General features: G+C 34.5%; 1 protein-coding gene and 2 non-coding genes across 3 annotated transcripts; all 3 read left to right on the top strand.

Moving 5' to 3' along the window:
• The first annotated feature begins 73,095 nt into the window (after positions 1-73,095).
• Positions 73,096-108,042, top strand: LOC149569579 (DNA-directed RNA polymerases II, IV and V subunit 11-like). The gene is made up of 5 exons (XM_089822259.1): positions 73,096-73,371; positions 73,535-73,624; positions 74,205-74,283; positions 74,577-74,672; positions 107,739-108,042. The coding sequence occupies exons 1-5, from the start codon at positions 73,319-73,321 to the stop codon at positions 107,769-107,771; spliced, it is 351 nt and encodes a 116-aa protein (XP_089678385.1). The 5' UTR covers positions 73,096-73,318; the 3' UTR covers positions 107,772-108,042.
• A 22,734-nt stretch (positions 108,043-130,776) lies between these two features.
• TRNAG-CCC (transfer RNA glycine (anticodon CCC)) lies at positions 130,777-130,847 on the top strand. Its single transcript has one exon. It is a non-coding gene; the product is annotated as a tRNA-Gly (tRNA).
• Positions 130,848-130,938: 91 nt separating this feature from the next.
• TRNAL-UAA (transfer RNA leucine (anticodon UAA)) lies at positions 130,939-131,021 on the top strand. The gene has a single exon. It is a non-coding gene; the product is annotated as a tRNA-Leu (tRNA).
• The last annotated feature ends 13,158 nt before the right edge of the window (positions 131,022-144,179 follow it).

Below are 144,179 nucleotides of genomic sequence, written 5' to 3'. Positions count from 1 at the left end.
GGAACATCTCTCCCCCAAAAGATAAGCTCCTCTGAATTGACACCAATCAATATACAACAATGTTTTGTTACTGTCTCCCTCATTGACATCAATGACAAAGGTATCATTATGTCAATTCTCTAAGTATGATCTATAATAAGCTCAAGTGTCAAAATACAATATTAAATACCAGTTACCAAGAGTCCTTCATGACTCAACTCGAACACAAATACTCCCCCATAGAGGAAGCATTAAGCATCTAGTCCAGATAAAAGAAATAGTGCTCTATTACCACTAGCCTAATACAATATTTGCATCAACTACTCAAAATTAGGTTGGGGCATAACCCCAAGCATACCTCTCAAGTAATATCAAATGTGTCCTTCACCAAAGGTTTTTTGAATATGTCTTCTATATGCTCCTTTGTGCTAACATACTCTAATCTAATCTCCTTCTCTATAACTTTGTCTCTCAAAAAGTTATACTTAATAGATATATGCTTTGTCTTTGAATGTAACATTTAATTCTTTGATATAATCACTGTACTTATCAAACTGTATGATAATAGGCTCTGTAAACTCAATCCCAATGTTTTTCAACATGTTTTTCATCCAAATAATTTGATTACAACTATTTCTTGCTACTACATACTCTACTTTTGTCATGATTTGTGAAATACACTCATGTTTCTTTCTTGGCCAAGAAACCAATCTTCCTCCCAAGAAGAATGATTCATCATTGGTGCTCTTTTTTTCATCTTAATTCCTACCCAATCCACATCAATGTTGCACATAAAGTGAAATCATTTGACCTCTCTATCTATATACATGTTTCAAAGTCTTCAATAGTTTCCATACAACATCATATTTAGGTTTCTCTCCTCCAGAAGCCTTAATTCATGTAAGAATTTCTACTATTCTACCTAAGTAACTTATCATAGATTCATCTTTCATCATTTTAGCATCTTGAAATAAGCATATCCAATTATGTAATATAATCTTTTGAGCATGATAATCACCTTCAAATGTACTTTTCAAAGTTTTCCAAATTTCATGAGCAAGTCTTAAAGAATTTACTTGAGCAAATTCAATTTTAGGAAGAGCTAATAATAGTGCTTCTCTAGCAAGAATATTGGACATGAACATGTCTTTCTGAGTTTCATCACAACCTTCAAGCTTGTTTTCTTCAATTGCGTCCTTTAGATTTTTATTAATCAAATAGTAACCTAGACCCATGCATAGTAGACGTGTCTTCATCTTTTCCTTCTAACTATCATAGTTAGCTCCATCAAACTTTAGATTTTCTTTTCTTAATTGTGCCTTAGATCTCCTTAAGTTGTTAATCTTTTCCTTCAAAGACCTGATGGTCTGATACAAATTGTTAGAAAGTAAAGTCCACCAAGATTTATTTTTATTTTTTGGGACCGGGGGGGGCTGAATTAGTTACGCAATTAAAATAACTCTCAATATCCTTATTAATTTTGAAACATGTAAATAGTAGATGCAACAACCATAGAAAGATAATCATACACAATAGCACCAAAACTATTAAATAGGGAAATCCTTGGTTAGAGGGAAAACCCTACTGGGGATTGCACCCACAAGATGATGTACTGATATAAATGTTCTTTGTGAAAGGATGGACCCTGTTAGTGTTAAATTTTGGATCTGCTACACATGTACTAAGCACTACCCTATTAGTATGCATTTTCCTAATGATAGCGATATATTATTTATATTGAGAATAAGTTGTGAAGAGACATGTCCCTTCATGGGACATGTCTATTCATTAATCATATAATTAATTTAATCTCTCTCATATGTATGTATGTATGTATGTATGTATGTATGTATGTATGTATGTATGTATGTATGTATGTATGTGTGTGTGTGTGTATATATATATATATATATATATGTATCATTATTATATTAATTTATCTCTTATAACAATAAACATACATCCCAAATATATATATAAATTATATCTCATATATAATAATATATAAGTTTATCCAATTGAAGCTATCAAATATCAACACTCCCTCTTAGCTAGGGAGGATAAATACAAGACATACATCATACAATTGGTAATTTTTAGGCATGACAAATTTTAATGATATCTTTGATCATAAGATATCCACCATTTTGAAATCATGAGTATTGGCTTTCAGAATATATGGTATTCACCAAATACTCTAAGTAATAGTCTGCATAATATCAACACTTGATACTCACCATTTACTCAATAAGGTAATGGTTTGCAAAATATCGACATATGATATTCACAATTTTGATATCACATTTGAGTATTGGTCTAAAAAATATCAACACATGATATTCACCAAATACTCTTTGAGTAATGATCTCTAGAATGAGATGTAAGATGTTCACCAAGTGCTATGAGTGATGGCCTCCAAAACATCAACTTAGTTGATATTCACCATGTACTCTATGTAATGGTCTCTAGAGTGTCAATTTGCATAACATTCATCGTGTACTCAAAAAATGTTTATAAGGTATATGCACACGCATTCTCATAATGCTTACCATATAAACATCCACCATGCAAAGTATAATCTACATACACATCGTAAGATACCATCATAATAAAAAATTAAGTTATTGTAAGATCAAAATCTTTCAAAAACTTCTACAAATACAAGTGACATCATTTGGAAGTCATCACTTCATCATGATGTACACAAGAGGCAGGCCCATTAAAATCACATATTCATGAGGTATATTCATGAAGCACAATCCTCTTGACTGCTACAATGTATTGATCACTGGAGAACCCATCTCAACATGGTTTAATCCCTCTTAATCAATATGAATAAAATTCTCTATCCGCTCCCTCTCTTTTAAGGTTGCCTCTAATGAAATGTCAAACTCCCTCTGAATCTCAAGCTTCTAAGCTCCTCATCCAAAGTTTCTTTTAAAGAAGTGTTAGTCTCCCTCTAAATCTAATATTAATCTCCCTTTTCCTTTTCATATATACTCGATCTTGGATCCCATCACATTTGTATGTATATGTCACCCCTATCTAATTTGCCTAATCTTTCTGGGAGTTATGTATTATTTCTTGCCAATGCTTGAGAATTCATCAATAATCCATAATCATTATTCTATTCACTCATTTGAATAAACTTTTTTTCCATTGTATGGGATTGGGGGTCAAAACAATTAGAGAGACATGATCCACTACACTTCAACTTTGCACATCTTAGTGACGCCTTTACCCATCTCCAACACATTAGCCCTTTCTATGTGCACCATTCTCCAACCCACAGAGCCAATTACCAACCTCTACACACCTAGGGCCTACCCTATATCGATGGCTCCACCCAACCACTCTCCATGAAGGTCTTTGAATTAATGGAACAATCAATTCTTCTTGATGTAATCATAGGAAAAGCAATCCAACACAATCCTATGTAGCGAACATTTAGAAGCACTTTTATAAATCCTCCATTGGTGGACTCATTTAGGAGAATACAATGACTAAAGAATTGAGTGGTCACTCATCCAACTACCACATAGAGGTAGGTTAAGCTTGAAAATCATTATATTTGATGCAGTGTGGATCTCATCCAAGATAAACCCACAGACTTAGGCGAATCATGGCTCTAGCTCTCATTTGCTTCATGTCTCAAACTTGTTGTCATCCATATAGACCAATGATTTCCCACACCATTCTCAGCTCTGTTTAGTCTCAGTGACCTTCTCACCTATGAACATTCATCTCGCATGGCACCAATTACATATGATCTTCAAATCTTGTCACCCTTTATTTTCCAAAAGTGGCCCCTTATCTTGATCCAACAACTCATCAGGCCATAATATCCTCTAACATGAGAAAATGAAGCATCTAGATCTGCATATTCTCATTGAAAACTGAGTAGAAAACATTCATTTTTCCCTTTCATTGAACATGCTATCTAACTTAGAGGTGAATTTGAGTGCACTCCAAGGTGAAAATAGAAATCCACAGGGAACTTGACACCAATCCACCATCGATATCTCAATCACCATTAGTGGGACCTTTGTAACATTCATGAGGAGATAGACATATTGTGGAGTCCAAGAGCTAGACAGTTAATCTGATCCAATCTAGCCCTGCTTTGTGGACTCCATGCAACCCTTCCCTAGGAAGTGATGTCCCTCTACTTGGAATATTTGAGCGTGATCTAGCATAATCCCATTGTGTCATAATTCTTATTCTTTTTCGATCACCATTCCTATTTGAGAAAATTGTTAGTACTTAGAAATATTATCAATTGACACTAGTAAAGATATCATTGTCCTTAATTTTATCATATTTGTAGTTTGGCTCTTATACCATGTTAAATTTTGGATTTGCTGCAAATGTAATAAGCATTGCCTTATTGGTATGTGTTTTCCAAATGAAAATAATATACTATTTATATTTAGAATAATTTGTGAAGAGACATGTCCCTTCATGGGACATGTCCATTCATTAATCAAATAATTAATATAATAAATATAATCTCTCATATTCATAAAATAATTAACATATATCCCCCACACACACATAAATATATATAATATCTCATATACAATTATATATAAGTTTATCCGACTGAAGCTATCAAACATCAACAGTTAGGAGTCAATGAAATATATCCATTACATATGAGTAGATGTTAGGAGTTGAAAGGAAGACAGAAGGACCCACTATCCAAACAACTTTAGTATTATCATCATTGAATAATACAAGTGTACATCAACAATTGTCCAACATCAACTTCTTTTCCCAAATACAATTCATAATAACCTCACCGTGCCTCAACTACACCAATCACTTTTCTAATAGAAAAGTTGTTTGCATGTAAGCTTGCACAATACAATACATCATATTTTCCACACTCGATACTAATCCATAAGGAAATGACCTTTCCTTTATACCAAGTCCTATTTTTTTTTATTGAGTCAACCTTGAGGCTTTCCCAATTTACAATAATAATATCAGACCAAATTAAGATATTACGTTACACATTACATCACAACATTACATCATTTTCATAATTACAAACAATTTGTCAGCTCACAATCTTCATAACTTTCCATTTGCTGATCATCTGAATGTGTGCAATTAACCACAAAATCTTCGGCATTTCTTCAACCTCTATCTAAGCTCACTCAACTAGATTATATCTCTATTAGGAGATAAAATCCAAACATCAATACCCATTTTTCAGAGACGATGTCTAAATGTTGGTTTCACTAAATCCATCATAGCTTTTTCTAGTCTTCATATTTCCATACATGCTCTTAACTATAGCATCTAGACATCCTCTAAAACATAATCCCACATTCACATAAGTTGATCTTCTATCCTTGAACTACATGAAGCCAAACTCAATCTGTTGCATTGTTAGTCTTCATAGAATAACTAGTATGTTGACATCAATGACAAACTCTATCATGAATGCAACACACAACCTTTGAATCACATCTCCAACACAACTAAGATACTCCCCCATAGGAATACCATCAGCATTCATGCTAATAATATTTAGTAAACTTCCTTTTTTTGTGCACTTATTGCTTGTTTATCACTTTTGCATTCCTCTTATAGACCATGGATCTGGGACAAGTCAAGATGAAAGAGATAGTGCCTAATGACAAATTGCACCCAAAAAAAACATGCACAAAATGGAAACAACTTTTTCAAATCATTCTTTAATTACACATGTGTGTCTAACATGCATTGTTACTCATTTACATCTTACGTTGTCTCATACTATTTTGTCCTAGTCCCAAAATAGGTCCTCCTAGTCAAGATACCCTCCAACATAGTATACAATATTCATACAACAACAACCATGTTCACTATATTAGATACATATTAGACATACCACTTTGCAATAGCACTGCAACTACAACTCTAACACTGAGATCTATAGGATGTTATTACATTTTGTATGTTGTGTTTAGTAAAACACATTTTATTGTTCACTTATTTCTTGTTTCTTTCTCCTACATCCCTCTTACAAAACATAGATGTGGGATAAGTAAAGACAAAAGAGATAATGCATAATGACAATTTACTCTGAAAAACCATGCACAAAATGAAAACAAGTACTGACTTTTTTAGACTTGCATTCCTATATTTACTCTTTAGTTACACGTGTGTCTAACATGCATTGTTACTCATTTACATCTTGTATTGTCTCATTCTATATTATCCCAGTCCAAAAATAGATACTCTTAATCAAGATACCCTCCCACATAGTACATAGATTCAGACAATGACTAGGAGCAGAAAAGGCAAGTCCAACTACAAATTCCTAAAATAGATTCTTTGCATTTTAAAAAAAATAGAAATTGCATCCAGTAGTTTGTAAACTAAAAAAAATTACCATGTTGTAGACTAAACTTAGAAACAAATCAACTATCTACCATAATTGAGATATGTACAAGAGGTGACATATTGGTTACATATGGGTCACCTTGCAAAAACAACCCAACATTTATACAAAAAACCTCAATTGTGCACATAGATCTAATTGCTATATGTAATCAAATGACTATAATAAAAAACATTACTAATAAATTGAATGACAATTTTTTTTTTCTTTGGCTCTCTCCTAGATCAAATATTTGCCTAGAGAGCTTCATGATTAAAAAAAATATAGTATGAAAGAAGAGATGTCGACTATTGCCTCTAATTGAGTTTAGAGACAAGAATTTAGAAATTTTGTGTTGTATGCAAGTAACAAAGGCTAACACCTGACACAATAATTTTCTACTTGGTGCACTCATGGAATGCCTATCCAATAAGGACCCTTAGTGTGCTCATACCATCTCATGACCAAGATGTAACACAATTCCAACTACATATTAGAGATGGAAAATACCTTCTGATAATACTACTATAAGAAATGATCAATATACATCGATTTATTTCATATACTATTCTCACTTTATACTTCATTCCATACTCTGATAGTGTTATTACTTCTTATTGCAATTCATTTTTCCAAAAATACACACCTACCCATATGGAAGTTTGCAAAAAATATTTGCAAGAAAAACAACAAAAAAACTACTTATACTACTCAAGAACATTGTATCCAATGGTCCCAGAGGCTCAACTATCATTCAGTTAGGATTATCAACTTTTACAAGCTAGAGCACTATTTTATTTATACCTCCACCTTGGTTATTGAGCTAGGATATCAATCACGAGTCGCATATGCCATTATAAACAATGTATTTCATATGAATAAACATTATATCTCAACTTTACTTGAAGTGAAACATAAGCATATTGTAATCTTCCAACTCTTCTCTAACCATTTGTCCATCTATTGGTTTCAAATCCAAGTTATTGTCAATAGTAATCAAACTACTAGAACTTGAATCTTGGTTCTTCCATTGACATTAAGAGATTCTCTTATCATCAACTCTATTGGATTGGGCATTGATTGGATTTTCTTTGGCCATTTCCCATTAAAAATAAGAGAAGCACAATAATTTTGTGACTTGGAACTAACATTGAAACTAGAATTGCATGTTTTCAAGCATCTTGTATGTCTTTTGATCTTTGAAAACACATATATGAGGACCAATAGAATATACATGGTATGAATGATAATTTTGACTCAAGGAAGGCATTTCAAGTTACAAATGGTGAATTAAATTACTAATTAGTGTATAGAGGACATGTGGTCATTAACTTGATGCAAATATTGGGTCTCAATATTTGATTTAGCTTAGTTGTTGAGATATTTGACATGACCAAATGAGTTTATTATGTATTGTATGATAAGGCATATGCCAATCAGTGTCTATACAATCATATTAAAATCAAAAGGTATAATCATCTTCATATACAAAATAGGTCCAAAGATTGGCATAAATGTGTCTATAGGGAATTGAGAAAGTGAATGCCTAGTAACACCACTACATAACACATATCTTCTTCTAAAATTTGGTTGCATACTATGATTTTTTATCAATTGTTGTTATGATGCAAGAGCATCTTGGGTTTTCTCGGTGACTAATTTGGAGTTCTTGGAGGAATGCTCAGTAGTTGCTTTGGAGAGTACTTGGAGTGTTGATCAAAGAAGAGGTACTCGACAATATGGAGGTCCTCAACCATCAAAGGCACTCAACATGCACTAGAATTTGGTGATGCTTCGTTGTAGTGTTGATCGAGTAGCTTGGTCAATGAAGAGACTTGATCACCAAAGGAGTAGAACTTGACATTTAGTGGGGAGCTCACCTTATACTACATGGTTCAATTATTGTGTTGACCGAGTATCTCAGTCAATAAAAGGGCTCAGTTATGCTTAATGGAGTTGTTGATACTCAAAAGTGGTTTTCTAATGCTCAGTCATGTCTTGGTTCTGGCTTTTCCCAAGTTGTATGTGTTTAGTCTCTAGTGTGCGTTGACCATGCCATTTAATTTGGATTTAAATTTTTTTGTAAGCTAACTTGTGGCTTAAATGTACATTTAATGTAAGGGTTTATTTATTTTGTAATCACACTAGGCCAACTTGTGGCTTGGTTGGGTATAATTAAGGGGTCTTGTAGAATCTTATGGCATTCATTTAGTGGAGTGAGTCATTATTGAGTGTCAGATATAGCATGGAAAAGATGGAGTAGCTAAGTGGGCAAAGTTTTCCTAAGTGTGTTGATAAAGTGTCGAATGTGAGGTAGTTTACACTTGGATCTTGGGTAAAGTTTGAGAAGGGCTAGTAGTTGAGCCTTGGGAAACAAGGAGATTGCTTGGTAGGCTTGTGAGCACAAGTTTAGATCTTCCTTTGAGGTTCTACCAAAGTGTGGATTTGGACTAGCTAGTGTTTGGGTTGGATCTTGAGGGATCTTGCAGAATTGTTAGTGTAATTGCTATTTTATCTAGCTATAATCGGGAAGGCCTTTATAGCCTGACACATTGCATGTAAACAATTATTTTATGAATAAAGAGTTGCATTTGGTATCAGATTATGTATCTTATGTTGTGTTTCCATTGTGTGGCTATTTGATGGGGGCTAGGAAATCTCCTTTGGGGATTCTTCTACCTTGTATTATGTCAGATGGTATCAAAGCACAGTTGTTCCTGAGCATGTAGATAGATCACCAAGTTGAAGCAATTTGCACTAGGACCTTCGATTGGGTGAATTTGATCTAAGAAGATCTTGATCTAGTGGTGGATTGTTCCTTTTGGAGTCCTATATCTCTTGGTTGTGAGGTGGCAAATTGTGAATCTAACTTACATTTGTAGAGGACTTGCAGATGGATCGATGGATACAAAGAGGGAAGGTTGATATTGTTGGAGCATGATCACAGAGAGTTTGTGTGATGTGTATTACATATCCATGTTCCTAGACTTATGATTTATTCTTGGTTGTTTGTACAAGGTGGTAGGTTGTGATTTGACTTGCAAAAAATTTGATTTTGTCACAAGGTGCATGGGAAGGATTTGTTGTAGAGTGTTTGTGAAGATCTTGGAAGATGTCTCTAAAAATATTGGACCTTGGGATGATTGTGAATCTTCATAATGTGGTGAAGAAGAGGCTTTCAGAGTTGTCAACTTGGTTGGAAGCTAGATTAATCAATTGAGTTAAGGGAGGGATGGTTGAATTTCATAGATATTTGTGGAGTTGGAATCTACCAATCTAAAAGAGAGTTGTCTTTCCAATTAGAAGATTTTTTTGAGAGAGAAAAGGGCATGGCAAGGTCAAGGTGGAGGTTGGTTTTGTTGATCAGTTTGTGGAGTTTGATGCAAAACATGTAGAGCAACTTATGGTTGTTCCTAACCTTGTTGATGATGGGATAGAGATTGGTTTTTATGATCAGTTGATTGAGTCTGACATGGAGATTACAAAGTGCTTGATTGTGGATGATCAGGTTGTTGTGGGTGATGAGTTATATGTTGCAGAGCATCTTGTTGTGAGCAATGAGATTGTTGGTGTTGAGAGTTTGGCATATGTTGTTGAGGAGTTACATATCTACATGTTATCATTATGGATGTGGAGTTGGATGCACTTGTTGCTGATATGAATAGATGTGATAAGTTGCATATTGATTGGTTAGTGGTGATTCAGATGCTTCTAATGTTTGGATGCTTGAAGTAGATCTAGATGATGTACAAATTAGTTTTCTTGTCCCTATTGAAGTGGAAGCCTTTGGTGAAGATGAATATTGGACATGATCTTTTGTTGGGCATCAAAGTGTGGGACACACTTTTCTATTTACCTAGGGAGTCTGATGCAAGAGCATTGCAGGTTTTCACGGTGACTACTTTGGAGTTCATGAAGGAATGCTCAGTAGTTGCTTTGGAGAGTACTTGGAGTGTTACTTTGTCAAAGAAGAGGTACTTGATGATCCTAGAGGTGCTCCATCATCAAAGGCACTTGACATGTACTAGGATCTCTGTCATGCTTGGTTGTCATGTTGACTGAGTAGCTTGATTAATGAAGGGACTCGGTCACCAAAGGAGTAGAACTCGATATACACTAGGGAGCTCAACTTATACTGCATGGTTTGGTTGCTATGTTGACCAAGTAGCTCAATCAATAAAGGGGCTCAGTTATGCTTAGTGGAGTTTTTTATACTCGGAAGTGGTTTTCTAATGCTTGGTTATGTCTTGGTTCTGGCTTTGCCTAAGTTGTCTATGTTTAGTCTCTAGAGTGAGCCGACCTTGGCATTTAATTTGGATGTATTTAATTTTTGTTGTAAGTCAACTTGTAGCTTTAAATCTACATTTAATGTAAGGGTTTATTTAATTTGTAATCATACTAGGTTGACTTGTGGCTTATTTGGGTATAAGTAAGGGGGTCTTGTGGAGTATTAAGGCATTCATTCAGTGGATTGAGTCATTATTGAGTGTGGGATCCAACATGGAGAAGATGGAGTAGCTAAGTGTGTGAAGTTTTCCTAAGTGTGTGGACAGAATGTTGAATGTGAGGTAGCTTGGGTAAAGTTTGAGAAGGGCTAGTAGCTAAGGCTTGGGAAACTAGGAGATTGCTTAGTGGAATTACAAGCACAAGTTTAGATCTTTCTTGGAGGTTTCTACTAGAGTGTGGATCTAGAATAGCTAGTGTTTGGGTTGGATCTTGAGGGATACTACAGAATTGTTATTGTAATTGCTATTGTATTTGGTCATAACCGAGAAGGCCTTACAACCTGACACATTGCATGCAAATAGCTATTTTGTGAATAAAGAGTTGTATTTGGTATCAAATTGTGTATCTTGTGTTGTGTTTCCCTTGTGTGGTTATTTTTTGGGGTAGGGACATCTCCTTTGGGGATTCTCTTGCCTTGTACTATGTCAAGTTATGCATGCCTTTAATTACCATATTTTCAAAATTAATATTGATCGTTTTGATTACACTAAGTTTTACATTGTTTGGAAATTTTCTTTCAATTTACTATTATGTTTAGGAGCTCATATTTTAAGTTTTTTTTTGTTGTCCATACAACACAAGTTTTGATTTGGCGATGTCTCTAACTAAATTGCTTTCCCTTTTGGATAAACTACGTCAAATAAAACTTTGGCTTTCTATTTGAAATTGTGTTGCATGTCTTGAATTTAATAAAGTTTCTTGAGCTATTTTTGAACCTTTCGGATGAAAAGGGTTTTTTTGATGCACTAGTACATCTCCACTTGTTTTTCTACCCATTTTTTTACCATTGTAAATATTGGCCTATGAATGCTTTTTTGTTTTTTTTGTTTCCTGATTTGGTCAAAATTTTGACCAAATTAGGGTTTCCTAATTTGGTTAAAATTTCTACCAAATTGGGTTTAATAATATAGGAAGAAAATTACATAGAAAATCAAGTTTTACTTTTGGTGTCGTGTTCACATTTGTTACTAACCTCTCTGGAACCATTGTCTCCCAACTAGTGTAGATTAGCTCCCTGCTTGGTTTCAAATTGAGCATCTTGAAGGTAATGTGTTAAGGATTCCACTCACTAGTAAAGTCATCATTTGTTTTCATAGATTAAGAGATTCAAACTTTTCTATGTCAAGCTCTGGCAGTGGGCACTTAGTAGCTTTCGTGGCCATCTGTTGTCACTCATGTAGAAGGATAAACATCACACTATTATTGTATGGGGATTTTTCACTTATTTTCCATTGTCTTTGCACATCACAATACCTCTCTTTGTTGAATGTTTGTTTTCCTTATCTTTCCTAATATGGTTGTTATATTTATCATTGCAGGAAGTGGATTCCAAATTGGAGAAAGGCTTCTACATATGTAGAACCCCATTACAGTGGAGTTTGGTATTTTCCTCCCTTACCTTCACCCATTTTGTTAATGGGTTTTCACTATTTAAATTTATGGCTTTACCCTTCAATCTTTTTTTGTTGTCTACAATTATTGATCCCTCCAATAGTTCTCAAATTTTGAGCAAAGCCAACTGCTATTGTAGAGTAGGACACACTCATCATTTTATTTTTATGATATGCTCAAGATTTTAGTTTTTATCTTGAGTGGATATTTTTCCACAAAACTAAGATTTGCATCATCACACAGAAAGGTTTGGTTCAAACTCTAGGGTTACAATTTCACATATACAGGTTACTTATAGTCTGAGGGAAAAAAATTTAGACCACATAAGTCATGTGATGTCTCATTAGTTATCCAAGGAGATCATTTGTAGTCATATAACTTTCTAAATCACAACACTAGCTATTTCAAACCGCTAATATGACCCTTGTTGCCCATCACCCATATGATGCTCTGAGATTCATAATGGGAGTTGTATCCTAGCTCTTTCTATATTAAGTGACTTCTCTGAAATCTTGTGTTTTTGACATCCAATAGTGTAATTGTATTGCAAGTGGTGGGTCTCAGGTAGGGTTTCATCCCTCTGTTCTATATTCTGAATGAAGCAAGTGGTATTTTAATCTTTATTTTCTATTAAAATTAGCAACAGGATCAGTCCTTGACATTGCTAATTATTGCTTTGTTGGACTCAGTTCTAAAAAGGACAGGTGATTCGACTTGGCCATGTGAAGCATACATATTTTCTCTTTTCTTCCATTAACAAGAATGGAGAAATTAGTTGCAAGTAAAATGTACAAAGATTACTAGAGCGAATGAAATTTGAATAAATCTTCAACACTACAATTTTTTTGGGCCCAATTCCAGAGAGTGCAATTTCAATGAAGTGGCATTCCATTTCAAGAGTCTCTACTACAGAAACTTTTCCAGGTACATACATATTTGGACTTTTTTTTTCTTCAGTTGATCAATATATCTTGCTTTTGTATGACATTTTACAAGGCATTTGTTTGTGTTATATCCAGCTGAAATATACTCTATGCTTTGTAAATTTTTGTGACCATTGGTAATGCTAATGTAGAAAATATGAGAAACTTGGTCATTTTTAGCTTTCTTTAGCTATTCAAAGGTTTTAAGAAAAATTTATTGTTTAACATGCCTATATTTATTAGTGAAAAGCTGACCCTCTTTCATTGAAAATTCTATGTGAGATAAACTTTTTGGTTGTACTTCCTCATTCAATAACTTTATCATTTGAAAAAAGAAGCAAATTCTTTAGTATTATTTTTCTATTATTCATTAATCTATGTATTTAGGTGAACAAGAAAGACCACAAAGAGGGTTTATAATGACTCCATTGTTCTGACTATTGGGTTTGAACTCCAAACATCTTGGACATTGAGTTTCTTTGTCTTCTTTCATCTATTGATTTAAAATATGTTTATCTCAAGGTAGATAATATAATATGTATTTATATTTGTTGTGACTATGTATGAAAAGTAGTTTATAAAAACAAAACAAAAAGGAATAACGTACTTTTTTTTAATGGATGTAGCATTATGAAACTTCATGCATTATTTTGAGTTGCACTTTTAATCTATTTCTTCTCTGTCCAACAATATTGAGTTGCACTTTTTGAAAACATTTTATATCTCATTTTTTGCAATATAGGAATTAATGTGTTAATATGGTAGAATCCAAAGCTAAGCCTTGAGATGATGCCATTAGTAGTTTTTTTAATATTGATCATGTTTGATTTTTTAAATTCGTGTAACATCTATGTTGCCTTCAAAAATTTATCTATCGAATCCATATTTCACATGGATTGGAGCTCTTTCTCAAGCTTGAAAAAAATCAAAAAATCCTTCTATAAGCCTACCATCTCTTATCTTAAACTCTCAGCTAGTGATATCATAGAAAGAAAACCAATATTTCAAAATGGCTCCCTTTCATTTTCATTGGTGTCTCCACAACTCAGTTGGAGCTCTTAACCTTGGAATGTTGGGAGTAAAACTATTAAGTTTTTACCTTATGATGATGTTTTTCTTACTAATTATGTTTTTTGAAAGAGATGTTGTGTTGTTTTCTCTTAGTTTTGTACTTCAAAATAACCTATGAAAATTTATCATTAGGAGACGTAAGGGAAATTTGATGTTTATTTGTTTCATTTTCTTAATAATTTGAAGCAAAATAAGGGTGTATAGGCATGCAAATGGCTACGTTTGGGTTAGATTCAATTTGGTATTTGAAGCCAACAAAATGTTTTTGGTCTTATGATTGCAAAAGTATCAATACATTTGTGAGGTTAGTAGCATTTTAATATTGTATTAGTTGTAATATGGGATAGTGCTTGGCACTCCTTGCGGTCATTGGTGTTGAACAAGTTTAAATGAGTTGGTGGTCATTGAATCAATAAAGATATAGATTTTGGAGGGGGTTTTCTCCCCATAACAAAACTAGGTAATGCCTCCTAGATTCAATTCTCCATCTTTATGCATGGATGTTATTTTAAATAGATTAAGCTACACTAGATAAATCTCAATTATTATAATTGAAATGATAGGTATTAAATAGGAAAATGATGAGCTCTCTAATTCATGGATGGCTAATACCTCAAAAATGCTTTCACAACTTACTATACAAAACTGAATAATCTATAGATCTCTCATGTAGCAGGCATGATGACCTAATAAAAGTAAAATTTTCCTCCCAACTCCATTCCACATGTTTACTAGTTATATCTATGGTTTTTTTGAGTTCCATCTCCATAGCATTTTGCACTACTATTTCCTTTTGAAGCCTTGCCAACTTCTCTCTCTTTGCAACTTGCAAAAATTTGCCTATACAAAGAACATTTTTTAGTGACTTGGAGAATTGTGGCCTAGCGTAGCAACTAATTCTTTCTATTGGTTCCAAGTGCCATAAAGTTTTGAAAAGGTAATACTAAAGTTTTAATAGTAGAAATTGCTTGAAATTATTTCCTTCACTATTCAAATTATATCCTGCAAAATCATTTCTACTTGAAGCCAGCTATAAAAGTGGAAAAAAAATGTGTTGTAATGACAAGAAAACACTATTGTAAAGAAATACAGGTTATGAAACCTCTGCAACTATCTTCATTTTTTTCATCCACAGTTAAAATTTTCTTGTAAGTTCTTTCTCAAGGCCTTTGTTATTGGTTGATTATCTTTATTTTACATTACCTCGATCATAGTATCTATATTTGCATCTATACTATTCTTGTAAGTATTGAATGTCCTTTACCAATACAGGATTTTCTATAAGATAATGTGATTATATTCAAATATAAGATTATATGATATATTTTAATCTTAAAGTTAATGCTCATTCTACCTGTTACAACAATGAATTTCCCTTGATCCAGCAAGTAATTAATAGCATGACTTACATAAATCTGTAAACAAGTCGAGTAGAGAGACTTGACCAAAACTTAGTTCAAACTCAATTAGTTTTCCAGGTACATGGCATGCTATAGGAAACTTGTTAGTTTGTAAAATACTTATCTTATAAGCATAAAATCATCTCATTAGTTTTAGCTATTTGAAAGTATCTGCATTTTCTTTCCAATACACCATCCAAAACATAACGAACTACATGAAATAAATGACTTTCCAATTAGAAAAGAGGTAGAGGGTGAAATTGAGCAGTGAATTTTCTAATTATCACCATCCTCCCCATACTAACAAATGATTATCGATAGCATTATTTGAAAGATTATCAACTAAAAGGAAATCATAATGGTGAACCAATCAACCCAAGACCTTGCATACAAATTCAAAAGGAAATTGAAACCATTTTTTTAATTTTTCTTGCAGCAATATTTTTGGCTTTTTCTGTTGCGCCTAATTCTATAATTGTTATTTTGCTAAGTTACCAGAAAGAAACTTGCAATAGCCTTGTTACTTACATATCGATCTAGAGTCAGACCATGTATATCTACCACAATTTTTTATATGTACAAGTAATGGATGTCACTATGCTATGTCTAGTTAGACAAAATTGTATTCATAATACAAGATGTAGATTACCCAAATAGACCCAAAAGCATGGAAATATTTTTTTCCTAAATACACATGTATCTATATGACATTAACAACCTAACATATTCTAAAGCCTTTATAAAACTTAGTGTCTTGGAAACTGAGCAATTTTTTTGAATGCAAAAACTACTAACAGGAAACATGCCTTTGCTCCTTATACCTTACTTAAATTATTTTCTTTTGTTTTTTGAAAAAGGCCTCAAGAGCTTTGTATTAGTCTATGTAGATTCAATAAAAATTGAGGCAAATCATAAAGAAAACAAGTTGGCAAGCTGTCCATTAGGCAAAACAAAGAGTATATCCCTAAAGAGCAATATTAGCTTTGATTATAACAGGAACTAAATCTCTAAGCATCTATCCTGAAATATGTGTAGCCAAGAGACTAATAATATTGAAAATACCAACATCTAGAGTACTATAATAAGAATGTAAATGCTACAAATACATAAGGATGCTTTATAACTCTACAATCTTTTCTTCAAGAGAAACAAGTCCATTATATGGAGCCTGCAACATGTCTTTCTACTTTGATTCAGGTTCCTTCCTTGCTTACATGATCCAAATAGGTCCATTAGCTGGGGCCTACAACAAATCCTTTTGCTTTGGATCAAGTTTTGTCCTTCCTTCCATTGATTCTCCTACAATTTGAAATAGGGGAATCTTCTAATTTTTTTAAAAGCAGAATTGTTGTTGATAATAGTTTCTCATCAACTATTGGATACCTTCTTCTTCCTTAGTGATATAATTATACAATACAAAAAATGCATTCCAACTGAAGACTATGATTTACACCACTCTCTATTTTTCTAGCTAGATACAAGATAGTTCTCTCTAGTTTAATGTTTTCTCTCTTATGCTTTAAAATTTGAAGTTAGTTGTATTAACTTAAATATGAGTAAAGCAGGCCATATTGTCTTTAATCTCGTAGCAGTTTCAAGATGCAAGTCATTATTAATGTTCATATCCTCTTTTCGCTACTTTTAAAAGGAGAATTTTGAACTTCTACGGTTGTATCATATGCAATCTCTCAATATAATAATATGTGGTCAAATAAAATATATCATGATAGTAATAGATCTCTTAGTTGCACTTAATTGATTTTTTTTATGTTTCAACTAATTCAGCAAAGTAATATTTTCAAAACAAAGGGAAGGAGCCATTACTGGGATGAAAATTAAATCATGATAATAGCTAAGAATTTAACAAGATTGAAACTCCAAGGAATAATAAATTTCTTGTTCAATAATATCCATTCCCATATGATTGACTCCAATTTTCTCTCCAATTTTGTTGAAAATAGGCTCTACATAGATTAAGAAAGCCTTTGATCCAAACAACTCTATTTCAAATGTAATTTCCCACTTCACTGGTAATCCACCTTATAAAACTTCTACCTTGAAATCTTGAGAATCTTTTACACTAGCCCCCATAAGTATCTCAACATCTATTCTCCCTTAATGTCCCACAAACAAAGAATTCTTCCCAACAAACAACTTGAATGTCAGTCAAGCATTGCAAGCTAAATATTTTGAGATAGCTTTTAGACATTCAATAGTTCTGAGTTGGGACCTTTATGTGTGCGTGTGTGTGTGTGTGTGTCAAAAATGTGGTGTATTTTTTTATTTTGTCCTCATTGCATAACAAATAAAGTCTATAAAAATCTAACAAAAACTAGCATGATCTTTTCTTATTGAATAATTTCAATGTAAGAAGAATATCACACCCTCAAAGGTTTTCAGCTAAGATTTTGGGGACACCTTCACTTGGAGGTTGGAATTTAACCTTTAAAAGTTCATTAAAGAGGAAGTTCCAAATATTGGATGTGCAAGGCTTCTTAGAAATGTTAGACAAAAAATAATTTCTAGAAGAAACTGCATGAAAAAAATGAGGTTAACCTGAAGATGGATCACAAGGTTTGACCCAAAACATTGAATTTAACATTGTCAAAAAATGTCAAAGTGTGCCTTAATGTAAGTGTTAAAGTGTGTACTTTCATAAACATTCATGAGAATAGGAAGAGAAAATGAAAATGGACTAAAGAGTCATCTTATATTGCAAATGATTAATAAAGGCTCACAAATTTATGACAAGTTTAATAAAGGAAAGGGTATTATACAATGGCCCTTCAAAAATTGAAACTTCATTATTTTTTGTCTTTTTAAATCCTATTTCTTATGTTGCTTCTGCACACCATGATAGCAAAGCCATGAAGGCTCACCTCTCACCCTATCTCAATATTCAATTTGAAGAATTTGTTGTGTAAATCCTAGATTTGTGTCCCTATATTTAATTTTCTTTCAGCTCTAGGATTCTTTATATTTGTTCACATCCCAGTTATTGAAGAACCACTAGTAGAACTTGAAATGTATTTCTATCCTAAGATCATTTTTTCCTAGTTCCTGACATATGGGGATGGATAGTAAGTGTTTAGAAGTTGTCCCCAATCAAAATTTTAAGAGCTTCTATACACAATATAGAAAAAGCTTGGTGGGCATTTCAGAAATATCCTTGAGGTTCCACTATCATTTAACCATGTGGATCTTCTCCCTATTCTCTACAAAGAACAAGAATATAGTAATGTTAGACTGATAATTTCTAAGGAGGATGAAAATTGTAAAATTGTTTCTCTCTTCACAAAATTTGTAGATCTTGCTATCACACTAAAATTTATGTATGTATAGATGGTGGAGAGGGATTTTATTAGAGATATAGTCATTATCATTATACCAACACCTCTTATATGTTAAAGTTGAATACAACCATGTACCATTGAACCCACTATATAGTGGCTATGCGAACAAAACCCTTTAGAATTCAAGATATTGGTTAAATTCTTATATGGAGTTTCCCTCTGAGAAAAATTTGATCTCTTACATTTTGTTTGATAGCACCTTGATCAATTTTGAATTGCTAGACCAAATTACAATACTCTACCATATTACATGCCTTCCAAAGAGTAAAAATTTGATTAGGATTATCTATATTCAATTGAAAGGATAATTAGTTTCAAGAGAGTTTACCAATTTTATTTTATCAAGATATGCATTTATTGCACTCTTCGAATGCCAGCCCATCATGAATCCTTTTTCCTACAACTCTTCAAACTCTCAAATTTCAAAGTTTTATAAATGCTATGAATGATAGTCAAAAGAAGAAATGTCTCAGATGAATTGTCTTAGAAAACATGGACAATATACATCTTTAGTCTCAACTTGTAAGTAGCAACAATGAAATTTCATATAATTTTTTTAATATAATATTGCAAATAATTTTGTTTAATGAAACCATACATGCAAAAATGATGATATTAAGCAAAAAATACAAGGCACAGAATTCAATGTGAAGCTCATGGATGAAGATAAAAAAATTTCTTGAAGGAAGGTTATAAAGTTGTGGTTGTACGCCTATGCCAAGAATCTGAAAGCCTTGCCCAAGAATCTGGTGCACCAAATGAGACATAAGTAAATTGGTCAAATGAAAAGTAAAACAAATTGAATAGTTGAGAAATTTCTTTTTTGGTGTTAGATTTGAACATAAATTCACTGCATAACAATGCGCATAACATTTTGCTGCAGCCTTCATATCATGTCATAGAGCCTGCTCGTGATGAAGGAAATGATGTGCATTATAGTGGTGGAGGTATTAATTTGCTATTGGAAATTAATTATGCAATTATGAATACAATTTAACATCTTCAATTGCAATTTGACGTGTATCCTTTTTTCGAATATTTTAGAGCATGTTGAACATCATGGTGAATGAGTGGAGCATGTTCTAAGTGTTCAGCATGTTGACATGGTGGTGAATCAAAATGTTAATGTATATGATGTGGCATTGTCAGGTAACAAAAATGCATGTTATGTTGTACTACTTAATTAAATACTTGTACCAGTTAAAAAAAGAAAAAGAGTATGCCAGTTTAACCCATTTACTTGCTCTTGCAACAGAACCCCCTTTATTGCAGCAACCTCCTGCTCGTCCAAACAGGAGGAGGCATCATAATTTGACATTACACGTGCCACAAGAGGAGGACAATGAGGAATATATTGATTCTCTTATCAACCTTTTTCTTAACAAAGCTAAGAAAAACAGAAAGAAGAAATGATGTTTTAAAAATGCTCTTTGATAAACCTTGTTTGAAAAACTTTGTTGGATAATGAAAGAACTTTGTTTTAAGTAATTATCTATGAATGTTGCATATTAATATTGATTTTTATTTCATGCTAATGAATATTGTTATGTTTTAATGATGTCTTGATTAGTATTGTGTATTAATGAATTTTATATCATATTAATGAATGTTATGTGATTGTATTGATTGAATGTTATAGTTCATAAATGGATGACTAAATGAATGAAGTATGTAATTAGATGATAATGGGTAATTTAGATTGATGTTAGGGGGAGGGGGGGGAGGCCAAATGAGCTTCCACCTTCACGTAGTTTGCCTTGTTGAGTATAGAATATTAAAGTATTCTCGAAACCAAGTGAAACTCAAACTAACATACCAAGGAATCTTAAACCCAATCCATCTAACTCTCATCTTCTCATCCCAGTAAGTCATCTTTTCAGCCACTTTTTGCATATTCAATATTTTATTATTCACAATCTTCAAAGTTCAAAACATCCAAAATTCAAGATTTCACAGTCAATCATTCTCGAATTGTACAATTATCCAAAATTGAAATATGCTAGAGGATTTTGGAGTTAAACTCAAACTCTGAAGCAATTACAATTACAAATACACATCAAATACACATAAGCAATTACAAATACAATTTCAATTCCTCAAGGGTTCCTTCATGTTGAGTCACATTTAAGAAATTTTTATTAATAAGTTTAAGACTCAATTACAATGTCCATAATCATAAAATGAATAAACATATACATAGTCATATAAGCAAATGCATAAGTACAACTAATAATATGAAAGCACATCTAATGAATAACATCCACTGCACATGTCACAGGGTATGTGAAAATAGATACAAGTACATCAATCTATAATACAATATCACGTAAGATCTCAAAACACATGATACATAGATACATCAAATGAATAGAAGTCTTCAAGATAAGAGGAAGAATGATAATGGTACCACTGTATCAACAAACATCCAACAACTGTCAATTTGAGGGGGACCCAAATGGTAAGAATACACTACCTCCCAACCACATGGTCACCTAATCAAGCTCCCAGTAGGAGAGATAATGTATGATCCAAGCATAGATAATCAAATTATAAAACATCCTAGGCAAGGAATCCTGATAGTCAAAACTATCTCAAGGGTAACACAAACTACTCAAGAAGAAGAGATAATCAAAATTGAAAGGACACTCATCCAATACCAACACCACATACCAAGTCAACATACAAATACCAAGACAAAAAAATATACAACAATTTCGAAATAAATGTCAAGTGTCACAAGCACAATGACCAACAGATAACAATTGTCATCAATAAAAGTAAACTACCAATCACTAACTCCAACAATAAAAATACCACCAATGAATATAATTAAATTCAACTATAAAAAATAAATGACATCCAATCAATGAGTAACAACTAACAATAAATATTCCATCAAAAGAAATATCTAACAAGTACACCACTAGAGGCAAATATAAAAAAACCATGAAGGAGACTTAGGCTACATACTGTGGAGTGTCATCACATGAGCCAACTGTAAGGTTACCCTACAGTCTCTCAAGACCTCGGCCCCCTAGTGACTCTATGCGGAACCAAAATACCCTCTCATGATGACAAGGAAACTAGTCATATCTCTCACTAGGCATCATCTCCATCATCGTTAGTCTTTACAAGCACTTAAGGCATGGACAAGGAAAAATCTTTGACTTATCTTTTTAATCTATCTCAAGGAAAAAGGCTAGGCAAGATATTTTAATTATTGTGTTATTAGTTGTTAAATACAACTTACAACAAGTTACCCTGGTAGCCACTTTAGGCCCCGACTCCCATTGCAAGCCACTCTCATAGACATGCACCTAGACTTCCTTCCCAAAAATCGCAAACCAAAATAGTGTCCCATATCAAAAAAAGTAATGTTGATCGAATTTAGTTCCTTAACAAGAAACTCAAAAAATAACATTGGTTCTCAAAACCCAAGTTCTCATAATTGCTTAATAGCATAAAACTCATAAAAACAAAAATCTCAATTCAAATAATAAAGTTCATCATAACATCTAATCAAATAATCATAAAAGAAATCTCAAAAACTGCCTCTAGTTCACATCCTAACTTGGCCAACTAAAGAACCCACAAAGAAAAATCATCATGAAAATAAACATCATGAGACTGTATATAGAATATTAGAAAACACATAGTTTTCAGCCATATGATTTAATTCAACCAATTTCTCTTGTTTAGTTTAGGTCATAAGGATGTGTTTAGAAATAAAGTAAGAATATATATATATATATATATATATATATATATATATATATATATATATATATATATATATATATATATATATGTTAATATAAATTGTTATGCTAATATACTTATTTAAAATAATAAGTATTTAAATATCCAATCTTTTTATGCATATAAAATATCATGTAATATTATCATGTTATTAATTTAAATAATCTTAAATCATAAATTATTTAATTAATAACATAAATGTACATTATTAGATTACATACTAATATCAATTTCATTTCTAAAATATTAATTTGACTTTTATTTAAGTCCAATCTTTTTTTCTTTTTTTTTATTGGCAAAAATGGATGAGACTATTATATTTTATTCTAAACTGCTTCAAAAGGCTCCAGGAGGAAAGAAGCAATGAAGAAGACCTCCCTTCACAGCCAAAAAACAATGTATATTCAATGAGAAATAACCAAAATCTGTCCAAAAAACAAAATGGAAGCAAATTCAAAACCAAAATACTACGTGAGAAGTTGATAACCCCCTAGACGTCTGTTAGATACTAAGTGAAGAGACTTCTCCCAGCACCCATTCTGAATCTATATCAGCTTTCAATGAACTAGCCAATGATGTTGGATCCCATTCAATCAACACTTTATCCAAAGTAGCCCCTTTATTGGCAAGCCAACCTACTAATCTGTTAGCCTCCCTAAAGCAATGTGAAATGTTGAATTCTACAAATTTAGAAAGTAACGTCCTTACCTCCTGGACAATGTAGTGGATCTCCTAAATAGAGAGTGTCCTAATTTAATGTTTAGAAATGCTTTAGAATAACTTGGGTGCGGGGGGTGAATCAGTTATTCAAGGTCTAAATGTCCTATTCAAACTTTTCAGCAAGTAAAGTGTGCCCTTATAACCATTCATTCATCCAAGCTTTAACTTCCATATTCAGCAAGTTATTGTAAATCAACATGCAAGCATAACACATAAAAATATGAACACATAACACAATGATTTACGTAAAAACCCAATTTGGGAAAAACCACTAGTAACATGCTACTCAATTCTCACTCTTCTAAAGTGATGCCCTATGAAAGGCCTACCCTATTAAAGGCTACAACACACTGTTAAATGTGACCTAGTTAAAGGATTTAACCACCCTTTTAGAAATGGGCCTGGTTAGAGGACTTTAGAACATTCACTTGGAATGCCACCCTGTTAAAGGATTTACAAATGGCTATTAAGCCAACCTAAGTCCATAGGATTTTCTTTTACCCTGACTGATACAATTGCTAGAGAGTAAAAATAAAGGGTTTTGATCTTATTACAACTTACAACTCAACTTGCAGATTTTAGATCACTTCTTAGCTCGTAACATTGTCTGGCTTTTTAGTCTCTGCAACTCTAACAACTTGTCCTCCTTTCAAGCTTAGTCTCATTGATTCTTCATGCTCAATGTACTAGTGCAATCATCTCTCTCTGACCACTTGTTGAAGCAGAGTCTTTGTGCTCTATTCTTCCTTCTCCTAGATGTCTTCTCCTTGACACCCTTCTAACCACTTTGCAATTTGGCAATCCAACAGCAGTTACTTCTTGGTCTGTGACTCCTTAAATAGAAGTCTTGGAGATTCTTTTCATGCTTGATTCTTCCCTTCTTTAATTTCAATTCATATGGATTAGGTAGGATTCATTGAATCTAATCCATATTATGTTCCTTCTAGAAACATCATGAAGAATCCTCTTGAATTCGCTCAAAAAATGGTTTACATAGAATTTTGTGCCACCAGCTCATCATCCTTATCCTCCAACTAGTTTACAAAATTCAAGGTAACAACTTTGTCAGCTCAAATTTGGTGAATCTTCGACATTTCCAATAATACAACAGCTCGACAATATTGAAATTCTAATACTCAACACACACTGTGTTACTCAGCACCAACTACGTTTTTACTGATGCTCAGCACCTAAAGTTCACTCGGCACCTACTAAGATTTTTTGATGCTCGGCACCTATTACTTTGTTGGGCACTTGAACTTCACTCGGCACACACTAGATTTTTCATTTGCTCAGCTTCAACTAAAAATTTGCTTAGCTTCAACTAGCTTGCTCGGCACCCATTGATGAACTTAGTTTAAGCTTTGCAATCAACCTTGTTCTAAATTATACTTCTAGTGTTTCTTTGTGTGGCCAGCCTCTATATCTTCAAGCATGTTATCAATACATTATTTAACCATTGTCTTAACTGATTCTTGCACTTGATTACAATATCGTAACTCAACCTTTCTCTTAGGTGTTCTTCTTACATCTTGTTGATCAAATCCCCTTCATCAATCAACTAAGTGATAGTACTTGGATCTTGTAAGCAATTTTCATTCCTACAAGTAGCAGGTTTGACATCAACGACAAAAAAATGATTGAAAACATTCTTTTAACAACAATCTCCCTCTTTGATAGTAAACCTTTTCAATCAGATTTCCAAAAATCTCTTTCTTTGGCATTGATGGTAAACCAAACTGATCAACCATCAAACTAAACTATTCAACCAAATGCTAACTAGGTTAGAATAGTAAGTCAAATGCCAAAAAGTAATTGTGTTACCATCAGTTTTCACATCTCCCTCTTACAATCTACTATCCTAATTGTTTCCTTTCTACTTTTCCCTCTTAGTTGTTGTATCCTTTTTCTTTCCTTTCTTCCTTCCTACATTTTCTCCCTCTGTATTCGTTGCTCATCTTCTAGTTCATTTTTTTTATCTTCTCTTTTTCTTCCTCTAGATTTGATCAATTTTTGTACTTTCTCCCTCATACTGTTGATCAAATGTTGTTCATCAATTTATTATTACTTCTCCCTCTTTGACAACAATGCCAAAGACATATCATTCAGCATCTCATCATGCAAGTATAGTATTTGCAAGTTCTCTCAATTTTCTCCCTCTATCACCTTGCTTGTGACTGATTTGGGACTTCATCACTTCAATTACTTCAAGCATGAGTCCTAAAGTAAATATCCTTTGCATCAGTGTGTAATATTTCAACAATCAATTCTTCTGATGCAGGGCAGTCTTGCTTTTTGCCTCAAGTAGCTTTGGCTAGGGTTATCACCCCTAACTTACCTCTACGATACTCAAAAGCATCTTTAGGTAGTGCTTTTGTGAAGATGTCAACAATCTGTTCTTTTGAGCTAACATACTCCATCTTCACTTGTTTGTCTTATATAGTGATACTTGATTGCAATATGCTTGGTTTTAACATGCATTGCAGGGTTCTTTGATATGTTGATAGCACTTGTATTATCACAATAAAATATCACAGGCTCATTGACTTCTTCCTTCATACCTTGCATCAAATATTTGATTTATACAATATTGGTGCAATTGATAGTAGCTGCAAGATATTTAGCTTTTGCAGTGGACTGTGAGGTACAACTTTGCTTTTTGTTGGTCCATGTAATCAATCTTTTTTCCAAGAAAAGTGCTCCTCCACTAGTGCTTTTTCTGTCATCAATATTACCTCCCCAATCTGCATTAGTATAGGCTCTTAGTTCAAACTTTTTACTTCTCTTGTAGTACAAACCAAAGTCATCAATTCCTTTTCGATACCTCTGTATTCTCTTTACTGCCATCAGGTGATTTTCTCTTAGATTTGCAAAAAATCTTGCCACTATTCTGATAGCTAACACAATATCTAGTCTACTATGTACAACATACTACAACTTTCCAACCATTGATCTATGCATTGTCTGATTCACTTCAGCTAACTCATCATTCTTGGATAACTTATGTCTTGTTGCCATTGGTGTGCTAACTAGTTTTGAGTCTTCTAATCCAATTGTTTTGAGTATCTCCTTGATATATTTTGATTGGGTCACAAATATGCCATGCTTCAATTGTTGTTCTTGCAATCCAACAAAGAATTTGATTTCTCCAAACATTGACATTTCAAACTCATGCTTCATTTGATCAGTAAAATCTTTGCATGGAGCATCTTTTCCTCCAAATATTATATCATCAACAAATATTTCAAATATCAAAATGTCTTTACCTTTTTTAGCATTGATGTAAAAGTTGTTATTGTCATCTATTCTCTCAAATCCTATCTTCACAAGATATTTGTGCAATTTCTCATACCATGGTCTAGGTGCTTGCTTCAAACCATAAAGTGCCTTGTGCAATTTGCAAACCATATCCTTGTTGTTGTCATCAACAAATCCCTTAGGTTGTTCTATGTAGACTTCATCTTCCAGTATACCATTCTGGAAAAGTAGACTTCACATCCATTTGATAGACTTTGAAACCTTTGTATGCAACATATGCAAGTAATGTTCTTACTCCTTCCATTCTTGCAATAGGGGCAAATGTTTCCCCATAATCCAGTCCTTCTTCTTGTGCATAGCCTTTGCAAACTAGTCTAGCTTTGTTTCTAGTTATCTTATCATTCTCATCAAGTTTGTTCTTAAAAACCCATTTGGTACCAATTACATTCTTGTCAGCTGGTCTAGGAACTAGGGTCTAGGTTTTGTTCTTCTCAATCCAATCTATCTCTTCTTCCATAGCTTTATACTAGTCATCATCTTGTAGTGCATCTTTCACTATTTTGGGCTCAACCTTACTCAACAGACATGATTCATTCTTTAGTCTATTCCTTGTCATTGGGTTGGCATCCTTGTCACCAATGATTTGATCTGCAGGGTGATGTCTTCTTACATACTTGGCTAACCTTGGTTCTGTCCTTCTTTCCATGTTTGATCCCTCAGCTTCAGAGTTATTTTGTTGTTCTCCATCTGGTACTTCATCATCTCTTTCATGTATATTGTTTTCAAAATTAGAATGTGTATTTTCTACATTCTGCAACTCGGCTTCTGAATGCAACTCGGCATTCACTGGCTGTGACTCGGCTAATACTGAAATTTGTTGTTGATTCCCAACTTGATTCATAGAATTATCTTCAACTGTCATTCCTTCATAGAAGTATACAAGGTATCTATAATACTCTAATTTCTTGGACTCATCAACTTGGACTTTTGCATGCTCATCAAAATTTACATTTGCACATTCCACAATTTTGTTAGTGTTAGTGTTCAAACACTTATATGCTTTGCTTCTAGTGGAGTATCCAAGAAATATGCCTTCATCACTCTTTGCATCAAACTTTTCATTTCTAGTATCTTAAAGAATATAACATTTTCAACCAAATACTTTGAAATGTTTTACATTAGGTGAGTGACCATACCAAAATTCAAAAGGTGTTGTATTTGTACCTTTCTTGACTTGGACTTTATTTAGGGTGTAAACAATAGTACTTACAGCTTCTCTCCAGTATTTTAGGGTAACATTTTTCTCCATCATCAAGGTTCTTGCATGGTCTATCACTAACCTATTTCTTCTTTCAGCAATACCATTTTGAGGTGGAGTCCTTGGTGCAGATGTTTGCCTTTTTATGTCTTTGTCATTGCAGAATATTTCAAATTATTTTGATGTAAACTCACCTCCTCTATCTGATCTTAGGCATTTTGAGACTCTTTCCTATTTCCTTCTCAACTTTGGCCAAATACCAATTAAAGATTTGAAATGCATCAGATTTTTACTTTAAAAACATAGCAATCATCATCCTTGAATAGTCATCTACAAATAGCATTATGTATCTATCTCCTAGGTAGCTTTGCACTTCTATTGGACAACGTAAGTCTGTATGGACTAACTCAAGTACTTCTTTGGAAGTATATGTTTTGCTTTTGAAATTAGACTTAGTCATCTTCCCTAGTTGACATTGTTTGCACATTGTATTTTCAGGCTTCTTTACTTTAGGTAAACCTTTGACTTTCCTCTTTTTGTTGATGCTAATTAGATTGTCAAAGTTAACATGACACAACCTTTTATACCATAACCACACATCATCAAGTCTAACAACAAGACAAGTTGCACCTTCCATATCTAAGTAGATCAAGTTACTCCTAGTTTGTTCATCTCTTCCTATTAGATTTCCATCAGTGTCATAGATCTTGACAGATTTGTTTCCAAATTCTATTTTGCAACCTACATTGCCTAACTATGATACGCTCAACAAGTTGAAGTTCAATCCCTCAACATAGTATGCATTATCACATGAATTTTTTTTTGTAAGTTTAATTGAGAATTTTTCTTTGATTTGACATGGAGCATCATTACCAAATCTAACACTATTTCCATCATATTGAGTAAAAGTAATAAGCTTACTTTTATCGCCTATCATGTGATGTGAGCATCCACTATCTATGATCCACTTGTCATTCTTGTTCACACAAGTTACCAATGTTGTTGCTTCATCTTCATCTTTATCTAATTCATCCTTCATGGCCACATAGACTACTTCATCATCATTCTCATCAGAATTTTCTTCAACAATGTAACATGTTTTGCCTTTGTCCTTGTAATCTCTACTATCATCTTCTCTTTTGTTCTTGTACTTGTTTCCTTCTTTGCAGTTCTTATTTTGTGTACACCTTGCAGCAATATGACCTACTTCATTAAAATTAAAAGATATGATAGGGAGCTTACCTTTGAATTTACCTTTGCCTCTATGGAATCTTCTAGCCAGTAGTGCTTCCAACTATTCCACATCTTCCTCATCTGTGCTACTATCACTAGATGCATGTTTTCCTTTTTTTCTCTTCTTGCTTGATGTCACCTCTTCAGTGTCTTTCAATGCTAGCTTGGCCCTGAAAGCAGATTCAAGGTTCTCAGGTCTGTAGTTGTCAAAATTGGACTGATCAAATGCAGTAAGTCTTCCCATAATTCCTTCAAAGGTTAGTGTGTTTCCTTGTACACACCTTAGCTCTTGGATGACTAAAACTCTAATAGCATAGATAGGGAGTAGAGTTCTCAAGTATTTGTTGTTGACAGTCTCTTCTTCCAATTGACCACCTAGACTTCTTATTGCACTTACCACTTCTTTCATTCTAGCAACATATTGAGCAGCATTTTCACCTTCCTCCATTTTCATGTCATCAAACTTTCTTCTAAGACTTTCTCTCTTTGCTCTCTGAACATTCTGATCTCCTCCATAGATATCTTTTAGGGCTTTCCACATCTTGAATGCAGTGCCACATTCCTTGATGTCATCAAATTCAGCATAACTAAGTGTAGAAACAATCTCCAACATTGCTCGATTGTGCTCCTTCCTTTTTCTCAAATCATCTACAATAAGAGGTCTAGTTGGGTCTATGTGTTCTATTCCAATTGAGATTTTTGCATACTCACCTATTGATCCAAGGTATAATTTCATTAGACTCTGCCATGCAACAAAGTTATCTTTGTTGAGCTTGGGAACTTCTCTCTTGGACATCTTGATCTTCCTGCTTCTAGTATCTTGAAACTAAATTAGTAGATGGCTCTAATACCTATTGTTAGAAATGCTTTAGAATAACTAGGAGTGTGAATCAATTATTCAAGGTCCAAATGTCCTATTCAAACTTTTTAGCAACTAAAGTGTGCCCTTATAACGATTCATTCATCCAAGCTTTAACTTCCCTATTTAGTAAGTTACTGTAAATCAACATGCAAGCATAACACATAAAAACATCAACACATAACACAGTGATTTATGTAAAAACCTAATTTGGAAAAAACCACCAGTAACATGCTACTCAATTCTCACTCTTTTGAAGTGATGACCTATGAAAGGCATGCCCTGTTAAAGGCTACAACACATTATTAAATGTGACTTGGTTAAAGGATTTAACCACCTTGTTAGAAGTGGGCCTAATTAGAGGACTTTAGAACATTCACTTGGAATGCCACCCTGGTAAAGGATGTACAAATGGCTATTAAACCAACCTAACTCCATAGGATTTTTCTTTAACCTAACTAATACAATTGCTAGAGAGTAACAATAAGGGGTTTTGACCTGATTACAGCTTACAACTCAACTTGTAGATTTCAGATCACTTCTCAGCTCATAACATTGCCTGGCTTTTCAGTCTCTACAACTCTAACAGCTTGCCCTCCTTTTAAGCTTAGTCTCCTTAAGTCTTCATGCTCAATGTACTAGTGTAATCATCTCTCTCTAACCACTTGTTGAAGCAGAGTCTCTGTGCTCTGTTCTTCCTTCTCCTAGGTGTCTTCTCCTTGACACCCTTATAACCACTTCACAATTTGGCACTCTAGCAGCAGTTGCTTTTTGGTCTGTGACTCCTTAAATAGAAGTCTTGGATTTTCTTTTCCCACTCAATTCTTCCCTCCTTTAATTTCAATTCGTATGGATTAGGTAGGATTCATTGAATCTAACCCATATTATGTTCCTTCTAGAAACATCATGAAGGATCCTCTTGAATTCTCTCAAAATTGGTTTGCATATAATTCTATGCCACCAGCTCATCATCCTTATCCTCCAACTGGTTCACAAAATTCAAGGTAACAACTTTGTTGGCTCAGATTTGGTGAATCTTTGACATTTCCAATAATGCAACAGCTTGACACTATTGAAATTATGATGCTCAGCACACACTATGTTACTCAGCACCAACTACATTTTTACTGATGCTCAGCACCTAAAGTTCACTCGGCACCTACTAAGATTTTCTAATGCTTGGTACCTATTACTTTGCTAGGTACTTGAACTTCACTCGGCACTTGAAGTTCACTCGACACACACTAGATTTTTCATTTGCTCGGCTTCAACTAGCTTTCTCAGCACCCACTAATGAACTTAGTTTAAGCTTTGTAATCAATCTTGTTCTAACTTATACTTCTAGTTTTTCTTAGTGTGGCCAGCCTCTATATCTTCAAGTATGTTATCAATACATTATTTAACCATTGTCTTAACTGATCCTTGCACTTCATTACAATATCATAACTCAACATTTTTGTTAGGTGTTCTTGTTATATCTTGTTGATCAAATCCTCTTCATCAATCAACTAAGTGATAGTACTTGAATGTTGTAAGCAATTATCATTCCTACAAGTAGCAGGTTTGACATCAATGACAAAACAATGATTGAAAACATTCTTTTAACAACAATCTCCCTATTTGATAGTAAACCTTTTCAATTAGATTTCCAACAGTTATAATTTGAGAATCCCCTTCTATGTGGATTCGTTGAATGCCATTAGAAATTGCAAGGCCCATTCCCAAGTGTAAAGCCCTTGCCTCAGCAATGTTATTAGAACCAAATGGAATCTTGGAACATGTTGCTCGGATAACTCGAGAATTAGAATCTTGTAAGACATGAACCTGCACCTGAAATCCTAGGATTTCCTCTTGAAGTCCAATATTAATATTTACTTTTCCTTTAATTCATAATGCAACTAGAGATAAAATTATTAATTTAATTTAATTATTTATACGTTCTCTCATAAAGTCAAATAGTTATTAACTAAATGATTACATAGTGAACTCTACCACAACTCTTAAAATATAATAAATTTCTAAATATTTATTTATTAACTTCCCTCTTGCATTAATAATTATAAAATGATTTATATGCAACTAAGAGTTTAATTAAACTTAAATAATCACTAATGCTAACATTCACTTTATAACTATATGGATAATATTTATTTCATTTAGAAATTGATAAATTATTATTATTATTTTTTAAATAAATAAATTTGAAAATTAAATTATTTTTTTATAAAAATAAAAAAGTAAACATGCAATTAGTATTTTCCCATGTCTTTGATCTCTCAAATCATGCAAGCATACTATACTTAGTTTTCTATTTTTAGCATATTTGTTTTCACATGCATGTAACCACACTATACTTAGCTTTCTATTTTTAGCATATTTGTTTTCACATGCATGTATACATTTAGTTACAACATGCTTTCCTCTCAATTAATCCCCTCCCTTCCCCAACCACACCATAGAATACTAGGGCATACCCTGTGCATTTGTCTGATCCACCTCCCGATACTACCTATCCCTGTGGAAAAGTGCGAAGCGATCTCGATGGGTGGATGCGAGTGATGGAAGATATGAAGTAGATTGAGAAGCAGGAGACTCTGCCTAGGAATGATAATATGGTTGGACCCATCACCTAGATGCCTTGCTTATGGCGGCGAAGCCCTACGAGGACCAATACCTATAAGTTGCTCCCTAGCCCCAGATGACGGATCCAATCCCTTCCCATAGAATATTAGGGAATTCCCAACCAATGAAATATTTCCATATATATAGGGGCCCACTTGTAGTACTTATGTCCTTCGTTGATCCATCCTTCACTGGAAGAGATTCTCTACTACCTGATGCATGTTATCGTTCCCTTGTTGATTCCAAGCGATTCTTCCCTACACGATTGATCAACCCCTGGCTTCCCAACCAATAATCTGCCACCCCCCTATTGCCATAATGGCCCCCCATATAATGAATGGTGGGTCCATCTGGCCCTATAGAATTGTGGGCCCCGGTGGGCCCCTATAATTTGTTTTCCAAATAAATATTAAATTTAAATTATTTTAGATGTAAGAAGAATATTCATCTATATTTAGAACATTCATGATAATCACATAGTTCTAATGACAAAATTAAAGTTGAAACCTAATTGTTCAATTTTTTATTTTCTTCCAATTTTCTGTAATCAAATTTTTCCTATATTAAAAAGGGGTTTTAAAATAATACAGTCATAATAATTTTCTATAGTTTTTCCACAGTCAAGTTTTCTTGGTTAATAAGTTTTTCTTTTTTCTAAATCTACTACATAATTCTTTATTCAAAAATCAATATAGTAAATTAATAAGCATTATGCAAGCACACAAGAAGACATGAAGTAGACAGATCTTTCAATAAAATTATGCAATGGGTTTTCAAACCCTACCTCAAAACCACAGCTAAAATCTAAGACAATCTATGAATGCATGCAAATCTAAATTCTCTGAAACTTTCAACAATTCTTTTGATCTAGTTCTAAATTTTTGCTCTGAAAACCTCAAAACCACAACTAAAATCTGAGACAATTTGTGAATGCATGCAAATCCCCAAACCCTCTGAAACTCTCAACAATTCTTTTTATCCAATTCTAAATTTTGCTCCTCGGAACCTATGTAATTGTAAAATGAGCTCCGGATCTCTGATAAAGAGTTCTACTCGATTTTGGGGCTAAGAATGTGCAATCACAAGAGGGAACTCACTAATTAATTACTATTTATTACTTTATTACCTTTTACCTTTTCATACAGAACTCTTTTAGATATTTAATTACAAAATATCTTAACTTAAATAATTAGCTTTCTCTCTTTAATTAATTTTTGAAGAGTTTTTAATAATATATTTATTAATTTAATTAATAACATTATTTAGAGTTTATTATTAAAATAAAACTCTTAAATAATTATCATTAAATTAAATAAATATAACTATGCCACAATTAGAACTATAACTTTATCTTTAAATTTCATTCTTTTATAGTTTATTTTCCTCTAGTTTATTAATTAGTGCAAGCACTAATTAAAGCATAGTTTATTATTTAAATTAATAATAATGATCAAAGCTCATTGTTTAAATACAACTCTAATTTAATTATTATTAAATAAATAATCATAATAAAGTAATATTAAATCTTTAATATTTTAATTATCTTTTTGTCCAACTTCTTAAGTTAGATTTTTAAATTGAAGTACATATTTAATTAATTTATAATATTCTAATTTCACTTTAACCAACTTTGTAAATTTAAACTTTTAAATTAAAACACATATTTAATTAGTTTTTTAATTAATGCCAATAGGCATTCTACAATGGTAGAATGGGGGAGTGGGATGGTGTGAGTGTGTTAATGTTAACTTTTATTCTTCTAGCTTAAATTTGACAACCATCTACATGTCAAAAGTTTAAATCTTATTATAAATAAAATATACTTTTAAAAACAATTTAATAAATACCATATAAAATATTTGTTTAAATTAGCATATTTGGAGATATAAATCATCCATTTTTTAAGAAATTAAAATGAAAAGATCAAGTTAGTAAAAAATTAAATAAATGAAGATAAAAGAAATGTAAATAATTTTAGATGTAGTAAATTAAATTATAATTATTTTGTAGTGGATATCTATCGGCATTTCTTTAGATAGATTTATTTAAGATATCTATCTATACTAGTTAATTAAATATTCTCATGCTTTAATATTTTCTTTTTAATCAAATAATATTTAATAGTTCTCAATATTATATGATTAACTGAAATTAAATCATTTACCAAATAAATCACATAGCAAAATCCTCATAAAGGCAACATTACCAAAATAGACCAAAGTTCAAAATCAAACAACATAGGCAAAGATAAACTCATCCAGGTTTTAAAAAGGGTGGAAAGTCAGTTACGAGTCCTCCTTGCAAGACAATTATTCAGGGTATGGCAATGATTGGACCTAAACATTATCTCTCCATTCCTACCATTGAGTTATTGTGATAGGACACACTCATCTTGGCAATTCATGGAAGTTGATGCTCGGTACCTACATTTTGCATAAAAGACAAGCATGTACATGTATATAAATATATCTAAACTAAACAAGCAATGGCAGGGAGTGGTACATCATGTAGATGCCGACTAGTAGGTGACTACGACTCCCTCCCTTAACCATATCGAACACAAAAAATTAAAAATTAAAACAAACATGCACACCATACAAATGCAAGTATGAGGTAAGTACTATAATAATTATAAGTCAAATATCAAATGCTCTGATAAAATAATGCATCTTTACGAATATGAAGTAGTCATCATTAAAGCATCATCTAACATTGCTATGAAAGAAATCACATTTATTAACTATGAATCAAAAAGCATCATTAATGCACCAGTAACCATAATCATTAAACAACACCTAAAATATAGTCAACGAAGTAATCATCAGTGATATATCTCTAGCCCAAGTTATGAAATAATATCCTTGAAACTAACACATCCATGAAATAGATATAAAAGAGTTTGGTAAATATAAAGAAAAATAAAACTATGGTTGGGCATTACATGCTTTCAATTTGGAGCAAAATATACATCTTTTTGCATTCTTTTTGTGGTCTGCATGTTACCAATAAAAGGGAAAATGACAAACTTCCAATTGAGGGACTCAACTAGAGATCACCTCTTCAAACCTTTCCTACCTCTCTCAGGTAGACCATACAAATTTAGTGAGGGTAATTTGGATGGCTTCCTAATAGCCTTACAAGGCTTGAAGTATATATGTTCTAGCTTATAGCAAAAAACTAAACAACAACAAAAAATGTACAATTTACAAGAACTTGTTTCTTTGCTCAAATTGGGGATCTCTCAACACATAGAAGTGTGTCATTTTAATTTGTTTTTTCACTCACTTATATGAAAAACAGTTGGTTTTTAAAGGAACTGTAAACTAGCCAATTCGTCCCATTGCCACAACACATGAAACACACAAGTGTAAAATTAGAAATTTATAATAGCTCATAAATGTACAAAGCTTCAAATCATATTCATGTAGACTACTGTCAAACATTACACAATTTTTCAGATGCCAAACAAAAACTACTTAAGCAATGAGCTACTAAAATACAAGTCCACAGAATCCTCTTTCAAGAGCTTCACTATAGAAGAACTCCATCATTCCTACCAAAACAAAAAGATCAGAAATTCCAAAAACAAAAATACTGAAATCCCAACCAGAATACACTCATTAGAATAGTCAGCATAACTATTGGTATTGCATCTATCATTCCATTCTCTTTTCCTATGTGTTTTCTCTTCACTTCCACAATAGCAGCAATACTCATTGCTATCACAACCAATACATGTCCAACTCCTATTCTTTGCAAGTGTGTTATCCCTATTTCGTGCCCAGTGAATCTTCTTGCAATTGGAACAAATATTCTATCGTATACTGGAGTAAGAATGACTAACAGGAAAGGAATTACTAATAAAAAAGCTGCTAGGATTTTGAAATGCTTTCCCATGCTTCGATCCATTGTCAAAAACTGACACAGAAAATATTTGTAGTTGTGCTAGACCTGTACCCAACAGTATTGTGCTTGCAAAAATGGGTGCCATTCAAATAAATTTTTGGCTTCTTCTACTTGGGTCACCGTGCATATTCTTCACCCAATAGGCCCCACCCAATTTTCAAATTTAGAAGAATTGTCCCTTAATATTGTTGCTTTGTCAAGGAATATGTTAAAAAAATTCAGACAAATAAACATAATTAGCATTTTTATTCGCTATTACACAATTTATGTAAGATGTTTAATAATAGTCCTAAAAAGTGTTGAAGATTATGTACATGAACTGGTTTGTATATACAAATCTCTCGGTAAGGATGTTTGCTTCCTTATCATGTACTTCATATAAATTATTCAAATTCTATGGAGTTCTCAACTTATTGCTTGAGTAATATTTTGAATTATCTAAACTATCCTCTCGATTTATCTAAATGTACAAGGCAACACAAGTAATGTATGCATATTTTGCTTGGATTGTATTTTCTTTATATCATTTTCTTCTTAAATTAATCACAATTTTGAATTTTGTTTTTGCTATAGAAAGAGTTATGGTATTACTATTGTATTTTAAATGGGAAATACAAGAAGCTTGGGGTAGTCTAAGCAAATTCTAAGGTTATTAAAGGCAGTGTAGAAGATGGATTCAATATCATGATCATCGTGGTATCTGGGGAGAAAATGAATAGAATTATGTGGCTATGGTAGAGCATATGCTCAACTATTAGTATCCATGTCTTTTCTTTTCTTTTTGTTTATTGTGTTTGTGTGTTTCTCTATTTTTGTGGGCATTAATGCCTTTCTTTGGATGTCTAGTTTGAATAAAAAACATACATTTCTTTATCAACATTTTTTTACATTCTCCTAATGTAATTTCTATGGCAGGGAACCTAGTCTTTTTATTTTGTGCACCACTTTTGACTCAGTTTATTTAAATTGCATAGTTTAAAATTGGTTTTCATAAATGCCCACCGTCAGCTTATTATGTATTACAATTTTATTTTTTGGTCAATAATAAGTTTATATATTTTTAATATAATAAGATTTACAAAGATAACAAAAAAGGTCCAAAATCTCTATCTTATAGGAACATCATATACAAAATGCCTTTTTCCTCCTCTACATCCATTACATAAACACCTCTTTATTCGACTTGTTACCTTTCATAATCACACTTAACAACTATATATTTACTTCATCTACTTACAAGGTCATGTTGACCTTAGCATTACCAAATCTAGCAAACTTTCACCATTTTGAACAAACAAATAACAATTTTTCTTTGTTTTCCTTCCACTACTCGGGTTTTTATGCCATTTACAAAGCCATTTGTCCTTCCTTTTCTCTACCTTTTGCTCCAAATGTCACTTTGATCCTAGCAAAACATGGCTTCATTCTTTAACCCTCATTCCTTTACTGCCATCAAAAACAATATCACTCATTATCTTCCTTCCTGCAAAATGGGATTACACTATCTTCAACAAAATTTGGTGTCCATCATTTCTCTTACACTCTATGAAATTTCCTTGTAGATCTCTTTTTCCTTGGGAAAATTGTAGGAAAAGTGACCTTCCTCAACTATTCATAATGAGACCAAATTGCAGTCTTTATGCTTTCTCAAGCCTTACGACATTCATTTGTGTAAGCATCTCTGTCAACCTACCCCCATGGCCAGTTAACAAAGGGGAAAATCCCTTTCTCCCTCCCTTCGTCATCATCTTCATAACCTTCACTAAAATCAAAGGCCCACCCAGGGTGTGCCCACTCCAAAAGTGACTTCATTTCCAGAATTAAGACCTTTTCAAAAAGAGCCTCCATTACCTAGGCCACATTCTACTCATGGTTGCCAACACGTAGACCCCAAGCCATCAACATCACCAAAATATCCACCTAAACCCTCCATCAATGGTCTGCCTCTTGGAAGAGGGGACCCAGTGTTTCTTACATCACGTGGATGACTTCCTCTGATGGGCATTTCACCATTTGTTTTAGACGTCGATACGCCACCCTTCCAAATCAAGCTTTCTGTTGCTTCTCTATTTTGAAGGTAAAAGTTAGCTCCATTGAAACTTCACAATTACTCTTTCTTAATTAAAAAATGCGCTTTGATTAACTGCCCTCCCTTCTTCTTAAAAGAGCCCTTCACACACTTTGTTGATGCGGCTCTGTCAAGATTTAATGCATCAGCGATCATTTTTAGGATTCACCTCTACTACCACACATTTTTCATTGCCCACACAAGCCAAAAAGGACCAATTTCATTTATGAATTATGCCTTTATTATCTTTTTCTAACTAAACCATCCTTTGAGAGCATTTAAATTAATATTTCCAACATTTCAATCATTGCATTGAGTGATTCAAATCCACCCCACACACTGGATACTCGATCCACACCATTTCATCATTTAAGGATGTTGCCCATTTTGATAGAGTGTCCTCTATATTTCCTTCACATTTGATATGAGTAATTTTAAAATCTTTAAAATTACTCAATTCTTGTACAATTAAATAAATTACCATTTGGATTGTCATGCGATAATTTGCATTTTTTAAATTGCCTACACTACTATAAGAGAATCACCTTCTAGATGCAGCTTTTTTATCCCCTCCTTTCTTGCTAACCTTACTACTAACAGAGCTGCTTGACACTGTGTTGTGTTATTGGTGCCTATGGGTAGCTTTTTTGCTCCTTTCAATAAAATGTCGCCTGCACTATCTTTCAAAACAATCCCAACACCTAAAGCTCTCAGATTGCCGTTCACAGCTCCATCAAAATTTGCTTTAACCCATCCTTCCATTGGAGCTTTCCATTCTATCTTGTTAATCTTTAACTTTTTCTTATTGGTAACCAATGCACCTTAGGGTGATTTAAATCTTATCCCTGGCCATGAAGATTGTAATACACTATCCTCTTTTCTATAAGGTATCTGCATTGCTTGCCTTTTTGTGGCCGAGGCACTTACTATCTCCTCTATAGCATTAATAATCCTATTTAAACATCTTCTTAGATTCTCCTTTTCTCCTTGAAAAATTCTTCTATTGTGTTCCTTCCACAATTCTCATATAATTACTGATGGAGCTGCTAACCAAATGCTTGAGAGAGTTGTTTTACTCTGCTCCCTTGGCCATCCATCAAAAACCTCCTTGACATTTTGGGCCCTTGGCCCCTGCCATCTCAATTTAAATTGAACCAAATCCTAACGTTTTCTTGCATACTTACATTGAAACAACAAGTGATCTAATGTTTCCTCATTCTTCTCACACAAAGGGCATCTTGATGGTCCTATTATGCCTATTTTTCTTAGCCTTTCCGTAGTCAGAATTATACCATTGTAAGCTAACCACACAAAGACTCTTGCCTTAGGTAGTAAATCCTTATTCCAGCATAGATATTTTGAGATAAAAGCTTCACTATTTGTTTCAACCAAAATATTGTAGCCTAATTTGACTGAGTAATTACTTGATAGAGACCCACACCGATAATTTTATCCTTCTTTGTGCTCAAGAGAAATCTTCTTTCATTTAAGATGCTCTCCATTTGTTGCTTATGTTGTTCTATTAGCTCCTCCCTTGAGACATGTTTCCAGCACCATTCCTTTCCTTCGAAACACTCCTTTTCTACCACACAATCAGACACAAAATGCCCCCATCTGTCTTTAAAGTAAGCTTTTAGCTCATTATAATTTTCATCATTCCCCAAAAGTTTATGTCCATTCCAAGAGTCCTCCCAAATAATTTCTTGTTTCCCATCCCCTATATGCCAAGAATTATGTTTCACAATAATCTACCTGCAAGAGAGCATGAAATTCCATATTGTTGACCCTTTCGGCGGATCTCACACTGTAAAAATCCTTTGATCCTCATCTGAATCTAAATATTTTCCTTTTAGAACTCTCACCCAGTAGAGTTGTGGGTTTTCATACATTGCCTATATTAGTTTAGCTCCCAATGCTTTATTCATGAGTTGCCAGTTTCTAATCCCCACTCCTCCCTTATCCTTGGGTCTGTAAATCTTTTCCCATGCTAGTAAGCTTATTTTATCTCCTTCATTGGACCCATTCCAAAAAAAAATTCTCATCTTTTGCTCCGAAATGTGAACAAATTTCTTGGGAATATCTAAACACATTATTGCAAATACTAGCATGGCTAATATTACTATTTGGAGCTTTAGAGTTCGAGCTACTGAAGACAACCATTTTCCTTTCCATCCTTCCATCTTCTTCTAGCATTTATCAATCATATTATTCCATAGGTCTACTTTATTTCTGCCTTCAAAAAAAGGTATCCCTAAATACTTACTTGGCATCAATCTAATTTTTATATTCATGATCCTACAAATTCTAACTTTAACACATTATGGGGTGCTAAAAAAGAAGATCTCTAATTTATTCTAATTAATGAACTGCCCTAATATTCTTCCATAATGTTCTAGAGTGTGCTTCATAGCCTTTTCTTCCTCAATATGTGCTATTCTTACTAAAAGGGTATCATCTACAAATTGTAAATCAATTAGGGCTTCTACTACCTCTGTTATTTTGATCCCTTTCCACCTCCCCTATTCCTGTTGTCTATGAATTAACCTTCCCATTACCTCAACCATAATGATAAAGAGAAAAGGGGATAAGAGATCCCCTTATCTGCTACCTTTTTCTTGTTCAAAGAATCCTTGAGGGCTTCCATTTATCAATACTAAGAAACAAGGGGTAAATATGCAGCTTTCCACCCATTGCACCCATTCCTGTCCAAACCCAAACCTCCATAGCACACTAAGCAAGAAACCTCTATCAACTTCATCATAGGCATGTTTTATGTCTAATTTAACCATCATACTTTGCATTTTTGAGGCTTGAATTGTGTGGACTGCTTCATGTGCAACAACAACGCCTTCAAAGATAGATATTCCTAGTAATAATCCACTTTGTTCTTCTAAAATGATTGAGCTTAAAACCTGTTTAAGTCTATTAGCATGACCTTTGAAATAATCTTATATATTGTGTTACATAAAGATATTGTTCTAAATTCCTCAAAGGTCAATTGTGTGGCTTTTTTTGGCACTAGAGCTATGCAAGTATTATTGCAATCTTTAAGAATGAAGCCCCCTTATCGTGATTCATCGACCACTTCCCACAATTCTTTTTGAAAAATCAATTTCTGAAAGAACATTACAAGAAATCCATCTCGACCTAGTTCTTTATCCCCTCCCAAACATTTTAATGCTTTGGTGACTTCACATTCCAAGACTGGGGCCATTAGTGCTTTGTTCCAAGTCTTAGTAATCAAAGTTGGGATGACACTCAAGACATCTTCCACCTCGTTCGGGTTCTGTTCTTCCTGCTATCTCCTTTGAGAGAAGAAATTGGTTGCTTCTAAATTGATCCCCTCACTATCTCAAATAAGATCCTGGTCTAGATTTTGAATTTCAAAAATTTTATTTGTTGCCCTCCTAGTTTTTACCGAATTATGAAAAAAAAGTGTATTTCTATCACCCTCTTTTAACCACACTTCCCTTGATTTTTGCCTCCAAAAAGTTTCTTCTTTAGCTAGACACTTATCTAATTCCTTTCTCAGAAACTTCTCTTCCTTATAGTCCTCTTTGAACATGCCATTTTCAATGACTCTAAGGCTTAAAGTTTTTAATTTCTCCTCTATGTCCTTTTTCTTTTCAAAATTATTTCCAAAGTGCTCTCTATTCCAAATTTTTAAATGATCCTTAAGATATTGAAGTTTTTTGAAAAAAATGACAGCTTTGTTACCTTTTCTTGTTGGAGCTTTATTCCACCATTCAGCAATCAAATCAACAAAGCCTTCTATTGCAAGCCACATAGCTTCAAATTTGAAAGGGAATCTATCCAATGTTTTTTCATCTTGAATTCTTAGAAAGATGGGGAAATGATCAAATCCTTGAAAAGGGAGAATTTCCGCAGAGCAAGACCAATTTGCTTCCTCCCAATTGCTTGCCATAAAAAATCTATCTAGCTTTTCAACTATATGCACAAAACCTTCTCTTCGATTAGTCCATGTGAATTCACCTTTCCTGAAAAGGATTTCCAGTAAACCACTATCATTAACAAAATTACTAAAATCTCATTGACTCTCCGAGCTCCACCCTTTCCCATCTTTTTTGTCTTTCGAGTTCAAAATAACATTAAAGTCCCCTCCTAGAATTGCCACCTCATTATCTAAATCTTACAATTTATCAGTTATTGTTTGCTATAAGGTCCTTTTCTAAGCATTATTACTTGGACCATATACATTTATCATTGAAAAGGAATAGTGTAACTATTTAATAGAATTTTTAATCCATTACCAATTTGTGTCAAGATGGGTAACAATTACCTCTAGAAGATCTGATCTCCATCAAATAGCCATACCCCCCAAAGTACCCTGATCCCCCATCAACAAGCATTCCCATCTTTTGAATTTACACTTGAAACCTGCAAAATCCTCCTCCTTAATCTTTGTTTCTTGTAAAAGCACCAAATTAGGTTTCAATTGATCAAGACATCGTTTGATCAGTCGAATCTTGTCAGGAGCATTGTAGCCCTTGACATTCCATGATAGTATTTTCATGGCTCCTAGGAAAAGGCTAAACCTTTTCTCGATCTTAAATTTTTTGATTGACTAGCTGCATTCCCTGCCAATTCCAATTTTAACTTGATAGATTTGGGGACTCTTTTCTTTTTGCTCCCTACATTTGGTTTCTACTTTTTAGAGCTTGTTTTCTCTAGAGATCTTTCATCCAAAATACCTTGGTATTCTAGTAAACCTAAATCATTTAGGTTTTCCTCCCCATCTAGCTCCTCTTGAGTTGATTCCCCTACATCCTTCGTGCTACTACTGTCCATTATTTCTGCAAAGGAGTCACAAAGGTTTGGGCTTGGGGAGACCTCTATATCCTTATAGACTTTCTTTTCCTCTCCTATCATAGTCTCTTCCCTTTGATCTTGCATCATCAAGGGTGTCCCCGTTATTGTTCTTGAAGTTCCTTTGGAATATGCATCTATGTTTAAAGACAAACTCTTATCTATTAGATTGCCAAGCTCCATGATTTTAGAGGGGGTTTCACTGAGCTTTTTTGGCCTAGATATTTTCTCCTCCATGAATTCCTTTTGTAGATCATCTCCCTTTTTTCCTTTTCATTGTTCTATAGGAGTTTCTTTAACCACTTGGGTTGAGACCTCATTGTCCTCTTGGTCTCTCACCTTTGTTACCAAAATAGCTCTCTCCACACTTGTTGTCCTTATATTGCTTAAGCTCTCCTATTGTTTGCTGAGCTCTTTAAGGGGGGTTGTTTATTTAAGCTTTTCTCCATCTCTTTCTGGCATTCCCTCATTTCCATCTCATCCAAAAGTTTGTTAGCTTCTAGTCCTGTCCCCTTTAAAAGTCTATTATTTTGCATAACCTCTGTTGGGATTGGGTTTTCCTCCCCTTCCCATACTTCAATAGGTTGTTTCCAAACTCCATTATCCGAGCATAAAGTGATATAGTCTGGGACAAGGTTTCCTTTCTTCAAATTAATTAGAACTCTTGGGTGTGAGGATGAGTCTTTTAAGTTTAAAACTTCCTTTGCTCTAATAAAATATCCTATCGCATTCCCAATTTGTGCTAAAACCTCCTCCCCCCAATATTCCAATAGTAAATTATAGAGATTTGTCCATATAGGATAAACCTGCAACTTTTCTTTACTTGGATCAAAATTTGGCTCCCAATCCTTCAGATAGATTCTTTGACCTCCTAAAAGGTAAGGGCCATTGTTTGATATGTCATTTTTATCTTCTTTTCTAGGAGCAATCCCCATATAAAAACCATTTGTTAGGGTTTTTGGTCTACATTCCTTACCCCATATGGCCTTACACCCCATTCTTATCATTATTACAAAAGGCCATGGACCTAGCCATTGAAAAAGAAAGCTTTCTCTTATAAATCTCCTATAGTTTCTTGCCTTTTTACATTATCAATTTTAATGGAAGAAGTTACCTCATAGGTGATGTGACTAGCTAGTTTTTGGGGAGGAACACTGATTGCCTCTACCTCATTTACCTTTGCCTATTGATGTTGCTTTGGTCTATAGAACTTGTGAGTGATTCTTGTAAAGTCAAATCTATCAAACTTTGTGTAGATCGACTTTTTCCCCTTGTGCCTATTTTCCCCATTTCCTCTCATTCCCCCATTTTTGTCTATAAATCCTTTGTGGTGGAATGAAATGATCACGATTTTGCAGATAGGGTTGAGCTCTCTGGTTTCTTGTTTGTTCATATCTATTCAAAGGCCATCAATTTCTAATCTACTGCCCATAAGATCATCCTTCATGTTGTCTAAAGTCTGAGTGTGCATATGCTTGCCATCCATATTTTCCTAACTGTTGTTACCCTCACCCGAATCACTCCCACTCTCGCTCCATGAATCTAATCATTATGTATTAAAAATATTGGTCTGTATGCTTTATTATAATTTATTATAAGCATCCATGAGTACAAGATACTTTAGCTCCTTCTAAGAGTTGGCATGCTATCACTTTATTTCTCCTTAATAAGGAATGCAAATCATTAGCTACAAAAGTTTCTTTTATAGGCCTCGACGTCCTTTGTAGGGAATACTTATTTAATCATTTGCTTTTACAGGCCATGGTGGTAGTGATGGGTTGCATGGATATGTACCATCATTGGATCAAGTTGTTGAAGGCACAGTATGCATAAACAAGTTCCCATATTTTAAACAAATATAGGAATATATTATTATTAGCGTGCATTAATATATTACACCACCTTATCCTACAGAAAATGTTTCTACAAAAAGTAAGATCAAAGAACTCGGGAGTGCCATGCTTTTTGTTTGGCTACTCAACAAGAGGGGCAACTATCTTGAAGGTAGTATTCTTTCCTTCTTGATTTAATGGTTCCAAATTATTAAGGTCCTACTTGGAGAATTCCTTGACTGACGTGATTTTGATAAATAAGTTGGATTTACTAGTTCTTGTTTTCAATCCTGAAGTAATTAAACATTTTACTTTTCTACCTCTTGTCATTTACTCATTGTGGATATGATTATTAAATATATCTAGCACCTAGTCACCTTGGCTTTCATATAATACAAGTTTGAAGGTAGCATTAGATCCTAATGTCAAGAAAATAATACGAGGAATTGTCACAACTTCTCCAGCACTGCGTGTGTGGACTACACATCCAATTTTTGTGGCAAGGCACTAAATTTTGAATTGGATTTTTTTTAAGAGCATCTACCCTATATTACACTATTCAAAGATGGTTTAAGAAGTATGAAACTCATAATTGAGTACTATGATGTTAGGGACATCTATCAATATAGGCTAGGGATCAATACATTAATCTTGGCATTTATACATAAATAGATTTCTTCAAAAAAAAATTAAGAAGTTGCTAACATTAAAAAATAAAAATAAAAGGTTCAAACAAGCTTTAAGACAAAGCAAATTTGAACAAGATTTTAGTATTTTAGTAAATGCAATAGATATGACATTTGCATGTGATGGTCTAATTTTCAATTCAACAATGATTGGACACTTCAAATTGAAAAAGTACACGCAAAAGTTTTCTTGCCTATTAGGTGATTATCTCTCCATAAAATTGTTTTGATGAGTGACTCATAGTTTATGGTTGACAATGATGGAAAGAGAAGTTCTTTGTCAATGTTGGTATAGATTATGGCCTCACTATTGTAGGATTCTATTATGTATGTTTTTCTCGTAGCGATAGCTTGGTTAATGGTTTGTACTATGATCCAAATAATAGGTACGTAACTCTTTCATGGCTTCATTTTATGATTAAATCATTGCTTAGCTATCGTTTAGTCACATTTAATAATCCATCTTTTGAGAAATACTGAGCTAGCATGTTGATTGGTAAAATTTTGGTCCATTCCAAAAGTTGGAGCTAAAGGCAACAAATGAAGGTCAAGTTGGTTACAGTTTTGCTTCATGTGAGTTTCAATAAAAGATGTGTAACTCATTTCGTGCTTTTAATAAATATAATAAAATTTTTGTTTCTAGTATGTTGGTGACATCTTAGTATCTTGGTAGTAGACAGTGACGCCATACCCCATGAAGAGGGTGGCCACTCCGAGATTGGGATCATTAAAGAAAAACACTTAATATGTATATATCTTATATTTCACATTTAATCACACCTTTCCTTCATTAACTGTTATTTAAGATTGCCAATGTATGCTAATCACTGCCTTATATGCAATGGTTTCTTTCTTTAAGTTAATCACGGCTCTTCCTTGAATAACTTATCAATGGATTAGCTGATCATAACCAGTCCTTGGGTGATAATTCTCCTTCAACATAAAAGGTAATTGACATGTTTTGTTGATTGTTACTTTCTTCTAATATATAAAGTAGGCTCCCATCACAAGATATGAAGAAAAGATTCCTCCACACCTTACACCCTCTTTGTTCACAAGAGTTGTTATTCAAATTATTAAATGTTGATTATAACAAGCCTGAATTAGATTAGTGAGAGCCTAATTCCAAATATGTGTCTACTGCTTATGGTTCCTTTTTCGCAAATTGCTCTTCTTGTCTTTGATGCCTTATGACAATTGACAATTTATCAATATAAATCCTCTAAGAGGGGCAAAGAGACGTCATTTTCTATGACTAGGACTTTCCTAAATAGAGGTATCTCTTCAGATATTTAAGTTTTCAAGTAATTACCCACTAAGAACAAGTTTAATAGCAATTATCTAAATTATTGATTACAATTCTTAGTAAACAACAACTACCATCCAAAGTGCTCTATCTTTAACATATCTCCATAACCATTATATTCCATATGTTCTAGTTTAAAGACGTAAATGCTCTCATGCTCCATTATTAGATATGATGTAACCTCCCCCATAATATATTCACGACACAAAAACATGTGTCACACTAACATTTGCAGATGTCTTAACCTTTACCATCGAATTTTTACCTAAGAATCAGCAGTGATAATGGAGATTCATTCCCATATTGAGATGGCTTAGGAATTGATTGGGCTTCACATGTTGACTTGTCCTTCGATCACTTTTGGCCATTTCCATCCTTGCTTTGGTACCGTCTACCATATTAATCGATCTTTCTATGTTTTGAATGTATTTTATTTGGGATATCATTTAGATACTATTTGACATATATTATCATTAATATTTGTCGATTATTAATAATTATTGATATTCCTATTTGACATAGAAGGATCACTAGTTATTTAGTATAGATTTCAACTGCAATGTGAAACTCTTATGATGATATAGAAGTTATCATAGAGTTGCTACAATGAAAAAGGTTTAAATCATCAAGTTTCTAAACATGGATAGTTGCACTGCCATAGGTGCTCTCCAGAAACCAAAACTTCATTGAAATTAGTGGAATAAATGGCATAATGCTAGAGATTCAAATCTAGCAAAATCTTGCTCAAGGGTGTCTCAACATTGCCTTCATAGGTTTGAAAAAGTTCTATAGTCAATCTCATCAAGAACAATGATGACATTTGAAACTCCCTAGTTTGGAAAAAATGAAGGGAAGAGAATGAAAAGACCAAAGCACAATTGGGATTACAAAAGGGTACAACTCCCTTATTTCTTCTGTGGTCTTGTTGTTGGCACAAAAATTCTTCAAGTCTAGCTCAATTCTCTTGGTGGATCTATGTCATTTCAACATTCTTGTGGGCTTATTTTTGGACTCTACAAGGCTTCTAAGGTCACTACTTCTTTTTGTTGGTTCATAAGATCAGGCTCCTCATTTCACTATGTAATTAACTCTTGGGAAGCACCCTTGGTACATATAACGTATATGGGTTTTTGGGCTTATATGTATAAGTTTTGGTTCTTCTTATGTGTGATAGGCTCCTTTATGCATGAACCCATTATGTATTTGGGTTTGGGAATTTTTGTATAGGACTCAATCATGGGTTTTTAGATACTTAGAACAAATATGTACCTATGTTTTTTTGTGGGTAATAGATAGGTTTTGATGCAGATAGTACTTTCTTCTATAGTTTGTATTATGATGGGTATAATGAATGAAGTTTTTCTTTACTTGCTCTTTTCTCTAAGAGCCCTTTTTGAACTAGTTCTTTTGTATTTTTAGTATGTTGGTGACATCTCAATATCTTGGACTACCTGCAACAACTTGTAGAAAACACTGGATAGCTAAAAGTCCCAAGGATAAATAAAAAGGGCTTGGGATTGTGTCTAATTATTGTGCACTAGACCAATTAGAGTGTGAACAAACTATGAAGTACTTTGAATCTGCTCATTTTTGCAATAGAACATGAAAAGAGTAATTGTTCCCTTTTTAGTCCTCCATGGAACTATGAACACTATGACAAATCTACTGCATCTTAGGATTTATATGATCAAGCAACTTCAACTCATAAAACAATAAAGCTTTATGAGGGACTTTTTCACGATTTATTATTTGAACATCAACAAGATGAGGTTGTCAGTGACATCCTTGATTGGATGGATAATAAATTGGAGTCCTAATGCAGTTAATGTTTGTCTCTTTGCCCCTGCCCATTTCAAGAAAATGTAATAAAATATCTTGTTATTAAAAAATTTAATCTTTCTATGACCTTGTCATGCAAAATAAACATTTCATTAGTGGCGTTTATGTGATGAAGAACTTAGAGCCACTTCGCCACCAACACTTAATGTTTTCACCTTGAGACTGACAACTTCATTAATGATTGAAGTCATGTTAATTCCTCGTTGTTTGGAAAAGATGTGTGGTTTTATGATCTTGATAGTTCTCATTAGCTTGTGAAGTTCTGCTCTTTTATAGGTCGAGTATTCTATAAAATATGCAAGAATGCACTTGTGATCAAACAAAATAAAGTTGCTAAAATACTTTAGGTGGTTCAAAATTTGCCAAAGCAAGGTTCATCTAAATCTCTAACAATAATTATCAATTAGTTCCATGAAGCATTTTAGATTATTTAATGTCCTCAATTATTTAATAAATGTTCTTGATTCTTCTTACTTGGAAAACAGAAGCTTATTGCCAAAGAGGACAAATCTAGTAAAAAGCAGGATAAAAAAAAAGACAACCAAGGACCTGAACATGCCAAAGAGGCCTACTAGTTCTTTTTTTGTTTTCATGTATGTAAAATTATTACACCTTTGTCAACAAGGTGAGCTCTTATTGCAATCAAGTGAAAGCCTACAACCTATTAGCACAATAGTCCCATGAAGACACATGTCTACTATATATGTCATCCCAAAGAAGCCACCTAACCTATGGATGCAGTGATCCAATGAGAGTTTGAATTTTGGTGATTGTCACAACAATGATTCTATTTATGTTGAAACCTTGCCATCATGGAAGATCTTCATGTGCATCCTCGTGGTGGTTGATTCTTCGAAGGGCCTCCCTGAGAATATCAAAATTGACACAACTAATGGTTCATGGATTCAAACTTTGCTCTTAACAATTTGTCTATGGTTGGTGATGGTGCCAATAGCTCTAATCCATTTGACTAGGCTTGCACAAGAGAAGATCCCCTACTCGCTTGCACAAACATCCCAAGTGGTAGATGCAAACTCCACCCTTAGCATCACTTTCTAGATCACTAGAATGACACACTAGAACAACAACCACTATCAAATGACACTCCCAAATTCGTGCCAATGGAGTGAGAAATAAAAGCATCTTAAGGAGTCATGCATAACAAATGGGTTGTTGTTTCATTCTGCTCTTATAGATCCAATGGACCATTGATTTCATTTGGAATTTGGTATTGCATTCATCCTTTGCTCATTCTTGGAAATGGCTCTATTCGATGGCCATGGGGAGCTTCTGATAAAAAAAGCTCCCTCATCACTCATGATAAGTAGCCCAACTGTTAGATGATAGCTTGCCCTTCAGATTGCTTCCAGGCAACCATAATGATAATCGCTACCGAACCATTCTACAAATTATGCCAATGAAGTTGCATATAGATGACCTTGGAGAGCCCTTGCATAACAATCGGGATGCTTCACGACCCTCCAATAGAAAGGATGCTAATGCCAATATCCAAAATCTAGAAAACATGTCTTTCTTTAACACTAGCACTGATTCTATTAGAGGGTTGCTGGGAGCTTTCATTATTAAATCTCCTATTAGCCACGATAAGTTCATAACAAATTGCTAGACTGCCAAGTAGCCACCTAATGCTAGACAAGAGTTCACTATTAGATTAACTTCAAAATCATTAAAAAACATGCTATAGAATGGCAACTGTTTCCAAGCCTCTTCCAAAATTATGTTGGTCAAGTGATTGAAGAAGATGATCTAAGAGAGAGTCCACGGGTAGGCATTCATTGGGGGATTCACCCGCTTTATTTATTTTTAAACAACTTGGTTTGATCAAAATTTTGACCATCTCATCATGGTTTTCCACCAATAATTGGTCAAATTTTGGACCAATCCTTTGGTTGTGACCATGGCATCATGGTCATGGGATGGGCCAGAATTGGTCAAAATTTTGACCAACCATTTAGTCATGACCATGGCATCTTGGTCATGGGATGGGCCAGAATTGGTCAAAATTTTAACCGATTCTTGAAAGTTGTATACTTCTTGAAAGTTTCCACCAAGAATTGGGCAAAATTTCAACCAATTCTTGAAAGATTTCCACCAAGAATTGGTGGAAATTTTGACCAATTCTTGAAAGTTTTCGACCAAGAATTGATTGAAATTTTGACCAAGAATTGAAAATTTTCTACCAATAATTGGTCAAAAATTTGACCAATTATTGGTAAATTTGAGCCAATATTTGGTCAAAATTTTGACCAAAAATGACAAATCAGTGTCAGCAAAAACAAAAACATTTTGAAGAATGTATTTGTCAAAATTTTGACCAACCTGCAATTTGGTCAAAATTTTGATGAGGAAAATAGCAATGAACTACTTGGTCAAAAATTTGACCAAAATTTGTCAAAAATTGTGTCCAAATTTACTAGTGATGCAACGCAAATCTAAGGGTAACCTTACTGGAGGTAATCTGGATCCCTGCAAATAACCACATAAAAATAATGCAAGATCTGATACCAAATCACAACTCTTTATTCATAAAATATAACTATTTACATGCAATGTGCCTGGCTATAAGGCCTTCCAGGTTAGGGCCAAATACAAAAATGAAATTACAAAACAATTCTTGAAGATCCCTCAAGAGCCAACTCCACACTAATCCCAACTAGTCTAGATCCACACTCTGGTAGAAAACCTTAAGGAAATCTCAACTTGTTCTCACAAGCCCACAAAACAATCTCCTAGTTTACCAAGCCCAGCCACTAGTCCTTCAAAGTTTTCTCCTACACTTCATCCTCTTCTCCAAGCTGGATCACCCATGACTAAAGACTCCACAAGACCCCTTACTTATACCCAACTAAGCCACAAGTCATCCTATTCAATTACAAATTAAGATAAACCCTTACATTAAATGTTTTCATAAGCCACAAGTTAGTTTTAACACAAATTAAATACTTGTACACAAATTAAATGCCAAAAGTAAGCTCATAAATAACTCGGGCACCAGAGGAACCTAGACCAAACTGAGTGTTAGAGAAAACCATGTTGAGTGTCAGCATCCCATCAGACCTAACCAATTTCTTTCACTGACTGAGCACCAATATGTGCTGAGTCCTTTAGAAGCAATTGAGCCCCATCATTGACTGAGATAACTCGGGCAACACTATTACCGAGATCCCAGTTCAAACTGTGGTCCTCATATTTGTCGAGTGCCCCAAGCATTGCTGAACATCTTCATTAACTGAGTCACTTGGTTAACACAACCACCAAACCAACTTGATATCAACTGATTCCCCTTCTTTCTTTCATCGAGTCATCTAACTCCAAGGTCAAACCACACCAACATGTAGGATTGCTAGCCAGCTAAGGATGCTCCTGCATTAGACACCCTAGGTTTGAAAAGATGTTCTTAGTAGTTGGAAGAACATCTTTTGGGATTCAACACATAAATCCCAAATTGGTTCTTCACATACATATGTTCCAAGTCCTAAACTTATACACTATATTCCTTGATCTTCTTCTTATTCCTCGTATCCATCCTTTGTGTGTTACCAAATTTCTTTCCATGCTAATATCTAACCCTCTTAGAGTCCTTCAACTCAACTTGGATGCCAATACTTAGGTTCTTCCTAACTATCTCTTCATTCTACAAAGGAATTAGGGAATGCTTCTTGCCACATTTTACAATTGAAAACACATTCTTGACACAATCATGCACAACTCTACAATCATATTGCCGAGGTCTACGAAGCAACACATGATAATTATTCATGTCCATAATATCACACAACACTTGATCCTATATTGCCCAATCTAGAAATCAACAAGACATTGCTCATTTACTTCCAAAACATGCTTACCTTACAACCATCCAATCCTATAAGGATAAGGATGTCTCATTCTCTTCAACCAAGTTTCTAAACCATCTCCTTAGAAACAAGGTTATTAGTATTGCCACCATCCACAATCACATTGTAGACTTTACCACCAAACTTAAAACAAGTCCTGAACAAATTAGTCCTTTGACAAGATTTCATTATCCTCTGACCAATCAACACTCACCAAGCTAGTAAACTTTCTCCTTTCTCAGGTTCACTAGCAGGGTTTTCAACCTCATTCATAACAACTCTTTTGTCACCTACCTTAAGACATTCATAAAATATGTTGGAATTGGTAATCTTTCCTTGGTTGTATTTATTAAATGGGATAAACCAAGGTATCCCTTATGTTGTTTGTCCTCTAGTCCACATGTGAGGACAAGTCTATTTTGTAATTCCTTTATTAAGGAAAATAGTTATTCCTCCTTAAGAGGATTATGACACTTGTTATGCACACACTTATGAATGTGGAAATCATTCACATGGGAGTTACAAATAACTCCTCCTCTCATCTCTTTATAAGAGATGCTTCTCTCTCATTCTTAACACACAAGCATGATGTAGTTCATGTAATGAGCCCTATGGCTCCACATTATCTCCTTCTCTCTCTTTCTTCATTCTTAGACATTTGCCTCATTCATATAATTCATAAGGGGTTTTCTTTGCTTTCCCCTTTCAAAATTCTTGTCTCCTCTTTTTGTTGATCTTGGAAAGCTCTTTAAAGTATGGTAATTATGTTCATCTCAAGCTCTCTTGGATTAATTTATAAATTGTTAATTTTAGTTCATTTCAATTTTATTAGCAAGTACCCTACTTCATTTCTATGCCCCACTTCCCCTCATTTGTAGCAAGTACCCTTAAACTAACCTCTTCCTGTCTTCCTCTTCTGATCAATAGGTTTTGTTTCATCTTCTTCACTCAATTTGGCTTTCATTGAGTTATCTTGCTTCTCCTTCCCTCTAGTATTACCTTGACTTTTCCTCTTCAAATTATCTTCTTCCTTAAAAGCATACTAATAAGCATCCTCAATCAAATCAATCTTCAACATACCAACCTCATCTTGTATATTGAATCTCAAACCATTAATGTACCGAGCTACCTTCTCCATTGACAATTCTCTATGCCCAAATTGAATAGTCAACTTATAGAACTCCTCCGTATGATATTTCAGTCATATCTTTTTGTTTCAAAATTTGTAACCTTTTGAATAACTCAAGTTCATAATCAATAGGAATTAACTTAGTTACCATTAAGCTCCACCTAGTGATCTTCATTTCACCTTCCTCCTCTTTGTCTCTTTGCAATTCTTTCCACCAAAGAAAAACATGTCCTTTCAACTTAGTTTGTGCCAACCTTAATCTAAGTAGATCTTCTATATCCTCAAACTCAAACTAGTCTTCCAATTCACCAATCCAATCAATTAGGTCTTCAAGAGTCAAAGTAACTAAGAAATTAGAAACCTCCATCTTATGCTTCAAACTCAGTTGAGATCTAGATCTAGCAAACTGACCAACCCTAGTTCCAATAAGCCTCTCCACACAGTCAATTCTATCCTCACCACTTGATCCAGTAGCTTCAAAGTCTTTAGCAAACACTTCATAACCATCTCCAGTACTTGCATGCCTAGGTACACCACCTAAAGCACTCACAATTTCAACAATCATGTCACTCTTCATCAATGCCATCTCAAATCTAAAATTGGCTTTAACCTCCTCCATTTTAGATCTAAAATCCACTTTAACCTTCTTTGAGATCCTTTCTTCCACAACATCACTAAGATCATCAATTGCCCTAGGGTCCAATCTTCTTGGAGGCAACTTCCAAGATTTTCACAAACCCAAATGGTGCAAGAGCACCTAAAGTACAAGAGCACAAGGAGGTTAAGAGTCCTTATATTAGATATTAATTTTTTTTAAGACATTTATAATGTGTTTGAGTCCATAAGTTGAAATGTAAAGGCTAGAGAATCCATTTGTAATAAGTTGTCAAAATTGTGCATGAAGATCTTAAAATGGTCAAGAATGTCAAAATATGAAACAATGCTTTATAAAGGCTAAAATTGATGTAAAATGTCCATTTAATTCCATTTAAGGGTGATTAAACTATCCATGCAAAGATTTGTCAATTTTAGAGTTAAACTTACAAAAGTTGTAATGCAGAAATGCATAAAGTGCATAAAATGTTGTCAAAAATGCATAATGGTTAAGAGAATGTAAGGAGATGGTTTGGAATTTATAACCAACGAAAACCACTATAACAACTAATGTATGGTTGAACCAAAGAAGAATGGAAGGAAATAATTACATTTGAAACAAATTTGAGGTGATTTTAAGTTGTTGTTTTGATTAGTGTTTTGGTTTTTATGGTGGTTCTAGGTCTTTTATAACATGTAAACCATGTATAATCTGTATATTTTGATAGTTTAGTGAATAAAATTTATTTTGGTTTAGGTTTCAGTTTATTTCATGGAGAAATGAATAAGTTATGAGCATTTTGGTAAAAGTTGTTATTTGTAGATCTAAGGATATATGACTTCAGTTAGATTGAAATGGTTGGTACGACCAATTTTGAATGAATTAGATCATCTAATTATACTCAATAAAATATATATGATAAATAGCTTTCTTTTCCTTTTGGTTTGAATCATTTAGAAGAAAATTTATGAACATTATGATAAGTTTGGTGAAAACTATCATTTAAAGATATTCATTGAAGTTACAGTCAATGATTATTCTTGTGGAATTATTTATGCATTGGAAAAATTAATGGTTTATAGATTTGGAAACTAGAATCATAAATGGTAAATTGGAAATTGGTTTGGTTTCATTTGGATTTGTTTTGAGAAAGATATTAGATTCCCTAGGTAGGGTTTTGAGTTTTACTTCTAGGTTTTTTACAGTAAAATTGGGTCTCAATACATAGATCATAACTTGCAATTGGGTTGTTGGATTGGGCTCATATTTGGATATGATTTAGAAGGAATAACTTTAAATAATGCCTCCTAGTGGTTTTTCAAGAAATTTTCTAGAACAATTGTTATGAATAATGGAATCTAGAATAGAAACCAGGCTATGAGAATGGGGGAATATTAAGCTTGGTTGTCTTTTACCTCATGAAATGCATCCATGTTGAATGTTTAATGTTAAAGATATGCATATTTGGGTTTGTTTGAAATACCTTTTATATAAAATTGGACCCTTTCTTAAGTCTTCCACACACACACTTTCTTTCTACAACTTTGATGGATGAAAACCCTACAACCATAATAATAACAATCCACAACATAACTTTACCAACCCAGACATTTTGCTAGGCTCTAATACCAATTTTATGTAAATAGGATTTCAAACAAACCCAAATCTACATATTATTGACATTAAACATTCAACATAAAGGGCTTTGGATTATACATGGTTTCCAAGCTGTATATGACCTAGAACTACCATAACAACTGAAATACTAATCAAAACAACAACTTAGAATCACCCCAAATTTGTTTGAATTGTAACTATGTCCTTCAATTCTTCTTTGGTTCAACCATACATTAGTTCTCATAGTAGTTTTGGTTGGTTATAACTTCCAAACCACCTTTGAAACCATCTCCTTACATTCTTTTAACCACTATGCATTTTGCACAACATTTTATGTTGTCCTAGCACCTAAAAAGGGAGGTAAGTGGAGAATGTGCATTAATTTTAGAGCAATCAATAGAATCACAATTAGGTACAAATTTCCTATTCCTAGGATAGAGGATCTAATGGACTATCTAGGTGGGGCTACATACTTTTCCAAAATTGATCTCAAAAGTGGATGTTATCAGATTAGGGTGAAAGAGGGTGATGAGTGGAAGTTTGCATTTAAGACTACTGAGGGTCTCTATGAGTGGTTGGTAATGCCATTTGGTCTTACCAATGCACCAAGTACCTTCATGAGAGTCATGAATGAGGTCTTGAAAGACTACGTAGGAGTGTTTGTTGTTGTATACCTAGATGACATCCTCATCTTTAGCAAGATAGAGGAGGGGCCTATGAAACACCTAGAGATGGTGTTGAGGAAGCTTCAAGAGGAAAAGTTGACAATAAACCTAGAAAATAGTGAGTTCATGAAAGAGGAGCTAGTGTATTTTGGGTTTGTAGTATCCCAAGGGAATCTGAAGATGGACAAGGACAAGGTGGAGGCAATCTTGAATTGGCCTACTTCTAGATCTGTTACTGAGGTCAGAAGTTTCCATCGTCTAGCATAGTTCTATAGGAATTTTGTGAGGAGATTTAGTGAAATTTGTGCACCCATTAATGACACCATCAAAGGAGGCATACAGACCAAGTTCACATGGACCAAGGCAACAGATGCAAGTTTTGAGAGGTTGAAGAAAGAAGTGGCAACACAACCAATATTGGTTTTGCCTAGTTTTGAGAAACCCTTTATGAGGGAATGTGATGCCAATAACATAGCAGTGTTGGAAATATTTAAGACTATGCTAAGTTACTAAGAGGGGAGGGGTGAATCAATAACTTCTAAAACTTCTACCAATAAATCAATTAACTCTTAGTTCATCACATCTGATCTAATTGCATGCATGAGAAACTAAAAACGTGAAAGTATCCACAACACTTGAACACAATGATTTGGTGACCCAGAAACCTTCCAAATAGAAAGTAAAATTGGGGTGGGGATGATACCCACAAACTTTAGTACTATAGTATAAAGTTGGCCTGTTAAGGCTTACATTAATCACTTATGATGATCTTCCTTGTTAGAAGCAAATAGGACTGATAAGTCCACCTTGTGACAGGATTTATAAACATACAATGAAGTATACACCTGGTAAAGAGATTTAGAAAAGACTGTTAGATCTACCTTGTTAAAGGATTTTGACTGGTTCACCTATTAGGATGAAGCAATTGATCTCTAACTTGCAATTGAGTTTGCTGATAGAGATTCCTTCATGTGTTGATCACCTTTCTATGATAGATTTGTCATTGTTGCTCCTTATGTTGATATGGCCTTCATAAATCTTTATCTATTGCTTATACATATGCTCACATTCGCATTCTTTCTCTCACATTACATACATTTGAAATGATATAATACATTACATATATATACCAATCCAAATTACAAAATTACAAAGTTAGCCATTACACAAGTTAACACAAATATTACAAAGTCGGCCCATATGAAGATACTCTAGTTTTGAAGATTGACTTGATGAGGTTCTGATACTTGACATCCACTATCATTGCTTGGCATCATCATGCTCTTGGTAGAAATAGAAGCTTGGTTCATACTAATTACTTTCAAGTAGTCTTGAACTCAGTTTGCACTGGTGACTTAGTAGATATTGTACAACTCGACAAACACTGAATCACTTGTTTACCATGGAGTGGCTTGGTTAACACTGACTTCACATCACATGAATTGAGAACTCAGTAGATACTGCAATGCTCAATAACTACTGGCTTCACATCACATGAACTATGAACTTGGTAACCACTGATAAACTTGGTATACACTAAAATACATAGTTTGAACTGCTAAACTTTAGACTAATTGAATCTGCTCGATAACCACTGGAATTGGTCCAAAAGACTCAGTAGCAACTGTAAAACTTGGTGGCTATTGAATTACATGGAAAACATTGTAAATTGTTCAATGAGCTTGGTAGTTGTACAGAATCTGAATAAGTATGTGTCACTAATGACAAACTTGACTGATATGTCAACAATCTCCCCCTTTGGCATTAGTGACAAAAACACTTATTAGCCCAAAACTAAATACCTTGTATTTATCACCATGTGATACTAGCTTGGTCTATTTTTGAGATTTTTCAAAATTAATCTTTGTGAGGTATATACAAAGTAGTTCTTCTCTATAGCATATTTCTCCCCCATACTATGTGATCTACTATCTACATGTAAGTTTTCTCTTATATACATATCTCCCCCTATAACTCTTCTCTTCTCCCCTTTTAACTTTTCTCGCATATCTCATCTCTTCTCACATCTCATCTCGCCCTTTTTGATAGTAATGCCAAAGATTTATTCAACATATTTACATGGAAACACCAAAACGAGACAAGAATTCAAAGTGTACCTTGAGGGTAATCGCCAAGGTTTTATCCCAATTCTCTTGTAATATCTTGCATGCATAAATGGAAATTTGCACTTTTGTTGATAATTCAATCATGTGGTTAGCATCAGAGAAGTTGTTATCATGAATTAGGGTTTTTAAATAAACAATGTGTTTTTGCATAGAATCCATGATTGGAAGGATCATATTTTGCATATCAACTAATGTTGAACAGTTCCTTGCTTCTTCTCTTAACAATTCCATTCCATATCTGACAAAAATATAATCTTCTTAAAATGTGCAAAGCTTGAATTGGGGTCAAGTTGTAGCTACTGAGCACTTGCTTTAAGATTAGTATCAATTTTGGACAATTCGTCCTTGACTTCCTTGGTCTACTTAGTGACATCACATAGCTTTGCAAAAAGTGATGACATGTTTGAACAAGATACCTCAAGATTGACCAAAATTGTTGATAATTCAACGTGATAAATAGCAATGTGCTCCAACACTTTATTATTGAATTTATTTTCAGCCTTTTCAACCAACTTTTTTTGTCCTTTGGTGTCCTTATTGAATTGGACTACCTCTCCAAGCTGAAACAAAATAGGTTGAGAAGAATCAACCTCAATTCCAATAGCCTCAGACAAAATATTCTTGGCATCATCTATAATTTTGTATTCTCTATCTCTCTCCTCTCTTAATGTTGCTTTGCCTTTCTTTGGAGGAGTTCACCAAATATGTGCATTTGGTTTGTAGAAAGATTATAGATATCCCATTTGGGAAGTTCTATTTCCTCATCCAAACCTATATCTTCTTCTATCTCTTTTCCTTTAAAAAATTTTGTACTCAGTTGAGCCTTAGGTTCAACTGTCCTTGCACTTATTGCCTTAGTACTCAGAATGGAAACAATAGTAGATATACTTGGGCTTGCAGTAAAAATTGATAATGCACTGACTAATGGAATACTGACATAAATGCTTGAAGAATCCAAAATTGATGAAGTTAAAATTATAGAATCCAAAACTAAAGTAGACAAAATTGGAGTGCTTACCATGGATGAGCTCAAAACTGAAGAAGTCAAAATTGGAGAGGTGATGACTGAAGAAGTCAAAATTGGAGAGGTGATGACTGAAGAACTCAACTCAGTAGTTAAAAGGGAGTCTGTAGCTCAGTTGATGAAGTGGAAGTCACTTCTGTCAATGATATGTTGAACTAAGTTGGTGCAAAGAGTGATTGGACTTTTGATGTATCTGTAGTAGTCACAACCAAACTTGTTGAAGTTGTCTCCATACTTGATATATTCAAAGGTTTGCTCGGGGAGTGAGGAAGTGAGGCAATGACTGCAATAGCTATCTTAATTGGTTTAGTCTCCTCATCATCTTCCTTATCTTCCTCGATAGCTTCTGCACCTTGCTCCTCTTCATCTTCCTCATTATCAAAATGAGTCACTTCTTCAACATTTTCCTCCTCATCTTTCCCCTCATCTTCTTATTCAACATCCTTTACTTCAATTGGATATTCACTTGGTTTATGAAGATGATAAATATTTTTCCAAGTTCTTGTAGCATTCTTAACTACATGCTCTAAATCCTTAATCAAAATTAAACAAGTATTAAACCTTAGAGTCATTTTCTCTTCATTTTTCTTTAAAGATTCTTTTACCTCGGCATCTAATATGCTCGGTAGTAGCTACCTCAAGGTTTGTGCATATATGTCTTTTATCGTTTGCATGGCAAAATCCCATCTTGGCTTTATTTTCTCCAACAATTCATTAGAGATTTGAGAGGCAATATGGTCTAGTGAGTACTTCCATTTACCCATTTTGTTCTGCACCAATTCTTCAACTTGCTTCTACTCAGCCTCTGTCCTTGTCTCATATTTCACAGATTTAAAATTTGTTATTCCAACTCCTTCCATTTGCTTCAATTTTTCTTGGAATGTGGGAGGAGGTCTGCTAAGTACAATGTCACTTCCTTTCTCCTATGACCTCCTAATGAAGACTGCAATGGATGCCTTTGCAATCTTGGTGATGATCACCTTGCCCTTTTTCTTCAAAGGTTCTTTCTCTTTCTCAGATTTCTCTTCATCCTCTACTTCTTCCTCATCCTCACCTTTTCCCTCGGTTAACATGAGAGGTGCACTAGATTTCAGTTTGGCTATCCTCCCCTTCCCTTTGTTAACCGCCTGAGGGAGTTTTATTTCTAGCTCTATTCTTGCCTTTGCCTCTTCATAAGTACCAAAATAAGGGGCCTTGGGGTCAACAGGTTCACTGACAAGGGCTTTAATGATATCCTTGGTCTCATCAATGTTTACCTCGTAGCCAAGAGGCTTGAGCCATACAACTCTAGGCTTGACTACCTAGATATATACCTTGTCACCATCAACCATGAAGTGCACATCATCCTTGTAATCTTCAACTAACTTCTTAGGAATTCTAAACTTGTTGTTCATTTTATCTTTGAACACATCAAAGTAGTTTTCCATGATGTTGTCATAATTCTCTCCCATTTCTGTAATATATTCATTTATTTGGTACAGTACAGGTACATCTTTTCTTTAGACTACTATGCCTTTGGAAGGGAAGAACTTATAAACATAAAAGAATAAACAAGTTAACATAGAACCCAATTTGCATGGGTTATTCTTGGAAGTTCTAATACTTTCCATGTTCTTGTTGAATTGCTTCAACAACAACTTGGCAAGGTCATAAGGCAAGTTGTTCTTAAACTTTTTATATGCCAAATCCACTGCTTCACATGATACACTGTTGAGATGGCTTGAATTGTATATCTTATGAGCTATAACATGAATTCTAAACTTTAGCTCTGCATTAGTAACACTACTTATTTTCATGCCTCTGCCATCCCACTTGGCTATGGTTTTCTTCTCCAATTCTGCTTGACCTAGGGTTTTGGTTATTTTGGCTTTGGCAAGCATGGGAAGGCCAGTGATTCGATGAATCATTTTCTTGGTTATCAAAATTTGCTACTCTAACCATAGTTGTCCATAATGCACCCAAATAAGGATATACCTAATCCATTTGATTTGAAACTCTTGGGGCATGTGGGGAATATGTGTTAACCCTTTTGTTTCCAAATGTTGATGCTAAGGTTTCAAGGTTCCATCAACACATAATTGACCTAGGGCATCATCCATCTCCAGAGTACCAATTTCTTGAATTGCACATTTAAAATGAGTTTGAATAGCATTAGCAAGAAGTACCTTAGGAGGGATTTGCAATTGGGCTCCGCTGGGGTCTAGGGTTTTAGCAATCGTGGTCACGAGCTTGAAATATGGTGCCTTCCATTCAACACCTCAAACCAACATATCAAAACCTTTCTTTGCCTTGTTGTTGCTAGATGCTATTTTCACTTGGTAGTTTGAGAGAACTTCGAAAGCTTTTGCAAAAAATTTGCTCAAGTCGCTTGATCTCACAGAAAATAACTCTTCACAATAGCTCTCAAAAATTTATGGTGAAAAATGAATTTGATTTCATGCCTTTTGTCAAGACTTCACCATTAATGCTTGGTACGGAGGTAGATGAGTTGATATTATACTTGACAGACTATCATCCACTTTGCCAATGATCACTCAATGATGCCTTCATGATTTGGTAACCATAAGTGCCTTGTTACTCTTGACCTTGCTCAGTAGAGTCTATGACCCAACCTTACTTGGTAGAGAAGGTAACTTGGTAATAACTAATACCAATATTTCTTAGTGATCCCTTTGTATCTTGCATATTGATTTGGATCTTTGTCACTGTTTCAACTGGAACTGATTTAGATGTCTTCTTTGATAGCCTAGTTCCAATTCTTCTTTAAGAACTTAATAAGGATTAGTAGAGTCACCCAATTCTTGAGTGACTTGACCATTATTACTCGGACCAATGTCCTCGATAGACTTATGAATCCATTTTTGTCTCATCTGCTTTCAAATGTTATCAACTTTTGCCTTCTTTTCATCTTCAGTTTTACTAGTGTTCATACAATTCTTGGCAAGATGACCAAGTTTTGTACAAACGAAACATCTTATAGTGGTATCTCTTTTCCTAATATGATGTTTAACACAATTCATACTAATGTGTCCAAATTCTCCATAGTAATGACATTTACACCAGGTATTGTAGTCCCATCCAAATATTGCTTTCACAATTTGTTCTGCAGGATTAAATGTCTTTGTTTTACATTCTGATGCCTTGTGTCCATGTTTCTTACATTTATGACAGCTACCTTCAAATTTTGGTTTCTCTTTGTATTCATGAGCCATGTGACCATGTTGATTACAATTGTAGCATTTTCCATTAAATTTTGCTTTTCCATTACTCCGACATTTGTTTGATGTATGACCTATCTTACCACAGTGATTGCAAGTAGGTCTTTGATTCTTTTGAGCACCTTGTTTGGAGGATTCACCTTCTTCCTTGTATCCAATTCCTGCTTTTCCTTTTTGCCTATAAAGATTTTGCTTATTTAGTTGATCCATGTCTGCTTGAGATTTCATCATTCTTTCATTGATTTGATTCTCAATGTTTAAGTCATTTCTCAGTCTTTCACTGATTTTCTTTTCAGTGTTTAGGTCATTTCTCAATCTTTCACTAATTTGCTTTTTAGATTTTAGCTCATTTCTTATTCTTTCATTGATTTGTATTTCAAAGTTTAGATCATTCCTTATTCTTTCATTGATTTGTCTTTGGCTCATGATTTCCTCATTTGCATTGGAGAGTTGATCAATAAAGTCTGCATGCTGAAGGGATTGGTTCTCGAATCTCATTGTTTCTTCCATCCATCTCTTCTTTTATCTTGTTTCTCTGTTCCAAAACTTCACATAACCTTACTGACTAAATTTCTTGTTCTCTTTTCAGCTTTCTTACTTCTTCTTGCAAGGAACCATTCTTCTCTAGGAGTTCTTTGATTGCATCATTTGCTTAATCTGAACAGCTTGAAGGGAAAAAGTCTTCAATTCTTTCTTCAATGTAAAGATGATCATTCATTTGATTTGCAAGTTCCTTTCTTCTTTTCAGGGATTGGGGAAGTTGCTCCTTAGCTTTCTTGAGTTGGGCAATGGCCATTTCCAGATCCAACTTTTCATTGTCAATAGCTTTGTCAAGTCTAAATATCTCCATATCCTTGATCTTTACTCAAGCTGTTAGACTTTCTCTTGATAACCACAAAGCTCTAGTACCAATTTTTGGAAATATTCAAGACTATGCTAAATTACTAAGAGGGGAGGGGTGAATTAGTAACGTCTAAAACTTTTACCAATAAATCAATTAACTCGTAGTTCATCACATTTGATCTGATTACATGCATGAGAAACTAAAAACATGAAAGTATCCACAACACTTGAACCAATGATTTGGTGACCCAAAAACCTTCCAAATAGAAAGTAAAATTGGGGAAGGGATGATACCCACAAACTTTAGTACTTGCAGTATAACATTGGCCGATTAAGGCTTACATTGATCACTTATGATGATCTGCACTTTTAGGAGCAAATAGGACTACTAGGTCCACCTTGTGAGAGGATTTACAAACATACAATGAAGCATGCACTCAGTAAAGAGATTTAGATAAGACTGTTAGGTTTACCTTGTTAAAGGATTTTGACTGGTTCACCTATTAGGATGAAGCAGTTGATCTCTGACTTGTAACTGAGTTTGTTGATAGAGATTCCTTGGTGTACTGATCACCTTTTTGTGGTAGATTTGTCATTGCTACTCCTTATGCTGATATGGCCTTCATAAATCTTTATCTGTTGCTTATACATATGCTCACATTCACATTCTTTCTCTCACATTACATACATTTGAAATGATACAACACATTACATATATATACCAATCCAAATTACAAAATTACAAAGTGAGCCATTACATAAGTTAACACAAATATTACAAAGTTAGCCCATATGAAGATACTTTGGTTTTGAAGACTGACTCGATGAGGTTTTGATACTCGGCATCCACTATCACCGCTTGGCATTTTCATGCTCTTGGTAGACGTAGAAGCACGATCCATACTTATCACTTTCAAGTAGTCTTGAACTCAATCTGCACTAGCGACTCGGTAGATATTGTGTAGCTCGAAAAACACTGAATCACTTGGTTACCATGGAGTGGCTTGGTTAACACTATCTTCACATCACATGAACTAAGAACTCAGTAGATACTACAATGCTTGGTAACCACTGGCTTTGCATCACATGAACTACAAACTTGGTAACCACTGAAATACACGGTTTGAACTGTTGAACTTCACACTAACTGAATATGCTTAGTAACCATTGGAATTGGTCCAAAATACTCGATAGCAATTGTAAAGCTTGGTGGCTACTAAATTACATGGAAAACACTGTAAATTGTTCAATAAGCTCGGTAGTTATACATAATTTGAATAAGTGTGTGTCACTAATAACAAACTTGACTGATATGTCAACAAGCAATTGGGGCAATTTTGAGCCAAGAGGGCATACTAGTAGCATTTTTTAGTGAGAAGCTTAATGGAGCTAAAACAAGCTATTCAACATATGACTTGGAGTTCTATGCACTTGTCCAAGCCCTCAAGAAATGTAGGCATGCCCACGGAGTTTGTGGTCTTCACAAATAACCAAGCCCTCAGCTTTATCATCTCACACGAGAAGCTAAGTTTGAGGCACATCAAATGGATGGAGTTCTTGCAATCCTACACTTTTATAATCAAACACAAAAAGGGGACAAACAACAAGATGATAGATGCTTTAAGCAGGAGATTGCTGACAGTACAAAAGGTCAAGTTGTAGAACATAAGATTGAATGGATTCAAGGACCTATATGAGGAGGACATTGAATTTTCAGAGGCCTACAAGGTATGTACTAACTTTGCTAATCATTTTCATAGTGACTTTACTAAATACACCTTGCAGAATGGATTATTGTTCAGGGGTCAATAGTTGTGCACTTGAAGGGGATCTATGAGGGAGAACCTCATACAAGAGAAGCACAATGGAAGCATGAGTGGAAACTTTGGTCTTAACAAGACTTTAGACCTTGTGGAGAGGTTCTATTATTGGCCCAAGATGCAAAGGGATGTAAGGAGGTATGTGGAACAATGTGGCATATGTAAAAAGGAAAAGGGCACTTCAACAAATGTATAAATCTACCAACCTCTACCCATTCCTAATAGGCCTTGGGAGTTCATCAACATGGACTTCATAGTGGGATTACCAAGGACTAAGCCAAGATTAGATAGTGTGTTTTTGGTGGTGGATAGGTTTAGCAAGATGAGCTTTTTCATCCTATGCAAGAAACACATGATGCAAGTAATATTACCAATCTATTCTTCAAGGAAGTGGTTAGGATACATGGCTTACCAAGGAGCATTGTTGTTGACAGAGATGTCAAGTTTATGGGGCAGTTTTGGAAGACCCTATGGAAGAGGCTTGGAACAAACCTAGCACATAGTTCTACCTACCATCTCCAAATATATGGACAGATAGAGGTCATCAATAGGGTCTTAGGCAACCTATTAAGGTGTCTAACTAAGGAGTATGGGAAAAGTTGGAAGCAAGTCATCCCTCAAGATGAATTTGCCTACAATGACAATAAGAACAAGACAACAGGGTTAAGCCCTTTTCAAGTAGTGTATGACACTCACCCATGAGACATGATGGAACTAACGGACCTACCAACACATGACAACATTGGTGGGCATGTTGATGACTTTGTTCAATACATGAAAGAAGTTCAAGATTAGGTTAAACAAACCTTGATGGAGACAAATTAGAAGGAGAAGAAGGATAAGGGGAGAAGAGAGTTGCGGTTTCAAGAGGGATACTTGGTGATGGTTTATCTAAAAAAATCTAGGTTGTAGAAGGGCATCCCAATAAGTTGTATATGAAGAGAATTGGGCCATGTAAGGTACTTGAGAAGTATGGATCCAATGCCTACAAGGTAGACTTACTCAAGGACATGGATATATCTCCCATATTTAATGTCAAAGACCTAATAACTTACAAGGGTCCTAAGGTGGATGAATTAGAGTATCAGGAAGAGTTAATCAGGGATATCTTAGACCTACAAGTACCTGAAAAGAAGCAACCACAGGTGGAGAGGATTTTGGATTCTAGAGTGAAGAAGAGTACAAGAAACAAGGTCTAAAAGGAACATCTAGTGAAGTGGTTGGATACACCTAAAGTTGAGGCCACTTGGATTGTTGAGAGTGGTTTCAAGAAGCATGGCATCAACAAGGAATTCCTCTCTCTAGCAGTACCTTAGTCTTTTCTTGTAGGGGGAGAATGGTGCAGGAGCACCTAGGGGTAAAGGTAAAACCCTAATGCATTTTTGGTTTGTCAATGGTCAAAACAACTATTTAAGAAATAAGGACTAGGAATAAAGTCCAAAGGTAAGGTTAGGAGGTTTGAATACGTAGGATTTGGAATGAGAGTCAAGTTCTTGTCAATTAGGTCCTGATAAGTAAAAATTGCTTAGAAATTGTTTAAATAGGCTAAATGTGGAAAAAGACCTAAAAAGGGGAAAGATGTGCCCAAAAGTGGTCCTTAGATGTCTTAGATCCATTTGATAAGGATTGAGAACAAACTGGTCAAGTTTGAGGCTCCATTTGCAAAGTTGTAAAAGTTGTCAAAAAGTTGCTCGTTGACAACTTTGCAATTTTTGCAAAATTGCATAGCAACTTTTTGTGCAATTTTGGAAAAGAGGTAACATGAGAAGTTATGGTTCAAACCTAAGGACTAGGTGGTTAGGGGAAAACTATAAGAACACCTTAGAACTCATTTTTAGGGGTTGATCAGACATATGTACGGACAACACCTACGTGAGGAAGGTTTTTGTGAATAGGAATGTGCTTTTGAAGGATTAAGTAAAGAAGTTGGATTGAAAAGATTACTATTTTTAATGGAATAGTTTCTTGATTCCATGTGTTGAATCTATGCATACTTTTTTTGGTCTCAAGCATTCATTTGATAGGGTTTAGAAAATTAGTTAGATTTTGTGTTCTTGTTGTCCAGTTTTGCATCACTAGCACTAAAATGTCCATTGCTTGAACTTCCATGGTCAAAATTCCATGGCCTTTGGAAATCAAGAAATAACCCTTGTAAATAATGTAAATAGTGTTTTTGGGGTCTGTGGAAATGGAATAGCTATTTTTATAAGTGAGCCCTAGGCAAGCAAGGAAGGCTCGGCAAGGTATAATGAAGGCTTGTAATGGAGATTTGAAGAGAACAAAGGATTGGAATGAGCCAATCTTGCTCAGGAAATAAAGGAGTAATGAACGAAGAATCCATTACTCAAAGGATGAGGTTGGGTGTGGAGTTTGGAGTCATTTGTAGAAATTTCATTATCATTGCCTTTGAAACCCTTAAAATAGGGGTTTTCTGAAGCTGTATGGTACAGTCACCACAAAGACCTAAGACCTAAAAAGTATTCAAGCTTAGGTCATTAGGAATCAAACTCCTGAAGACACCAAGTGACCTTGTTAATAGTTATAGCTTGTTCTTGTTTTTAGGAGGGCTAATAGGGGCTCTTAGGGCTACAAGGGAAAACATGGCAATTTGAAGTTGTGGGTGTGTGGAATTCAAAAGAATGATGTAGAATGGTGGAAAATGTGTCAAGAACCTCATAATGATGGTTCAAACTTGATTTTGGCCTTTTTGGTGCTCTTAGTGAAATCTTGGCACACTGGGTCAAATAGGGCATAGTTGGTGAACTGAAGGTAGAGGATGGAAACTTGAATTGTTGGGTGAGCTTCTTCATGAAAGGGGATTGGGAAGGAGTCCTCTAGGTTGGGGTTTGGAATAGCAACCCTGAATAGGCTAGGAGTAGCCTTGATAGAGCAAGAAATCTCTAAAGTGAAGAAAATTCCCATCACCAAAGCAATAAATCCACAAATCCAAAAAATCAACTACCTCCACAAGATCAACCTTCTCTTCTAGCCTTCATGCAAGCCCTACTGCAAACTACCTCAACTTTAGCACTTAGTCTACACACTCAGGAATAATTAAGCTCTAATACCACCTAATGCAACGAGAATATGAGGGTACCCCTACTGGAGGTAATCTGAATCCTTGCAAATAACCACACAACAGAAACATAACAACAATGCAAGATCTAATACCAAATTGCAACTCTTTATTCATAAAATATAACTATTTACATGTAATGTGCCTGGTTGTAAGGCCTTCCGAGTTAGGGCCAAATACCAAAAAGTAATTACAAAATAGTTCTACAAGATCCCTCAAGATTCAACTCCACACTAATCCCATCTAGTCCAGATCCACACTCTAGCAGAAAAACTCAAGGAAATCTCAACTTGTGCTCGTAAGCCCACCAAGTAATCTCCTAGTTTACCAAACCTTAGCTACTATCCCTTCAAAGTTTGCTCCTACACTTCATCCTCTTCTCCAAGCTGGATGACCCATGACTAAATACTTCACAAGACCCCTTACTTATACCCAACTAAACTACAAGTCAACCTAGCCCATTACAAATAAAAATAAACCCTTGCATTAAATGTTTGCATAAGTCACAAGTTGGCTGCAACACAAATCTGATACCTATACTCAAATTAAATGCCAAGAGTCGGCTTATAGACAACTTAAGCACCATAAGAACCAAGACCAAACCAAGTGTCAGAGAAAACCACACCAAGTGTCAGGATTCCATTAGACCAAAACCAAGTTCCTTCAATGACCGAGCACCAATATACACTGAGTCCTTCAGAAACAACCAAGCCCCATCATTGATCGAGCTAACTTGGCAACACTACTGTCAAGCTTCCAGTGAAAATTGAGTGCCCCAAGCATCGCCAAACATCTTCATTAACTGAGTCACTCGGTTAACACAACAACCAAACCAACTCAATGTCAAACAAATCCCCTTCATTCTTTGACCGAGTCCTCCAACTCCAAGGTCAAACCACACCAACATGTAGGATTGCTAGCCAACCAAGGATGCTCTTGCATCATTTTTCACCCTTGGATTTGCTTTTTTTTTTTTGGGATATTCTCACATATACTACTAAGTTCAAAGAAAACAAAGAGTTCAAACAATTATCATTTGCAATGCATTCTTGTAAACTTGACAACAATGTGAATTTCTTGATGTATTTTCCACCTTTTACTATTGCTATGCTTAATGTATCTATGTGTTCTATAATGTTAATGGTTTCCTATCGATCATAGTCATTGTTCTTTGATTGGAACTATAGTCAACTTTAAAAGGCCCTTGAAATAACACAATTATGGTAATATTGATTAGTAAATTCATGTACACTCTATTAGACAACATGCATTTATAGGCTCAATAATCACAATAGTTATTAGTATGTCACATATGTCATGTGAACTTTTTTTTTGGGGTATGAAGTTTTAAGTCATATTGCATTATGTGATTAAATTCTATGGGACATTCAAATACTAGTTCAACCTTGCATATATGGCAAAATGAAAGCTTAACTAATTGCATATAGATTCTTGTCACTTTATCTAGGTTTTTTTTAAAGAATAAAATAGCTCTGGCAAATGATGTGTACTCCTATTAATGTCATTGGTGTGCCATATGGAGGTGTTATTTTTTTTCATATAAATGTGCCTTATACTTTCGATACCCATTATGGTCAAAGATACATGTCTATTCCTCACATTATTGATATGTAATATGGTACTTTTATTCTACTAGTTCTCATAAGTCAATGTACATTGGATATAATGTTATGCCACATAATGCCAATGATTTGCATCAAAACAAAGGGGATCATCAATTATATGCATAGTTGATTGTATTGTATCACTAAAACATCCAACACTGACTAAGATACATTTTCCAGATAGACAAAAATACTTGCATCAATCACATATTTTCAATACAACTATTTACTATCAATTAATTTTTTAGAACAAACGTTTGTGTGATTTTGTGCAATAGAATCAAGTTTCCTTGAATTTCAAATCAAGGAAACTAATGCCACAAATGCCACAAAAAACATTATAGTTATTTGTATGGAAATGTATAAATGAAGTAAGAAATTGGGAAACACTATGGACACATTGCTAAAGCAATCAAATTTGAAGATTCTATGAAAGAAGAGTAGCCTGGACATCTACTAGAAATTGAGTGCCAAGAGTTTTAGATGTTTAAATAAGAAAAGAATATATAAAGGTGTTTGGAAATATCCACGGGGTTATTATGTCATAGAAATTAGGGATCCTAAATCTAGGCAACATTAATGGCTTAAAACATTGGACACAATTGAGGAAGTAGCTAATGCATATAGCAAAGCTACAAGATCCATGTAAGAAATTGAAGCAAAAAAGAGGCTTTGACTTAGGAAACTCAATTCCATGCAATATTTGAAACATTTTACATTGTCCTAACTCATAATGCAATCAATTTCTAAAGTAGAACGATTTATGATTCAAGCCATAAAGACAACCCAAAATCTAATGGTTGTGTGTGAACAAATTCATTGAAAGCACTGGAAAATAATGTTGATTTACCAAACATTATTATACATAATAGAAGACCTGACTATGATTACATGTTAGATGTTCCTTTGTCTTTTGAAGACAACACGTGCTCAAACATGATCCACATGTTCAATCCTATTCCAATGATGGACATAATGTCTATATCTCACTAGTTAAATGCTGAGGCTTCTACTAAAAACCTTTCGAGTTCAAACTATGTTCAAAACAAGCATAATCTAGTAGTCATTAAAGGACAACTTTGTGAAAATTGTTCATGAACTATAGCTTATGGACAATAAATAAAGACTGGATTGCACAAAATTGATGAAGTGCAATGAAATTTTATGTACAAGTTTCACAACACCTCCTTGATTTCTTTGGGTCTTAAGTTGAACGCAATAATAGCAAAAAGGATCCATAAAGCTTTTGATAAAATGTAATGGAAGATCATCAAATAAATTATTTTCCAAAATGTATCCAAACTCCATTTTAAGCACAGTGTGATTTGCATAAGGATTGCAAATGTAACATTGAGAACATCAAACCTCTTTTTAATACTTGCTTGTATTTTTGTAGTAGGATAGAAAAACAAGATTTAGAACTTGAAACTTTTTTTAAAAGGGCAAATTTCAAAATGTATCTTAATTCCATGTTGAACACTCTTATTTTGCATTGTGATTACAAAAGCAAAATTGAGAGAATGAAACTTTTAAAAAATACTTTCTTTTATTATTGCACTACAACTAGAAACGAAGATTTAGAACATGAAGCAAATTTTAAATACTTGCTGAGGTGTTTGTGGTGTTTTCTTTCTTATTTGTTTCTCAAGCATCAATTGTTTATGTTCGTCATCATGTTTTTCTTTTTGACGATCTACTTTTCGTAATAAGGATTTCAACTCCGTTCAAAACTTGTTCACACGGTGATCAAAATCATTTCCTACTTTGAATCATATCTAGTTCCTAATACTTCACTATAGTTCCTATCATTCCTTTCTAATTAGCTTCCAACAAAATACATTTCACTTTGACACTTTGTGTCGTTCCTAAATGCTACTTGGTTCTTCTTTATGGAAAGGACCTAATGGTTGACCACATTCTAATAATTGTTATAACACTTGTTGATTTAATTTCCAATATTTTAGAGTGCTCAGTGTTGATGATAATGACCTATGATTGAATGAAATGTGTTTCTTAGATCTAAAAAGTAGCCAAACATGCCATGCCTCATTATTGCACTAACAAAATATGACTCATTGATGATTGTTTCTAGATTCGATTGTGTTAAATTTTTTACCATCAACATTTCGAATCACACTATGTGATTCATCATCAAAATGAAAGAAAAGAACTGAAAAACAAAATATAACTTACTACATAAATATGGGTCTAATATTTTTTCAACCCTCATCACACCTTTACAAACAAAAGAAAAATGCTAACGTGTCATGATATTTGATAATGTATCTTGAAACCTTACAAGGATCTTGGTTGGAAGAGGTAGAAGTATTAAGGTGCTCGGAGGGTTCTCAATGAATCTTCTGAAAAACTAAAATAATAATTAAAAAAATTTCTGATCAGTTACGGTCTTACTAAACCCACCTTTTGTCGGTCGTCATAAAGAACAGGTAATTTCAGACGACTATTATTCCTGTCGTTGGCAACGAAAGCGAAGCGCCTCTCTGCATTTCAGCATCAAATTCTCCCGACTTTCAAACAACACAACAGGCTACGATGAATGCTCCGGACCGATATGAGAAGTTTGTGGTGCCCGAAGGCACTAAAAAGTATGTCACACCTATCTCCTGCATCTCTATCTAAAAGTTACAGTCTCCACCGAGACGCTCACACATAAATAGAAGCGTCTGTTGGGCTTTCATGCTGGCATTTACATTTGGATTTGGGTTTTATGCAGATGTTTAGTTGATATTTTTCTGTTGGATTTTACAGAGTAAGCTATGAAAGAGACATGAAGATTATGAATGCTGCAACTTTTGTCATTGAGAGAGAAGATCATACAGTAGGCAATGTTGTCCGTATGTAAGTAGTATTTCTACAGAGAGACATCCCTGTTCTCTACTCGCAAGATACATACAATATTACATAGGATTGGATTGGACGCAGCTACATCTGCACTAATACCGCGATCAATAAGATTAAGCTTTCTTGTTTATCTTCTTTTGGGTTTTTGATCATCCATCTTTTATTAAAAAATATAAAATTATCTTGTTTTTAAGTTTAGTTTTTTTTTTTTATATCATTCATGGAGTTCAAATTTGTAGCGATGCCTTTCCTAGTCTGGATTTGATGAAAAATGATGTATTCTTGTTTCTAAAATTAATATTTAATGACACAAATTCATGAAATTTGATACATGCTCTCTGTTATTGTGCCCTTGTTATCTTCTAGATCAAGCCGGTTCAGGGTTCCTGTTTCTAGAGTTAGGTTTTTTTCGGACCTAAATTTGTTATAGATAATCTTCTTGTTATTTCATCGGGTATTGATTATCTCGTGGATTGTAAAGGTTCGGTTTTCATATAGGATCAATTTATGGCTAAATGCACAGATTCACAACGTGATTTGGTACTGACATTGTATGCACCCTACGCAACTACAACAGGCAATTGCACAGGGACCCAAATGTGCTTTTTGCTGGCTACAAATTGCCGCACCCATTGCAGTACAAGGTTCTCCTCAGGGTTAGTTCTTTGTTTGATTTTTTTCCAACTATCTAAGCTTCCAAATTAATAAGTGCGTTACAATCCATTTATGTTTTGTTTTTGTTTCAAGCAAAAATTTATTCTTGTGACTTTTGCATTAATAGGAAATCTTAAATTGGAAAAATATTCAAAGAAGCATTCAGATTGGGAATGACCGTTTTTCATTTAGGCCTATGTGAATGTCAGCATGTATCCATTTCCATAAGCACACATTGAAAATATTGTGGTTTAAAACAATATACTGAAACTGCAATTGGTGCCTCGATTACCAGATTCAAACTACAAGCCAGTCCTCTCCAATGCAGGCTTACAACTTGGCAATTGATGATCTCGATAAAGAGCTTGATTGTTTGAAGAGTAGCTTTGAGGTAGTGTTTATTTTTCTACACTTTATATTGTGCTCACTCTCAGGAAATCTAGTTCCGAGACATTAGTTGTCAATAATTCTTATTTGGCAGCCAATACATTTATGACTGCTTTACTGGTATGGCGTATTCAGCTCTTACAGGAAATGATAGTGCCACTATTCTAAAGTAACTGAATCATCATTTGATTGATATTAAGCAATCAATGTGCTCAATAAAGATGGATTGAGCTGGCATTTACTCTCTCAGCCACAAATTCATTGCCATCTAAGGTGGCAGAGGCAGAATATTTGAGCTGATCACCTTGTTGTCTATTTCTGGATCGATGATCTGAATAAAGAGCTAGACTGCTTGAAACATGGCTTCAAATGGCGCTCATTTCACTTTGACTGGATCACGCAGTCACATGATAATTAGGTCACATGTATTAGAATACTCATTAAAGCGATTAAGATTCTTGTTTAGATTATTTTTGTTACACTGTGCTTCATAGGTTATAAGATGACCAATTTATCTTGACTTTAAAAACCTCAATCCTTCTCTAAAAAACTTATATGTTGGAGTTCAATGTGATAGTGTAGATGTTTTAGATCATTATAGAGATGTGGAACTTGTATCAGAAAGCTTAGTTCCTTGATTATTTCATGCTTTGTGTTTTTATTAATCCTGAAAATGTTACATATTCACACTGTTGAATTTTTACTTGGCATCCATCACAAATTGGCAGACAATTATGGTTTAAATTTCAGATTGGAGATTAAACTTTTTTGATAATTTAAAGAGGGATTCCATCGGGGTGGTCCTCATCCACTGAGACTTGAACAAAATTACAGGGACTGTCAGACAGGAAAATCCTACCAAGAAACAGAAGCTTAAATCAGGGTTCCCATTCAGTAAACAACCAGAAAAAGATAATGGATAGGCTCCAAAAATTAATACAGAATCGAAAACAGAGAACAACTAGAAAATCAAGAACGAGAAAAAACAACCCAGAGAAGAGACAATGAGGAGGACCAGAGCCACCATAGAGTACTTTCCCATCAAATCGGCAAGCTTGGGAAAGTGGACACTGAGGATAACTTCTAGCCATTTCCCTATGCAAAGAATAATCCCAACCACCAGTTCCAAAAGGGTTAAAGAGATTGTAACCTCTAACATCCCTTGTGAATGCATTACATGGATATTTTCAAGGTCCAAATTGAAAGTTTGGATACAACAAGGCGGAGGTGAACAGCTAACGGCTCCTTGCTGATAATGTGAAAATATCAATATGATGCTAGTAAGTCCAAAGCAGAATGAGTTTAGGTTGAGGGATCTGAAGCTGGAGCCGAGAAAGGCTCCTCGCAAAAGCAAGAAATTCCTCACTTGACACACATTTATCTATTTAAAATTTTAGCTTCCAAACCTGCAGGAAGTTCTTCCAAATGGAGGCTATACTCTGCAGCTGTCCCAAGTAACCCAAGCCATCTCGTCTAAGAATGCATTTTGTCAGAGAGAGAGAGCCTAGGGGTGAGGAGTTAAAAGCTACATTAAGACACTTGTTTGACACATCCCCACAATGAAGAGGGTCATGGGACTTAGATTTTTCGCTACCATCAGAATTGGAGAATGTTTTTAAGAAAAGGCCGGCTCAGATGGTCACCAACAGCTGCAGAGGATGCAATGAAGACAGAGTAGACAAAAAAAACTGGATGATGCAAGGGCACAAAGCCAAGGAGGAGGTAAATGGTTTAAAACAGGCACCACAACAAGCCAGCAGTATCTCATTGCCATCCCCCAAATAAATAAAACACTGCGACCTCCTTCACTACACTCAAAGTTGCACAATCATTACAATTGAGAAATCAGTAAGCAGTTAACGGGGATAATGATTATTAATCAAACATAAAATTGAAAGGACCAAAACTGAGATTTTTATGCTCTGTATATAGTATATACCATAACAAAGTACATTTTAAGAGCATTGATATATAAGAAAACTTACACTTATTGTGAGCTATCAAATGAGTCAAGTAAGCTAGTTGTAAAGTGGCTGTATGAAACTTTAGACCATTATAAAAACTTGAGGAATAAATGGAATCAGTTACCTTGTTAGTAGAGAAGGATTACACTATAGGATTTTAAGAGTTCTTCAATTATGGATAATATGCACACATTTTAATTACATATAGGACTATATATATATATATTTGTGGAAACAAAGCCTGTAGGTTAATGTTAGAATCAGTCCCTATAGTCCTTTGGCTGATCAAGAAGAATTTATAAGGGAACGATAAATATAAATGCCCTGTTTAAAAGAGTATCTCTCTACCAATCACATGCAATTCTATCTTCAAAATTGCGTGTTACCTACAAGAAGTGCATCTTCATATTATTCTCTGATGATTTCTCAAGCTGTTAATTGACTTCTCTCAGACTAGTTTAGAAAACTTTGTATTTCACCAGTCCTTGAGAATGTATTCTTGTCAACATATTTTCTTTTACTATATTTAAATAAACATCTACACAATCGCATTAAATGTTTGTGCACTAGGTATTGTAACTTACATGAGGCAATTGCATGAAGAATTTGTTATATTATGGATTTTGAGTTTCAAATGCATTTTCTTGAAGTGTTGTTTATACCCCAGAATGATGAGTCAGTGCTTTGGCATATTTCTCAAGTTTATGTTCAATATTTGGTTTCTGTCCTGAATGAAGTGTCATATGTTTGTTATCTCAGTTGGGAGTTGTTGAAACTTTGCTTCAGTGAAGTGTTTTAGAATATTGGGTTGTTTTGTTGATGTCTCAAATCCAGAGCTGTTATACTATAGTCTGAATATTAAGTTTTTGGTTGATATCTTCAACCAAGTGTTCATGATTTTTTTGTGACATTAGTTTGTGGCCTCAACTTGGAGCCGTTGTGAAATGTCCCCCTTCTGTAATGGGATTTAATAATAAACTAGTATAGACATCTTAAATAAATCTATCTAAAGAAATGCCGATAATATCCACTACAAAATGATTAAAACTTAATTTACTACACCTTAAACTATTTATATTTCCTTTATCTCCATTTTTTTACCAACTTAAGTTTTTTATTTTAATTTCTAAAAAAATTTGATGATTTATATCTCCAAAGATTATAATTTTAACAAATATTTTGTGTGGTGTATGCTAAACTATTTTTTAAAAATATATTCGGTTTATAATAAAATTTTAAATTTTGATGTGTAGATGGTTGTCAAATTTAACCTAAAAAGATAAAAGTTAACATTAACACACACACCATCTCACTCCACCCTTTCTGCCATTGTAGAATGCCCATCTGCATTAATTAAAATATTGAAAAATAAAAATATAATATAGTATAATTAAAATTTAATTAAAGTTCAATGAATGGTCAAAATGCATAAAATGAAAGATTGTGACTCATGGAAGAACAAGATATATAAGGGAGATCATTTCCTTCGGAGGAGATCATAGAATCAAGGAATATATTAAATCAAATGCGGAATGAAGTGACAATGGAGCATATGAATCAAGGAAGGATTAATAGAAAGGAATATGAAGAAGATAAGGAAGTGACTATTTCGAAGGGTAGAACATATGGAAGGTTGTACTCTTTCAAATGGAGGCAACTTTGAAAGGTTGTGACTCTTGCAAAGGGCAGATATGATGAAGAGGCATAACTTCTCACATTGAAACATATAAAGGGGAGAAGGTTTCAATCAATGAGGATGCGGAAGAAAGATCAATTTGGAAAATAATTCATTATTCTTATAAGGCAGCAATGGAGGGAGGCAACTCAATTCTTATATAAGTTAGTGACCGTTTCACCAATAAAGTACAAATGGAAAATCATTTCAAACATCCAAGAATCACTTATCAATCATCACTCACCAATGCATCAAATCAGGTTTCACTCAATCATGACTAATCACTTTTTGAGTCAACAGTCATTCAGTCACCATTCATCAATATATCAAATCATCAGATCAAATGAAATCATTTAATTATCTATCAATTGTTGACGTCTAGAATAAAGGAATCAAGTAAATGAACCAACAATAAATTGTTCCATCAATTCAATCATGCAAACCTCCATCCTTAAAACATCAGGTATTCAAGCATCAACCATTCTATCATCAAATCATTCAAATATTAAGTATTAAAATGTCAAGTCATTTAAGTATCATTAACGCATACACTCGTTAATCCTTCAAGAAATTATGATATAAAGCAATAAAGCAACTAGGGATACTCTAGAAAACTCCTTGAGCAATCAATTTTGAATTTAAGGAAGTGAATTGCAAATTGCCAAATAGGATGGATAATCCACCTTCCATGTCCATGAGAGATGAGAGGATTGCCCCCCTCTCATACTCGTTCCAAGTATGCCACCTTGAGTTAGAATGGACGATTGACCTTCCAAGCTTGTGGGCCAAGGGGTGGAATGGATGGCCCACCTTCTGTTCCCTTGGGCTTGATCAAGGAGGATGGCCCCTCTCCAAGGTGGGCTAGGAGTTGTAAGGATGCCCCCCTTCCATTGCATACGCTCTGCAATTTTGAGGAGGAACCACCCTAATATTGCTATTTGCAAGTATTTCTAAGAAGTTCACGATATGAATTGCTATGACAAGTATGCTATGATGCATTGATCCTAATAATGGTGCTATGATTAATTGATCTTGGACAAGACAGTCTAAAGGATAGTTATTACAAAAAATCAAGATAAGTTATATTTTTGAATAATTTGTAGAATTTTAAGTAGAATATTATAATGAAATGTATTCAGTTGTGATATTTTTTTTTTAACAAATATTTTGCAAGTCTCATCTTAAGTTGGAATTGTTTTTTTACAGAAAAACATATATTTAAGAAAAACATATACTTTTGTATGGAAGAACCCAAAGCAAATCTGAACTGAACACCAAAAATTTTTGAACGAATTTTGAACCTGAATCTTGAACCCAATCCAAACTAACAACTCAGGTCTTTAACTAAAACTCTTTGTATACATTTTCTACAAAGAACAAAAGTCAAAACTGTTGTGGACATAGTGACTTGTACACAAACTCATGATGATTGGAAGTAACTTCTCATCATTATAACACAATCACTATTCTTATTAGTCATGGCATGTCTATTCATGTGAGATTCCGATGTATACGTACTTGACTATTCACTATAATTTTACACACTGGGTGGTGATTGTCTACCTAATGATTTATCTTTGCTAACTCACTAATAATGACGAATGACTAATCTTGTTGAGAGAGAGTCTCAGCTTCAGTGGTTTTTTATACATGTTAATGAGTTCTCTATGAGTGAGAAGTTTGAGTGCAATCCCTTAAATGACTTCTTCTTTGTGAGGGAGAAGTTTGAGGTGCAATCCCTTGTTAACGAGTTCTTCTCCGCGAGGGAGAAGTTCGATGTGAAAGCCTTTATTCCATCCTTTGGGAGTAGCGATGGTGGAAGTCATGTGTGGGGCTCCATGACTTATTTTTTTGTTCTTTCACCCTTTTGGGAGTAGCCTTGACGAATATTATGCTAAGATGACAATACTATGTTGTGAAAATCTGTGGTGAATTTCTTATCGACATTATTTTGGTACAACTTCTTGTGGTTGTCATGCTATGAGTTATGAATGATCTCTCTCTTGCTAAGAGGGAGTGTTAAAGAGGTAGCTGAAATAGAGCTCCTTTCATACTTGTGATAATCTGTTTTGAGCTATTTCAGAAATACATTGTGATAATGGACTTTGTTTCTTTACTCATTTGAGACTCCTCTAGTGTATGTTCGTGCCTGTTGTTTGTTACTTCAAATGCTTGTATTTCTTCTGGATGTGAAGTGTCATTCTATTGTTACTATTTCTTCTTAGCTAAGAGTTTTGTTCTTTTATTGACCTCTAGGAATATGGTGACATGACATCGTGGTTGTTATTACTTGACAACTTGTTTTCTTTGTGTTGAATATCGACAGGTTGTGATTTTGTAGATTGCCATTTGTTGATTTTATTAATTATCGTAAATGCTTTGCAAGTATGTTTGGTGTCTGTAATCGTTATCCCTTGACATTCCTCATGCATCTCTTCAGCTACTAGGTAGACTTTTTGGTTAATCAAAAGGAAGCAAAAAGAGTTGAATGCATCATTCATCGTTTTTTAATTGGGTCTCAGTGTGAAGATCATTTTTGGGCAAAGAATTTTGTGTGTTTCGTCAGAGTTCTTTGGTCTTTTAGAATGTTTGATCAGAATATGATAATTGATATATATTTTATTTTTACTGCTAAACATCAAGAGTGTCGTGAGATGGTAGGGTGATTAAATCAATAATGTAAGTAAAGGCGTTTAGTTGTGGGTTTTGGGTAGTTAGGTAGTGAGGAGATGTGTCGGTTGGTCTTCCCAACCAACTGACTACTATTTAAGAATATTTGAACTGGAATGATACACTTGTTTTTGGTAATCAATAAAACATATTGTTTTCCCTCACCAAGAATTGGTATGCCTATTATTGGTAGTAAATTCTTATGTGATACTGGTAACATTAGATTTATGTTTTAATATACTATCTAATAGCCATTCTACATTTTGGATTCGTTGCCTAAGTTCGATCTTGGAGGTCATATATCAAATAAGATGGAGTAATGAGCAAACCATTCCCTCCACAAGTACAAGTCATAAGTCACAAATAGTCACGAGAAATAGGAAGAAATAACAAGCAAAGATCAAGTGACATGAGATCTGGTGGTGGCCTGGAAAGTTTCTATCGACGAGTATGTGCAAAGGAAAGCCCGAGAGGGTTCCACCAACAATGTACGTACTTCTTGGACAAATCCCTTGGTTATTGGCAAGAAACTTGGTACGTGGTAGTAAGAAAGAGCCAAAGTACAAAGAGAGCGGAGAAGGCAACAAGTACTTCAATAATTTGCCGCAAGAAGTACATGGGAACTCCAGGAGTAGGAAAATCCAAGGAGGATAATGAGGCAATAAAATAATTCATGCCCCTAATTCCAATTAAGAACCGAAGGCGAGAATGAGAAGAAGAAACTGAGGGGGAAATTGCCCTACGACAAATTCTACCCAATAGGGAATAGGAAGAAAGACATCGCCATTTAAGAGGATTTGTTAACCAATCCCAAGGTCTAAACTAAATTGAAGAGAATCTAATTGAGAACACAATAAAGGGTATAGCCAACTTAGCAATCTCAGAAGGATGGGGAAGGAAGGAGGGGTGGACAAGCCCTGAGCCTCGATGTGTAAGGAGCATCGATTTATACAAGAACGAAGCTCTAGTCAAGTAGAGGGGGAACTAGAGGGAGAAAAAAACCATCTTGACAAGAAGGAACACCATCTTAGCAGGAGGTAATATTGTCCCAACAGGAGGGAACGCCATCCTGACAGGAGGGAACAACCAAAGGAGTGGGAGAACCAGGATGGCCACATAAAAGAAAAAACTTCCTAGATTCATAGGAGAAGGATCATGAGACCTTGTAGGACATTGAAAAACTTGCATAACCATATAGTAGATGAATGGAGAGAATGATGTCGATGAATGGTTAAAGGCATTTCCTGCCATCCTAAAGGGCATGGCTATTGACTAGTACATAGATTTGGAGGCTGGGAAGAAGGATCTCTGCACAACCTTTGAGGAAGAACTTAGACTCTTACAGGATGACGACGAGATAGTAACAAAAATACACAATACAAGACAAGGGAAAAATGAATATGTAAGAGCATATAGTAGGAGGATGGAGTTGATTGGGAAATTAGACAATAAACCAGCGGATGAGTTAAAGTAAAGATGGCTTATTAAAGGGCTAACCCCATCCCTACATAGAAAAATGAAAATAGTACCACCATTATCCTTTGTCGACGCCTACATTCCAGCTATGAATATAGAAAGCGAAACCAAAACTTCTAAAGGGAGAAGGCATGGAAGTGAAAGCGGGAGTTTTGAAGAAAGTGGAGATGAGTCAAACTATCCAAGCATTCAGAAAAGACATGATGAGGATGATGAAAGAAATGGCAGGAAACAAGGAGGAGAAAAGAGAAGGAAAAGAATTATGTACCGATTGTGAAAAGGAAGGACACAAAAAACACATGCCCTAGGAAGGCATTCTGTGACATATGTTAAGTATTGGGGCATTCAATCCAAGATTGTCCCTATAATTTGGAGGCACAAAATGCTGAGGTATTTTTTACACATGGGGAACAATCCACATCACCTTCTAGTCCACGAAATACAAACATGGAAGCATCACTTAGGGGTATCAAAATAACAGGAGGGGAAGCAATAACAACAGTAATAATAACATGCCCAAGAGCTAAATCTAGTATGACTCCAGGGGACACCCCATGATACAATGCAAAAGATGGAATGAATGGGGACATTTTGCTCGGGATTGCCATAATGGAGGACAAAATGGAGGAATGCTCTGTAAATGGTGGAGACCAGGTAAACACGAGGATGCCAATTGTCCTAGACAAAAAGGGGTGGACATGTCGGAGATTGTAGAACTAGGGAGGGAAGTACTGGCCATCACAAGAATGCAAGTTAGGAAACTCACACTCAGAGGGTGTTATAAGGAGTACAAGGAGGGTACGACTAACCTTGATGACACCCCAACACACCCATTCGATAAGGATAGAAAAACAAATTATGAGGAGGATAAGTTGGAGAAGATGAATCTAGGGGAGGAGAACCACCCTAAGGAGATTCTCATAGGAGATGTTTGAGATCCAGTGTTGAAAACAAATAGCCTCTAGAATCTTCCTCGATTATAAGGATGTGTTTGTACAGACATACAAGGACTAAAATGGGGTCTCACTAGAAATTGTGTGTCGATCGAATACCTCTGGTACTCGGAGCAAGACCATTACACAAGAGGCCTTATCGAATGGAAAAGAATTATGTGGCCAGAGTTTAGGAGATCACTAAGATGCTTGATGCAGGCATGATATTCAAAGTGCAAACCAGTGAGTGGGTGTTGCCCATAGTTATATCCTCGAAAAAAGGTGGGAATCAAATCCAGATCTGCGTAGACTTGAGACATCTAAATGTGGTAACATTAAAAGACCCCTTTCTAATCCCATTTACTAACAACATCTTAGAATAAGTGGTTGGCCATGAGATGCACTCTTTCTTGGACGGGTTTTCGAGATATAACCAAATCAGCATTGCGGAAGAGGACAAACTGAAAACCACATTCATAGTTGAAGATGGCGTGTATGCATACAACAAAATGCAATTTGGCCTATGCAACACACCTGTTACCTTCCAGAGAATCATTCTACACATCTTTGATGGGATGTCAGTAGGGAATTTCAAAGCCTTTATGGATGATTGGTCAATCTACAGTGGCAAGGAGTACTACTTGAAAGCCATTGGAGAGTGCATGAAATGATGTCGAAGGGCAAGGCTAGCATTGAATCCAAAGAAATGTAGAGTCATGGTTCCCCAAGGCAGATTGCTTGGCCACATAGTATGCAGGGAATGATTAAAAACATACTCGAACAAGATCAAAGTCATTCTTGATATGGAAACACCTTTAGATGTGACTAGCGTCAAATCATTCTTTGGGCATGTACGGTACTATAGGACGTTCATAAAGGGATTTGTAGAAGTATACCTACTTTTGGAAAAATTAACCAGGAAAGGGGAGCATTTCGCATGGGGGAAGGAACATGAGGAGGCTTTTTAAGAATTAAAAAGGAGATTGGTGGGATCCCCAATTCTCATATACCCATATTGGAACAAAGAGTTCCATGTCTATGTAGATGCTTCCAACTATGCAATAGGTACCATGCTGGCACAAACTGGATAGGAGGGATTGGATCATTCGATGTACTTTGCAATGGGCTACTTTCAAAATGCCAAAATAAATTACAACACCACGGAGAGAAAAGCACTAGGTATGGTTTATGCAGTGCAAAATTTTTGACATTACTTATTAGCCACTCATTTTACATTTTTTGTTGATCATCAAGCTCCCATGTAGTTGGTTAACAAGCCTATTATCCAAGGAAGGGTAATCCTCCTTCAAGAATTTACTTTCAAAATAGTAGTCCGTCCATGAAAGAGCCATGTGATTGCAGATTAGTTGTCCAACATAAAGTCTGGAGAACTTGCTGGAAATAGAGTGAACAAGGATTTCCCAGATGCTCATCTATTCCAAATTGTTGTACTACCTCATTGGTATGAACATATTTGTCAATACCTATCAACTTCTACCTTTCCCAGAGAAATGCCCTGGGACAGAAAGGAGAAAGATTGCATTGAAAAGTAAGACATTCGAGCTCATCATTGGATTATTGTATAAAATGGGGCATGATGAGGTACTATGCAGATGTGTGATGGAGGAGGAGACTTTGGGAGTAGTGAAGGAGTCTTACGGAGGTTTGATGGGAGGCCATATGAGCCTGGATGCAATAACCTGAAAGGTACTACTAGCTAGAATCTGGTGGCCTACACTTTATGCGAATGCTCGAGAATGGGTTCTAAGTTGTGATACATGTCAAAGGTTGGGCAAAACCCCTCAAGAGAGATTTCATGCCTCTGTTTCTCTCGGAACCACAAGAGCTATTTGAATGTTGGGGTTTTGACTTTGTGGGCCCTCTGCCTACTAGCAACACTCACAGATGCAAATATGTAGTGGTTGCAACAAAGTACCTCACAAAATGGGTGGAGGAAAGGGCACTTCTTGACAACACAACGCTAAGTACGACCAAATTTTTCTATGAACAAATAGTGACTGGGTTTGGCACTCCTCCAGATAACAAGTGACGAAGGAGTACACTTTGTGAGCTAGGTATTTAGGACAATGACAAGTGAGTTTAAGGTTTTCCATACTTTTTCTAATCCATACTACCTTAAGGCCAACAGACAAGCCAGAGCTACAAACAAAGTACTGGTGACCATTATGTACAAGACATGGAGTTGAAAAAGATTGGGAGGAGAGGCTTCCAACAGTCCTATGAGCGTATTGGACTACCTATAAGGCCACCATTGGGCAAATCCCTTTTCACTTAATGTATTGGCACGAGGCCGTAATGCTTGTTGACTATATAGTTCCAAGTCTAAGAGTGGCAGTTGAACACAGGTTGGGGGATATGTAGAGCCTAAGACAAAGACTCAATGTCTTCATAAAATAAAATTGGACGAGAGAAGGACTATGGCTCAATGGGCTACCAAAGTAGCACAATGGAGGCAAAAGTTTTGGCATGATAAACATCTGAACGGAATGAAGTCTCAATTGAGGCAACTTTTACTTAAGTACAATGGCAAGAATGAAATAAAGCCTCACATGTGCAAAGTACTATGGTTGGGGCCATATAGAATGACAGAAGTAGGGGTAAACAAAGCAAAAAAGTTAGCAACTTTAGACAATAACCCCTTAAAAGGCCCAATTGATGGGTCCAAATTGAAACTTTATAAGGAAAGGAGAGAGACTTTTCATATTTATTCCATAGAAATAAAAGGAGAAATAGAAAAAGGGAATATACAAAAGCAAAACTTGGAAAAGAATGGGTAAGGTTATAAATTTATTAAGGAGTAGGGGAGAAGCAAAAGAAAGAATGAAAACTCAATATGATAGCCATGAGGAGAAACCAAGTGTACGGGTGAGTAGGGAAACCAGGAGGAAAATCACATCACCGTACGATGTATTGATAGGTAGAAGCAAAAGAAAGAATGAAAACTCAATACGATAGCCATGAGGAGAAACTAAGCGTACGAGTGAGTAGGGAAACCGGGAGGAAAATCATATCACCGTACGATGTACCAATAGGCAGTGTACGGATGAGATAGAGATAGGAATTTCCATACGATGTACAGACCCAAAAAGGGCACAACACTCGATACGAACAAAGCAACAACAAATCCCATACGAACAAAGCAGGGACAAATTTCGTACACAAGATTTTGTGCATCGTACGAATGACAGATTGCAAGACCGCACGAGTGTTGAGCGATGTATGGACGATAGGTTGCAGGAGGAACGTATAGACAATAGAGTGTGATTTCGTACATTGTATGAACGACAAAATACAAGGCTGTACGAGGGCAAGAAGAATCCATGCGGGGAAAGGGACCTAGGAAATTGTATGAGGGTCAACATGTGTAGAAAAAGGGCATTTGGGGAACAAATAGAATTAAAGCCACTTGGAGACTTAAATGGCATCATAAGATGATGAAGACAAGCATAGATAACCCCAAGAGGAAAAGTAATTGATTCAAGAAAAGACAAGGCTTTGCAGGTGAGGTAAATGGCATCTGCTACTAAGAAGGACAAAGGGAAGAGCACAAAAAAATGCCAATGCCACATTTGAAAGCGTGATAGGAAGCGAGTGTCAGACATGTTGGGAGAATGCAAAGGAGAACCATATACTGAAGGAAGCCTTACGCAAGACAAAGGTAGACAAAATCATCTTTATGCCCATTTTTGATTTGAAAGAGTTTGATCCTATGTTGAGAACTATGGTTGATGGATATGACAAGAAAGGGCATAGATCTGTAATTTAATATTTTCAGCAAACCCTTACTATTTCATAGTCCCCAAAAGAGATAAACAAAGTATTTGGGGTCCCTAATAGAGCGTAGGATGCAGCAAAAATGCCAACAAATGACAACAAATGACAATGAAAGTAAACAAAAAATAGCTAGGGCTGCTATGTAGGAGTGATCTCACAGAACAAGAACGGGACAATATTTTGAGCAAGAATAATAGTCAGGGGCTAAAGAAAGCATTTATAGAAAATGAAGAATAGAGGTGCATTGTGGACTTAGTGAAGAGCTGCACATTGGACATTGCCCATAGTGAATGGGTTGAATTTAGGAAGGGTTTATAACTGCGCTCAACTCCCTTCACAAAGGTTAAGGGAATTTTTGTAGCTGAAGCATAAGATAAGATAAGATAATAATATTAATGTCTACGAGAAACCATCAAGGTTTATGGGACTGAGCATACAAACAGAAGAGCCGGCCAAGCATAAGCACCAAATGGTGACTGAGAAGAACAAAAGCAAGAAACATGCCCCATCATGCCATAGTTTTTTTTTAAAAAGTGGTTCGAACACAAGTAGCCCCAGAGCATATAACATTTGTACCAGCAAATAGGGTGGAACCCTACAAGTCAGCCATGGCACATTGCTTTCATATGGATACATTTGGAATAAGCACTACAGGGGGAGAGCCAAGGAAGAAGAAACTAAGGTGTACATGGTTGCATAGGAGGCTTCTATCCAGACATAGAGCACCGGTGAGGAGGATAGAAGTTCAAAAGAAGGGGCAATTATAGAAGCATCATCCTCTTCCTTAGAGTTAGGCGGCCAAGAAGAATCCTGGTTAAGTCACATCAAAGGCACATTAAGGAACGTCCCATTCCTCCTAGAATAGACGACCCGTTGCCTAGAGCTGTACCTTAGTACGCCAAAATTCACAGGGATGGACAAATGCAAGAAGGTGATTGTATCGAGAGCCAGGGAGAAGGTTGTACACGTAACAATCGTACAGAGGAGTCCGTATGAAGGACACAAAGATGAAGCATACATAAGAGACAAAGGGCTGCACACGTACGAAAGATCTCTATATGAAGGATATGACAAACATGGAACGTATGAAGCATACAATGGAATACATATGGAAGTCTGTATGGAGGAGATGACAAACAATACGCATTTGGAAGTTCGTACAAAAGGGATAATAGAGATAGGCCGTACAGAGGTGGGACTGCATACACAACCAATAGAAGAGGTTCGTACAATGAGTAAGAAAGGAGAAATGAGTAGACGAATAATTTCTTAGTGGGGGGCAAAGCGAATGCCCATTTCAACAATTGCCAATTTGATCTCCCCAAATCCACGGTCCTAGACTAACGTGATAGACCTTCGGTGCCACATGAAGGCTGCCCATACAATGAAAATAAATACACTAGAGGGCATAGAAGTGGTGTAGCCTATTGCATTGGTAATGCAATCTACAGGAAAGAAAGGAGTCCCAAGTACCTATGAAAAGTGCATGGGAGAAGCAGGAAACAGGAAAGAGTCATCGTAGGGGGAGGACACAGTACTGGAGGAGGCTGATAGACTACTTGAGAAATTTGAGATCAGTGCAAAAGATGTGCCTCCACCTTCACCAACGTTATGGGAAGCGGAAGGCTAAGTCAAACTAGAAGCTCAAAGCAAGCAATTGGAGGTGAGAGGGACAGAACTGGAGGCACTCTCATTAGAGGGAAAAGCTGAAAAACTTCTGAGAGACCTGCAAGGAATGGAGCAAACTGCTAAGGAGATCATTAAATAGGCTAAGGGGCAGAATTTAGATGCCATAATTAGGGCCACAATATCCCTTGCCAATTTTATGAAGAAAGATTGTCATACAGACTTGAGCGCACTTATGCTAAGTGGGGCAAAGCACAGTGAGGCAGCGGAAATATGGAAGAATGGAAGCTTCATATTACCTATAGAGCAGTTCAGTTGCATGCAGTCACTTGCTCAAATGGAGGAGGCCTTTAAGGGAACATTCCTAGAATTCCAACAAGAAAAGGAGTCATCTAGAAGGATGAGGAAAGAATGGGAAATGGAGAAAGCATCAATGGAGGAGAAGTTGGCAGCAGTTGAAAAGGATAGGATGGAGGCATTGTGATTACTGCAAGGGGTCCGAGCCAAACAAATGGCAGCAGAATGAGATTTGTGACTCTTGTGGCAGCACACATCCACTTCAGGGACATCCTCAGACCCTACATCTTGAGGTTTGGTTTTGTTAATAGTCAGGTAGTCCTTTGGAAGACGACTTCTTTTTTTGGGGGGGATAATGTAGGGTGGTTAAATCATTAATGTAATTAAAGACGTTTAGTTTTGGGTTTTGGGTAGTTAGGTAGCGAGGAGATGTGTCGGTCTCCCTAACCAACCGACCACTATTTAAGAACATTTGAACTGAAATGATGTACTTGTTGTTTTTGGTAATCAATTAAATTTACTGTTTTCCCTGGCCAAGAATTGGTATGCTTATCATTGGTAGTAAATTATTATGTGGTACTGGTAACATTAGATCTATGTTTTAATATACCGTCTGGTAGCCATTCTACAGAGATATACATATCATGTTGTCTTTATTCTGTTATTTACAGTCAAGAGCTCAATCTGTGGATAAATGTATAAGGCTTATATTGAATGTTTAATGTCTTCAATCATAAACCAGAAATCAGTGTATTGGTTTTGAGAACTCAGTAAAGGGATTATAATTTTGTGGGCTGGGTTTTTCACCCTCATAAGGGTTTTTCCAGGATAAGTCTCCTGTTTTCTTTATTATTTTGTGTGTTACCTTTCCGTTAATTGCAATTGCTATATTCTGGTTCTATATTTAACAAATTCCACTAGTTGTCCTCCAATTATACCTCTTTCAGGCTAGTAAAATTTCATGAATCCTCCAATTAAAGCTGATATATCAAACATTCTCCGAAACTGCGATATCAACCACCTTTATCATCAATGACAACCTTTCCAATAATCTCACTCTAATATCAAATGGCCATATTTGCAACAATATCGCTTCTTGAACAAAATACAATAACATCAATGACAATATTTATAACAACTTCTAAACTTCGACATCAACAACCTTTATCATCAATGAGAACATTTCCAACAATGTCACTGTAATATCAATGACCATATTTGCAACAATATCCCTTGAACAAAATACACTGATATCAATGACAATATTTCCAACAATCTTGCTTGAACAAAAATACACTTTGACATCAATGGCAATTTCTTGAACAAAGTACACTTCGACATTGATAACAACATTTCCTATAGTTTTTGGCATTGTTAAGTGACCATACTTGTTATTGTAAATTTGTAGGCATGTGCTTTGACATTAGCACTGACCATCCTTACAGAATTAGTCATACTCTAATATCGTGAGTGGTGATCTATAACTTTTATTTCAATACCAATATGACTTCCCATCTATCTTAGCTTTTGGACTTGAGTAGAACTTCTTTTGGGCATAGGGCATGTTTTTGGGTCTTGCAGTTGGCATTTTTTTTGGAGCGTCTACTTATATGCTAGTGGTTCAATCCTAAGTTATTGGCTCAGATGTGGGTATGAGAAGCCAATATGTGGATGTGTGAAATTTTTTTGTTGTTGTTTGGATGCGATTGGATATGCGTGCGTGTACAAATTAATTTGTTTGTAAAACTAATTCATTTGATGGTATGATACTTCATAATTGGTTAATGCCAAATGCCAAATGCCAAAAATAAATTTCAAATGGCAATCGACAGTTCAAAATTTACAAATAAGTGATATCCACAGATGCATCCACGAATCCACCCACACCACCCAGACTGCAGGAGGTGCATCCTGCAACTTAGGTTCAGTGATTTGTGGGTGGTTGTCCTTTTCTTTATTTTATTATACTTATTTTAAATTCAGTACTCTCCTGCCTTGGCTTTTATAAGCATTGTAGGCTCCTGCTTTTTGTTTTGGAAATAATTTTGTATTTTCTCTGTGGTATTTTATGGCAAATATGAGTATACTGATAGTTATTGCATCCATTGATGAGTCAACTTTTTAGTCCTACAGTCCTACTGGTTAGCTTTCTAATCTATATAGATTAGGGCTTATTGTGGTCAGTGCATCAAGTCCCATTTATATATATTAAATAGAAGTAACCAATCTCTGAAATAAGCAATGAAATTGAGTTTGTCACAATTGCTTCCTGTATTAATGTAACCATGCTCTTTCTATTTTACTTAGTGGGAATAAGATACATTAAATGATATTCATTCTCTCTTTCATGGGACAGCTGGGCAATGCTTTATTTTAATAATGACTGGGGCTAATTGTATTGTTAAGTGGCATTCACAAACCTTAATGCATAATTTATATCATCCACTCTATATTTAACCCAGGTGTTATTAAAATAACCACTTTATTTCTATACTTCCTCTGTCTTTCCACAAGTCCAAATCAGGGGAGCTTATCTTATTATGAGGGGAATTACTCCTTTCCTCATCATTTGCCAAAGGTTGTGTGTCATTGCATCATCTTGATGTTTCAGTTTGGTGGTTTGACCCAGTCCACTATGTGTAGCACTAAATAATATTTGTGTTGCACATCTAGTTTTTTGCTGTGCAGCACTTGGTTTTGTGAGATGGTATCTCTCACTAGCTCTTGAAATAATTAAGTTGTTGAAACTTCAAAAGTCTAACATGATGAAGCATTGGGTTCATTTCATGTGCAAAACAGTTTAGGCAAGGTATTACTTGTCATTTTTGTTATAAATTTTTACATTTATTTGAAATGAATGGATTCTCCTCCAAAAAATCACTCTTACACTTTCTAATGGAACTAGCCATTACATGAATTAACCTTAGTCCTGCAAATACTTCTACAACATCCAGATGCCAGACACTGGCAACCAAATATATATTTTGTTTGAACAAGACAACCTACTTTGTAAATTATCTTTGACATCTAGAGTCTTGGGATTTGCCTTAGTCTTTCTTCATTTATAATTTTTAGATCACTGAAGAGATTCTTCCTTTGTTTGATTGTCCTTGTACCTTTAGCTCACTGTTGAATTACTTTCACTTGCCTTAAATAAAGTTGACCAAGTAGTTTGAAACCATGGATGCATCATTGAACCGCAATAAAAACATCACTAAGTGAATGGTAATGTTAACTTGTCTGATTCCAGCATTGTCAAAATTGATGGAATTCTTGTGGATATGGTACTCTAATTGCTACCAATCTTCTCCTTAATTAGGCTGACACTTGGACCAATATTCTTTTGATAGGTAAGTGAGAGAATCTATGGGGGTCTTTACATGTAAAAAGGAATCTAGGACACATCCATTGAAAATGAAGAGCTATAATTTGTCGAAGACTGCTGAAACTATTGCCAAAGAAGCTTGATCAACCTTGATCCTTTACTAATAGAATCTGGGAAAACAACTTCAGCCAGAACTAAAAATCTCAGAATACATCATAAACAATCTCATGAAAGATCAAACCAAGCTTCACCATGCAATTGAATGAAATCAAATGCATACGAAGAGAAAATTCCTTCTCACCTTTGGGACAAGAGAGCCTCTATAGTTCATATAGAAGCATCGCCAACTCAATCTGGAGCTTTGAACCTTGATCTGGACACTTTCAGTTTTGACTTCCTCTAATGCACTTTGTAGTAGTTCCACTGTTAGCTTTGCTCTTTTTGACTAGCCATTTGAAAGATTTTGATCTCATGTCCCCATGTGGCTGCTTAAGTCTATTTTGTGCTAAAAAATAAGCATTAGAAGTGCTCCCATGTAATTTTTCAATTAGTGCAAAAGGATAATTTGGAATCTTTACTTGTCATGGAGCAGCTGCTACTTAACAATGAAAAATAGGCTGTTTAAAAAAGGAGGGTGTGAAATTAAGCAGCAACTGCATACTAAAAAAAGGCCAGCTGTCTTCAAAGTTTCCCCCTTCTCCATTTCACGTTCCCCTCCTTTTCTTTCCCTCTACAATTTGTGTGCATATATTATTCTAAATAAAAATAATTTACTTTTCATGTTTCACCTTCCATGCTACAGAGATTGTATAGTTCCTGGAAAGTATTTTAGAGATGGTATAATTTTCTATATGCCTTTTCTTTGAATTACTTGTGTGTTGGAATTCTGAAATTTAAACATTTTATACCTTGTTTGGACCAAAGTATTTTTCAGTTGTAGTGAGCATCATTCAATGATAGTGAGCCACTTTGGTTTGACCCTGCATTTCTTTTTATTGAACTCCATTCAGCCTTTCATCTTCTAAGAAAAAATCTATAATTTGTTCAGATACATGGCCCCAACTCCCAATATATGGATTCACAATATGAAGGTTTTGAACGGAATTATGAATAAAGACCTCATATATATCTATTTGGAAAACATTGTTTGCACAATGGTTTTGATTCTGCAGGCATAAATCTGGTTTCAATTATTATTTCAAGCGCATATCATTCGCTTCTTTAAATCTCCCTGCTTGAGATTCCCTTAGGAGGACGATCCTGGTAAACATGTTTTGCGTCGATAGTCTCATCAAAATTATAGTCACTGTTCTTTAACAAGACCCCATGGAATCAAAATCCTGTTAAATTATGATTAATGAATGTCCAAACTCTGTTTGTTAAGAACCATGACATAACATATTTTAGGATATTAGGATATTTAGAAATTATTAATAGTTAAAAAATAAATTTTATAATTAAGGAAATTAATTTTAATTTGATGTTGAAAAAAAAAGCAGAATCATTATTATTCATGGGGTCATCCCCTCCACAAAATGCTTCTTAAAATGTTGAACAGTGGCTGTTTACCAAAATAAGCTTAGAAGCCACGTGGGGATGTGCACTTAATATGTTAGAGGAAGCTAAATTATCCCCATCCAATTCTTCTTTCACAAATTGCAGGTCCTTAAAAACACGCCTCTCTTCAACTTAAAGAGTGTTAGAACAATATCACCTACTTATCAATATCTTAATAGGGAACAGTCAATAATAATGTAAATAGTCAGTTTAGAATCTCATAGTTCAGTTTTCTTAGAGTCTACCATTTTTAGATTTCCAGTTTCTTTTAACAACTCTTGCTATGTAACTGCCCATAAATGTTCCTCATTTGTTCAATTATAAACAAGCAATTACATGGCTCAATTTGTTTCATGGTATTAGAGTGGGGAGAAAATTTGTTTTTTCTAAAACTTTCGAATGAAAATTTTGAAGTCTTTTGAAAAATGAACTTTTGCCAGTGATGATTTTGTGCCTTGGTCTTCTTTCTTGCAAACATTTGTCAGGTTGCTTTCCTGTTGTGCCTACATCTGCGTGTATTCTACCCGCGCAATGCCATTTTTTCTCTTTTCATGTGCTTTTTAGGGTCATCTCTTTTTCTGTTGAACTTACGACAGGAGTTCTTTGCGGCTTGTCTTTGATATTCTTGGCCCTCACAGCTCGCGCTCAAGCTTCTACTCGCATGACCACTTCTATGGTTGTTTTGCAAGTTGAGATGAGATTCCTTTTTGGTTGTTAGCCTGCATTCTTTTTCCTACATTTCACCTCCTTTTGCCCGCAGTTTCGTCTCATTCTGCCCACGCTTTTCATTTTCTGGTTCGTGGTCTAAGCTACTTTACAACTGACACAATTTGAAAGCTGAAATCTGCATCTGTTATGTGTTTTTTGGTGGTGTTCTACTCAATCACTCTCAGTGCTTTGTTCAACCAGAAAGCTATGGTTTTATAAAGGTTTTGTAGGCATCTCTCAGCTAGGGCACATCATTTTGGGGTGTTTATTTTGTCCACGACCAGGTTACTAAACCCTCTGTTACAATCTGCCATTTAATTTTTTTTTTTTTGGGTTTTCAGTGAATTTTTTTGGGCACTCCAACTTTTTGTGGGTTGTCTTAAAATCTTTGCTTTGGTTTTTTGCTTCAATATCTGTGCTAGGGTTTCAGTTTTGGCCTTGGAATTCATGCCGAAGAACCTGATTCTGTTTTCAATACCTTGGATTTTTGTGCCTTCACTAGTTTGACCTCAAGGTACGTGATGGTGTCTTTGACAAATATCAGGCTTGGAAGTCAGAAATTCAATGGCAAAAATTATAACACCTGGAAGCAGTGCATGCTTACTATCTTTGAGTATTGGTTTCTTGGTGTAGTTGTTCTGGACACAACTACACATCTTAAAACTGCTGGAAAGGATTTGGACAAATGGGATGAGTGCAATTGGGAAGCTATCATGGTCATCAAACTCTCTGTCATTGACGATTATCTGCCACAAGTGCCTTAAAGCAAGTCTGTTGCTGAGATTTGGAAGCATCTGAAAGTTCTCCATGAAATGTCAGATAGGAGCTTTGCGTTCTTTCTTAAGGACATGCTCTTTTCAACTATGATGGCCAAGAGGGCATCTCTAAAAGATCATTTGACAAGGATCAAGGACATCCATGATCAGTTTGAGGCAATTGGAAGAAAGATTGAGGAAGAAAATCTGGTGGTCAGTACTTTGGAAAGTGTGCCAAAATCTTATGAGCATTTCTATGAAATGCTCAACATTACTTCAACTAATGTTGACCTGAAGTTTCCAAATCTCTGCAACAAGCTTCTACAACAAAAGGATTGTTGGAAGCAACAATTTGGTAGTACTAGTTCAGCCTCCACATGATAAGCATTCAAAATCTTCTGCTAAGAACAAATTGAAGGCTCAATCTTTTCGGCCGAAAGGCTCTAGTTCTTCTCAGGACAACTAGAAGTAAAATAACATTCAGTTTAATTATTGCCATAAGTATGGTCACATGATCATCAATTATCAGCTTATACTTGCTTTTGAGCAAAAGAAGCTGGGAGGGTCTAAATCTAAAGCAAATGTTGTAGAGCACTTTGATAAGAAAGAATCTGCTTTGTATGCCTTTATGGCTAAAAGGATTGCAGATCTAGTGAAATCTTCTACTTGGTATATAGATTCAAGAGCTTCGTGGCATTTTATTCATCTAGTGATTTTACTTGGTATTTAGTAATTTCTCTCCTTGGTCTCTCTTGCATCCTGATGATGGATCATGGAGTGTGATCTGAAATGTTAATGAAAAAACTTGCCCAGAGTCAAATCCATAGGCATTTACATATACCTATGGATTGTAGAAAATTGATAGATATTATTTTACTCATCGACGAGATTGGTTCACAAAATTTAAACCATTCTCTGATTCAAAGGTCTTTGGAAAAGGAGAGCAGTATATAGTTGTTGGTGAGGGCATTGGGCAAATTCAATTTGCAGGGAGAAATTTAATATTTCTCAATATATACCATGTTCCAGAAATGGAACTTAATCTTCTCTCAATCAGCCAGATCATGGGGCACTCTCCCCAGTTGGATATCTTTTTCAGCTCGCACACCTGCAACAGTGTTGATAGGGAGACTTTTACTACAGTGGCTATAGGACTTGAGGATCATGTTTTATATAGACTTGCTGATTCTGGTGATTCTTAGGAGCATGCCATGGAAACTAAGATTATTTCCCTCAACGAATTTTGGCATCAAAAATATGGGAACTTGAATGTGCACTCTCTCTTAGTTATCTCAAGAGTGTTTTGTTACTAGTCTATGTGAGATCCAAACTCAAAAATATGGAGTTTGTGGAACTTGTCAAGTTGGCAAGCAACATCGGACACCATTCTCTAATGGTGTTTGTTGGTGAGCATCCAAGGTACTTGAGTTGGTTCATGTTGATGTGTGGGCCAATAAACATTCCTTTTGTTCCTGGGTCCTAGGGCTTTTTATCATATCTTGATGTTGATTATTTCAGTAGAAAAACATGGGTGCATATTCTTCTTAAGAATAAATTAGATGGGTTCAATATATTTTGGCAGTATAAAGCTCTAGTTGAGAAAGAGTAGGTTCTCTGATTGTTACTCTAAGGTTTAATAATGGGGGGTTTGTTTATTTGACTTCTCTACTTTTTGTGCTACCCCTAACATTAAGTGCCAACTCACATACCATACGCCTTTCAATAGAATGGTTTTTTTGATTGTAGAAATTGCACCATGACTGAAGTGTTTTGTTCTATAACGAAGCATAGAAATCTTCTAAGAAATACTAGGCTGGTGCAACATTTTGAATTGACTACCTACATAGGCCGTTAAGAAGATGACTCTTGAAGAAGCTTGGTCAAGATGCAAGCCCAAGGTGGGCGATTTGAAAGTCTTTGGTTTGGTTCAATAGCTCATTCTAGAAGCTAAGCGTGGCAAGCTAGATTCCAAGAGGTAGAAACTTATTTGTTTACTGGTCACAACAACAAGCACAAGGCATACAAGTTGATTGACATGGAGACAATGAAATGGAGACAAATCATTTCATATTTAGTTGTAATGTTGTGGTTGATGAGACTATTGGTTTATTTCTTTCTACTACCAGTCTTGAGGATTAGCTTGTATAGGTGTCTGATGTGGGTGCTCGTCTTCCTTTTGGTTCCTGTGATGGGAGGGTGTTAGATGATTTTGACTGTGAAGAGGAGTTTACCATTCATGATATAGCACCACTTGATTTTCATCAAGATCTGCATATAGATGACTTTTTCCTGGCTTCCCTAGATTTTGGTACTAATACCCTTCGGTGAAATGGTGGGCCAAGACGATAGGAGATCTTCATTGTGATGAGTTCATTGAGGGCAGATCAACTCATAGAAAGAGGAAGCAACAAATCACAATCAATTTTGCTGTTATGGTCAGCATCTACAACATTTGAGCCCTAGACATATTTAGAGGCTACAAAACTTCTAGAGTGGGATAAGGCTATGGAGGTAGAATACCATAGTCTTCTGAAAAATCAAACATGGGTTATATTTTATCTTCCTCCCGTGAAGAAACCTATGAGTTGCCAAAAGTAGCATGCAAAGGGTACTTCGAATAAATACAAGGCTGGATTAGTTGCTCAAGGATTCACATAGGGGGAAGGCATTGACTATGAGGAGACTCGCACTCCTAGTACCAAGATGAGCACAATTTGTCTTCTCGCCATTGCAGCTCAACTTGGATGGACACTTCATTAGATGGATGTCAAGAATGCCTTCTTCAACAGTCAGTTGTAGGAGACATAGCCTCCTGGTTTCAAGGTTGCTAGCAAAAAACATCAAGTATGTAGGCTTGTGAAAGCACTTAATGGATTATAACATGATCCTCGAGCATGGTACTTCAAGATTGATTAGTATTTGGTACATGATAAATTATTTATACAATTAAAACGAGTTTTAAAAATTCCATACTTTTCTAGAGATATTATCAAATGTTGCAGGGTGGGAAAACAAGAAATAACTATTCGAAGAGAAAATAAAACAGGTTGAAAGGTTAAGGTGAGAAAAAAGATGAGCCTATTTATTAGCATACGCACTATTGGTTTCGAAGAATTTCCACATGAGCATCTAAACCAATACAATGCAAGTAGTTTTCTAATTGAGTTTAATATTACTAAATTTTCTTAGTTTACAATACAATTAATTGCCTCCAGCAATAATTAATACTTTAAAATCATATTCTTAGCTAGTGATGATAATGTGTCCCAAGTGATATGATTGATTGAATTCGTAGCCCTCAAAATAATCTGCTTATCTTCCCGACCCTCCAATGGGTATAAGTACATTTGTTCCATATACCTAGGTAAATCCAATTGGATTGCAACTATATTTGATCTGGAGGATGACCACGAGTAGATATATTCCAAGAAATGGCATAAAGAAACAATTTTGATTTTGAGCATCAATCACTAACTGAAATTCCAAGCTACCTGGGACAATTTCCAAGATTATGTGACAACTAACAAACATGGGAATTCATACCTGATTTCTTTTGTAGGTTACCTGATAACAATATCTTGGTGTTCAAAATTTTGTTTGTAAATAACCCAAGGAAGAATCAGGTAGATTCTTCCGCATGATGTTCTTAAATCCCAATTTTCTTCTTTTTCTCCTTGAAATTCCTCCAATTCAATAATTTTTGGACATTTGGATACAGGTGGGTGCTAGTAGGATGACAGTTGTCATTAATGCAATAGTTTCTTGTTTCTCCATTATTGTGAGGTGAAGTTGCAGGGTTTGGACCTTGCCAGCCGGGTTCGCACCATGGACACTGGGTTTGAGCTACAAACCCACTCGGGCCCACAATCTGTGGTGCAGACCTGCTACAAACCTGGTGGTTTTTGGCAGGGACTTTGGTAGACCTCACACGGACCTTTGGGGACCTGCAAGAACCCATGACCCATGGGGACAAAAAGTAACTTAAAAACACATTAAATAATATTTTTTGTTAAATATTATATAATGCATATATATATATATATACACACGCATATATACATACACACACATATATATGCATATATACATATAATGTATGGATATATTCATATATCTATATATAGATATATAGATACGCACACATATACATACATATATATACATATGCATATATGTATAGATATGTATATAGATATATACATATGTATATATATCTATATACATCTATATACATATATGCATATGTATATACATGTATGTGTGTCTGTATATATACATATATACATATATATGTACACTCACAAACCCCGCCACGGACCCAAATGGATTTTTTTTTTAATGCTTGAACCCACATTTCCGTCCCCAAACTTGAGCTAGCAACTTAGTTGCGAGGGCACCTGTTGGACTCTAGGTTAATATTTATGGTTATAGGCTTACTTGGGTTATCATTAAGTTTACCAAGGTTGAGAAAGTTTTGGATCCAAAATACTAGGTTAAATCCTAGTTAGGAGGGTAATCAATCATAAAATTTACTTTGGGAGCTCCAAAGGAAACTGAATGCAAAAATTGATTGAGTGTGATTTGAATTGATTTTGGGTTAAAAAATCGGAAATGTTTTTGTTTTGGGGGATTCCTCATGGCATATGTGGTTAATTCCAAGAAATATTCATGTAAAATCTTTGAAGGACTTTCGTCTATATTTTCATGCCAAAAGATGTTCTGCAGATATATGTCTTTTGTGGTGATAGTCGAGATTAGATGTGAAGGGAAAACAATTGTTGGTTTATAAAAGTTTACATTTGAGTTTAGATTGGGGCTTAGGTTTTAACTTTTCTCTATTGTAACATATGTCAACATATTGGAAACTTTGAGGAATACAAATGCCTTAATCTGGAGGCTCCAAGAAAGTTTTGATTTCATTTGGTGTGGGACACATATTAACATCTCACACTCCTTGAGCCATTTGACCTCTGTTCATTAGGGATGTATCTTCGCTAAAGAGAGAAATCTGAAGCACATCCAATTAAAATCTGGTTTATAAAATTTACAGTCTGTGGGCTTCTTAGAGAAATGGGCACAAAACCATCCAAGGTTCTATGAGAAGTTAGATGCAAAGTTGAAATTAATCCAAAGGTATATTATTTTTGAGTTCGAGCTATTCAAAAAAAGGGTTTAAAGACTAGGATTTGAAAATCCCAAGTGTAAAGATCTAATGTCAACTGTATGTTCCATGTGCAAGCATTGTGTGGGGTGATTGTTGGAAGATAAGGCAAACAGGATGTGAAAATGAGTTTTAAACTTGGGTACATGTTGATTTTGGGTCTGAATATTTTTTGGGGACTAAGAGGGAGTAAAAATCGGGATATTGCTTTGAGGAACATTCAATGCAAATGTAGTATAAAATCCAACTCAATCCCATTTCAGGTCTAAACAATGAAGGAAGCTTCATCCAGTCAAACAAACTTTGGATGCAAAAAGTCTTAGAGCTGGTAGAGATTCATTTTGGGACCAGAAAAGCATCAACATTTCAAAAGATAGAAAATTGGAGGCTCGAGTGTGGGATATGAAATCAGATGCAAGGCTTTTATGAAATCTTCTTTAATCTGTGGTACGCTGGGTTGTCCATTGGGGATAAAACATAAAAGGAACCTGATAATATTGAAGATTAAACTTGGGAAAAAAAATTTAGTGCAGGAAAAGACTTGATATCCTGACATCTTAAAACCAACAAAACATGGAGAATATCTATAATTTAATTTTAATAATGTAACTGAAAACATTATAATCTTTGGAACCAGGTTTAATTTCAAATCAACCTATACCAGGGGGACAGACAGACACTGCAAGAGGTTGGAAGGAAAAATTATTGAAAAACAAAAGGTTACACTGATTTAAAGAAACCTGTGTTCTTTAAGTTTCAATTTTTCAACAGCTCACAAGAATCATAAAGCATCTTTTCATAATTGCTTGGCTCAAGGGGGGACTCAGAAATAACAAAACTAACATGTTCAGAATTGAGCTTTGAAGCCTCAGCCAGTTGAGCAGAAATAAGTACTGCGGATCAAATTCCAATAACTTAAGCAACCTGTGATTCACAGAAGTCTCTGTAGCTGTGGAAGGCGTTACCATCATTCTTAAAGCTGACAAAAACCAACCGTTCGTCATGAAGCACAACCTCACTAGCAACTATTGTTGCAAGTTTAAGAGTGATTTTCCCAGCTTCCACACCATCTGCTTCCTTTCCATTGTTGCCACCTGCTCAATTTAAACTGCTCACAGATGTGCCATTCACTCTATTGAGTTTACCTGCCTTTCTCCTTGCTTTCCTGCCCACTTTTCCAACCACCATTGCACAGGATCTTTTGACACTTGTACCACTATTAATTATAGCTATCTTTATCTTTTGGTCTTTCACCTCTATGGTGATTTCTGTAGCCTATCACCACAAATTCTATTTGCGACGAGTCTCTCTAAGAATCATCTCATCAAGAAACAAGTGGGCTTTGTTTCCCTAATTTTAAATAGAGTTTTGAGTTTCACATTTTAAATTCTTCTCGCACGTTTCTTTTTGTGGTGCACATTGCAAATTTTGTCAATGTCTTGAAGACAATCCATAATGAATTAAACTCAGTTGGATTTTCATAATTTGAATGCTTAATTTGAAAAGAGGCACAGGCTATCTCAGATTAAAAAAACAAAAAATGTTGGCATAACTGATGATGTGATGAGTGATGATTTGATTGCATGATGATTAGTTATGTTGTCATTGATGTCAACTATTGACATAGTATTCCTAGTATGTTCGCAAGCATAACAATGGTAAATAAAGTGTTGTAGTAAGGATCAGTGAGTGCAATCTACAAGAGAGCATTGGGGTTGTCTCTTGAAAAGTATATGTTGACCACTGCTGCTGAAGTAAAGAGTAAGCTGATCAGTGAAGTCATAGTGCAACTACTGAAACAGTTAGTGACAAATGATAGGTGATTTGATTGGTTTATCAAATCTATGATGAATGAAGTGAAGTGATCATAGGATGATGTTCACAAGACACTGAAGCCGAAATATTTATAATAGTATCTCATTAGCATTACAGGAAAAGCATTTCCCCGGTACAACAGTTTTAGGAAGGATAGATGACTGGTGAAGTTGTGACAAATAGGTGAAGTTGTGACAAACGGGTTAAAGAAGAATGAGTTCTTGAGAAACGATCAATTAACTAGCCATCAGTGATATGTGTTAAGTTTGCAATGAAATTGGATGAGTCGGTCATGATCCAGTGACATGGATGTACATGTGGAGGTGATGATCTGGCATTACAGTGATCGAGAACAACACGTGGAGAAGATTCTAGAGGAAGCATATGATAGGTCAAAACTTGTTTGACCTTTGGCACACAATTGTATGAATTAGTAGGTGCGGCCGTGTATATTGGTTTGTAACATAAGATATTGTCTTGTGCTGGTTGGATCTGAGCGGGATATTTGAATTTCACAACAGTAATATGTTTAGGGTTTGGTTAAGTTGGTGGAAGAGGTAAACCAATATAAACAAGTGAAAGAACGCGTTTGTCGTTGTTGACCGTGGTCCAGTGTGTGTGGTGAAGAAGTGGAAGGTGCCATCTAGCCAAGAAGAAGAGAAATGAGTTTGAGCTTAAGTGGATCTGATAAGACAGAGGTAGTGCTGTCACAGAGATCAATCTTTCTGTTGTTCCCTAACAGTTGCAACTTTGTGAAATCCCTTAACCGGGTGGATCCTAATAGGTCCTTATTGTAAAATCCTTAAATAGGGTGACAATTTAGCTAGTGTTCAAAGCCCTTTAACAAGGTTACTCTTAATAGGGCTAGAGGTAAGTCCCCTAATAGGGTGCCACCTGATAGTGTCTTTGTAACTCCTAACACGATTAAGCTCCTAATAGGGCATATTTTATAAGAGTACAATTATTTGTGGGTACTAATCCCCACTTTAGTTTTGATCTAAGTTGGGTTTCCTCATAACAAAAATATTTGTGTCAAATGTGTGAGTGATTTCATGTAATGGATGCTTTAGTTGGTGCATTTGTGTTATTTATTAGTTAAAGGTTAAAAGGTTGAAAAAATAGTTTGTTTGGCTGATTACTAATTCACCCCCCCTCTTAGTAATCTAATCACTTGGGACCAACAATAAAAGTAGATGAATAAATCGCTACTGAAACTTTTTTGATATAAACTAATGTTCAAACTGTAATGTCCTTTGTTGGGACCTTAATTTATCCTAAATTTCTCGATTGGGGTTTTGGATTGTAATGTCCCATGATAGGAGTAGTCATTTATCTTATTAGATTTTTCTATACAAATCATTATCATCCATTCTTACCTAATTACCATTTCAGCTCAAAGATGGAAGGAGTATGTGTTATCCACGTTGTTCACATACCAACTCGCAATGGATTCCACCAAAAGGTTACAGATCCAAGCCCTTAGTCTTTCTTGGGACTTTGCTTGCAAGGCGCTTAGGGTCACTAATCCCTATCCTATCTTGGGACAAAGATCCATTGCTTGGATTTATACAAGCCCCTCCTCAGTAACACTTCAGTCTTCCCTTCTTAGCTAAATAGTAATAGGATTGAATATGTTTTCTATATATAATAATAAATATTTACTTGAATGTTTAAGTATATTCATCACTTATTTAACAATGGTTTCATCCCTGATTATTTTATATATAGTGTATTATGTATTTTGAAATATAATATAAATACGTGTATAATTGCATTATCGACATGTTTATATATATGACCATGTGATGGCTTTTCATCCTTCATATTACATATATATACAATTCTATAGATTAGTATCTAGTTTAGATACATTACCATCTTGTTGCTGCCATACTATTCTTACAACATATTAAATTATCTTATATCTTAATGAAGAGTATTCTTCATATTTTATATATTGTCTTATTTTTTTTATTTTCTTCCACCCATGATTCTTTAAAAATGGATTGGGTGCCCATTTTATATCATGCCAAACTTAAAGGTTGTCTCTAAGAGATATGTCACTTCTCGAACCATATCCCTTTCAGACATAAGTAGTTTATTCAAATTCTGTCAACTAATATTAACAATATTAATAAATGGTCTCAGTTATGATTGTCTTCTTAAGAGTACGACTGTGGGTCAAGACTCCATATTGCCTTTGATATACTGTGTTTGAATGGTTACTGTTGATTATAGATAATTAATTATAATAATTCTGTTTCCATAATTCATCTGTATTAATTAGCCATTGATGATTATATTCATTCGATTACAGTTGTAATTAAATATTTTCTTTTGCTTCTAGCACTGGTTGTTCTAGTCCTGGAGCAGTTAAGAACGGAGTCCCCCCTTTAAAATCTACTACCTGTGGTGGTAAGAGCTATGGCCATGCTCCCAAAACTGCTGCTACCATCCCTCTCAGGGGGAAAACTCAACCTATTAAGTTGTATTAACTATGCTAAAGCCTCCCCTATGGTGGTTTGTGGCCCAGCTGTGTTGGACAATGTGGATTTTCACCAGTGTCGTGGGTTGGTCTGCAGATTTGCTGGTCTTTGGTCCTCTCTTCCACATTTGCATTGCTGGGTAACTAGTTCTTGACAGCCACTAGATTCTGATAATAGTGGACTCTAACCTTGTGCAAAGATTTTTTTTTATTGTTTCGTTTACATCTCGAAAAACTGATTTGATTTTGTATAAACTGTGGGTTTGGGGGAATCACTCCCTTTCTGCTAAACCGTGGATGGTTTCATTCAACCTGGTTACTGAACCACTCAATGTTCGTTTATTGTGTGTTCGTCTTCCTAATCTCTAAGTTCATTTCTGGGAGATGTCTTGCTTTGATGCCACTGGAAACTCTCTTGCTCGTTTTTTGAAGGTGGACGATCCTACAACTACATTGGGCTATTCTACTTATGCTCTTAATCCTGTTGATATGGATGTTTCCACACCGCTTCCAGGGGACGTGGTGCTCATGGTTGGATAGTGACCATGGTCTCAAGTGCTGGATTATGAGGGTCTTCCCTTTCGCTGTCGATGTTGCTTCTCCACTGGACACATGGCTTCTGATTGCGCGCTTATGTGTTGTAAGGGTGCTGCTACTTGGTGAAAGGACGCTAGGGAGGGCCATTTGACAGTCTGTGCTTTTGATTCTGATTCTTCCTTTGAGGACTCAAAAAGTTAAAACTGATAACGAAGCCCCTGCTGAAAATTTGGATGTTGCCCCTGCTTCTGATTGGGGTCAGGATTTTGCCATGTTTCAAATTTCTACTCATGTTGTTACTATGGATGTTGCCCTTGCTTCTGATTGGTGTGAGGCTGCTTCTGTGTTTCAATTTTCCCCTGCTTCTAGAGCAGCCCCCTCCACTCCTCCCCCAGTCGTGAGGTTCACTCTATTTCTACTGTTTCAATTTCTGCACTGCACCTCTGCACCAAGTTTTTGCTGACATTGCTGAGCTTCTTCAACACTCTAGCTCCTGCGCTGGCAGCTGCCCTAGCGAAGTTTCGTTTGTTGGGGAGCCTAAGGATAGCATTGCGTGGACAGTGGTCTGACGGTGTAGGAAGAACTGTTCTTCACATGTTTGCACATCTTCTTTGGTGTGAGTTTGGCCTTTCGTTTGAAAGGCTCTAGCCTTTGGGCTTTGAGTTTGTTCTTGTCAGCATCTGTTGTGCTGACTATGTGCTGTTAATGGCCTGATTTTTGCCTTTGGACCTTGTTTTTGTATGGGCCAACCCCCTTGTTATGGCTGCTTTTATTTTTGAAGACTTCTTGGCTTGTCTGTATGGGACAGCACCCTTATTTTTGTTGCTTATATTTACCAAAACAATAGCAATAAATGTATTGGGCAATTTCATCATGAAAACTGCCACAATCACTTCTTTTTTACCCAAAACGTTTAGAAATTGAAACTTTTATTGTGTGCAAGTTTATTAAAGATAAATTTTATGTTTTCTGCACCATTGATCTGTGCTCCACAGGTCATTTATTTGTTGCAGTTACAGAGACAAATTTGGAGAGCCTGCCATCTTAGATAAGAGTGAAAGCCAGTGTATTTTTTCCAAACAACCTGAGAGAATCTTCTACAGGCACATGTGATGTTACAAGCCTAGTTCAAAACACGGCAACTTATTGCCGATGGCAAGAAAAAAGATACCTGGAAATATTGGAGATAACTCAGAAACTTCTCGGAAAATTATTGGGAACTTACAATCTGTTTTTCTAGTCATAAATCTGTTTTCCCAATCCCGACTGAACCTGCCTTCTCTTTGCCCTCTCTCCTCTCCAAATTTGTATTACCAATCAAAAAAATGTGTTTTGCCCTTTTGTGCACCATCCCTGCCAATAACAGGCCTGTGGGCGAGAAGTTTGCTATCTATCACGATAAAACAGATAAATATTGCTGATATTTTACCAAGTTCTCTGCAAATATTTTGAAACCTCTCCGTGATAGCTTATTGGCGATATGCTGACGTTACTTCTCGGGAACCAAAAACGTAGACTTGTTGCAGATATATCTGCGATATTTTGAACTATTGTTACAAGTATGTCCATTTTACCGGAACTTCAGGTTCTAGAATCATCAGGATAATTTGTTTGGTTCATAAATAAAAATTATTAGGAAATACACTGCTGAGATTGGGTTGTGAGGTCCTTGAAGACAAATGAAATTTTTGATTGGTCAAGCCGCCAAGGAGTAATCTGTCATGATTTATCCACGCATATGTTATTATTGACACATCTATTGATAGGCTTAGTCTAACATCTTCACTTGCTCTTTTTAATTTGTTTTTTACTTGTAGGATTAATTATCCTTCATGGTAAAGCTAGTGTGCTTTCCAAATCCTATTCTGTACCTCTTAGCCCAGGACTAAGCTTTTCTAATTAATATTCTTTTTCACTGGGCATGAATGCTGGCATTATTGGTGAGTCATCAACAGCAATACAGTCCTCAAGCTGTTTGACACATTTCTTCTGCTATTGGGATCAACATAGTCCTCTTGTGATGACTCTGTGTATGTTTGTTAATTTGTACATCTTGATTTCTGTTCTTTTTATATAAGCCTCATCATATGGAGTTTCTTGATTGGTGTTTTTTATCTTCTTAGAAATGTCCATACTTGTGTCTGAGTTGTGAAACAGTTTCATTGATGTTGGATTACATTCTTATAGATTGTAATTATGACTTAAATATTTGATACCTTTCCTAACCTTTTTATAATGTTAAGAATACTGCCTTTGACATTTTCATAATTTATTGAATAATGTCACTTGCAGGCTGACTTGGAACGCTTTAAAAGTCAATATTGATGGACTACCATTAGCAAAGACGAGGACAAGATGAAGAACCCCATTGAGCATTGCATGTGATACACAAGACGGATGTGTATCATGGTCTATAATTCAAGGAATATAATATGTTATAACCAACTTCTGCATCTTATGTAAAGCTCTGTGTAATTTCTGGAATATATGTCCAGTTGAAAATTTAATTATATGATTGGATATATGTCAGATTGGATATCAAGTTTACGAGTTCATTTTGCAATGCTTCTTATAAAATGCTGTAGTTTTTGTGTTATGTTTCCTCTCTTGAGCATCTCTAAATTTAAATATAAATTTTTGTTCTTATGGAACTCTGCTTCTTTTGGGAGTAGTGAGTTTGTTGCTGTAAATTGGTGAATGAATGATGTGATAATTCTTTTTTGTCATATTAACACTGTTTGAATGTCATTAAATGGAGGTTAGAATTCTACCTGTATTATTTTGTTCTGAATTTCATAGTTTCTTTGCATGATCTCTTCTTATTATCCTTGAAGCTTCGAGTCATGAGAGACCAAGAATGCCAAATACATTTGGTTTAAATCTACCCCAAGGTAATTATTTTTCTGTCAAATGTTCATGTAATTCATAAACAAGTTGTGAATAGGCTTTGATTTGGTGTTGTTGCCTCGGGTTTGGTTTGAATCTTCTCCAGGTGGTCCCTTTAATTTTTCTGAGGGATATACCCTTGCAAATTGTCCTCATTTGTGGCACTGACATGTCTGAAAGGAATATTTTCATATTCAAGTGGCTATTCCCATTCTATTCCACTCAGGTGCAAGATAATTCTATCATGGAAAAGCTGTTCCAACCTGAGATTGACATACATGAGCTAGTTGAGGATTCCTGGGCTCTTGTTTAACTGGGAATACATGATATTTTCTCCAATGATATTCCCAAGTTCTTCTATGGAGGATTCTTGCCAATATTCACTTGGGAGAAGAGGTAGTCTTATGCATACTAATACTGTGCTAGGGAGGTTTTTGGTGGGGTTAAAGGTGCAGATGAATGCTTCATGAAAGGTCCTTTTTCCTTGAGTAACTATGGTTCCCCTTAAATATATCTTCCTTCCCATGTTTAGAGGCAAATAATATATGAGGAAATACCTCTTTGCCCTCAAAAGAAGATCTATATAGCCACTTGTTTTCCAATTCTCTTATGCTTGAGCATCTTTAGTCCTGGGAAAATTCCCTTTAAATATGCATTAGCTGGGAAAGGACATCACCCATTTTCTAATGAATGTCACTCATTTTTGGGATGAAGTTGTCCACTTTTACTAGAAAGCTGAAGGCTTTGAAACAACATTTGAATGAGTAGAATCATTCAGATTTAAATAACCTATGTCAAACGCAAAGCAGGATGATGGATGCCAGATGCTCAAAAATACCTCCAGGTCAATGATGTCTTCGATTCATTGAAGAAGCACAAATATGCTGCTAATCAAATTTACGTCACTCTCTTGTGTTCTTTTAGAATAATATGCTAATAGAGGAAAACAAAGGAGAGGTAGAATTTGGTCCTTTGAACTATCCCATTTATTATTAGATCATCAAATAATTTGGCTCACATGTTAGGAATTGCTCTTTTTAATATGGTAAGAAATCATGTGCTTGGGTTAGATGGCTTCCTTGATTTCTTCTTTCAATATGTTTGGATTTAATGGGAGAAACTTTGTTAAAGTGTAGGAATTCAAGAATATCAAAAGCTAAGACGATTAAATTCTAATTATTTGCATCCTTCCCCCAACTAGTGCCACCATTACAACACAAAAATGAACAATTCTTCGCTATATGACTACTAGAGAAGCATCTCCAACATTAAAAGAGAAGACTTTCATAGTCCAATGATTGAGTCCAAGGCCTCTCCCCAACCATGAGCACCACATCCTTCGAAAGTGGTGCAAAGATATTCATGTTAACTAAAATGTGAGGGAAAGTAGAGTGGCCCAATGAGGTCCTAGCATCATCGTTGAATGTTTTTTAAGATAGGGACATGCAAAAATATTTTTAATGCATCTATAATCTTAGCGCTTTATTCTTATTATATATATATATATATATATATATATATATATATATATATATATATATATATATATATATATATATATATATATAATAAATTTAGTTGCAAATGATATTTTTAAGAGGTTAACTCATCAATGTTTGACCAACTAATCAATACTCTCTCCTCATGATACAACAATATCTTTATGTTCTACAAAATTGTGGGCTTAAAGTTCATGGAGTTGTCCTTTTTCTTGCACATCCTTAATAAAGAGGCGGTTTTCATTAAAAATAGCATTCAAAAAAAAAATTGTTCCTCACATAAGATAACATAGACCATCAAGAAAGTCATCAACATTGAGTAGTGGAAACTTGCTATCAAGAGTCATGTAAACTATGAGGTGAGTTTATATTTTCTCTCTAATTTTTTCTGTGTACTCAATCGATGGTGATGATGTTAATATTGGAAGATATGAAAATAACAAATAAATAATTCTCATCGAACTTCATACTAGTCAAGGATGTATTCAGGGACAACTTTAAGAAACCTCTCCGGAAAAAAATAAAATGTAAAATGCTAGCGAATCCAACATTATATGGGCAGGAATATTTTCATCTTGAGGGCAATTTTTACGTTCAACATAGGGAAATAAAATATTATATGTTTACAAATTTTTGTCTTGCCCTAACAAAAATCATTTTAAATGTGACAAATTAAATTACTCCCCTCTGGTACATAAATAAATGTCTATGAATTTTTTTCTTTCCAAAAATGAGTTTGTAATGTGAGCGAATTAATTGTTTTGTAGGAAAATAAATAATAATGATCTTGGCTAATCTTTGGTGGTAAACTGAAAAATTGTTTAATTTGAAAGTGAATTTGCCAAGTGTAGTGACTAGTGACCTTTAAGGCTTTATGGTTACCAAGTGTATTGATTAGTGCCCATTATTAATAATGTCACCAATTTGTCTGCCGCCACTATGGTATTGTTAGTACATTACTTTTATCGACCATTGATTAATTAGAGATCAATGATAGAAGATGTATTTTAGGGTTAATTACTCGAAAAGCCTTGGAGCCTGATGAAACTTTCCAGAATGGAGACATGTGACAAATTTTGCATGACAACCATTAACTGGAATGTAGTGAACTTCATATCAAAATTAAAATCATAAATGTGAGACTGATAGTTATAATTAATACCTTCCATTTCCAGCCATTTTGGTAGGCTCTCCGACATTAATGCGAGTACATTTTCTAAACTTGCGATTTAACAGGAATATGAAAACTAAAGATACGAAAGATCACAAACAATTTAGTGTCACTTCTATTAAAGAGTCTCTCCAATTCCTCTTTCACTATCAATTTCTCAATTATATTTTTGGTTCTCAGTTCTGGTAGTTTGCATAATTTCTTAGGTGCTTGGTGTAGATTTGTTTTCTAGTTCAGTTGGTTCTCAGTTCTAGTAGTTTGCATAATTTCTTAGGTACTTGGTGTAGATTTGGTTTCTAGTTAAGTTGGTTCTCAATTCTGGTACTTTGCACTTCTATAATTTCTTAGTTGTAGATTTGTAATTTGTTTTTTAGTTTCATCATAGATACACCAATTAGGTTGAGATGCAATAGAATGGATTTGCAAAAGCCTTTTTTGGGCATGATATCTGATGATGTGCTCACTATGGATCGCAAGAAAGATTATAGTGAGATTTTTTTTCTTTCTGCAATGCTTTGTTCATGGTCCTCGGCCAATGAATTCTTAAGAAATGAGAAGAGGTACTGCATGTCCATGAACATTACCTCCCACTTCCTCAGGTCTCTTCTTGACCTGGGAGGGGATCAACTAGACATTTTGATGCTTCTGCGCGACATTTTTAGAAGACGATGTCAAAATCTTTGTATTGGTTGAGCAGTTACCAGGTGTTGGCATTCCTTTTGCAGATGTAGCAGACAAGTGTTGGGAGCAAGACATTGAGAGCATTGTACAGAAGCAACCCTTCTTGCTCAGCATGAATGAAGAACAATTGCCTCACCATTAGAAGTGGGCACGACTCGAGAGGGATTTTTTTATGGAAGTGGTGGTTGTTTGACGACGTCAGCAACATTGACTTCACATGGCTCCATGAGTTCAACGACATGATCATTTCAAAGAGATTCCTCATGGAGGGGCTTGAAGACCTTTTTGATTGAATGCTTCAAACCCTGTTCCCTATTCCCTATTCCCTGTTCCATGGAACCCTATTCCAACTACCCAGTTCCTTGTTTAATAAATCCATGCCCTTAGGACAAAAAAATATTTTAAGATATATATTCTTGATAAAAACTATTAGTAGTTACTTTGGATTGGGTTTGCCCTTACATGTAATTTACAAAATGGTAAAATCAGGTTGATGTAATAAGCTATTTTGAACATCTACGTTATGAATATGTACAGTCTCAAATATAATCAAGGAAACAATAGTTTTTGACTTCTCAATTCGTTGTTCATATAAATATATGAATTATTGTTCAATTATTATTTTTCAAATTAAATTATTTTGTTTCAATTATAACTAAAATAGAGTAATGAATCATGATTTTCCTAACTGCACTGTTAAAATATTAGTTTGTGGCTCTATTATAAAAAATTAACTGTTAGAAACAAAAAAAGGGTTTCAACTTTCCCTTTAGGTTTCATATTTGATTGTATCATGTATGGCCTGAACTCCAGTAAACTTCAATAATTAATGGCAGATGAATGCAGGGCTAGGCTAGTGCCATGTAGTTCTAGTTATATAATAATAATTATTAATTATTCTAGTTAATAGTTATAATAATTCTAATTAATAGTAATTTAGTTAAAAATATTAAATAAATAAAAAATAGTTTGTTAAAGATAAAGTTATGATGCATCATGCAATTTAAATTGTATACATTATATTGATTTGAAAATAAAAAGTTCAAATTATAACTTATATAAAAATGTTCATATAAAGTATTGAATATTAATTCATTACTTCCTATTTTCAAATCTAAATTTATTTAAATATCATCATAATTTTATTATTACAATATTTTGAATAATATTTTTAATTAAATAAAAATGTTTACTAAATTAAGTTATCATTATCAAGAAATTATTAATTATAATTGTATAAACATTATAATTATTAAGAAATTATAATTTTATATTTTCAAAATTTCATTTGTTTTTCATGTTTAATTTTATTCTAATCCAAATTGAAATTGTTTAAAGTTAAAATTGTATTATATCCTCAAATGAAAATATTGCTTAAAAAAAGTTCACACGTGACATTTCAACAAATATTTTAAAGTAGTGAAATTCAATATATTAATATAACTTGATTTTTATTTGGGCAATAACATCATCCTTTATCAAGAAATAATTTGTATGTACTATGTTTTAACTAAATGTGTGCACTATGTGATTTAAATAGTAGTTAATATAGTAAATCTAAGAAATAATTTAATGTATTATGCAACAATTTGACAATTTAATATTTGTTATGTGAAAGGTTTAAGGAATTGATTTGGACTATTGAATGAAAGATAGATCAATGGTCGTGACTCTATTTCAGGCCTGATTTTAAAAGTTATAACTTAAAGTCTATTTATTCCCTTAATTAGGACACATGTCCCAAATTCACTCAATAGTTAATGTGCCAGTTGCAGTCTTTCTTATGTCCAATGGTGATCGTTGATTGAAAAAAGATCAATGGTCCGAGATGAATTTTGGGTCGATTTGGGGAATGTTTTCACTTGTGCCTAGATTCATATGGAATCGTGACACATATCCTCTCATTGCTCGATTAAGTGTCACTCAAAATTTGCAAATTGCATGTTAACAATGTTAATAACTTACTGTGAAAGAAGGATCTCCATGCCTAGATTACCCATGTTTGGGAGCCCTTCATTTCGGAAATAGCTCAGATTTACCCTATGGCAAGGGGTTTTTTCATTATGAAATATGCTACTACTGAAGATAGAAATGTCATCCTACCCTACAGTTTCTCATGGGGGGAGAAGTTCCCCTTAATGGCTAAACCTTGGTATAAGGATTTTGACCCGTCAATGGAATCCTTTAATAAGATCCCTCTGTTGGTCAGGTTGCCAAATCTCCCCCTTCACTTATGGTTGGATTCAGTCCTAGAGGCGGTGGGGGAGGCCCTTGAGGACTTTTTGCTGGTCGATACTGCATCTTTTTTTCAATGTATTTTCAATGACGTATGCTCACATTCTTGTGGAGATCGACATTTCTAAGGGACTCCCTAAAAAAATTAAGTTAGCCTCCCCTCTTGGCTCTTGGATTCAACTTCTTAGTTACAAGGGTATCCCCTTCCAATGCAGGAAATGGTACAAGACCAACCACTTTGTTGCTCACTGCTCCTCTGAAAAATCTAGACCGAAGAAGTCACCTTCTTGGTGGAAGGGGGTTTCAGATGATCACTACATGATTCAGAAAGCCCCCTCTGCTGGGGATGGTGGCCCTTCTTAGGACACTTTGGCAGCAGATTCAATTGCTATCTCTGATGGTACGAATGTTGCCCCAATAGTGGTGACCTCTTCTATTCTCCCTCCTTCAGATTCTATCACAATTGATTCGACTATAGCCCTCTTGTGGCTCTGTCTCTAGATGTTGTTGTTGTCCCTTCTTCTGTTGTGGTCCTGATGCTGTTGGTTCTTCGCTGGCCACGAGGGTTTTGGGGACTAGTTGTGGTGTTGCTAACTTTGCATGGTAGAAGGATGCTGGTATGGTGGAGGATGAATGGACAGCAGTAAAAGGAAAAAGGGTCAAGCCATCCACTGCATCGTTTGATATGGCATTGCGTTCTCAAAAGATGAGACTGAAAAGGAAATCTTGAGACCCTGCCTGTTTGCGACTATCCCATTTTTGGCTCTCATGGCTCTTTTGGCCTGTTGTTCTTTGTTGTTTGACATGGTTAGGGACTTATTGTTTATTTCTTTTTTAACCATTGGGTTTTAGGTGTCCGTTCAAAACCTATTTTAGTGGCTAAAGAGTATTGTGTTATCTGTGATGCCACCCTGGTCACCTTGTTTTGGTTGGTGACCTGTTTCACATATGGGCTGTAGTATAGTTTGGTTTGGGCTTCATTGAATTTTTTTCGATTCATAAAGGGTTTCAGGCACCCTTCAAAACTTTTTTTCCTTAATAAAAAACTTATTGTGAAAGGAATTGATCTGGATCTATTTTAGGCCTAATAATTAATTTTAAAAGTCATATCACAAAATTTATTTCTTTCCTAAATCAGGAAATGTGTCGTCGTGTCCCAAATTCACTGACAAGTGATGACATTGGCAACTGTACTCTTAGTCTTTGTTATTTCTGATTGTAGATTGAAAGAAAGATTGACGACCCGATATGATTTTCAGGTTGATTTAGGGAATGTTATCGTTGTTGGCTAGAGTCGTCTAGAATCATGTCTCGTGACACGATTCCGAATGACTCTAGCCAACAGCGATAACATTCCCCAAATAAAATCATATCAGGCAGTTGATTTTTAAGTTCACTTTTTATTATTTAATTTATTTAAGAATTGTAGTTGTACCAATGTATTATGTAATTAATTATTATGTACATTATTGTTTCTATTAGTAATTTTAGTAACTTGACAGTTTTAACTTACATGTACATTGTACAAAATACAATACTTTAAACCTTTAGTAATTATTAATTACTTACATTTAAACATTTAAACATTTTCTTTTAATGTTCTTAGACTATGAAGTTTTTGAGAGTCATAGATAGTAGGGTTTTCAACTTTTCAAAGACTGTGACTGAATTCTAATTTATGTTTTGAAGACTTAAACTTGAGGATCACAAGAGAGTACCTATTTTCTGAGTCTTTGCTAGCACTAGTCCAATGCAACTCAAATTCAAATTCAAATAATCAAATCTCGATTCTAGGTATTTAAAATTTTCAATTTTTTTTGTAGTGCACTTGTAGCAGTAGAATTCTTAGGTCTAAAATTTATAACTTAGGGCTTGAAGTTTGTGTAATACTAGTAGCATACATGGGAAAAACAAAGTCAAAAACCTCTAATACGAGTGCAAGCCAAAAGAAAGACTTATTAGAACTCAAGACCATTGTGCTAAAACCCCCAGGTTTCACCGATGAATATCATGATATTTTTTATCTTATTATCTGTGGAGATATGGGAACATGGGAATTAGACATTCATTCTTTAATAAATGGAAAGATCTACATAAGGGGAGAAAATATCTCAAATTTAACAAAAGTATTGCTGCACATAGAAATAAATTAGTTGTGTTGGTTAGTGGATTAGCAAACCTGGTAGTACTTGAAGTATTCCCATGCCTAGAAATTGTAATGCTATGCGCTCAAAATTATGATGAACATAAAAAGGAAATTGTAAACCAAAACACTCAAGATGAAATTTTATCCATAACTAAGAGTGAATTTTGCACTTTGTTAGACCTAGAATTTACAACAAATATCTTTAACGAGCACATTAGGTTGGATAAACTAACACAAGCTTATGACAAATTGGAAATAGTTTTTCAAGATTCCTTATTAAGGGTTTAATAAGCTCATAGTCATCTACAAATAATACTAGTGTTATTGTTACACTGGACACAGATCATAAGCCTCTTTATAAATATGGTATTTTTGTGCCATGGGTTCAGAATACTATTTCATTGTTAGCATTTTGTCTAGGATTGGATAGTAACAAGGTAGTTGGTGCTAATGTTATTGAAATGATTTATAATATCCATTGTCGAGGTGACTTAGTTGACAAGGTAGAAGTAAGATATAATTTTGTTCAGCACATTGTTGAATCTATGCAAGGACAATTACTATTGATTAAACAAGATACACACAAGACATTTAGGTTTACATGTTATTTGTGCTACCTTCTTTTAGCAAAGCATCGCCAATATTTGAGATTGAGAACAACAAGCTTAATATTGAGGTCTATAAGTTTGATGAGAAAACCCGAAAAAAATCAAAGACTCCAAGTCCAGTATATGAGTGGACACATAAGATGAGGATGAGTGGTAGCAATAATAACTACACTGTGTTTATAGACAACTTTTTGGCACCTATTTACCATAAAATTTTGTCCACTGTGATGCCTAGATTGTTTGTGTATTGTAAAGATTGGATTCAATTGGGAAGTCAAATTCAATTGGTTGACTAATTCTTCATAAAAGACTATAATGTGTTAAGGTTTATAGTTCTGCAGTTGAATCATGCAAACTTCCAATGCATGTGATAGAGAGCACTAGATAGATGAATTGTTTAGTGGACAAGAAAAGAAAACAATACTTCCACCCTTGCCTTTCACAATTGGAGGGCTCACATGTGAAAGAAAGGCTTTCAATGTGGCAAATGAATTGGTCAATATTTTTAGCTTTGATCTTATTACTCACTGGAATCATGATCCACTCAACATAATAAAAACAAGACTTATTGCCAATGGGAACTTTGCAAGCGAATATCAACATCAGGAGATTTTATTGGTAGAAAAGTTTAAAAACATGGATTCATGGGATGAGGTTAAGAAAGAGATGAAGAAACATGTAGCAAAGAATAATATTTCAATGTAAGAATTGTCATCCCAAATCACGACATTGCACATATCAGAGTCACAAAAATCAAACCACGTGACATACTTCAATTTCTACAAGAAAGCCATTGAACCTTCTAAGAAATCTATGTTGAAAGCAATTAAAGAGGCATGCAAATATTTATATTGGTGTCAAACCAAAATGAGTGATTTTTGGGAAATGAGGAAAAATATGGGTGAGCCAAAGACCTTAGCACCTTTTGGGGAAACCAAGGAGGATAAACGTTTTAGTGATTATTGGAATAAAGAGCATCCATTTGTATTATATCAATTAGGTAGTGGTTGTGCAAATGATAGTCAAAGACAAAATGACTATTACTCTGACAAAGAAACTCAGGATCCTAGGTCAATTGAGACTAGAAAAAATATTGTTAAACTTCAAATGAGTGATCCTATTAAACAAACATATACTAATGGGGAAACTATGATTCAAAACATGGGTTATGAAAGTATAGGGCTCCTTGGTCCAAGTGGTGAAGGGCTTTGGAATATGATTGCAGTACTAGATCCATTCCAAAGTAGAAGTAAACCATTAATTGGACTCTCCAATGATATTGATGATGATTCATCTAGAAAGGGAAAAAAACGTTATACTTCTAAAGGTCATCCCAATACAATATTTGTTAAATATTCAAATCCAATTAACGTTGATATCATTGGCACTGAAGAACTAAGTGCAAAAAAGAAAAAACTTATGACAATTGCAATGACAACAATGTCTACAAAAATGTATGCACCAGTAGCTTCTGGAAAAAATCCTGAAAAATAGTCCAAAAATACCAAGATTTCAAATAGGCCATCTTCAGGTTGTTGGCAATCCTCAAAATACAATTGTAGGTGGAGTAAATGGAATTGAACGAGCATACATCAATAGAAGTGACAATTCACCTTTCAAACACTCAATTGTATCAACAAACCCATATTTTTGTTTCAATGACTTTGCAACAAAATTTGATCAAACAAACCAAAGAAATAGGCAAATTATGAAGACGTTGAAAAGTGATGTAGTTGCTGAACATTAGATATGTAACTCTAACAATATATTTCCAACATATGACCCAAACACGAAAATGTTGAGCTTCATGGTTTTTATGCTCCTAGCTAGAAATAAAAATCCACCAGAAAGTCCAATAAATCGCAATGATGTACAAGTTAGCAGCTTCTAAATGGATTTCTCAAAATTGAAAAATATTGACAAAATCAATATATCAAAAGAGATCAACAAAATGATCTACTTTACACTTCTAAAAGCGAAGAGGGAGAAAAGAAGGCTTGCGAAGCAAATATAAAATTTATAGGCAAACCTGGAAAATGTGAAGACCAAGGAAAAAGCAGCAAAATATAGTTCAAAGAATTGCAAAACAAGATAAAAAATCATTCTTCTACAATGATAATTGTGCAAGAAGAAAAGAGGAATGAATAACTAAAAAACTAACTAAAGAATTAGACGATAGCAAAAAAAGATTTGAGGATGAAAAATCCTCAACTACATAGTTGTTCAAGTCTATAGAGAATAGTGCATAGGTAAACAATAAATTGAAAATGAAGTGGACTCTATTGTCAAGGAAAATAATAATTTGAAGATTGAACTAGAGAATAGAAGGAAAAATAACTCTTCTATTGAAAAATACAATTACTAATTTGAAGAAGGAATTGGAGAATGAAAGAAAAAAGGAGGAGTCTACTATAAGGACAATCCATAATTTGACGAAGGAATTGGAGAATAAGAAGAAAAAAAGGAGACTACTTTAAAGACAATCCTTGATTTGAAGAAGGAATTGGAGAATGTGAAGAAAGAGGAGTCTAGTACAAACGCAATCCATGATTTGAAGAAGGAATTGAATAGTGCGAAGAAAAAAGAGCAGTCTACAAAAAAGACAATAATTGATTTAAAAAAAGAATTGGAGAACGTGAAGAAAGAAGAGTCTACTGCAAACACTATCCGTGATTTGAAGAAGGAATTAGAGAATGCAAAGAAAAAAGATCGGTCTACTGCAAACACAATCATTTATTTAAAAAAGGAATTGGAGGCTGAGATGAAAAAAGAGGTGACTATTGCAAAGACAATCTAAGATTTGAAGAAGGAATTGGAGGATGAGAAGAAGAAAGCCACTAATTGGCAAGGGAAAGAAAAGAAAATAAGAAAAAACAGTGAAATGGAGATGTCTAAAATGAAAACAAACATGGAGAATGCAATTACACAAAATATAACTATATCTTCCAAAGACCATCATGTCAAGGATAAAATTAAGAAACTTGGTCAAACATATCAAACAAGAAAATTGGAAGAAATTAACGTAGAACACTAATAGCTTGAATTAACTCACAATATCATAGATGGCTTTGAAAATGTTAAAAAAATGTTGAGGATTAAAAAATGATCTTACCCCATTCCATAGAAAATAATAGGATTTATTTTTTTTGCATAAAGTTCAGCGATCCAGTGACAAGGAATTGGCAAGCCATGGAATAAACAACCATTGTGACACCTCTACAATGGCATTAACTGTCATGCAAAATTATAAGAAATTAATGGAAGTAGATGAAGCTATGAAATCTACTTCCACAGACTTGATGAAGATGAATCACAACATACTCCACATGCTAAATGCTAGATTACCAAATCCAGCTAAATCAAAAGGAAAATTTTGTGGAAGAGAAGATTACATGAAAGATTTGTAGAACATCATGACCTCTAATTTAGGTAACATGCCCGAGGAAACCACTCTAGAAAGAATTGCAAGTTGCATCAAACCATTGCCAATATTGAATGCAACTATAGATAAATTGCTCGATTCATATAAAAATATCTCTTTGAAATATGCATTGCTAACAAGGTTACAACTATTTATGTACAACCTATATAAAATAAAGCTTCCAAATGATGCATAATGGAGAGACCTAGAAAATCTCTTTTGGCCATCTACTCAACCATAGTACTAACTACTTAGTAAGTGATAGTAATATAAACATTTTGTTACTTGTTGATCTTTATAATTTTAAATTTTAAATTTAAATTTCAACTTTGTTAATTTTTATAGGAATCAAGCATCGGGATAGTTGGACAACCTACTACCTAAAGTAGTAACTAGTTGGAATTTTTTTCCCTAGAGGCTAGTCCTACTTGAAAAAAATGTACTACTGGCAATGTACATTGTACACACATAATGTAGTACTAATCATATACAATTACAAACTGACCTATAGCTATTGTTTCTCCCTTGTATCTATAAAAGAAAATTTAGAGTCATTTACAAAGGGTTTTAATATTCTACTTCTCTAGGTTCTAAATTTGTATAATTCTATTGTCAAAGATCTCTACATAGAGATAGTAATGTTAAATGTATTATGTTTGTGAAATGTATTATGTATTATGTTACACGTTGATTTATAAATTATTATACAATTTTTTCAAAGAAAGTTTCTTATGAATGTATTATGTTACAATTTCTTTAAGAAACTAGAATCAAGGAAAATATCAACATGTCTAAAAACTAGAATCACTAAAAATATCAACATGTTTAAAATAATTTTAAACATCTACAACAACACACATAAGGGTATTAATTGAAATTTGACTTCTACAAATATAATTAAGTAGTAGAAAGAGTCTTAGTCTTTAGAGATGCATAACTTAGCCATTGGTAATTAAGACCAGAGAACATAAATTAATTTGAATTGAAATTGGTAAAACCAAAGGCACTAGCCTGCTGCTTGAGTCACAGAGAAGCTACTATAGTTTCCACACCTACTCATCATCACTATCATCAAATTCCTTGCCATCTACTTCATATAACATTTTATTGTTCAATGTGTTTTCTTCATATTCACTGTCAGCATGCATGCCAAAGTCAACTTCATCATCATTGCTTCCAATACCAAGACATGAACCACTGACAATGACATTATTTTTGATACTACCACTGCTAGTTTGGCTTGAAATGTTGGTCAACCGTCTTCTTTGACATTTGTTTTTGCAAATGCTTAGGGCCTTGTCATAAGGGAAATTATCTACCTCATATTTAAAATATAGAGCCTCAAACAATTATCTAATTTTCCATCTAATTTGTTTCTAACCTTTGACTTTAAGAAGTCCAAAGTATTGAAAACTCTCTCATCCTCCACTAAAACCAATATAATTGTCAAACATAAACCGACAAGCTTGGAGTATTTTGGTATTGACTTTCTCAACTAACCACTCCAACCAAGGCTTTTCCAAAGCTTTGTTATTGCTCCCTCTTCATTTGGGTTCTCCACAAGATCATATTGTTTGCTCATTATGTTTGCAAAACAATATGATTGATCTCTCAATCAAGACTCGTCTAAAATTCCATTTATGGTTACTCCACCAATTACTGTACTTTTGTAAAAATGCTTAATCAAAGTCATCATCCTACTTTGAAAATCATTTAGACTGTTCAGAGACCAATATTGAGAAAAAACAATTCCTCAAGCAGTTCCTCTGGAGGGAATATGAATATAGTTTGTGAGGAAATACTATAGCAAATTTGCTTAATAGACTCAAGCATGCAATCAATGATATTTTTGAAGTCTTCACTTTTAACATGTGAAAGTACCTTCTCTTGTTCACTTCATGATTCATTGGGGTTAGCCTCAGGGCCAACGCAGACATAGTACTATATTGGTACGTCAACTCCACATACCCTAGCACATACCTCATCATTTGCACCAATATGTAAAAATTTCTCAGGATTATTCAAATTTTTGATTCCTATGCACTTTGTAAAATTTGATTCACCTAATGGTTGTAATCGATATAGAGTATCCATGTTAGTACACGACAATTTACACATCTTTATATTCTACAATGTACATAGCTCTTTGTTGAACCTTTTTAATAATATTTCTCATTTCCTCTAGCATGGGGAGAATACCTGTTAAAGTTAAGAGTATTTTAACATTAGTAGAAATCAGATAGGGCCTAGGAAATTCTTCTCGCACAGAGTGGATTAGTCCAAGAAATGATGGATATATGGAGAATACTCAATGCGCTAGTCCATCCAAAGAGATTCTTATGGTATCATTGACTTTAAGAAGCTTCCTCCCATCAGTAAGTCCTTAAGCAAAGTGTTGAAATTCCCAAACTCATTTTGAACTTCTACAAAAGTATTGGTAAATTTCTTTGATTAAAGATTCACTTTACGAACACAACCAAAATTGCTGACAATTCCAAAAGCTGGATTCATTTGATGGGTCATGCAGTGAATGGGAATAACATATGATGCCAAATGATTCTTGATCTTTTTGCAAAGACTGCCTTTATGACCTTGCATAATCAAAGCTCCATCTACTACAACACACACCAACTTTTCGGAAATCTCCATGTTTTCCATACCTACATAGTCAATTAGAGTACTCTTTAACAAATCATATAAATTCTTGGTTGTTGCGCTATAATTTAATCTAGCAATAGATAGTTGAAAAGGTTGATGAAAAAGATCGTTTATAGTATAACCATGCATTCATGCTTAGGAAGTATTATCAATTGATGTAACTTCATCTAGAGACAATGCAATGAATTGTAATGTTCTTTAATTTTTGCCTTCATATCTTCTTTTTCAACCTGTGCAAGACAACTATCTCATTCCCATCTGTTGTTTACCGACCAATGATTGTTTGGATAGTTTCAAACTTTAAAAAAGTATAATAAACCACTCATTAAAGGGTAGTTTGTCACAGGACACCGTCTACTCAAAATATAAAAGATGACACTTAACTGAACAACTTTTCCCATATTTTCCACTTCAATTGCTTTCCCAAGGAAAGCTTTAATAAAACCTTTTACTTGAGAACACTTCTACTATAATTGCTTGTGTAACTCGTATAATTCAGCATTCTTGATACGCAGATAATTGTCCTTCATTTTCAGAGTACAAAATTTTCAACTCCATCTGTAGTTTCCTTTTTGTAAACTTAGCCGATGTGCTTTTTTATGGTATCAAATTTAAGCTGCAACTTTTTTTCCTTCTTTGATATCTCTATGCAAATCTTATATATGCATTTGTACAAGAGAATCACCATCAATTGGATTGAGCATTTTTTTAATGAACCAAAAAATTTCTACCCATTCTAATTGAAAATTACTTTTAGACAGATCCTAGCGAGATCAGTCTTTCTATTATTTCAATTTTATTTCCCCCTTCTATGTATGAACATCATTTACGACATCACTTTTGGTTTTTTTAGCCAAGTCTATAATATTACTTTTTCCACCACTTTTTCTTTTCTCACCCAAGCCTATAATATCATTTTGTGACTCCCTACTCAAGGGAACTACCTCAAAATCATCTTCAAGTTCATCGTTGATTGAGATATCAGGTTCACCAACTTGAACTTATTCAAAATATTCTCCAAATCGTGATGACTCGCCTTCTTTAATATGTACTAGAGATGTAGGTTGTGAATCTTGTAGGTTGCCACTATTTCCACCTCCGAAGTATGTTGATAAGGTTTTGCGTTTTGGTGGCCTCTCTTGGCTTCCAAGGATCCTAACAAAACCCTTCTTGTTTGACATTGCAAACCAATAAAGGATACACAAAAATGATCAACTCATTGAACAAAAGACTGTGATAATAGACTACTTAGACTACATATAATATTAATAATAATATGATTTGTTTGCATAAACAAGGTACCTAATATGATACTACCCAATAAAATTTGCAATCCTATCTAAGCAGTGAGCATTGAGGTGTCCAAAGGGTATCCACTACCTAGTGGCTAGTAAAAAAGAACCGCATGAGAATTAAATTAAAAATCTCGTACCTTTCAAGAAAATAGTGAGTCATGACTAGTAGTGGTCACTAGACAATGCACTCAACACTTTGAAACTTTGGAAAATCAGTAGTAATAAGAAATACTCGAACATAATAGAGAAAATTATGTAAAATAAAAGTAACATATGAACGTATATATATATATATCAAACTGTGTTGGTGAATTGTGCAGGATTCACAAGTGAGAATGGAAAAAGTAGGCGAAAAGACACTTCCTATGTAAGCCCAAAATATAAATTAGTTTGCTAAATGGGCCTAGTTGGCGACACACGTCGATAAAATGGTAGGCGATGCCCAACCCAAGGGAAAATATTTTTTTATGCTAATGGTGAAATAACGTTGTTATGCTAATGGTGAAATAACGTTGTCCAATAAGAAAACAATAGGTAAAGGCTAGCAAAAAACTTTAAAATAATTGTATCCTAAAGGTATATTACATTGGCGATTGGATTGAGATTTTGGACCAATTACATGTAGACTAATGGGCAACTAGCCTGGGCTATGGACCCAAATTATGTAAAATTTTGGTGACGTGGTTGACCAACTACGTATGTTTTATTTTCCAACTAACGATTGACCAAGGAGGTAAAATCACCAATTGGAAAAGATTCGCCACTAAAAAAATTATTCGATGAATTCACTAAGGTGGATTTTATGGGAGCACCATACAAGCTAGAGAGTAATACAATTTCCCACAATCTTCATGTAGTTTGACAAGCCCATTGCAATTGGGGGAGGTGTTATTTTGGATGAATCCCTTACTTTGATCAGATTTCATCTATCTATGTATAGAGTTCAAATTCAGTACATGCCACATACCACATATTTTCTTTTGAGCATATATCACCATAGGAATGGCAACAAAGTTATTTAAGATATAATAGTGTTGTTGGCCATAGTATGACATTTCCTTCGACAACCATTAAACTCATGTAGTATTCTTGAAGACTACATGTAATGTATGTTACACAAAATACTGTTTTATACAAAATAAGGATTACTTCTTAAATTAGTTATATGGTTGATGAATGCTTAATCACTCTACAACTAATCCAATCACACTCATCCCTTACACATGATTATAAATTACATTATAATAAAAACAATAATATATTTATGCTTATAAAAATTATCCAGTACATCTTTCTTTGACTTCTACCATGGGTATATTAAAATGCATGAGCAATCAATTTATATTAATGAACCTTTAAATGTCCTCTTAAATACTTATGCAAGAAATATAAGATTTAGAATTTAGCATTTGGAATTTAAAGTTAAACTAATATAATTAAATGTTTATTTGCAGTGTTATATTACGTAAAATAAAATCTGATCAATACCATAAAACACAAAAATCGTGGCACAAAATTTTTGAGTTTCCCTGTCGTTGTGCTATGCTATAAAAAGCAGAAATTATAACTCTACTTTATACACCAGGATTACTTGCAAGTCTGTTACACTTGTCGAGAAAAGGAAACAAGTTCATTTTATAACATATTAGCCCCTCCTTAAAATAATGAGCTTTTATAACAAAATTAGAAATGAACAATGCAATGGAAATAGTAAATACGGTTGAGTAAAGTTGTACAGTTATTCACATTAAAAAAAAAAAATGTTCTCATAATATATAGATTATGATCAATGTAAATATTTTTCTATATGAATAAAATAAATAATTACTTACAGAGTATTGGGTCATAATTAGTTGTAAAATATAGGGAAGTAGGGAAATGCACCTATAATAGTTGGGTGGTCAAGATGGTCGAAGCCGTTCTTCTATATTTATTCATCTTTTAAAAAAATGATTTATTTTGAAATTTTATAATATGAAAAAAATATTTAATATATAATAAAAATTAAAGATTATAAGTGTTTTCATTTATTTTGAGGAATTTAAGATGATTATTGCAAATTTAATGATGTATTCTTAAATTTTTTTTATAAAAAATAAGCTCCTTTGGTATTGGATCACTTTCTAAGTGAAGCTAACTCATGGTAAATAAGCAATATATAATGTGACCACTCATGGTAAATAATCAATATATAATGTGACCATTATGTAATTTCAAGAGCTATTTATTTAATTACTATTATTTTTATACTAAGAGTGAAATTTTATGGATATTCTGATTAGGAGTTGGGAGAAATTTTCAAGATCACCTTCTCTTATTTATGCTGATTTCAGTTAAAAACTGTAGGATAATGGGTTTGTAAAAAAATTAAGATTTTATGTTGATAGATTGTTTTATTTGTAAATTTTTTTAGAAGTCAAAATTCTTTTTAAAATTTCGTAATAAAATTTAGATTCTTTCTTCAAATATCAAATAAATCATTTATTTTATATAATCATAGTGATTTTTCTATTTATTTTAATGAAAAATAAGCTTTGAGTTTGTAAAAAATTAAAAATTATTTAATTCCATCTTATTACACTTATAAATTGTAATATTAGTTGTCACTCAAAATTCTATGTTTCATTAGTAACAATCAACAAGAATCCCTCTCACATGAAAGAAAAAAGAAAAGGAAATGTACTATACTACAATCTATCTACACATGAAGATAACAATAAGTGTTCAATCCATTGTATGAAAGATAGATTTGGTGAATAATACTTTGACCCATATAGACATACAAGTAAGTGTGAATGGAAATAAAAAATGTGAATTTTATGCACTTGTTCACTACTAATGAGGGAGTAAAGCTACATAATAAAAAATTTGCTAAAATCATTGAAATGATCAATTGCATGAGCAAAAATATTGATAGGGATAAAAATAGATAACTAAACATAGAGAGATAGTGGATATATAGATGGATCATAATCAAATATTGAAGTGAATTAAATTTATAAAGGGAAAGACAAAGAGGAGAGAAATGAAAGGGGGAGAAATCAAGTGAGAAGATGGGATGGGAGAGATAAAGCGATAGAATGATATCAAAGAGATATAGAGGAAATAATAGATAGATATATAGGAGTGAACTATAAGGATGGGTAAAATAAAATAGAAATAGGGAGGGATAAATGACTGTTTGTTGTTGTGAATAAAAGAGATAAAGATGGGGATATGGAAAAAGAGTAAATGATATGAATAACTATTCAAGAACATCATAAAAAATATACAAGACTATTGGCTTAACCCTTGCACCCTTAAAAGGTGCAAGCACTAGTTTAGTAATATGTTTTACTTGCTTTTGTGGGATAATATTAAGGTCTACCTCCATTTAAGGTTTCTTGTTTTATCTCATTTCTCCTTATATCTCTCAATGTCCAAGAACATTTTGAAGAATGATAAAAGAGTCTACATTATAAATTAAATGTTAGCAATTTCTTTAAAAAAATTTAATAATTAGAGATTTGAGTTGTATGAATTTATGTTATCTCTTCTTAAGATCACCTTTGTTCAGATTATTTAGTTGTTCTTTGTACGTAATTTTTCTATAACATTACGTAGATATTTGTTAAATACTTGATATAATTAAGTCATTTGTCAAAATATTCACCATAGAGATTATATTGAATCAATATAATATATTTTTGTTCCTTATAAACAAAAAAAAAAGTATAGTATGTAGAAAAACTATGTTTATATCAATCATAGCTATAATAGTAATATATCAATAAACATTATAAATCCATGCCTATTTGTAAGAGGAAAAATTCCTGATGTGTTTTAATGAACTTCTCAAATTCAAAACTCATTTGATTTTTAATTAATATCCAACCAGTAATTTCTATTTTTATTGGCTAATAGATAGTAGATAATGTTAATGTATTTGCAACAGCCAGAACGCTCAAACTCCTTACACAAAACCATAAAATGGATACTGAGCAATCCCAATGAACAAGAAATCCAATTCGACTTCAATTTGTTCAACTTCATCTGCAGATCTTAATCTGTTGTGCAGTCTCCTAAACTAAACCTGAAGATTACAAATCGAGATTGAACATTTTGGTTCAAGAGCTCATTAATTGTGTATAGATTTTTATTGTTTCTAGAAAAGAATTAAATACGGTAAGTATATATATATATATAAAATAATTTGTAAGTCTAATGTTTAAATAAAATGGATATTTTAAATATAATGATATTAAAAATATATAATTAAAATATTATAATCTTAGATATTAGTTAGATAATTAATGATATAATAAATTATATTATATTTTTATGCGAGAGACTCCATGAACATTATATGTATAGATGTCTATTGAAACATTTACACCACAGTAAATTAAGTCTAAGATTTAGAAGAGAATGATTATATCATAATTATTTTAGAATGTGAAATTATTACTAGTATTAGGTAGTAGATTCAATATTCAAAACCTTAATTCTACTTCTAAAATAAAATAATAATTTCACAAAGTCATTAGATTCTAACACATAATATTTGTAATATAATAATAGTAAATGTTCATAGAAATAAATTCACATAGGAAATCTGAAAAATTAAATTTAAAAATAATTAGAAAATTGTAGATACAAATAATTTAATAGAAGATAAAATATTAAGTCATTTCAGAAAATCTAAACTTAAAAATTGTTAAAATTTATAACTATAATAAATAAAATATACATAATAAACTTATTATCCCGTTATTCCATTCAAACATCTAAATTTGTTTTCCATGGATGATCATGCATGAGATCAAATGAATTCGAGAGATTTGCCCTATATTTTCTAAAATGCAATATTTAACACCCCTCAATTCTATTTGGAAAGCTTGAAAAATCACCTCAATAAATAATTATGAACACTAAGACTATTAGAATTATATGATAATTATTAATTATTCCTTATGGTATGATTCTTGGATCTTAGACATAAGAGCCACACAACATATGACATTTTGGCATGATACTTTGAATAAATTCTTGAAAAAATCCTATTGTCCAATTTACTTAGCATATAAGCCAAGTCTCAAGCCTGTAAATGAAAAATTGTTTGATTTAAATTGCCTAATCTCCAAGATTTAATGCTTCATGATGCTTTGTTTATTCCTCAATCACAATGTAATTTTTTATCACTAGTATTGATTTGACAACAAGGGTACTCTATTTTGTTAAAAAATGGGCAAACTTTTGTACGAAAAGTATCTAACAATGAAGTTGTATTCATTGGTTGTGAAGATTGAAGAGTATTAAAATTAAATGGTATTTAAGTTGTATGGTTTGAAACAATCATTTTGATCCTGGTATGAAAAACTTATTAAGCATCTCTTGAAGTTGGATTTCAAACCTTTTGAATGTAATGATGCAACACTTTTTGCTCAAAAGATTGATAATACTATTTGTCTATTTTTTTGTTTATGTGGATGATTTATTTATCACTAGTAATGATCATAATACTATACAAATGTGAGACAAAATTTGAAGCAAGGTTTTGATATGATTGATTTGGACCATCTTCATTACTATTTGGTTATTGAGGTGATTCAAAATCCCTATTCTATTTTCATTACCTAACAAAAATAGATTGGCAAAATTTTGCATAAGTTTGGCATGGTTTATTACAAGTCCCTTAGTATCCTATGGACAAAAATATTAAAATCACTTCAAATGACTTATTACCGTTGGTTTACATAGATATATATAGGAAACATGTTGGAAGTTTGATTTTTATGCTACAACTACCCATCCAAATATTTCTTTTGTTATTGGTGTTCTTTCAAGATTCATGCAACAACCTAGAGAAACTCATTGGTTAGCTGCCAAAAGAATTCTTAGAATTTTGTAAGATTTTCAATACTATGGGCTCAAATACTCGAAGACAATGTTTTTTTTTTCATGACTATTCTGATTCAAATTATGCAAGCAATTAGATAGATGGAAAATTTACATCCAGTTTTTTAATGCATCTTGGGTTTGCTGCAATCTCTTGGAGATACAAAAAGCAATCAGTCCAAATTGTCTCTTCTTCTAACCTAAATATATGGAAGCCTCTAGAGCAACTCAAGAAATCTTATGGCTTGAAAAAATTCTTGAAGACTTGCAGACACCATAGGTTTCACGAACCCCATTCTTCATTGATAGTCAATTTGTTATCAAAATGGCTAAAAATGCACTGTTCCATGATTCCACCAAACACATTAAGACAAAGCTTTCATTCAAGTGACATCATGTAAAAGATATTGATAAACACCTTAAATATTATTCCACTATATACTGACACATAATCTTACCAAGGCATTGAGCAAAGAGAAGTTTGAGAAGTTCAAAGAAATGTTTAGCTTAACCCCTCTAGATTAAGGGCAGGATTGTACTATCTTATCATCAGGGTTCATGAATTGTAGACTATGTTTCCTTAATGTTAGTTCATTCTTCCTTTTCTTTTAGACTTTTTAATAGTTTTCTCTTTTTACAATAAATTATATAACAATTTATAAGTTTTTAAACTTTTTGCCACCTCTTCAATATGTATTTGCTGATTTGTAATACTTAAAAATATAATTTTAATTAAAATAATATTATAACTTTCAGTTTTCCAATATTTCTATTTTATTTTCAATCCTATGCTATGATTTTTCCTTTTAATATAAATGTGATTAAAATCTGTCACAATAACACAAGTAATGAAGCGCATCTAGTGTAGTGGTATCATAGTACCCTCCCACGGTACTGACCGGGGTTCGATTCCTCGGATGCGCACTGAATGCTTTTTCTTTTTAAAGCCATTCGATTAAAAATAGAAGTCTAACTATCTAATTATATTAAGTGTTTTAGAGTGTAAACATAAGAAGCTGGTTTGCCCGAGTGGTTAAGGGGGAAGACTTAAAATCTTCTGCACATAAGTGTGCGTGGGTTCGAACCCCACAGCCAGCATTGCCTTTGTTCCAAACAAAACAACATTAGATTGTTTCCTAAAGTAGGCACCTTTTAGCAATGTTCATTTAATTTAAGACATTCGAAATATTTTCCTTTTCATAAGGCAGGCATCTTAAGGGCGCTGATTAATCTCTAGATAAACTGTACTGTACTAAAAAGCAAAAAATTTCATATTTTTTCAGATTCAAGAAAATACAGTGAATTTTCTTCAAAATTTTTGTTGTTTTCAATCGTAAAATATGCTGATCAAATGTTAACAATTTCAAAAAAATTCATTATATTTTTTTAGTTTTTTAAAAATTTGATCAAGTACATTTTGTAGCGAGGATAGAGGGCTTTAGTCAGACATTTAAAATAAAAAGGGCCTCTCAAGGGCTTTAGTTAGACAATTTTTATGCTCTGATCAATTTTTTCTCAATCCATTTATGTACCTTGCAAGTTTCTCAACATCACCATCCACATGTCCAGATTGGATGTCCAATCTATAGAATTCCTCGATATACTCTTTCACAGTCATGTCTTTTTGTCTCAAATTTTGCATTTTTCTCAACAAGATAACTTGATAATCAGTAGGAAGGAATTTTTTCTTTACCTTGATCACCATCTTTAGCCAAGTTCTGATCTTCTCCTTTCCTCTCCTTTGTCTATCAGTTTGTAAATGCTCCCACCACAGTGAAGCATGACTTTCAGCCTAGAAACTACAATCTTCACCTTCTTATTATTAGGAGTGTTTTCATACTCAAATAACTTCTCCACATCTAAGATCCAATCTAACACATCATTGGTGTCCAATTTTCCATCATAAGGAACAACTTCTATAGCAGGCTTTGAATTTTCCCTAGAGTACACTCTCAACAACCTTGCTTTATCTTGGTCTTCTTCGAGTTCCGGTATAGGGTTTGGTGCTACTGATTCATCATCACTTACATCATCAAGATGTACTCCTCTCTTCTAGGCTATCTCTATAGCATCTAATCTAGTATAATTTTTCTCAATATATCTAATCTTGCATTATCAACATTTCCTATGCCACAAACCATCTTTACAAATCAAGTTCTTGCAAGATCGTAAACCTCTACAAATTATAGGTCAAATCCATAGATCTACTATCCCACAACCAAATTCACTTAAAGTTCTACATGATCTAATCACCACAAGGATAAACCTCAAGCTCTAATACAACCTGATGCAAGGATGGACAAAATAACTAGGGCCAAAGGCACACCCAACTATCCAAACCACCCTGCAAGAGTTAACACAGTGAAAAACAAAACACATAGAACAACAACCAAAGGAGGAAGAGCAAACACTTTCATCGATTCTCCAAATATTCAACATACATGCCCAACTGTAAGGCTTTCTAGGTTATGACCAATAATATCTCAATTACAACCCATGATGATCCTACTTTCCATTCTTTCTTCTTATCATTCTAGGTTTCTACTCATCTCCCTAAAACTCAATCCCAGACTTCCTTAAATACTTTCCAAAATGACTTACGTAAAATTCTAGAACATAGAAAGGACACAAGTCAACCTGATGCATATACTGAATAATAAACCCTTACATTAAATGCATAATCAAGCCACAAGTTAGCTCACATCAGATTTTAACTACCAAATTGAATACAAGCAAGGTCGGCCCAAACTAGAACAAGACATAGACTACTCGGCAAATGAAAGCTTTTCAAAACTGGCACAAGATATCCACACAAGCTTAGCATCCATAGAGAACTCAATAACCAAAGGACCACTTAGCAACAAAGGACACTTGGCAACCAAAGGATTGCTTGACAACCAAAGGATCACTTGCCAACCAAAGGAATCACTCGGTAGTAACTAAGAACTCGAAAATAACTGAAAATTGGCGCTTGACAATAACTGGAGCTTGGTAGCAACTAGCATAATGAACAAACGTGTAGGATTACAAGGCAACCTAGGATGCTTTTGCATCACTACATGAGTGGTTAGTCATGCCCTTTGGACTAACCAATGCATTGAGTACCTTTATTGCAGATTATGAATGAGGTACTAAAGAAATTTTTGGGAAAATTTGTTATTGTCTATTTGGATGATATTTTGATTTTCAGTCTCTAGATGAACATTTGTTGCACATTCATAGTGTCCTTGAGAGGTTGAGGGAAGATAAATTGTTGATTATTTTGAAGAAGTGTAGCTTTGTCAAAAAGGAGTTAATCTATTTGGGGTTTTTTGTATCAATTGAACATCTCAAAATAGATCTAGAGAAGGTGAAGATCATCTTGGAAGGACCTACTCCAAGGTCAGCCACTGAAGTGAGGTCATTCCATGGTTTGGCTAAGTTTTTACATGAAGTTAATCAAGAATTTTAGTAGTATATGTGCACCCCTAACTAAAACAATGAAAGGGGATAAAAAAGAGTTCAAGTGGATTATAGGAGCTGCAAGGAGTTTTGAGTTGCTAAAGAAGAAGGTGACAGAGCAACCTGTGTTGGCACTTCCTAATTTTAACAAAGTGTTTCAGTTGGATTGTGATGCTATTGGTGGTGCTATTGGGGCTATGTTGAGCTAAGAAGGTAAGTCTATTGCCTATTTTAGTGAAAATTTGAATGATGCAAAGCTTGTCATGTCCCCTATTCAAATAATTAAAAAAAATAAACTTTGTTAAGGCAGGCAGGCTCCAAAAGGGTGAAATTTTGGAAAAAGAGGCTAATCTTTGGAAACCAATGGACTAATAAATAAAAATTATTATTAAATTATATTTTATTAACCCCTCTTGGACGTGAGTTAGGGTTATGCCCTCTTTAAAAGGGGTTTGGAGGCATTTTGGGCTGATTCTACATCTTGATTCTTGCTAATTTTTTTGTTGTTCTTCAGAGGTTGCCAAACCTGTGGAGAAGGAGACCCAAGAATGGGAGTTTGTAGGTTTCCAAGAAGGCTAAGGACGGGAGTTTGAAGCCATTCCATGTGCATGTTCATACAGAGTTTGCCTTTGTGCTGAATAGTGCCGATTTGGGTGTTTTCGGGGTTGTTTTTTGGTTTGAGTTTGGGTTTTCAGTTGAGTGTTTCATATCAGTTTGGTTTGCTGCTGTATTTCAGACTTTATGATGTTAAAATAGAGCTGAATATATGTATTGGGTCATGATTAAACTTCTGAGATAGTTTATGAGTGTTTTGTGGTGTTTCCGAGCATTTTTGTGTTAATTTCAGGAGCCCGATTGAGCATAGTTTTGCCCTACATTTGTGAGCTGTTGTGTAAAGGCTATACAAATCTGGAAATGTCATTTTGTGGGCTGTTATGCTGCTGAAATTTCTGTAAAAATATCCATTTTCAGATTTATTAATAATTTGTGAAGTTGTGAAGTTTTTGGCACTAATTTGGACATACCCGATTTGGGTTTTATTGGGAAATTGGCAGATCTTTGTAATATTGTTTGTTTGATTTTAAAGTTCTGATTTGAGGCTAGAAATATCATAAAAAATCAGTAAAGGGACATTACAGTGGTATCAAAGCCGTGATCTTGCCAGCCTGAGGGTTTGTAGAAGTTGCATGCCAGTTTTAACAACTACCCAGATCTTGCATGTCAAGTTTTGATAACTACCCAAATCTTGCATGTCATATTTTATGATTGCATGCAACTAAGTGAAAGAGAAAAAAAATATTTGCAGCGAGAAAAGAATAAAGAAATTTTGATCAAACCCCCAGTTGAAAGCAAAAGTACAAAATCCAAGGAAGAAAAAAGTATGGCTGATCCAGATGAGATGGCAAAGAAATTCTTCCAAGACATCCAAAATACTCAGAAGCAAATAGTGGATGGGTTGGCAGAAACTAGAGAGGCTTTGCGAATATTGACAGAAAAATTACAAGGAATTGCATCTATTAATGAGAAAGGGAGCACTTCAGAGGAGCCAAGAAATGGGAGATCCACACCATCTAAATCAACCAAATCTATTTTCTTGCCTGCAGATGAGCCACCAGTACCAAATTCAGCCATTAATCCAGTGGAAGAGGTTACAGGTAATTTGATTACATTAAGAGCTACTTACAATGGCTTAGATGATGACTTTCGTAGTTCAGTTCCTTTTAGAGAATATGTGGATATGATGAACGCTTTGATGCCCAAGAAAGAGAATAGGAGGGAGCATGACACAAGTGGAAGAGAGCTCAAAAATAAAATAAGCAAGTTTACAGCACCTACTTTTGATGGAACAAATAAAATTTCAGCTAGAGCATGGCTACAAAAATTACAAACTTTCTTCACACTTAACCCCATGAAAGAGAGTGATGCTATTCAATTTGCAAGTCTACACTTGGAAGATGCTGCCTATGATTGGTGGTATCATGGAATGACTACTCAAGGTCACGATCAAGTAACTACATTTGAAGATTTCAGTCAAAGGGTGATAGATAGATTTGACCTCAAGGATGATGAAGAGTACTTTAAAGAATTGTCAAAGTTGAAGCAAACCAAATCAGTTAATGAGTATATAGAAGAATTTCAAAAAGTGGCTTTTATGGTACCTGATATGAGTGAAAAGAGGATCGTTTATCTTTTTCTTGATGGTTTAGAAGATTCTGTTAAGGCTTTCTCACCCTCAACCTTACAGGAAGCTATCAAAAGAAGCTTGCAACTTGAAACTTGCGTGCCTATGAAATCAATCACTAATCAAAAACCCCCAAATCTTTGGCAACATAAGAGAAATTTTCAGAAAAAGACTTTCCCAACACTACCACCAAAAGATGTGACAAATGTGGCAAAAAAGAAGGTAGATGAAGAGACTAGGAGTGAATTACAAAGGAAAAAGCTTTGTTTTACTTGTAGAGAACCATGGGTTCCAGGACACAGATGTTTGGGGAAAGGTCAAGTGCACTATATTGAAGTTGCTTCAAAATCTGATTCAGATGAGCATGAGGAATTTCATGATACTAGGGAGGAGGTAGAAGAAGAGAAAGTAAAAGAAATCAGCAAGGATGGCACTTTAGCAGCATTATCAGGAGTCCCAAGATACCATCCCTTCCGAATTCGAGGGGTACTAGTAGGGAAAAGGTTGACTGTTCTTCTTGATAGTGGGGCAACTCACAATTTTATTGATGAGGGATTTGTCATGAAAAGAGGGCTTAAAGGAAAAGATTTTGAGGGATTCAATGTTACTGTAGCTGATGGATTCACTATGCCTTGCACACGGGTGGTGAAACAACTCAAGATGACCTTAGGAGATTATGAGTTATGTGATGACTTCTATGTGGTTGGTATTGGGGAGACAGATCTTGTATTGGGTGTTCAATGGTTGCACTCTATCGGAGGCTATTACATGAACCATCAAACTATGGAGTTTAAATTTTATTCCAATGGGAAAGAAGTCATATTGAGAGGGTTATCGAATGGAGCACCTAAGGCGGTCTCTGCAAAGAGGATGGAGAGGACTTTTCGAAGAGGACAAGTAACATGGGCAGCAGGAGTCATAATCCAACCAACAAGCTCTCCAAAGAATCAAGGTAATTTCCATTTTGAAATTCAAAATATTCTTGATAAGCATAGTATAGTTTTCAATGATTTGCCTCCAGGATTACCACCGGATAGAGGTTTTGAGCATGTTATAGAGTTAGAACAGGGTGCCAAACTAGTTATAACAACCCCATACCGCCATCCAAGAGGTTATAAGAAAGAAATTGAAAAAACTATTAAAGAACTCTTGGACATGGGATTCATAAGGCCTAGCTCTAGTCCATTTGCATCATCTGTGGTACTTGTCAAGAAAAAGGATGGTACAATGAGAATGTGTATAGACTACAGGGCTCTAAACAAGAAGACCATAAAAAATAGGTATCCCATACCACGCATAGATGAACTCATTGATGAGTTACATGGTGCTGTATACTTCTCAAAAATTGACTTAAGATCAGGCTACCATCAAATCCGAATGAGGAGTGAAGATGTGGAAAAGACTGCTTTTAGATGTCACTATGGGCACTTTGAATTTCTTGTTATGCCATTTGGACTCACTAATGCACCTGCAACATTCCAATCTTGTATGAATAAGGTATTCAGTCAGCATCTTCGAAAATTTGTTTTGGTATTTTTTGATGATATCTTGATATACAGTAAAACATGGGAAGAGCATCTAAAGCACATAGACACTGTTTTGGGAATCTTGGAGCAGCAATCCTTCTATGCTAAGCTATCTAAATGTGAGTTTGGTTTGACAGAGATCCTATATTTGGGACATATTATAAGCTCTAAAGGAGTACAGATTGATCAACAAAAAATCCAGGCAATTTTGGATTGGCCTCCACCCACTAATCTTACACAGTTGAGAGGTTTCTTCGGGTTGTGTAGCTACTATAGGAGATTTGCCAAGGGATTTTCTCAGCTTGCTGCCCCTTTGACTGATTTGACAAAGAAAGGAGCTTTTGTTTGGACAGAAGAGGCACAAAAAATATTTGATAAGCTTAAGGAGGTAATGAGTTCATGCCCTATGCTTGCAATTCCAAATTTCTCTTTACCTTTTGTTGTTGAATGTGATGCTTCTGGAGAAGGTATAGGGGCTGTCCTAACTCAAAGGGGACATCCAACAGCATTTGAGAGTCAAAAATTAAATCAATCAGAGAAAGGGTACTCCATCTATGATAAGGAAATGTTGGCAATCATGCATGCACTTCATAAGTTTAGACAATATTTGGTATGTGGGAGATTCATTGTAAAGACAGACCATAATAGCCTCAGGTTCTTCTTGAACCAAAGGGATTTGAATGATCGTCAACAAAAATGGGTAAGCAAATTGCAAGCTTATGATTTTGATATTGAATACATGAAAGGAAAGAATAATGTGGTTGATGATGCTCTCTCAAGAAAGCCCACTTTGTGTTCCTTATCATCTATCTCTGCTGATTGGAAAGTCTCCATAATTTTAGAGTATGCTAAAGATTCATTTGCCACCAAGATTTTGGATAAGTTAGTGGATGATAACAGGTACAAGGTTCTTGATGAATTGATTTATTACAAGAACAGGATCTTCTTAGTGCCAGGGTCAAAAACTAAGGAGAGGATATTGAGGGCCTTTCATGACACACCTTTGGCTGGTCACCAGGGATACTTCAAGACATACAGGCTAATTCGAGAGCGGTTTTCATGGAAGGGTATGAAGGAGGATGTCCTTAAACACATTAAGGAATGTATGGTATGCCAACAAAGCAAGAGTGAGCAAAATTTTCCTGCAGGGTTGTTGCAGCCACTTCCTATTCCCGAACAAAAATGGGAAAGTATTTCCATGGATTTCATCACTGGGTTGCCCAAGGTTCAAGGTAAGGATTGCATATATGTGGTGGTAGACAGACTAACTAAGTATGCACATTTCTTTCCTATCACATCTGATTTCAAGGCATCACAAGTGGCTGAATTGTTCTTCAAGGAAATTTTTAGATTACATGGTTTGCCTAGAAACATTGTTAGTGACCGGGACAGTAGATTCCTCAGCTCTTTTTGGAAGGAGCTCTTTCATTTGGCAGGAACTGAACTCACTCCCAGTACTAGCTATCACCCTCAAACAGATGGACAAACAGAGATAGTTAATAAATGGATAGAAGGATATTTGAGGAACTATGTTTCAAATCAACAACATGCTTGGGTGAAATGGTTACACCTAGGGGAGTATTGTTACAATACATCTCATCACATGTCTATTAGTATGCCTCCTTTTCATGCTCTTTATGGTTATGATGCCCTTTCCTTTGTTGATCTAATACTTTTCGATAGCAGAGTACCTGCAGCAAGTGATTTCATCAAGCAAAGCCAAGACATAATAAGGTCCCTCAAGGATAATCTACAACATGCACAAAACCAACAAAAGATATATGCTGACAGGAAAAGGATTGAAAGATCTTTTGAGGTGGGAGATTTGGTATTTGTTAGGTTGCAGCCATATAAGCAAAGCACCTTGAAGAGAAGTGGGGCAGAGAAACTCAAGCCAAGGTTCTATGGGCCTTATAAAATCATCAAGAAGGTAGGAGAGGTAGCTTATGAATTGGAGCTCCCACCAAACAGCAAAATACATAATATTTTTCATGTATCTTGCTTAAAGAAGGTTATAGGCCAGCAAACCATAGTATCTACAAAATTACCACCTCTTGATGATGAAGGGAAATTAGTTTTGATACCAGAAGAGATTTTGGATACAAGAGAGAAAAGGTTGAGAAATAGGAGCATCATAGAGCATTTGGTCAAATGGAAAGGATTACCACTAGAGGATGCAACTTGGGAAGGAGCACATATTCTTGAGAATTCAAACCTTCATTTCTTGAGGACAAACAATATTTGGGAGGGGAGGACTTGTCATGTCCCCTATTCAAATAATTAAAAAAAATAAACTTTGTTAAGGCAGGCAGGCTCCAAAAGGGTGAAATTTCGGAAAAAGAGGCTAATCTTTGGAAACCAATGGACTAATAAATAAAAATTATTATTAAATTATATTTTATTAACCCCTCTTGGATGTGAGTTAGGGTTATGCCCTCTTTAAAAGGGGTTTGGAGGCATTTTGGGCTGATTCTACATCTTGATTCTTGCTAATTTTCTTGTTGTTCTTCAGAGGCTGCCAAACCTGTGGAGAAGGAGACCCAAGAATGAGAGTTTGCAAGTTTCCAGGAAGGCTAAGGACGGGAGTTTGAAGCCATTCCATGTGTATGCTCATACAGAGTTTGCCTTTGTGCTGAATAGTGCCGATTTGGGTGTTTTCGGGGTTGTTTTTTGGTTTGAGTTTGGGTTTTCAGTTGAGTGTTTCATATCAGTTTGGTTTTCTGCTGTATTTCAGACTTTATGATGTTAAAATAGAGCTGAATATATGTATTGGGTCGTGATTAAACTTCTGAGATATTTTATGAGTGTTTTGTGGTGTTTCCGGGCATTTTTGTGTTAATTTCGGGAGCCCGATTGAGCATAGTTTTGCCCTACATTTGTGAGCTGTTGTGTAAAGGCTATACAAATATGGAAATATCATTTTGTGGGCTGTTATGCTGCTGAAATTTCTGTAAAAATGTCCATTTTCAGATTTATTAATAATTTGTGAAGTTGTGAAGTTTTTGGCACTAATTTGGACATACCCGATTTGGGTTTTATTGGGAAATTAGCAGATCTTTGTAATATTGGTTGTTTGATTTTAAAGTTCTGATTTGAGGCTGTAAATATCATAAAAAATCAGTAAAGGGACATTACAAATAAGTATTTTTTTTATGATCAGGAATTCGATGCAATAGTTCAAGCCTTAAAGAAATGGAGGAATTATTTGTTTCCAGAAGAGTTTGTCTTGTATACTTATCATCAGGCATTCTAGTACCTAAATAGCCAAGGTAAATTAAACCAAAGACATTTGAAATGGGTAGAGTTCTTACAAAGCTATACATTTGTATTGAAACATAGAAGTGGAAGGTCTAATAGGGCCGCAGATGTATTAAGTAAAAGACAAATGTTTCTAATAGAAATGAAAGTTGAAGTGGTTGGGTTTGATGAACTCAAGAATCTATACCCTGAGGATCCTAACTTTGCAGAGGCTTTGAAGGCTTATAAAGAACCTCTTACTCTAGACTGGACCAGGTGGTTGGATTACATGATCCAAGATGGTATGTTGTTCAAGGGTAGTCAATTGTGTATTCCAAGGAGTTCCATGAGGGATAACTATTGAAGTTGATGAAAGATCAACCCCGTAGCTCCCAAGAAAGAGAGAAGCAAAAGCTATGGAGGCTAGAATTCCCAGATCCATAGATGAGATATTCTTGATGAGAAAAAAGAGAGATTACTATTATAAAAAATGAACTAATTATTAAATTACAATGAGGGATGAATCCTTTATAAAAGGAGATCCAAAATCCTAAAAGGTAAAACCTGGGTTGCATTATAATAATAAATTATTATATGCCTAAAGTTTAGCTTAAGTGAAATATAGTTAATAAGTGACTTAATAATTAAATCAATATGATTTAATTAATAACTAAATACTTTATTACTCTAACAAGAACTTGATCAAGGAAAAACATAGTGGAGGGATGATAGGACACTTTGGTTGAGATAAGACCATTGCTATTGTTAGTGAACATTATTTTTGGCCTCAGTTATCATAGGATGTGAAGAAGTTTGTGCAAAGTTTTTGAGTATGTCAGACAGCTAAAGGAGTAAGTTAGAATATTGGACTCTATCAACCATTGCCTATTCCATCAAAGCCTTGGGAGGACATACGTATGGATTTCGTTCATGTTTTACCAAGGACACAAATGGGTAATGACTCAATATTTGTGATGGTTGATAGGTTCTCCAAGATGGTGTATTTCATTCCATGCCACAAGACTCATGATGTGGTGCATATTGCATTTTTTTTTTAGAGAGGTGGTAAGGCTACATGGTCTCCCAAAAAGTATTATTTTTGACAAAGATACTAAATCTATTGGGTATTTTTGGAGGACTTTGTAGAAGATGTTGAAGATAGAATTGAAGTTTATTTTTTCACATCATCCACAAATAGATGGACAAATAGAAGTGGCGAATAGAATTTTGGGCAATTTGCCAAGGTGTTTAGTAGGAGATAAGCCCAAGGGATGGGATTTAATTCTACCACAAGAAAAATTTGCCTGCCATAATTTTGTGAATAGGATTACTAATAGATCACCATTACAAATCATGTATGTGAGTAGTCAAAGGACTACACTAGAGTTAAGGAGGATGGAGCAAGGAGAGAGGACTAGTGTTGAGGCATAAGACTTTGCTAAATATTTCAAGCACCTACATGAAGAGGTACATGCACATATTACCAATATGACCGTGTAGTATAAGGCTAGAGAAAATCAAAAGAGGAGACATTAGGAGTTCCAAGTTGGGGATTTACTTATAATGTACTTGAGGAAGGAATGATTTCTAGTGGGCACCTACAATTTAAGCTAAAGATGAAGAAATTTGGTCCCTGCAAGATTTTGAAGAAACGTGATTTAGGAAATGCATATGAATTAGAGTTTCTAGATGGGATCCATATTTCACCTATTTTCAATATTATAGACTTAATAGAATATCATGAATATGGTGTAGAAGAGGAGTTGATACCGAATCCATGTCTCATTCCTACTTCTAAGAAGGAGGAGATTGAAGAAATTTTGGATAGTCATGTTGATCAAAGCACCAAAAATATGCAGTATGAGGAGTACCTAGTGAAGTGGAAGGTACAACCATTGGAAGATTCGACCTGGTTATCAAAGACAAAGGTTTCCCATTTGGGTTTTCCTCTACCAACTATAAAGTGACAAGGTCACTTTTCAATTTACCTTGGGTATCTGATGCAGGAGCATCCAGTGGTGCAAGGGCAATCATGTATCACCAAAAAAGTTCTTAGTGTTAGTTTTTGTTTAATATGTTTGTATTTTTGGATATGTGCTAGTGCAAAAAATAGGCTATTTTATAATTGAGCCATAATTATGATGAGTTAGAGGGTGTAATTTGGAGGGATAATTTTGATTATAATTTAAAGCATTCTAGAAAAAGAATTAGGTCAAAAGGCTTTAAGGTTTGAAAGTTATTATAGTTTTAAGTTGCTTGAAGACCCCTTCAGAATGCTTCAAAGTTAGATTTGAGGCACTAAGCTTCCTCATACAAGACCGAAAATGGGGGACAAGAAAATTTGGTCCATAGGGCTTAGAGAACTTGGAAATATTTTCAAAAATGTAAATGATTCATCGATCGGAGTCCCAGATCAAAATTTATGCCTCCCAAAAGTTGGACTACCATTTTTGGATTCTTCTAATTGTGCATTGACTTTTGATGTATCTTATAGAACCTTCTACTTTGGTGGTGGATGCCAAGTAGCATATTATACATTTTATTCCTAACCCTAAACCTAATTCAGGTTACTTAAGGTCATTCCTTGCATTGTAAAGCCATTTTTTTGTGGAGTTTGGGAGAAAGTATAGTGAGAAGGGTTTTTCTCTAGAATCTGATAACATTGTAAGCCCATGGGACATGTAGTTGAGTCTATTTTCATTGTACTGAATGTAATAGCATATCATTTCTAATAAAAAAATTCTCCTTTTCCTATTGTGTTCATTTTATCTTAGATTGTGCCTTCATCATCATCCAAGAATGATCAAGAAGTGATACACTAATCAACTAAAATATATTGAAGGGACAACAACTCAAACCATAGAAAAATACACCAATTAAGAAAGAGGATTTATGTAAGACCATAATCAAGGCCATCCCAGGTCATGAGTGAATCCATTAAACAAAATTCTATGTCTAAAGAGGGAAATCTTATGGGAAACCTTGGTAATACCTTCAAATCAACAAATGTTAAGGAATGTTTAGACTTGTGTAGCTAGGTGGAGTTGATGCTTAGTACCTAAAATTTTCCACACCACCAAGACAAAAAAACATAAAATTTCATATATACATAAGTGGATAGTAACATACAAGTAGGAGGAGTGCAAAATCATGTAGATCTTGTAAAGGATTCAATACAATTTCCTCGCCTCACACCAGTACATTTGACCCCATTTTTAGACCAAAATTTTTGACCATCTATTAAAATGTTTTAGATTGGTCAGAATATGCAAGGAAAAATATCTTTTTTTAAAAATCCATGCCCATGTTGGTCAAAATTTTGACCAACACAGGCTTCATATGTTAAAATGAAAAAGGTCGATTTCTCTATTTCATTGTTATGAGAAACTTGTACAAAAATATGACTGAGGGATGCTCAAGACTTGGGAATTTGCTATGTATGTTCATTGTGGATGAGAAAAAATATGGTAAGGGTAGAGATGATGGTTTGCTTTGTTAATGATGGGATCTCTTCTAGTTATTTCAGCACTGATTTTTGTGGCCAGACTAGAAATTATTGTTCCATCTATTTTGCTTAGGGTTTTCAAATCATGCCATGGGTTGAAGGTGGACTAGAATACCTACAGTTTTCATTCTTCTTTGGTCGACATTCCTTTCATTTCTCTGATTCGGTCCATCATTATAATTTGTAAGTTTGTCTCGGCGTTTCTTCTACAAGTCCTCACAATTGATTTCTTTTTCTATTCTACTAACAAAACTGAACATTTCGAAGCCCATTTTGAGGACCAAATGCTGATTTGATGCTTTGCTCAACTCCTTTCAATGGTATAATGGAAGTATTCAAAAACACCAATCATGGCATATAGAGAA

Source organism: Cupressus sempervirens, chromosome 3 (genome assembly GCF_028749045.1).
Source record: "Cupressus sempervirens isolate cs-2001-9-10 chromosome 3, ASM2874904v1, whole genome shotgun sequence".
In the NCBI taxonomy this organism is placed as follows: domain Eukaryota; kingdom Viridiplantae; phylum Streptophyta; class Pinopsida; order Cupressales; family Cupressaceae; genus Cupressus; species Cupressus sempervirens.
This window is presented reverse-complemented; position numbering and strand designations above follow the sequence as displayed.

Excerpts from the sequence above, each read along its gene's own strand:
- LOC149569579 (XM_089822259.1), top strand. The coding sequence starts at position 73,319 with ATGAATGCTCCGGACCGATATGAGAAGTTTGTGGTGCCCGAAGGCACT. Across the intron at positions 73,625-74,204 it reads GTAGGCAATGTTGTCCGTAT|GCAATTGCACAGGGACCCAA; the intron begins GTAAGTAGTATT and ends CAACTACAACAG. Across the intron at positions 74,673-107,738 it reads GTTTGAAGAGTAGCTTTGAG|GCTGACTTGGAACGCTTTAA; the intron begins GTAGTGTTTATT and ends TGTCACTTGCAG.